Source organism: Pleurodeles waltl, chromosome 5, assembly GCF_031143425.1.
Source record: "Pleurodeles waltl isolate 20211129_DDA chromosome 5, aPleWal1.hap1.20221129, whole genome shotgun sequence".
NCBI lineage: Eukaryota > Metazoa > Chordata > Amphibia > Caudata > Salamandridae > Pleurodeles > Pleurodeles waltl.
Genome location: NC_090444.1, coordinates 1,652,582,372 through 1,652,726,550, shown reverse-complemented (window position 1 = coordinate 1,652,726,550; position 144,179 = coordinate 1,652,582,372). Strand labels below are relative to the sequence as shown.

The window sequence follows — 144,179 nt, the reverse complement described above, 5'->3', positions numbered from 1 at the left end:
CCGCCAACAGGCTGGCGGTAACTACCGCCAAATTATGACCATTTTGGAAAAATCTCCGAAAGACAGACAATGTACCACACCGATGGCCAGGGCGGAAACAAGAGGAACCACTGCGGTAGCCACCTACAGCCAGGCAAAAATCAATGTTCCGCCTACCATATTAAGACCCTGCAAACCGCCACTTTTTCCGAGGTGGTACCAACAAAAGCCTGGTGGAAACTGAGCTCAGAAGTGAAAGGACTCACCATTGGAGACACAGGGAAGAACCACGCCGCCATGGAACCCGAATTGCATGTTTTCCCGATGATATTCTACGTTCTGCTCCACTATGAACACAAACGCCAGAGAAGACCATGACAGTAAGTACAGCCGCCTAGCACACAAGTGAGGGGGGGAGGAAAAAGAGAGTGACACACACATGCACAACACACACCCCACACACACCATATACACAACCAGATGCACTGCAAAAACAATTTATCCCTGAAACTGGGCTGAATAATGCAAGGAAAAAACGATTTTGACAAAGTGTTTGTAATCAACAGAGTAGAAATAATTAGTCAGGCAAGATAATAGATATATGCATATTTACAGAAAAATGGCCACAGCCCAGTCCTCAATTTGTGTGGGCCAAAGTCCGAGGCCACACTTGTTACCTGCTTCAACACGGAGAGAACACTGCAGGGGCATCAGTTGGAAAACAGCAGGCACCTCAGGAGGACGGGGGCGGGGGACGGGGGCACCTCAGCCGGGAGATGAAACAAGACCACTTGTTCTGGAGGGGGCAACATTCCCTGTGCTTGATCCTGGTGAGTGATGGGCCACAGTCTCTCGTGTGGGTGTCTTGCCCAATGGTTCTTGAGGGGGCAACATGCCCATTGCTCTTTGTCCTGGGGAGTGCAACGCCACAGTCTCTCATGTGGGTGTCTTGCCCACTGGTTCTGGAGGGAGCAACGTGCCCTGTGCTTTATCCTGGGGAGTGATGGGCCATAGTCTCTCATCTGGGTGTCTTGCCCACAGGTTCTGGATGGGGCAACATGCCCTGTGCTTGATCCTGGGGCGTGACGGGCCACAGTCTTTCAATTGGATGTCTTACCCACTAGTTCCGGAGGGGGCAACATGCCCTGTGCTTGGTCCTGGGGAATGATGGGCCACAGTCTCTCGAGTGGGTGTCTTACCCACAGGTTCTGGAGGGGGCAACATGCCCTGTGCTTGGTCCTGGGGAGTGATGGGCCACAGTCTCGAGTGAGTGTCTTACCCACTGGTTCTGCAGGGGGCAGGCCGCACAGAAGCCCATGGAGGCAGAATTACATAGCGTCTGCCAGCGGTGACGGCTGCACAGTGTTGGTGCTGCTGGTGGCGGGAGGCTCCTGCACATCTCCTGCACCTTCAGATGGCTGCAGTGTTGGTGCTGCTGGTAGGGGGAGGCTCCAGCACATCCCCTGCACCCTCAGCCGGATGCACATTGGTGGTGCTGCTGGTGGGGGGAGGCTCCTGCACATCCCCTGCACCCTCGGACAGATGCACAACCATGGTTAGTGGAGGAGCCCTGTCACAGTTCCTGGTCCATGCTCCTTGCCCTTCCTGCCTGTTGGTGCAGGCTCCTTGCTCTTCCTGCCTGCTGGTGCAGACTCCTTGCTCTTCCTGCCTGCTGGTTCAGGCTCCTTGGCCTTTCGGCTGGCAGGTGCAGGCTCCTTGGCCTTTCGGGTGGCAGGTGCAGGCTCCATCCCCTTTAGGCTGGCTGGTGTGGGCTCCTTCCCCTTCAGTACATGTGGCCTGGATCCCTTTCCACCACGAGTGGTTGTGGTTAGGACTGGGCCCGTGGACTGTGTGGCTGAGAAGCTTGGCTGGGTTTGTGATACCCTGGTCATACGTGCAGGACGGGGGGAGTAGGGAAGAGGTCAATGGTGGATAGAAACAGTTTTTTAGGGACATTTGGGTGGGAAGAAGGAGAAGGAATGGGAGTGGAGGATGAGGGAGTGGTTGTTGGAGGTGTCTGTCTGTTGCTTTTGGGTGCAGGTGCATGGGCTGTATGCTGTTGTGAAGTGGATGGCTGTTGGGTGTCTGAGCGCTTGCATTTGTGTACTTTCAGAGTTGGGGACAGAAACAGTGGGAGAGGACACAGGGGACGTGTGCATGGCTGTTATGGAGGTGTCAGCCAGTGAGGTGTGTGTTCTGCTTGGTGTGGTGATGCTGCTGGTAGTTGATGATGATGTAGTGCATGCAGGTGTGAGCATAGAGGTGGCTGGGAGGGAGGTGGTGGAGGGGAAGGAGGGGGAGACAGTGGAAATAGTGGATGTTGTTGTGTCTGCAACTGGATGGTGTTTGTGTGAGTGCCTGTGGGATGAAGTGTGGTGCTTGTGTTTGCCTGTGACACTCTTGGGTGTTGTCTTGTGTGCATGCTTGTCTGTATCGGTGCCTGGGATAGGTTGGGGTTGCGGGGAATGGGACTGGGCAGTGGAAGATGGAGGGGGGACTGTAGAAACAGGTATAATGGCTGCCATCAGAGAGGAGGCCAGAGCCTAAATCGATCTCCGTTGGGCCACAAATCCAGTGTGAATGCTCTCCAGGAATGCATTAGATTGTTGCATCTGGGCTGCCAGCCCCTGGATGGCATTCCCAATGGTTGACTGCCCTACAGAGATGGATCTCAGGAGGTCAATAGCCTCTTCACTCAGGGAAGAAGCCAGGTTAATTGGGGCAGGGCCTGAGGTGCCTGGGGTAAAGCAGATGCTCACCCTTCTGGGTGAGCAGGCACGGGCAACTCGATGTGGGGCTGCTGGGAGGGCAGTGCTGGTACGGAGTGGCGGCTGTACCCGTAGCTGGGGTGGTCACAGAAGTGTCTGCCACCACCAAGTACCTTCCATCGGAGGAGGTATCTGTAAACTGTCCCCTCCAGTCTCCGCCATGGTGCTCCCCTCGAAGTCCATCCCACTGGTGCCCTCACCGTCGGTGGACTCTGCCTCCTGTGGGATGCAGCTCACTCCATCGCCAGTGCCACTGCTCCTCTGCCAGATGATGCTAATGCACATGAGGACAGGATGACAAAACAAAAAAGGGGGGAAGAGCCAAAGGATACACTGGGTCAATTGCTGCACCAAGACCACCGTTGGTGTACACAGCACCCTCACACAGAGAACAGGCCTACATAATATGCATTGCAGTACCAGAGAAATAGCTTGCCACCAAGGCATGGGGAGGGGCACACACTGCCAAACGCAGCACACCTGGGACCCATAGAGCCCTGACCAGTAGTGGATGCCTAAGAGCTAGGTAGCAAGATTAACCCTTCAGAACCCTAGCCACCAGGGGACCTACATTGCAATGTCAGGTCTGGCCTAGGGGTACCCACTGACAGACATCCCCTACACGGATACAACCCTACCATGCGTAAGTTGTAATAATGGGCACTGTACTCATCCCCTTGTGGCTGCTGTGATGCCCTCAAGCGCCCATCCAGCTCTGGATAGGCCACCGCCAGTATGTGGGCCATCAGGGGGGTCAGGGTTCGATGGGCACCCCTTTCTCATTGGGAGGCCATTCCCAGCTGGGCCTCTGCCGTCTTGCGTACCCAGCGTCTCAGGTCCTCCCACCGTTTGCGACAGTGGGTGCTCTGCCTGCCATAGACCCCCAGGGTCTGCACCTCCTTGGCGACAGCACGCCATAGACCCTTCTTTTGATGGGCGCTGACCTGCAGAGGCAATACACACAGGAAAATAGAATTAGACAAACAGTCCTGCCTGTTACACATATGGCCCAAAATACCCCTTCCCATCACCAGTTACACACACATGGCCCAGCACACAACATGTACACCGCCAAGAGGACATCCACCCACCCCCCTTACACGAAGCCTTCTCACACGCAACTCCATGCATTCATGCCACATGCATTGTGCTCACAGTGTACTCACCTGTTGGTCTGGAGGCCCATACAGCAGTCCGTACTGGGGTAGGACCCGATCTACCAGTCTCTCCAACTCCTCCGAAGTGAAGGCTGGGGCCCCTTCCCCGGTCACACGGGCCATGGTAGGTTCCAGACACAAATCACAGCAGCACATGCATTGTAGGTCCTCTCCTATGGAAGGTCAGGTAGCAAGTGAGGAATCATATAGAAAATGTCGGTCACATCCGCGGCAGTGCAAACCGTCACCACCGGCGTATATCACCATTGGCCACTGTACCCCATAGGGCCCAATGTTATCCAAGGAGGAGTTGCACTGCAGTTCCCGACCGCCTCCTGCAACGGCACACAACGTCAGCGGAATTACCTCACTTTCACCTGTCCCTCCACACAGGACAGGTGGATGCCATTTAAGGGAGGGAGCAAGCTGCATCACAGTAGACATTAGCGCATACTGGACAAATCACAATGACCCATTACATGTTTACAGGCTGCAAAGTCATGTTATAGCTACATTGTTCAGTTTAAGACCAGCTCCTCACTCTTTTGTCCCTTAGATTCTACTGCTGCGGATGAATAGGAGATGGAGACATACCCCTGTGTACAGACTCCTGGAGGTCTTGGCAACACTGGAGGACAGGACATTATCCTTACCTATGGACTTGACAGGGCCACAATCACAGAGTTGTGTGCCCAGTTGGAGCCTGACCTGATATCTGTTATGCATCATTACACTGGGATCCCCCCTCTTGTGCAAGTGTTATGTGTACTCCATTTCCTGGCAACTGGTTCTTTCCAAGTGACAGTGGGCTTGCCAGCAGGAATGTCACAGCCAATGATCTCAATAGTGCTGATAAGAGTGTTGTCTGCCCTGCTAAAACACATGTGCAGCTACATTGTTTTCCCCCAGGTTGAAGATTTGGTCACAGTGAAGGCCGAGTTTTATGCAATGGGACTTATCCCCAAAATAATTGGGGCGACTGATGGAACACATATTGCATTTGTCCCCCAGCAGAATGAACAGGTGTTCAGGTATCGCAAGAGTTTTCAATCCATGAATGTTCAGATGGTGTGCTTGGCGGACCAGTACATCTCCCACATGAATGCTAAGTATCCAGGGTCGATGCATGATGCCTTTCTCAGGAAGAGCAGCATCCCAAATGTGATGGCCCAACTATAGAGGCACAGGGTGTGGCTAATAGATGAGCCCTGGTTCCTACCCAGTATATGTTGGTGCATGGCAGAGGTCTTCAAACTGGGGGACGGGCCCCATTAGAGGGGCCTCAAGTGATCCCGGGAGGGCAGACTCTGGCCAAAATAAGCATTATACAGATAACAGGCCTTTTTTTAATCAAAAGCATGTTATTACATTTTTAAAAAGGTAACAGTATTTAACTGCAATGTTTAAATAGGTCTGGACATATTTAAAAATTTACATCTTTCTAAAACAATTGTGAAAAATTCTGTGGGGGCCCAATGATTTTTATTTTTCAACTGGGGGGAGCTGCATTAAAAGGTTTGGAGACCACTGGTGCATGGGTATGGTGTGGGCCATGTAGGATAGTGTGTGGCTAAATGTTGTCCCTCGATATTTGCAGGTGACACTGGTTACCCAAACCTATCATGGCTGCTGACCCCTGTGAGGAATGCCAGGACAAGGGCAGAAGAACCTTATGAGGCATATGGGCTAACCAGAAGGATCATTGAAAGTGTCCGAGTCACCAGATCCTCGGGGTCTGTGCACATTCTCAACACGTCCACCACTGAACAGCTCCAAGACTCTGATAGATAAATCACAGAGACTGAGAGAGTTCAAGAGGGGAAGAGGGGATTAGTAAGGGAACAGCTGGGAAGGAGACATGTAGTAAGAAAAAGGTTAGAACACACAATATGAAAATTATATCTCCTGAAATCAATACTAGACTATGATTCTAATCCTAGACAGTCTGAAAACATGAACAATCTAAGAGTTAAGTTTAAAATGACTAAGTTTCAAGATGGCCGGATACCTGTAAGGGAATCAAGATGAGTTAAATGAAAACTTTCTTATTCAAGTACTTTCCTTTACATGAGAATCAGAAAAAACATTATAACTACATTTTAAACCAGTCATATAAATCCTGTTTTGAGAATGTATACTTAGGACCATACAATATTGCATCTAGAAACTCTGGCCTTCTGTGTACTCTTAAAATGTTTCAACACAAATTGCGCATATTGCAGGTATATATATATATATATATATATATATATATATAGTAAACACCATAAAAGGACTGTGCACCATGAATAACACAATATGGATTCAGGAAACAAATCACATAACTTGTCAACTCGAATATTACATAATAAATATCTTAGAATAGTGGCATACAATAAACAACTTGAAATAAACTCGAGGAGAGAATCGTGCGTCTTGCCGATTCGAGTGTCACCATGTAAAATACCAAGAAATGGTAGCACGCAATGAATATCAAAGTCAAATCATCATTAATCGAATTGCGCGTCTTGCCGATTCGTAAAACACGATGTAAATGTCAAGAAATAACAGCTCACAATAAATAACAAGATCAAAGTACAATGAAACGAATCGCGCTTCTTTTGCCGATTCTTAAGCCACCATGTAAATGTCAAGAAATGGTAGCACGCAATGAACAACAAAGTTAAATCCTCATGAAACGAGTTGCGCATCTTGCCAATTCGTTAAACATCATGTAAATGTCAAGAAATAGTAGCACGCATTGGACAACAATGTTTAAACACCATAAAACGAATCGCGCGTCTTGCCGATTCTTAAGCCACCGTGCCAATGTCAAGAAATGGTAGCACGCAATGAATAACAAAGTCAAACCTTTATGAAACAAATTGCGCGTCTTGCCTATTTGTAAACTATCATATAAATGTCAAGAAATGGTAGCGCACAAGTAATCTGTTACTCATTTAAGAATTAAACCAAGAATATGAAAATTCTCAATAACGGTGTCGGAACAGTCCAACCACCGTCTTACCCCCTGGAACAATGATCACCAATGAAGGATGAAGGGCAGAAGACTGGAAGATCCAAATAGGCCGCCGGGACAGGCGCTCAGGAAGAAGCTGCTGCTCTGCACTGGGACCTCTGAATAGTGAGCAATGGGAGTTGGGCTGGCTCTCTTTTATAGAGTCTTGGCCCAGCCCAGAACCACGCCCAGGCATTTTGCAGAGAAAGTCTCTGGAAGGCCCTGGAAAGGGGCCACACCCTAACACACTCTGAAAACCTGCAGCAATACATTGCAAAGGAACAGTATTTGTAAGCATATTAAAAATAAGTTTTCAGGATTGAACTCTGCAATGCAAAAGGTTAAACCACAACATATCAGCACAATGCATAAATTACGTTGTTTGGAGAGTGCTGGGTTTTTGCATTTTTGTAGCATAGAGCGCGTACTTCTCTGGTGTTGACAGAAAGTACCTTTGGCCTCCTGAAAGCCAAGTTCCGGTGCCTCCATCTAACAGGTGGATCCCTGGGCTACTCACCCAAGAAGGTCTGCCAGATGGTATTTGATATACATGACATACTCCAAATTGTTTTTTTTAAAGGGTGTTTATTGAAGTGCTAATATAAAGAGGGGCAAGTGCAGTGGGATGAGGTGATGATGGAGGAAAGTCCAGGAAATTGTTCCAGTCTATTTGTAGCACAGGTGCATTGTCAGGAGGACATAGGAAGGGGAGCAATGGCAGTTCAAGGTAGACAGGGTGACTGAGTGGGACACAAGGGGGACAATCAGGAGAGTCTCATTTCTTTGTGTGGGTCTTGGTAAGTGTCTCTAGCTTCTGTTTGGATCGCAGGGAACGTTTGCATGGTGGTTCACCTTCTGCAGGGGGAGGGGTGCTGGTGGCCTGTGAGTCCTGTGGCGTGGCCTCCTGGCCACTAGCGGCAGCAGAGATGGAAGGCTGTTCAGATGTCTGGCTAACGGCAGGGGCCCGCTGGTGTGAGACTGCCTCCCTCATAATGTTGGCCATGTCTGCCAGTACCCCTGCAACGGAGATCAGGGTGTTGTTAATGGCCTGCAAGTCCTCCCTGATCTGCAGCCGCCTGTTCTTCTGCACATTGTCCAGGATCTGGCCCATCGTGTCCTGGGAAAGTTGATAGGCTCCCAGGATCTCGAAGAGTGCCTCCTGGAGAGTCGGTTCCCTGGGCCTGTCCTCCCCCTGGTGCACAGCAGTCCTCCCAGTGTCCCTGTTGGCCTCTGCCTCTGTCCCCTGAACCGTGTGCCCACTGCCACTGACCCCAGGTCCCTGATTGTCTTTGGTGTGAGGTGTACCCTGGGGTCCCTGTAGAGGTGGGCACACTGCTGATTGATGTGTCTTGGGGATCGAGGTATGGGTACGCTGGGTGGGTGCTGTGGTGATGCTTCCTGATGGGGGAGGCTCTGTGGTGGTATGTGACTGCGCCTGGACAACTGGCTGTCCAGTGGTCCCTGATGGGCCAGGTAGGTCATCCAGATCTGGAAGACCAGAGTTGCTGTCATCACTGTGGGCCCCTTCAGTTGTGGGACTGGATAGTGCTGGCACCTCCTCTTCGCTGACATTGGCTGGGGTACCTGTGGGGATGTAAATGATGTGTTATGGTTTCTGTGTTGGACATATTGTACATCCGTGGCTTCCCCTCTTTGGCTGGATTTGCCCTGCTAGCTTTCCCTTGTGTATGTTAGTGTATGGTGGGATAGTTAGTGTGCATCTATAGTGTGCATGCTTTAGTGATGAGTGGCCATGCAGGGCTGTGAGTGGTGTTCATGCATTGGTAGAGCATGCAGGGCTTGGCACTGGGATGAGTGAGATGTGATGGTGGGGTGTGTTTGGAAGTAGTGGATTGGTGGGGGTAAGGGTGAGGGTATGTGATGGCATGCAGGGGGGTGATGGCAGTAGAGAGTTGACTTACCAGAGTCCAGTCCTCCTCTGACTCTGGCCAGGCCCTCAGGATGCAGTATTGCCAAGACTTGCACCTCCCATGCTGTAAGTTATGGGGGAGGAGGTAGGGCTCCACCGTCAGTCCTCTGGATAGCGAGCTGGTGTCTTGCTGCTATGGAACGTACCTTCCCCCGTAGGTCATTCCACCTCTTCCTGATGTCATCCCCTGTTCTGGGGTGCTGCCCCACGGCATTGACCCAGTCCACGATTCTCCACCATAGCTCCATCTTCCTAGCTATAGATATCTGCTGCACCTGTGCTCCAAATAGCTGTGGCTCTACCCTGACAATTTCCTTCACCCTAACCCTTAGCTCCTCCTCTGTGAAACAGGGGTGTCTTTGTGGTGCCATGGGTGTTGAGTGATGTGTGTTGGGTAATGTGTTGGGGTGTGTGATGTGGAGTGCGTGAGTGGTGTATAGGTGTGAGTAGTATGTGGGTCTAGTTGTGTCAGTGGTCTTGGTGTCTCTCTGGTGGCAATGGTTTGTATGCGTAAAGTGTTGAGGGTAATGTTGGTGTGTGTTTTATAGTGGTGCGGGTAGGTGGTGTGTGTATGGTTGTCAGGTGTGTGTTGTTTGAATTGTCCAATGTGGTGGTGTTTTGCATGTGGGTGTCCATTGTGAGCGCAGTGGTATACTTCCAATGGTTTACCGCCGTTGACTGTCCGCCGTGGTGATTCGTTGGTCATAATGTGGTGGGCATAGTTCTGTTGGCGTAACGGTGTGGGTTTTGGGACTGCCAGTTTATCACTGACCTTTGGTCTGGCGATTTGTGTATGTGGCTGAACACTGACAGATTGGTGTGGGTGTGTCATAATATGGTGAACGGGTATCCAGTAAGTTGGTGGCTGTCAGCGTGGCGGTAAGTGGCATTTACCGCCAATGTCATAATGAGGGCCTTTGTTTTTTTGCAAGACTGACATGCATACCCTATTCATGACCATGATCATCCCATCTAGACACTTGAACAAGTTACAGCCCATGACCTTCATTCAGCTACTCCTTAAAATTCCTGGTCCTGTCCTGAAATTTCCTGCTGACATTCCTGATTATTTGGAATCCAAATTATCCAAAGCCACGGAGATTCTGGATTCTCTCTGTACCATCAAACTATGTTTCCTTGAAAGAAGCTGGAAGGCTTTTCAGCTTCTATCTTAGATGTCCCCTGGCCCTCTGAACCATGTACTAAGCCTGTGGATCTGCAGAGCACAAAAAACACCAGAGATCTCAGCAACCACCCAGTGCCATAGTTCACAAGGACTGGCTAGGGCTAGTATAGAGACATTTGCAAATATGCCACAGACTCTGCAGAATAAATTTAGGGTTTCAGACTTTACAGTGAGAAGTCAAAGACAGTCATGAATACAAACCTTTATGTAACGTTAACTTAGACCATAAGAAGTGCAAGTGCAAATACAGTGGACATAAGAAATACATTAGAAGTGAATACTGAAAATACAAAAAGGTAGACTATACCTAACATTTTATTGAGAGATAACAAAAGCCTTCATTTTAATTTATGCCGGACTGCCAGAAATATTCTCCATTGAAATGATCTCTCCTTTGGAAAGTACCAGTCAGTTCAGCCTTTCTGGATTCATTACGCAGTTCATTAGTAGGGCCCTGAGCTGACTGACATAATGTCCTCTATAAATCTAAAAGTACTTCACAAACTGCTATAGTCCAGGGTTTTAATACACTGTTTCTAGAAAAAATGCATGACGGAAATTGTGTAACCTCCCTCCTTTAGGACATCAGAGCAGCGTGAGAAGCTGTACTTGCAACCAGTAACAAGACTGTCAGTGCAGAAGCTTGGCACATGATCTAGTAGAACAGTAAGGTTCCATTTAAAACTGCTGAACATGAACTAAGATAATTCATTAATGTGATTAAGGTATTTTATTATATATATATATATCTATATATATATATATAGATATATTCATGAATCAAACACACAAGCCAAAATCATTATGAACAATGGAAAACGTTCACAATATAATTAGTACATAAACATTACATGTTACCCTAGAACAGAGAAGTGATCATAGGACATAAGTCATAAATGACAGAGTGCTGGAGAGAAGGTGGCATAAAATCTAATTTCCTTCCAATCGGGTAGCACCTTCGAGATGCTACAAATCAATTTGTGCTACAACAATGGATGGGCTGCTTTTATGCTTGAATTTATGATTCATCAACTCAGTAAAACACCAATTCTGCATCTATAAAGAGATAGTGTCTTCTAGATCATCATCCAGCAGATGGTATAGCACTATAGATTTTTTTAGATAACTTTCTGTAATTCTTCAGCAAGAGTATTAACACCTACGGGCACATATCACCACTGCCACCCCATGCAGCGAGTATGGTCCCAGCTATCATACACCCATTTGTGCTACTACCGTTGGCAACTTAATACCAGTCTTTGTAACTTTTAGAGTCATCAGCCGTGGCCTCATAGCTCTGACACCTATACTTAGCCAGTCTAGTGAATTCCTCCTTCACCAGTGAACTCAACCTTCAGGCCTTCAAACATACAATCATCGCTCCTACCCTAAAGAAACCCTCTGTAGTCCCTGATAACCTTACCATATATAAACCCATCTCGGACCATCTTGTGCCCACCTTCAGATGCTGAAAACTGGTTCAGCCCTTATGGTGGTGAAACTGAAAATGTGTCCATGTGCTCTTTCAACCTTACCCCTTTACTTTTCTCTCAGCCTGACAAACTGGATTCTCTTCCAATACCCATGACTAAAGATTTTATATTCTATCATTTACGCCTCAATTACATGTGGCTCATAATACTGCAGGCAATCTTCTTTGTCTACTGAAAAGTGATCTGCAATTGCTCCACTGTTCTCAGGAAATGTTACTGCACTGTGGCAATTTCCTACCTGAATTACTCTAACAACACCGATACATGCCTACCTATAGCTCTCTCTCAAAACTCCAGAGTTCCAAATTAAGCAGCCAACCTCTTGCTAGATCAGAAGGACCATAACCACATTACCCTAGACTATAAATCTTTCTATTACCTTCTTGTAAAACAGAAAATGAAAGTGTTTAAACCTTTCAAATTATTTGGTAGTCAAACTCTCGATGTTCAGGGCTTGGCTCACTTCTAATTCCCCTAGCATTTAGATCATTCAAGCATCCTTTTTTATTCTCGCTCAACTCCTCATACTATTGGCCGGTTAAACGCCTAACACCAGGGTGCTTACCCCACAGCCAGCCTCCATAGCTGTGTTCTTTTAAGGCTTTATCAACTTTTGGGACATATTTAAAGAGGAGAAGTCCTAGTAGAACTCACTCTTACCAGATGGACCTCCTGGGTTTATCAATGGGTTTTGCATGCACTGTCCTACTTTCCATATATGTCTATAAGGATCCACATTCAGTGCATTTGAAGGTCATTGTTGGGGGTGCTAACACGTCCCTTTACGACTAATTTACTCACTTTGGGACTGGTTTTAGGCCAATTAATCTTTTGACCCTGATTGAAGACACCTTAGGACGAGATAGCTAATCAAAATGTCAATCAATACGTCAATTATGTCATCAATATTTATTATAACAACACACTTCACCTTAGTCAATGACATGAATAAGACTCAGAAGATCACCATGACCTTGCAGTCATGAATAACCACACCAGTCTAGTATGAATTTTGTGATATTTATTCCCTATTTATTACAATTCTACTAGCAAATTTATTAGTCTCAAGGCCAAGAAACACAATAGCATAGTCACAGTGTGGCAACACTGATAAGATTTCATCAAAGCAAGAATCACAAACATTAAAATATAACATGGCGTCAGCATAGGTTATACTTAGCAGAGTATCATTGGCGCATCATTCAACAAAGCATAGATTTGGTCATTTGTCTATTTGCGTCAGTTTAGTGAACCCCTCTCCTAACCTCGAATTAGCATTGGCATGTTGGACTTCATGCAAAACAATTTAGTAACACCAATTTAGAAAAACATCTAGCTATGGTCCCTGTCAAAAGAGAAGCAGTTGGTACCTAGAAAGGAAAAGCAAACAGACAATCACAATTTCATTGTCATATAGTTACCCTCCAAATTTGGGTCAGCACTCAGGTTCAGTCTTCGTCCTCAGGACATCAGTTGATTCACCATCAGCCAGGAACTCAGCAATCGGGTAAAAGGGGCACTTCCCTCATAAGGAGGTAAATTGTAAACGGGCAATCTAAGGTAAGAATGGTTTTAAGAACCAAACAGCAAAGTCTCTATGCAGAGTGACAAAGTGTCTGGGTCATAGCAAATCGCATCAGCATCTCCCCCTCTCCTAGTCTCCTACTCCCTAGTTCTAATTTACTTCCTGGTGTCAAGGCTTTTTATCACCTTTTCATTGTACAGTCCCCTAAAATCTGGTTGGACAAGGGGTTGCACCCCACTATCTTTAACCAATTAACTTCACATTAGGTCATCGAATTTGTCACCCTATAACAGTTCTCATGTATTTTATTGGTCCTTATGATTGACGTCTTTAGCGGGTGGAATGTCCGGTATGATTTCATAGTCTTGTGGTCCTTTGCACATCTTCGGTCAGTGGCTCCATTGTCTGTACCGGTTCAGGCGACCTTGTACCTAGGACTGGTCTACAGTGTTGCATTCAGCTAAAATGTTTCTATAGGCAAGTCGAATTTCATGAGAACGGATCTACTACAGTTACATTCAGTTTCTAGTTTGGAGAAAAACAAGAGTTCATGTCCTTCAGCAAGTCAGCACACTGCACGTTAGAAAAATACATTTAATATGAGAGTCAGGCAGCTAGGCCTCGACTCATGCTAACTAAGGCCTAATGATTTATTAGCAAAACTCTTATATATGTCTATTATTATTAATGTAAAATCATATCATAACACATCAATCTCAACATTATTAGTCAGTTTCATTAGTCCCTGTATATATTGGCGGCCACTCCCCGTGGGCACATTTCAAGCGCACATTTTAGCAAAATACATTAATACCGTTTTTTTTATGCAGCATTATTATACATTAGTTCATAAATATTTCATGTTAATATAGATTATATAAGCCACGCTCTCTCAGGGGCTTATTAGTGGTTTACAAAATTCACAAATAAATAAGTTCATCCCTCACCTGGAACACAAGAAACTCAGGACCGGTTTCACCCATTGGGTGACCTGGCCTGTCAGTTCGTGTTGGACAGTTGCCATTGGAGCAGGGTCACAACTGATTTGATTATGGCTGGGTCCAAACTGATTTGGCATGGCGTGCAGAATAATGATGGACTGGGATGAGGCCCTGACTAATTACTAGTGGCTGAGATTAGTTCATGTATTTCATCCATCAATTTTTTGTATACTTTAGTGTGTCAACCATCGTGGGATGTGAATACCCAGAGTGAACCCCATGAACACTGTGTCACTAGAACTAAGCTACACCTGGATGATGAGCACTAAGGTGGACCTGGACCTACGTTGCATGTACTCCAGTTCTGGAAGGACATGTCCTGTTAGTTTGGGATAGACTGTTCCCACTGAAGCAGGGTCAAGACTGATTTGCATATGTCTGGGTCCAAACTGAGGCGGCATAGTGTGCAAAATAAAACGGGGATGCGGCCCGAGTAATTACTAGTGGCTGAGATTAATTGAAGCCTTTCATCCACTTTTTTGTATACTTGAGTGTGTCAGCCTTAGTGGGACAAGTGTGCCCAGAAGAGGGTCCTGTGCACACTGTCACTGGAACCAAGATATTCCTCCCTGGTAAGACCTAACAAGAGCGAAACCAGTCCTAGGTTTCTTGTGTTCAGTTTCAGGCGGGACCTGGCCTGGGAGTTCGGGATGGACTGTTCCCATTGGAGCAGGGTCAAGACTGATTTGCATATGGCTGGGTCCAAACTGAGGTGGCATGGTGTGTAAAATAACGATGGACTGGGGTGCAGAAATAAGTAAGCACCAGTGGCTAAAATTAATTCAAGCATTCCATCCATCATTTTTTTTTTTACTTTAGGGAAATGTTAAAGCTGTACCTAATGCTAGAAGGGATCTATTCACACACCGTATTTTGTAGTATCTTTGGTAGTAGTCCAATAGTACTACTGACATACTACTCTCTGGTCCCACCATCCTTATCTTTTCTGTGCAGAGAACTCTGTGGTAACTGTGGACACAACAGCACACTCACACCTATGTTTTAGTAGTGAACATGGGAAAGACAATGGATGGAAAATATGGAATAATTGCTACGCAGTGGGAAGGCTAAGGAGGGATACAGAGAGGGACAAAAAAAAACACAAAAGAATAAGCACTTTCCTATTCACAAACTGCACTTCTAGTTGCTATAGCCAAAAAGGGGCCAAAACAGTCTTAAATATACATTTAACTTAATGTTTGAAAATTTACACAAAATATATCGAATATTTTATATTCAAATATTTTAATAACCTTTTTTCATTTTAAAATAAATTTAACTATTTTCAAATTAATCCTATAAATTATTTAGCTACTTTAAATACTTAGTATATAAAGATAAACATTTTAATTTGAGTAGATTTTTAAATACATTTTACAAAAATAATTTTAATATTTTTACATTAATTTAATATTTAGTTCAAAATTGAGTCAAACGTGTTACAGCATTTTTAAATCAAGTACTACATGGTAAATACATATATAACATTAATAAGTAACATAAACATATTTTATTTTTTTCAGATTAGTAAACTTTTAGATTCTCTATACTTTACCATAGTGAGATCTGTCTTGGTCAATGAGACCTCCGTCTAAGAGTGAAGAGTTATTAGAAGTAGCTTTACACTTGTAATTAGGCTCCACCACCTGAATTCAGAGGGAGGAGACATGTAGGAGAGTGGCAATGAGGTGGATGGGTGGAAAGACGATGATACATTGGGAATGTATTCAAGAACTTGTCTACTGCACTGAAAGTGCAGCTAAGTACTCTGGCATGGTTGGGCCAGGCATCAAGGCTTTAGGGACCCACTAAGAGCCTATGTACTAACACTGGGCAATGAATCATGTTTTGTGGATCTTTCAACATCACCTGATGAGGAGTGAGGGTAAATATGGAAGGGTCAGAAAGGTAAGTAGATGAATAACAGATCTGTGTGAGCAATGAAAACATTGATGTGTCTAATCATTGAGTAACCAATAGTACTATGCTCTGTACTGATCGTGTAAATGAGGTCTATTCAGGTTTGGGTAAAAGGAACCAATTATATGTGAAGTGATAGAAATGGTGCTGTAAAAATCCAAAATTAGATCATTAGTATGGCCGGGAAACAGTATGTGCCTGTTGAGCTATGCGTTACTGACGTAAGTGGTGGATCTGTAATGTTCCTCTAGTGTGCCCTCTGAGAATGGCATGAGCTGGTGGGAGGTAGGCCTTGGCTCTCTTCTTTCCACATGATGTGCATAAGGACTTGCATCTTCCTCTGTATGTATATATTAGAATAAGTTCCTTATGTTGTAACGAGCGCAAGTATCGAACGCACAGCCTCAGACAGCCAAATAGTTATGAGACAGAGCCACCCCCATCCTCATAAACATGTTACAGTTACTTTAAGCCTTCATTCATCTATCCATCCCCATCCATAGTCTTACTTGGTCAGACAGAAGCACACACACATTAAAGTTATTAATTAACCATTAACTTTATTAATTTACTTGATTTTTGTGTGATCATGACTCTATTCAAGAGTGCTTTACATATCCAAAAAACAAATATTTATAAGAAGAGAAAATATACTTGAAAGTATACAAGAAAATAATTCTGGAATTTTAGCAAGTATAAACATCTGTTATCAAGGGGCATATTATACGTATCTGTGGTAGACCGGTAATAGATTCTTCAGGTTGTTCTTGAAAGCATGTGAAAGAAGTGGCTGTGGAGTTCTTGAATTGATAGTGTTCCAGATTGCAGGAGCACTGTCAGAGATAAAACATTTTAAAGTAGTTTGTTTTTATTCAGGGAATTCAAAGCCTTGCCTCTTATTTCTTTGCTCACTCCTGCTAAGGAGAGTTTCTTTATCGCAAAAAGAAAATCATCAAACAAGCATAAATTATCATTCTAATAAAGGGTCCTGACAAATAGATTTTGTTTCTTATGTACATATAAACCAATATTAAACATTTAAGTAACTTTTTAAAATTATAACCCTCACACAAAACGCATGCCTGAATGCTACTATATATTTTCACTTTTTTAGAAACATATTTAATTTATAAATCACAATACTGAAGCCACAAATGTCCATTGCCCCATATTGGTGCTATACAAATGCATTGATTTTCACATTAAAAAAAATTGTATAAAAGACCTTTTTTTACACCACATAGCCTTTTCTTATTTGCTGTCAAGATTATAAATCATGAGTATATAAAAAGTTTATATAAACAAATGGAAAATGTGGCTCTCTATTAGCTTGGGATTACTCTGAGCATGTATGAGTTAACCACTCTTACTGAAGGGGGAAGAAATCACAGTATCTTTGTTGTCCTTCAACTAATACTGCTGTTCCCGGGCTTTTGCAAGTCTTTATCTTTTGATCATTCTTCAGACTACCATCAACACCATGCATTTGACCTCCATAGTGATGTAGTGTGAGTTGAGAGCTCTTCGTCAGAACTGTAAGAGCCACAGTCTAATAAGTCATTGTAGTGGTAAGCCATAGCCTGGTCATAATCAATCCCTCACTGCGACCCCATCTTCTAGTCAGGTATTCTTTTATGTTATTTATTTGCGATATGAGTGGATCTGGCTATCCTTCTTTGTTCCCTACTTCAGTTAGCTTTCTCAACCCCACTACAGCCCAGGAGACACACATCATTGTCAAAGAATGGTCTGTAGTTTAGAAAAAGGTTATTACAACAGGGGCTGTATTACTTACCGCTTGAAGCTCCAGCTTGTGGCTGCCCTGACGGAAGTGCATTCACTATACACTATAAAAGGGTTCACTTTTCCTGTATGTACCCAGTGCACCTTTTGAAAGGTCCCCCATGGCATGAACAGGGAAAGTGTACCCTTTTACATTGAATGCACTGCCCTCAGGGTAGCGGCAAGCTCGAGCTGCCCTATGAACAGCGCATTGCATTGAAATTCAGAGCGTCTGTTTACAAGCCACTCCATGTTTCACTGTGCAAGTGGCAACTGGCAAACCTGCCAAACTTTCAATGGGGGGAGAGGTCTCCTTGCTGACAGGTGCAATAAGGGACTTGACCAGTCTGCAGGAGACTGTCTGGGGGGTCCATGGCAGCCCCCCCGAGGGCTGACCTGAGGGGCGCAATGACAGCATGCCACCTTTTTGAGAAGAGATCCCTCATAAGTATGGGGTCACATCCCCATGCAAATGAAGGAATGCCCTTTCATGTTAGTGCTGGCAGCCCTTCTGTACTACCAAGGTGCAGTGGGGGCACATAAAGTGGGCATACATCTGTTGCACCTCCCCGGGGCACTTTGTGCAATGCGGCCCTTTGTCCCTTATGCTGCATGATAATTTATGGTTTATTGAGGAATCTCTATTGTTATATTTTTGTGGTGTTAAAAGGGTGAGTACCATTTTTGTGTAAAGAAAGTCTACTTGCCAGGCAGTTTGGTTTATTCATATATACTGCCTTGTAGGTGATACACACAATATTGTATGTGCGCCAAGCTTTGAAAGGTAACCAATTTACCAATGTCATCAAGAGAGTGATGTAAACAGAATTTTTTGTCCTGGAGAGGACTCCAGCAGTGGACTACAGGATTACTTTTAAAGGTGTGAGAAGGGTTTGGCAGGCCAGCGAGTAAGCCATTGCAGCATGCAGTTCTGGATCCAACCATTGCTTAGAGTAAAGGAAATGATTTGGAGTTCGGCAGATGGGTTACTCCCTCATAAACGCTTATACCGTCCACCTTATTACAAGTGCCATAGGATATATTGCACTTGACAGGCTAACCCATGCACCGAACTCTTAATCAAGAACTAAATAGTTTGTCATCTTTTGCAAGACAGGTTTGATGTTCCACATGAATTTGAGATGGTGATAGACTCCTTTGGCACTAGTCTTCATATGGCAGTTCTGACTGAGTGTGACACGCATTTTTATCAGCTCTTGCATCCCTTTATTTAAAAGAACAAGTAACTTATTTTTTGTGGTTAAATTTAGTTTTAGCTTCATCTTATTCATCTAAATCTATATTTCAGCTATGCATTTGGTTAGTCTACAAGTTATTTGAAAACTCAATTTTTCTGCAGACCTGGGCACCATCAGTATTAGTGGTGTTATGTTGTGCAGATCTGTAGGGTGCACTATCACACGGAAGGGTATCCTGGCACTTAGCAGGTTTGAGACTAGGCACGTCTACAGCCTTGTGGGTCTATTTGAAAAGCCAGATCTTCAGCTTCTTGTGGAATTCAAGAAGTGAGGAGGTGGCTCTTATGTGCATTTTCAGGTCGTTCCACACTTTAAGAAGGATGTGGGAGAACGCTTGACCACTAGACCTGGTTTTCAGTATGAGTGGGATTCGTGCAAGTATGAGTCCAGGCAAACGGATGTGTCTGGAAGGTTTGTGAAAGCAGGTGTGATTGTTGAAGTATGGAGGGCCAGTGTTATGTAGCACCTCGAAAGTGTGGGTGAGAAGCTTGAACTGTGCTTGTTTGTGAGTGGGTAGCCAGAAGAGCTTCTTCAGGTATGGTGTCATGCGAGTGTGGCTTGGGAGGTTTAAAGTGATTCTGGCTTCTAAGTTCCCAATGGTCAGCAACATTCTGGTGAGATTTTTGTTGATTCCGACATAGAGGGTCTTTCCGTAATCCAGCTTGCTTGTGAACAGGGCGTGCATGACAGTTTTCTGAGTGCTGATTGTGAGTCCATCTGAAAATCATCCTCAGCATCTTCAGGGTATGGAAACATGAGGCGGTGAAAGCATTTAATTAGGCAGTCATATTGAGTTTGCTGTCGATGATCTGAGGTTCTTGACATAGGTGGTGGGTGTCAGTCGTAACTCTGTTGACCACCAGGTGACACCGTTTTTTTTTAGTAATTCCCCTAGAACTTTAACATAGAGATTGAACAGGATGCGGGCCGTTATGGATCCTCTTGGCAAATCGTTTCAGAATTGTGTTGTTGAAACCCATACACTCAGAGAAGAGTGAGAAATGTTCTGGTCAATAGTCAGATGCAGCACACAGGGCAAGTAAAAGTAGTTGGCAAGTGTTAAGGATCTGCAGGCAGTAATCAACAATTTTGAGACAGTTTGTTTCAGTACTCGCAGAGATCTAAAACTGAAAAGGTCCTAGGATTTAGGAATGTGTTTGTTGAGTCTGGCCACCACACAGTGTCCTAGTGATTCCACCAGCAACTGGGATCAAGTAAGTTTCAAGTTTGGTTGAGTCAGCATCTGCCTCCTTAATTATTTGACACACAAGGCTGGTTTTGACAGTGTAATGTCCACGCGTTGCAAATAACTTCAAAGTCAACTGTATGCATCACAGGTCTGCACCTCCATCCACTCCAGAGGTCATCAGGAAAACTGCTCACAATATAATTTTCTAATACCACATCAAAGAGTATTCTGAAAAGAGGCATAAATGAAATACAAGCCAAACAGCCCAGCAGCATTTTGTGTTATTTGACCATGGCTATAGAAACAGGATATCAGAATATTACAAACCTTTAGTTTCTCCACTTTCATATTACATCCACACTCATTCCTCCGTCTATTCTACGGTCTCCTTTATTCATCATTTGGATGTTGACTTTTCCTCATTATCCAAGTCATTTCATCATTATACTTTTATTCATTTAATTATCCATTGCGTCACTCATTTATCCATCCACATTTCAATCTTCATCCTCTGCTTGAATTCTGTAGTGTCGCTGTTGGCCAGCGACACTACAGAATTCAAGCAGAGGTTTGTAATTGACCAGTCGACACTCTGTAAGGGAAGGGGGTGTTTATTGTTAGGTAATCAGCGTGGGTGAAATCCCCGGATGTTCCCAAGGGGTTTCACCTCTAGTTTAGTGAGTTTATGGTTTGCTCCGTGGCCTAGGCCCGGAGCTATAAAATAAAGAGAGGTGTGGTCTGAGGAGGGAAACCGCGCCTGAATCAGTCAGAGACCCGTGCTGCCGGGCGCTCCTGACTCAAAGGCCCTACTCGACCGCACCGATACCAACACAGCTAATACGGAGTCGCGCGTGTTGATTTCATCGCACGTCGGAGGCAGCAGCGATTTGGCGACGAGGTGAGCGAGTTCACGCTCCCGGGCTTGGGCCCCACCGCAGCTGCGTGTGCAACGCGGTGCTCGTGCAGCCCAAACGGAAAAAAAAAACAACGCAACGAAGAACAGCTGACAGAGTGGCAGCCGTGAAGAACACGGTATTGGAGCCCACTCTGTAGTTTTTCATTTGTAAAAAAAAAAAAAAAGAAAAGAAAAGGCTGGAAGTGGCAAACACTGGAGGACTGGTCCACTCTATAGTCTTTATTCTAAAAACAAAACTGGAACTGGCAAACAGGGAAGTACTGTGTTGAGTTAAGAAAGAGAGGACATACAGAAGCTGCCAACGAGACCCAAGAAAAAAAAAGGAGCACATCAGGACACCGTGAGTACAAGTGTCCTTCCCTATAACCTGTAACTACGACGGTAGGACCAATTGGTGACACAGGACAAAAATAGTCATTTTCTAGCATATGCACAATTGCAAGACGCCTGCCTAGCTACACCCCAGCCACAATGTCGGCAATACCTCCAGTAGAACCATTTGTTGTAGAAGGTGCTCCCTCTGCACAAGCGCCAAAGTGGAAAGAGTGGGTAGAAAGAGTGTTACTATTCTTTGAGGCCACTAAGGTAGCAAATGACCAGAAACGTGCTATGCTCATTCACATAGGAGGGAAGGACATATATAAGATATCAAAGAACCTAGTGGAAGATGCGCCAAAGACACATGCGACACTAATAGCGGCACTCAACCGTCAATTTGAACCCATGGTCAATACCGATTACTAGAGGTTTATATTCAAACAAGCGAGGCAACAGGTGGAGGAGTCGCTAGATGCTTTTCACCTAAGGTTAAGAGAACTGGTGAGTACGTGCATATTCAATGATGAGACCGAAGAAGTCAGAGGACAACTAATACAAGGGTGTGCGTCCCTCAAACTCAGGGAAAGCATCCTAGAGGAATCCGGAAAATCGCTACTGGACATTCTACAATTGGGCCGCACAACGGAGCTGTCGAGAACCAGGGCTTCGCATATGGAGGCAGCCCTACAGCGTCCTATAAAGGAAGAGGTAGCCAATGTAGTAATAGCACCCACGAATAGACCACGACAAAAGGTAAACAAGGCACGCACCAGACAGTGGGGCTATTGTGGTGGAGTACCACACAGAGCGTCTGAGTGTCCGGCAAGAGGAAAAATATGCTAGGGTTGCGGAAAGATGAATCATTTCGCAGAGGTTTGCAGGTCCAAGTACACTCAAGGTGCGTCTGTCAACGTTGCACTCGAAGAGGCCCCTTCAGAAAAATCTGAGCGGGGGAGTGATATGGATGATGATGAAGCGGTCATCCATGTCGTCCACTCCTTGTTTGCTGTCAAACCTACCAGCCATCTTCAAGCACAACTTCCAAAATGCCAGATCTTTTTGGGCCAGCATGAAATGGTCGCAGTAGTGGACACGGGAGCATCCATAAATTTACTGGCAGCAGAAGAACACTCCCGAATGTTGCCGACTCCAGCACTGACCAAGGCAAATGTCAAAGTGTATGCATATGGGCAAAGCACCCCTTTGGCTTTGAGAGGCATGTTCCAGACCATCATCACCCATGGATCTCAATCCACATCCGCAAAGGTCTATGTGACAGAGGGAGGAACTGGTATGCTGTTAGGATGTAAGGCTGCGGAGGAGTTAGAAATTGTGACATTCGCACTCAGCATTCACCAAGAATCCGTGACTGAACTGGTATCCCGATATGAAGGAGTGTTCAATGGCATTGGATGTCTCCGAGGCCGAGAGATGAAGCTCCACATTGATCACACAGTGCAACCGGTAGCCCTCCGCCATCGGCGGGTGGCCTTCCACCTTCGACCCCAAGTGGAGAAAGAGCTGGATAACTTGGAGAAAGCAGGAATCATTGAGAAGGTCTCTGCACCCACCCCATGGGTCTCTCCCATTGTGGTGGCTAGAAAACCCAAGCAGCCAGGTGAGGTGCGAATATGTCTGGACATGCGTCTCCCCAATGCTGCCATTAAGAGAGAAAGACACCTGACCCCTACGATCGATGATATATTGGGAGACCTCAGTGTCTCTAGGTGGTTTTCAAAACTGGATCTCCGATCTGGATACCACCAGCTGGTGCTAGCCAAGGAATCCCAATATATCACGACCTTCTCTACGCATGTGGGGCTCAGGAGATATAAACGGTTGAGCTTTGGGGTGTCCAGCGCTGCGGAAGTGTTCCAGAATGTCATCCAGGAGTTGCTGGTGGGATTACCTGGAACCATCAATGTCAGTGACGACATTCTTGTCCATGCGCCCACTGTTGCGGAACACCACTCCCGGCTACAGAGGGTCTTACAATGCATTCAGGATTCTGGACTCACTCTACACCGCCAAAAGTGTGAGTATCTCAAAGATAGAATACAATTTTTTGGCTACATGTTTTCGGCGAGTGGGGTAGCCCCTGATCCCGCGAAGGTCAATGATATTAAGAAGGCGCCCCCTCCTACCACCATCACCGAGGTTAGAAGCTTTTTAGGGATGGTAAATTACTGTGGATGATTTATTCAGGATTTGTCTAATCTGACACAGCCTCTAAGAAATCTCACAAAAACGTCTGAGCCGTGGAGGTGGGGATCCCCTGAGCAAACGGCTTTTGACAATATCAAAGACGCATTGTCCAGCGAAACCGTGTTGAGATATTTCGATCCAAAAAGAAGTACCAAGATTGCTGTTGACACCGGGCCGAAAGGTTTGGGTGCAGTGTTGTTGCAAGAACAAGGAGAAGGAATGTGGTCTCCTGTTGCTTATGCCAGCCGGTCTCTTACTGAAACGGAACAACGTTATTTGCAGATAGAAAAAGAAGCGATCGCTGTACACTGGGGCTGTAAGCATTTTCATATCTACGTATATGGACGTCCGTTTATTGTGACCACCGACCATAAGCCATTGCTTCCTCTATTCAATGGCACTGCTTCCAAGCCGCCGCCGAGAATTAAGAAGTGGATGCTACAATAGCAGGACTATCGGTGCCAGTTAGAATATCGCCCGGGATCTGAAAACCCCGCTGACTATTTGTCAAGACATCCCAGAGCTGCTTCCGCTGTCGAGGTTGAAGAAGCGCAGGAGACTGAGGAGTATGTCAGATATGTCACAGATCGATCCCAGCCTATGCCTATGACTATGGACGAAATTGTGCAAGAGACAAAGACGGATGAGTGTTTGCAGAAAGTTCTGGTGGCAGTGCAGAATAATCAGTGGCACCGTATCAAGGGACAGTTGCCTTTGCTGTACACGGAGTCTCAACGCATCATCGGTATTCTGTATAATGTCAAGGATGAACTCACCACTGACTCTCAAGGGTGCCTGTTGAGGGGAAGTCGCTTGGTTATTCCCTCCTCCCTCACCACCAAGGCTGTTGAGTTGGCCCACAATGGCCACCAAGGGATGGTTAAGACGGAAAGCCGCCTCCGGTCAAAAGTGTGGTTTCCCCTTATGGATGAAAAAGTGGAGAGCCTAGTAAGGTCTTGCCGTTGGTGTCAGGCTACTGGTGAATCGAATAGGCCTGTTCCCATTGAAACTGAACCTTCCCCAACAGGTCCCTGGGTATCCGCTAGTTTGGATTTTGGCAGTTTGCCCGATGGCCGCCACACTATGGTCCTCATTGATGATTTCTCGAAATATCCCAAAGTAGAAATTATTCCTGCCCTCACGGCTGACGTGGTTATTTCGAGGCTCGAAAAAGCTATGGCCACTCATGGTCTCATAACTGAAATAAAGACAGACAATGGGCCACCTTTCCAAAGGAAAGAACTGGCTGAATATCTGAAAGTTACAGGCACCCGTCATCGCCGGATTACCCCGCGTTGGCCTCAAGCTAACGGTGAGGTAGAGCGGTTCATGCAGACTTTGAATAAAGTGATCAGAATTACGGTAGCAGGGGGTCAAGCAGTTGAATATGCCATATTCTCGTTTCTACGGAATTATAGAGAAATGCCCCATTCCACCACGAGTTGAGTGCCAAGTCATGTAGCATTTGGGAGGGCGTCCATTTATGCCATTCCTCATCATTCTTCCTGGATCCCTCCTGCTATGGCCCTCGATTTGGTTCAGGAGAAAAGGCGGGTGTTGAATCAACGGGCCAGCTGTGCTCGACGGGCGACTGTGTCTGATCTCCAAGTGGGGGATCAAGTATTGCTTAAACAGACCCTGCCTGGTAGCAAATTTCGTACGTCTTTCAGTTCGGTCCCGTGGACAGTTGTTCAAAGGAACGGCTCCGCTGTTGTTGCCCAGCGCGGTAGTGACACGGTTACCCGCAATGTGTCGTTGTTTAAGAAGTTCCACCTTTCTGGAGATCGTCGAGATGAAAGATCTTGTGACACTGATGATGGTGGTCCTGTGCCTTTTTGAGGACTGAAGTGGAGAGGTCGACGGCTGACTCCGAGGTTCGGGATGTTGGTATTCCTGATTCTGTCCCGATGGATCACGTGACTGGTGGACCGGCCCCCGAGGTGGTGTCCCAGCGTTCCTGATCTGCCAGATATGGTTTGCGGAGTAATCCCTGTCCCTCAGTCCGCCTATGTGATCATTTGTGCGACTGACAGTCAAGTGTATTGTGTGATGTTTTAGGTTTTTGTATTTTTTGGAGGAATGTAGTATCGCTGGCCAATGATGTAATTGACCAGTCGACACTCTGTAAGGGAAGGGGGTGTTTATTGTTAGGTAATCAGCGTGGGTGAAATCCCCGGATGTTCCCGAGGGGTTTCACCTCTAGTTTAGTGAGTTTATGGTTTGCTCCGTGGCCTCGGCCCAGAGCTATAAAATAAAGAGAGGCGTGGTCTGAGGAGGGAAACCGCGCCTGATTCAGTCGTGCTGCCGGGCGCTCCTGACTCAAAGGCCCTACTCGACCACGCCGATACCAACACAGCAAATACGGAGTCGCGTGTGTTGATTTCATTGCGCGTTGGAGGCAGCGGCGATTGTTGTAGCCCAACATAACAAATTCTTCCATCATTTCTTTATTCCATTTTATCGCACACCCACAAAAAAACATATCCACTCATTAAAAAAAAAAAAAAAAATGTTTCTTTTGCAAATGTTTGTGACTTAGGGTTCCCGAACCCGCACATCTCTTTTACACTGTTAATCTTTGCATGAAATCTAATACAGTTCTGGCACGTGTGATTCGGCTAGTAATATACACCTAATAAACAGGCAACAGGAAAAGACAACGTGAGTAGACGGCATACAAAAACGTAAATTATGTAGCAAAAAATACTGTATTCCGTACTGAAGAAGAACATTCTTTTGACTGAACGAGCTACAAGCAAACAGGGCTACAGTGTGGACAACCTCTGTTATGTAAATACTACAACGTCACAGAGTGAGTGCTACAACGAAGCGTGGGGGCGAGGCCCCGGGGAGAACACGGTGTATTGTGATGAGAGCAGCTGCTCCCCCGGCCTGCTGGGGCCGCGACCGCTGCTGGGCCGTCTCTCTGCCGACTCTACGGGCCGGTGTACGGCCTCTTCCTGTCTTGCACGTCTCGGACAAGAGAAGCTGAAATAGCTCGGGCGCTTCTGGGCGCAGCCCGGGCACGCCCTGCCTGAGCCATCCCCGCTTCCGCAATCCTCCCAGCCCACCTCAGGGCACACCCCGACCGCAGCAGTTCTGACTGAGCCGGGGATCGGGTTCGCAGCGCTTCGCACAGCTCCCGTCTCCTCCGGCCGCACCATGAGCACCTCCGCTGGACAGCCGAAGACGGCCGTCGCCGACAGCAGCAGCACCTCCTCCGCCAGCTTCCTGGAGGTACCGGGCCAGAAGGACGGCGCGCCGGGCCTCAAGCATGTCGCCTCCGAGGGGGAGATGGACTGGCAGGCGGCGAAAGCCTTCTACGATAGCATGGGCAGCAAGAAGAAGCCCCGGCCCGTGAGTAGAGGGGAGGGTACGGGGTGGAGGGAAGAAGTGTGGGGGGCGTAGAGAGTTAACTTTGACACTTTTGTGTCGCAGATAGGAATGGCCGAGAGTTGTCATAGGGTGAGAGTTGTAGAAAAGGGGAGGGGGACGGTAACACGAGTGTAGTCCTGGGTTGCTTTGAAGCCTTTAGTGCATTGAAGATACTGCTGAAAAGGTTTCGATTTGCCTACATTTACACGCTTTCAGTGTGCATGACCGTCAAATTCAGCGGCCAAGTTTCGCTTTTCTTATTAACGATAGTTCCATGTGTTCAGTGTGACTTATTTTGGCTATTAATGCAGGTGTCTTTGAGTGAAACGTTTTCCCCAGTAGAACTTATAGAAGTGGGTATTGTAGTATGGGGCCCTCTATAGGTAACAGTTTTCACTCCGAGCCATGAGCTGAAAAACCTTGTAATTCACTGGTATCCATCTATTTTTTAATGTTACGTATGCCCCCTAGAATCATCTGCCTTTGCTTTTACCTGCTACAGGGAGGCAGAGGAGTGTCTGGAGAGATATATAAAACACAGCCTCTCCTCCCTGTCCCAGATGAAAAAAACATACATTGCGTACTACCACCCACTTTCACCATTCTTCGCGCCTTCCATCTTTCCTCCTCTAGAAGCTCAAACGTGCTTTTAGGGAGCCCAGCCAGAGCAGCCTGGAATTCCTTCGTGATGTTGCAATATCTGCTACCCACTGCTGCTACGTCATAACAGTGAATTACTGGATTTACAGGCCAGTTGTGAGAGCCTTGCTTAGCAAAGCAGTAATATCTGTGCATTGAGATGAACATCAGAAATTATCACTGTCCTAGCAAAGTAATGCCTTAGGCGCAGTGCCCAGGACCACTGGAATTGTGCGATTGTGGATCTGCAGTGATTTTCACATAAATGTAGATTTGTGTGGAATGCCCTTTCCAAAGGGTGTCTGGTCACCTTTCTGTAGCTTATTGTTATCTTTGTATGCTAAACTGGTACTAATGAGGTGCATCTAATGCCCAGTCAGTGTTAAAAAGTTTAAAAACAAGCATTTACAATCCAATAGGTCTCGAACTTTTGGCATTGTAAATTCTGAACTGGACTTCTCTTGCCACATAAATTGGCTAACCCTGTCTCATAATTTCATCTTTTCCTGCCATGGTTTGTGGTCCCTGGAGGCTACTGACATCAGAAACGTTTGAACAGAAATTGGAAAATAAGACGGGAAAAGTATTTTCTTTTCATTTTTACAGAACGCAAAGTCTTACGAGAGTTCTTACCTCACATTTCAACAAAGCTCTAATGAAGTTAGCAGTAGCAGAGCAGCCTGAGAAGATTTATGGCCTCAGTAAAGGAGATAAACAATGCCCTGTGTGAGATGTCCTGAGTGCTGGCAGGGAGGGGCCCTGGAGAGAGAGAGACTGTGAGGCAAAGCAGGTTTCACATCATTGCTTCTAGGTTTAGCTACGTTCTACCAGAAAGGGTACATTGTGGCTTTTGGGAGCAGAGAGGTAAATGACAGGGTGTCTCTTTTGTGAAATAACCTTATTTTAAAAGCCTGAGGTAAACAAGGACAGCACTGGAATAAAGCCAAAACAAATGTCAGCGACATGGGAGGAGGTAGGAGGAACGGAATGCTGCAATAAAAACAGGAAGCTGCCAGCCTAAAACACCCACAGTGAAAAGGCAGCAACAAAGAAATACAAAAAAAGTCTGTCAAAACAACAGATAAAGAAACCAAAGTAGAATAATACTGTAGTTGGTCACTGCTCTGAAACAGGAAAAGGAGGGAGAAAAAGGTAGAACTGACCACTAGTGAGCAAGAATTTTTAAAGGACACTGCAACCAACAAATGAAATAGCTTTAAGCCATAAGAAGTATACTAAAAGTTTACACGAGGTCGAATGCTTATGCTTGACCTAATGACAGAACAATGAAGCAATACTATCACAAAAAGTGCCACATAATGCAGCATAATTTGCCTTTCCTTGCTGCATAATTTACTTCTCCCTGCTGCATAATTTGGTCCTCTCCTGCTGCATAATTCCAGTGGCCCTGGTAATGCCTTTTAAGGTAGCCCACAATGGAAAGTAGTCGTGCCAGAAATCCCAGTATTGCAAATTGTCACAAATATATGGTAAGTAAAGTGAGTCCGCAGTAATCTGCCACTATATTCCAATGTATTTAAGTAAGACTAATTTGACTGATAAATGGATGTTCCAGTGTTGAGCATACATGATTGAATTATAGGAATGCTTAGGACTGGGCAGTCCATTTTCTAGTAACATCACGTTATCAAAAGTGATAATTTTATTGAACAGAAGTGGATAAGAGGTAGACTACCCCTTGCCAACAACTGAACCCAAGAGCTCATTTTATTTTTAATGTTTATTGATTTTCACAAGATTGAAACACCACATCAAGACTACAATAAATCAGTGTGCATACATATTTTGCAATAATATCGTGCTGAATATTTAAACCCCAACTCTCCCCACCCCTGAAGCTGCTTGCATGTCCCTGGTTTGAGATTGCACATATCGGTGTTCGTCAGGCTTAGGAGCAGTTTCCCAAAATGACAATAGCACTTCAGTTTGCCAGCCCAGTTATTTGGCCTGAGCTCTGTATCCCCCAGCAGCCTTTGTATCTCCACTCCGCCTGGAGAGAGCTGGAGCAGGGCTAGAGCTCCAGGTTATAGGCAGGCATGGACAGCGGCTCAGACTACTGAGCTGGCTTAATTTAAATGTATATGATGACATCGCCTCTCTCAAACAGAGCACTGTCACCTTGTATTGCACTGAGGTAGCTAGTAATACACTAGATGATGCCCTAGTGTCACAGTAAATCGCTCCAAAATTTGGTATGTTGATCATAGGCCTGGTGTTCATTTAGTATTGGTGCAGCCAATTCACGAAGGTATTTATGAGTGTGGGACGTAGTACTCCGGTAGTGTTACTTTAAATAATCTTTAAACTACATTATGACTTGGCCTTCAAACATCTAAAACGGGAATATTAACATACAAGTAGTTCCAATAGAAGGTCGCAGTGTCCTCTTCGCACATTAATTAGCAAGAAGTTGCACACGTAATGATCAATTCACAAAGGCATTTCACACATAGTTAAAGCGGGCAGCTGGCGCTTCTCCTACCTCTTGCTTTTTGGCAAGAATCAGTGCCAAACAAGTCTGCAGTGACCTGCAGAGGAGGTGGTGGTGCATTGCCTCCTTTGCTGCCAGATGAGGTTAGCCATCAACTGACCTCTGAGTGTCCTGGCCTGAGCAGGTGTGTGTGGGTGCTGCTGCCCCAAATGTGCTATGTAACACAATACCTGTGCTGCAGGTGCATTCAGGCCACCTTCAGACCACCCAAGCAAGATGATCCAAAAGGTTGAGAGATTTATATGTATTTGTTGGGCCTATAGTAGCCCCAAATGCACCAATTTTTAACTTTAGGTTCCTTGCCCGTACACTGGGGCTTGTGCACCCTGCTTGTTTCTTCTTCTGTGAACTCTCATGACACATACACCACAGGAAGCAGTCAGTCCCATGGTGGGTGGCTGTGCAGCACTTGTGAGGTTAACCAATCAGTGGCCAGCTAGACTCTTTGGGCATAACCACCTTACTCCAGCGAGAGCCACGTTGAAACCCAGAATAGGCTGTGGAAGCCAGACCTGCCATGCCTCACTGTCAGTGCCTGTCAGCCTAGGGATGCTAGCTCGACCGCCATGAGGCATAGAAAGGTGGTTGGCTTATGTGCTCATTTGACTATGAATTACTGTTCGGTCTCTGCCAATGATACAGGGTACTGATAGTCAAACACTAGAGTGACACTTTGCAGAGTGCTTGTTAGGTTGCAGAGGGCCTTTATGAAGGTTAAAGGGATGGCAGGTAGACAGGGTAGCTCCTCCATTAGAGTGGAGGAGCGTCGCCCTGGTAAAATGCCCCCAGAAATACCCCAGAGACGAAAAGTAAAATGGTAATGAAGTTAATTCATTACCGGTTTATTTTTTGTCAACTCATCCTGAACCGAGGGCCAGGACAGGACAGGGCCTGCTAAACGGCAGCAGTGGTGGGCTGCCTGAGAACTAATTTAAAAGTGCGCCTGTCACTTTGGCCGGCTGCCTTGAGACGGCCAGCCTGACATGCACACTTTTAACCTCTCAGTTTAGAGAAAGCAGAGGGCTCCAGTGTCCTCAGGAGCACTGAGAGGGGCCACTGGTTAACAGCAAGAGTGCAGCACCAGGATTGGTTAAATGAGTTAGGTGGGGCCCTGGATGTGACGTGAACAGGAGAAGAAGAGGAGGACCGGAGCGAGAAGAACATGTCTGCGGAACCACATTAAGTAACTTTTCTTTTATTTTACTTTTATTTAAGTATATATTTTTTTTTATGTGCACCCACCCACTTGCCTACCCCTCCACTCGCTGTAGTTGCCAGCCGCCACTGCAGATAGAGCCAGATGCTAGGGAGGGATTGCATAGATAAAGTGTCATAGACTTTCCAAATTATGGTGTCTGGAAAGATCAGTGGCATTGAAAGGAATAGGCGTCTAGCAGAAGGTGCTAGAATGATGGCAGCGTGTAAACGTCATATGGTGTGCACAGCAAGAAACTAGACTGCTGCCTCTGCTAACGCTGTTCCTTTCCTATTCAGCCCAAGCCGAAGCATGCCGTCACCATTGCAGTCTCCTCCAGGGCTCTGTTCGACATGGTGGAGGAGAGGAAACTGTATGAAGAACAAGGGGTGGAGAAATACGTAAAGTACCAAGAGGAGCATGAAAGCGAGCCTCTGAAACCGGGGCCTGCGTTCCCCTTTGTGAAGGTAAGGAATTGATGCCCAGTGGCTGCCATCCTCGGGTCCCTTCCCCCCCTGCAGCTGTCTGCACTGCAGGCCCATCTGTTTCAGAAGTATGAGGTTACTGGTGTCTCGGTGGCAACAATAAACACCACCCTCTTTGTGGGTGTGCCCTTTCGTGCTTTGCTTGGGATCAGAGTAATATTGAATTGTCACATCTAAAGAGCAGCTGTCGGGAAACGTAGGGCATTCTATGAGAGTGCCAAGAGAATGCTTCAGGTAGACGCTTCTTCGACGTTGTGTGTTTAAATTAATACTTACTGCTGTTTGTGTTCTAAAGATATTATTGGTTTATTGAGCGAATGAATGGTTGGCTGAGGTTGCTCGGTCCCAGGCAGCAAATGGTATTTCTGACACCTTATCTGACTAATGGACTCATGTTTTACTTTTAGCACACCTTCGAGTTTGCCAATAAAAAAACATTATATAACCTATGTCGCTAAATTCCCTTTAAAACAGTATTCCTAAGTAGGGACAACGAAAGATGAAGGCACAAATAACTAACGAAATGACAAGAGCACAGTGAAATATTAATATGCAAACCCCCTCTATAGAGCACGTATTGCTTCTCCCACAAAAAATGTTCTCACAGAATTGAGGCTCACTGTCCAAAGTTTTTGAAAAACAGTGTCACGGGGCGAATGGCAATTCATGTGCAGTTCTTTTAACTGTCTGTGCAGACAAGGTCTATATTAAATATTAGGCAAAAGGTTAATTTACTCAAAAATAATTCTTCATTTCTGTGGGTCTGACTTTTGAATGACCGTATTTTTTGTCCTGCTTGTGCACAACAACATTATTATACATATGATTCTGATGAGTATCGTACATTTTAATAGCTATGGGCAGGATCACTGTGATAGAATGAAAGGTTTATTCACCTAATTTCATTGCACACCCCAAGCATATATGTGCAGATTGTTTAAATTTTTCCCTTGCTATATAAAGTTTCACGGCTATCCTAGAAAAGACTGCCTGTGCGAACGTCGCCTATACCAAACATTGATTGTTTCACTGTAATTCAGTCGTTACAATGAGTCTATACACTTCCCTTTTAGTTCCAACATTTCCTCTCCAGGGTAACAGTGTTTCTCCATTTGGCGCAAAATGCTTGTTACAAAGCTATTTTTTATTTGGTCACAAAATGCTACTCCTTTCTTCATTTTTTCATTTTTTTAGACATTTTTTGAGACTAATACTCTGCTGCTATTATCAAAAATATTTTTGAAAAATGTCTCAGCGTTTGTCTTTTTTCACCCTCATTGTTTTTAGGATGTTTCCTGCATTTAGTAGAGTTTCTTTGTGAGAAAAGTTGTGCGTTAGGAGCATCTAAACTTGTAACAACATTTGGTAGGCACCACAAGTGGTAAAGGAATTTACTACATAGATGTAACTGCCTTCTCAGATGGAGCAGGAAAGAGGAAATAGTAAGTAGCACTGAGATCCTTACATTTGTCAAGAGTTCTTTCTATAACTTCACGTCTGTACTTGTTTTATGTGTATGGTACATTTGTTTAAAGCTAAAACCACAGATGGTATCCAAGCACTAGTTGCCAGTAGCAAAGAACCCCAAAAAGAGCAAATGTTTAAAATCGTTTTATACTTGCTAATTCGTTTGGTTTCAGCCACAGAGTTTTTTATTATTATTATTATTTTTTATATATATATATATATATATATATATATTATATATATATATATATATATATATATATATAAACAAAGATTACAGGGATGTTATAGCTAGGTTCTGTATTTACTCGTACAAAACCATAGTAATTCAGCAGTTATAGTTCTTTCAAGTAACTATAACTCGCACCCTTGCCATGCACAGTTTTCTTATAAATTATGTTATTGCAAACATTGCAGTGATATCAGATATGCCATACAAGATCTCATAAATGACATAATATGTTAGCTGTGCATGGCGAAGGTGCGAGTTATAGTTACCTTAGGATGTGGGTTATAGTTACTTGAAAGAACTCTAACTATAACTGCTGAATTTCTGTGATTTTGTACGAGTAAATTCAGAACCCAAATATAATGTCCCTGTAACCTTTGTTTTATTTTTCAGTGATCTCTATGTTTTTTTTAACATAAGTTAATTTTAATTACTGTACATTATTCCAACACCCTTATAACCACCCAAACCTGCGCCATGCATGGCCTTTGGGCAACCTGCAGCGCAGGTTGCTTTCAGGGCCTGCCTCCATCAGTGGATATGTGAGTGGGTGTTCGAGTGTCTGAGTGGGTCTGAAAGTGGGTGTGTGAGTTTATGAGTAAGTCTGAGTGGGCGCCTGAGCCTCTGAGTGCATGTATGAGTGGATGAATTAGTGTGTGAAGCAGTCTGTGGTTTTTCTTTCACATTTTTCCATAATTGCGAAAAATTAGAGGAAGTTTGCGACTGTTCGTGAATATCGAGCAGTGTGATGCAAAATTATATTAAACCTATAATTTTGCCCCTAAGACACACCTATATCACACTCATGGGATCACGGTACCATCACCCTGATTCCTTATGCCACTTTCACTTTGAATTTTCACCCCCAGGGACTATGTCCTGTGAAATAAAATGGCAGTTGCAACTTTTTAGTCAGATTGTAGCTTCTTTTCGCATACGTATTCGCGAAAATTAGCGAATTTTAGCAAAATATTCGCAGCCAGAGATATAGAAATGTATTTGCTCTTAAGTATCTCCTAGACTACTGAATGGATTTACACCAAATAATAAAAAGCACAGTCTGCGTACCGACACCTACGTTTCTACCAAATTTGGTGTAGTTCCGTCCAGTGGTTCGGGCTGCAGACTTGTTGTCCCATGGGCATTGAAAATGGGAAACGCAACCTTTTTTGAGCCCTCTTTTCCTTTACCCCCACTTGACGGATCCCCCAAAACTTCAGGTGCGCAACAAGAATCACTGGGCCACTTTTGTTTGGAAAAGTTTGTGAAGATTCATCAAATGGTGCCAAAGATATAGGCAAGTCAAAAAACGCTTTTCCTTTGGAAACATGGTCCTAACTATAACTACCTAGTGGCTACCACTAGGTTTCTTATATAATCCCAGATTTCATAATGTGGTTCCCAAAGATGGGGATTCTGACAGTCCTCTTGTAGATGGTCACAACGTTGTGCTAGGTAGTGACACTAGAAAGGTTTTTTTTCAAAATAATGAAGCAGACCAGATACATCTGTGTACCAGCAGATATGTTAGTAATACATTTTTCATATTAGCTGGTAAAAATGTAGCCCGTGCAAGATGAGTCTTACATTATTATTTTTTTCTCTTTTCTGTATTAGACTGGAATGTCCGGAACAGTCTTACATAATAGCCACAGGCAAAGTGTTTATCTGATGCATCATCCCTTAGCAGAGGCCCTTTATGTTTTGGAAAGGTTCTGTCTTCTGGCAATCACGTTTACAAGATGCTTTTCGAACCTTTAATATGTAACTCTGTTTTGTTGCCATTGAGCTGGAGTTAATTGGTGTTTATTCATGCTTTGATGACACTCTGATATTGTCAACACCTCACTTCTAAGTAACATCTTGCCAGAGACTGTAAAGACAAGACAGATTGCTCCTATGCTAAAGAACCATAAAGCAAACCCTAATGTACTCTCCAACTTAGGGCCAGTCACCAACTTACCTTGATTGGGTAAAGAGATCAAAAAATATTTTTCCACTCGACTGACTGGCTTTCTTAAAAATCATATCCAGTTTGCTCCTTACCAATCAGGCTTCTGCAGAGTTCGAGGTGCAGAAATGGCCAACTCACAAATCTTTGATTCTGTCATTGATAAATGTGATGTCTGCCTACTCATTCTTCTTGAATGGTTGGTGACCTTTGATACCATTGACCACCAAAACGTGATTTGCAAGGTTGCCAGTGCACGACCATCAAAGGCACCTTACTTCTCAAACTGAAAGAAACAAGCAAGAGTTGACTTCTCTTACTCTGACGCCTTCTGTATTGTATGCTGTTCCTCAAGAGGCCATTTTACCCCTACCCTCTTAACATATGTATGGAAATACATATGCAAAGGGCATGATGACACAGCTCATCAGAATGTTGATGACACTCTCCTATATATGAAAATCTTGTCGTACCTACCTGAACTTCAAAATAGACTTACCCAAAATTCTACATAGATCTAAAGGTATGTAGTGACATGCTTATTGGATGTTGAATCTGCATTTAATTTGATTCTCTTCTTCAAAGGAAATACAATCTTTAGGCCACTAGCTGGATAACCATCTTACCCTCCACTCTCATACTGCCCACACAACTTCTGCAGCCAGACCAAAACTACAAAACTATACTCCCTTAAAAAGTTATTTTTCTCCAACCTTTGAACTTTAGGTTCGATATTAATGTTCTTGTGGTTTTGTATATTAATTATTGGAACTTAACTGAATGAAATGACAAAATCAAACTTTAGTCATTAGAAGCTGTTTTTCCCTCTGCGGCCAGGCTGGTCTTTAGTACAAAAAAAACTGGCCTTATTACTCTTTTACTAACAAACCTGCATTGGCTCCCTTTGAAATCAAGGATTCAGTTCAGAATTGCTTGCAACATCTTCAAAGCACTCCATCAAAAACAGACAGAATAATAGAACAGCTGATTAAAAATCTCTGCATGTTAGAAAAGTGTAAGAAGGAAAGACACTTTCTGTCTTGAATAAAAATATATATATATCTTTTACAATTGAGCTGCCAACCAGTCTTACTCTGGCGCCGCCCCAATTCTCTCGAATTTGCTGCCAGGAGACACTAGACGCTCTAAGGGCATGCGTTCCTTTTGGGAGTAGTCGAAAACACATCTTTGTCAGATGCATGTAAAATCTTAATTCGCTTTTCTGTACAGTACTTTTTACCCTTTTTATTCACCGTCTTTCTCGTTAGCATCCCTGCATTTTCTAGTGTCTATTTAATTACTCCTGGCTGACCCTTCGTCCACTACTACTTAATTATATAGTTCTTCAAACTCGGTACTCTTTGTTTCTACAACACAAAGCTCTTTTGTCACGCAATATGCATTATGTACCATAATACATTCATGATTACTATCTGCGCATTTTGTTCAGTGTGAGAGAGACCTATCTCAAATTGTTTTTTTTGCAAATAGAACTGACTCAGTATGGTTATGCTGCACTATGCAACAAGCATTTGCAAAGCAATGGGTCTCGCGTTTACTCAAATTAGAGCTATTTGCGTTGTAATTTCGTAACTGGATTATTCTTGCCACATAAATTTAAAATGAAAAGTAAAACAGTTGACCTAAGCGAGCCAATTCAAAGCACCACGGCTGCCATGACCATGAGCGCGAAGGAAAGACACAAAAGGAAAAAGAAGTTTGCTCACAGTCAAACGTATCGGCAAACATGCAATTATCCATGGAACAGGGTCGATGGCCAAGGCGGTAACAAAACTGCCCCAAGGAGGGACAAACGTGAAGCATTTACCAATGATAACGAAGGATTTTTGAAAGGCAAGCCTATGAACGAGTGATAGTGGCGGGTGTGCGGTGGGTGTGGTTAAAAGCCCACAGATAGATTACAACAGGACAGAGCTCTTGTGCGCTCAACCTAAAAATGTTAAACTAATGGAAACTATGGTTGACCCACAAAAGTCATGTTGCAGAGAGGTTGGAAAAGTGCCACTTCTTGTTAGCATAGTTGTGTAACCACACTTCTGGATAGACTAGCAATTTAGGCAAAGGCTGCACTTAAATATGTAGCAGATTGGGTGATAATTGTGGTAATTGTCTATGCATTACACTGTCCTCCTCACATTACATCATACAGGACCGGGTCCTACCATCCGCGCCCCAAAAAAAGACAAACTTGCTAAGGTAACCGTGTTAATTATGTGTAAATTGATTCCACTATTTTGATAGAATCAGTATCATCTATAGTGTGACTTGTTGCAGGCAAGTCAGGCAGCGCAACTAGTGATGTGCTTCCCTTGTTTATCTCCGTCATCGTTTGACAGTATGTAGTGCAGTTTAGTTGCCTCAAGTTAGGTGAAATGGGAGTGCCAAACAGGCACCCCAACCTTTTTCTGTATGAACACCCAGCTGTAAGGCTTCCATCTCTAATGTATTTTTAACTAACCAAAAAAATGTCCTTCCTTGTAAGACTGTAAATACCTGACTCTACTGGGTCCACGGTGCTTCCTAAATAATATGATTCATGTGTTAAAATCACCAGAGACCAAAGCATCCAAGAATGGACTTCTGAAAATGTGTTTAGGCTTTGGTACAATAACAACCTTTTCACGAATCATCTTTGCCAAAATAGGGTCATCGATGGAGGCTGATGGCTTAAAGCTATAATACTTCCTATGCCACTTTTTGAAACTGGATTTACTCTTTAAAAGGCCTTAAGCCTCTCTCACCATTGGATCTCTTAGCCGATTTATTAGTTTGATTGGTCTTGAATCTAATCCATTTAATTTTATGCTTATTAATAGGGAAATGCTGAATAACACCTCATTAAAAATGTAAACAGGGATGTCTGCAGAGTGGATTTTGTTCTGAATGCTGAAGAGTATTTGGTTATGATAAAGCACTTTCTCTTGACTTATAATCTCCTTTCTGTACTCTTTCCTTGCTGCTCATTCTAGTTTGTATCTTCGGGATCCTATTTTTTTTGTCAATTATTGGAGGCTAACCTTTAGGACAATCTACTGTGGGTTGAACCGATTATGTCATTGTCTGGACTTATCTTTTCTGTCCCAAAAAACCCTGATCCACCCACTGACAGCCTACCCGTGGTTAAGACATCTCACAAGTAATCTGTGACCTCAGTAAACTTCCTATGCGTCCTGTGTATTCATTCTTCTTGTTGAGTGTGAAGTCATCTGAAGAGGGGAGTGACCGGGCTCAGGAAGCCTGCACTTCATCTCTCCAGTCTGTATCCCTTTGATTATCAAGGTGCAGCCACCTTCAATTCAGAGAGGGAGATATTCCCTGGATTTATTTGAATCATTATATTTTAATGTGGTGCATTATGTGATTGGTATGAATTCCCTGCCAGAACCAGATGAAACCTGAGCCTTCAGAACTAGTTCCTCCGACTCCTAAAGCTCACCACCCCTGTGTGATCAAAAGAGGAGAGAAGCTCCCTTGATCTCAGTGATAACAATGATAAGCACAAAAGAGCTAAATTGAAGCCTGTATGGAAATCCCTTCATGTGGTGGCCAATCCTTGAAGCCACAAGGCCTTGCAACCAAAGAGGCCTGAACCAAACCCAAGACGTGTGGCCAAATGCCTTGCTACAAGTTTTAAGATCTGCTAGTGACACTGGAGAACTATATCCCCAAAGGGTAGAGAGGACTACACTGAGCTCACGGAATGTGCAGGTTGGCATTCGTGACCTCCGTTTGGCAGCAACATTTCAAATATTGTTTGACAGATTGAGCCACATGTAGCTATTGGGGCACACTTGAGAGGGAGAGAACAGGATGCCAAGACTATTCTTGTGGATCTCCTGTCTGGTTGCTGAATGACCCTGTTTTTCAGAAAGAACCTCAAGACATGGTTGTTCGATCAGTAACCCTCCCTGCCCCCCCCCCCCCCGATTTCCCTCCCCCAGCGCCTTGAGACCCTCACAGGTGAGTAGCACGCTCGCCAAAATTTTTTGATTGAAATGTTTTTTGATTGATTGTTCTACCAAACGTTTGTCTCTGGGTTAGTTATGCATACAGTGCCTCCTAATCTCCTCTACACACACCTCCCCCACCACAGCTCAAGTTTAAAGTGGCCTAACACTTGAAAATACTGTGACTCATGGCATTTTGGGTCTGTTTGCAGTAAGACAAAGCAGGAGCTACTGTAAATGGAGGTAGGACCCCGTTGCTTAGCGATGGGCCAAAGGTGATTCCCATCCACTAACTACTGCCAGGCATAAATGTGGCATCTGCAGGTACCCATTTTTGAACACTTTATGGACCTGCAGAACATCCCAAGAGGACTAGGCTTGCTGTCTGTGACCTGACAAGAGCACTGAAGGACAGGACCTGCCAGGACAAAGAAGTGTACCCTAAGGGGTAGTAGGCTGACCTTCTGTGTGGCTACAGGGAGACAACATGCTGCTTTTCCTGGAAGTACCCAGTTGACCAGTGGCAACTGGACCTGGACTGGACTCAGCTATTGGCCTCTGCCTGACACCTTGTGGGCCTCTAAATGCCTCCCCTGAGGTCCCGGGGAGCTTATGAAGTGTTCACGTAATGGATTAAGACTATGTCAGAATGAAAATTCTTTACCATAACAAACCAGGTTGGTATGTCTGACCCTCTCTCTATCACATCAGCCTCAATTTGTGCTTGGGGCTGGCCTACTGTGACCATTGACTATCAGTGCTTCTTTGCACTTTTTGGCACAATTTCTACTTAAAATGTTATGAAATTTCCCATCGGTTGCAACGGTCTGTGTTTACTCATGTGGTGACATCTTGACAAAGCCAGAAGGCCTGACTTATGGATAATGATACCGTATTACTTTGTAATATTGCAACATGTTTAGGTGGGCTATTGTGGTTTTAGGGTTCAGGATCAACGTGAGATGTGTTGTTTTATGGGTATCACTTTTTGAGATTTCCATTTTTTGTCAAGCTTATTTAATTTGTGCACAGCCACCATATACATATGATTCTGATAGGCATTGTGCATTTTAAGAGATATGGCCAGGATCACTGGGACAGAATGAAAGGGTTATTTACTTAATTTCCTCACACACTCCGAGCTTGAATGGTGAGATTGTTTAAATTTTTCCCTTGATAAATATAGTTTCACAACTACAATGGGTTACTTGGTTCACATTAAAGAGAACGTTGCTGACTTATTACTTATTAAGGGCTCACGTACTTTGCAACTAATTGCCCGATTTCTTACATTTAGAATTCGTTCGGTGCACTACTGTGTAATGGTGTCATAGCACAGTGATTACATGCATGCATGTCTTTTAGGTTGAACTATATTCTATACGGGAAGAGTTGGGTATGGTGTGTGAAGTTCTCATGTGGTCTGGTCACATCAGGCTAATGTCATTTGTACTAGGTGTGACAATGTTAATGGCATATATGAGAGGTGATAGAATTCACTCCATGGAGAAACAAAGAATTCACTCCATGGAGAAACAATTTGACATAGTGACAGAGTGATCACATGGTGGGTTTATTAATGTGTTCTTTCAATAGATCATGATTAAGAATAGTTGGGATTAAGGATCACTCGGAGATTTGAAACTTGAAGAGCCATGTTTTTATGACTTTGTGTAAGACAAGGATTTGTAGTTTCCTTATATAACTTGAGTGAGTTCCAAATGTTGCTGTCTTATAGTGAGAAAGTGTATGTGTCTGGTTTTGTTGATGTATGGTATTTTAATTTACAGGAGTATCTTGGAACTAAATCTGCATCTAGTGTAGTAGTTCTGAAATTTCTTTGGTGGGAATCATAGCCTGCTTCTTTGGAGAACTCGGTACATTGAGCAAAGTGCCTGAAAGCAGTCTGTCAAGAGTGTGCAAGCCAGTGTACACTCCAAAGGGCTGGGTTATGTAATGCAGGGGTTTTCAGTGTCAAAGTAGCCCTGTTGGTGAATTTTGGTTTCCACATAATTTGTTTAGAAGGAATTTTAGTGCTTTTGCATAGTCCATGCGAGAACTAACAAGGTCATTGGTGGCTTTTACTCTGTGGGGGAAACCTAGGCGTGGAAAATCCTGTCTCAGAATGCTGCACATTTCACTGTTGCCTGTATTTGGAGTTCCAGGGTAAAGCCTGCATCTAAGATGATTACTAGACATTACTATGTCTATCGTGGGGGTGTTTTTCACAGGTCTTTCTGTAAGTGTGGGATCCTTTGTGTTAGTGTTCAGTTTCCACATATGAGAACCTCTGATTTGTCTGGTCTGAATTTAACATGTTTAGTTATCATCTAGTCTGAGATCATGATCAAGAAAGTGCCACATCATGGGCACGGTATCTTTGACATCATGGAACTTGACAATTATCTTTTTTATGCATGATTGAAACAGATAAAATTACAGATTTAACCGATCCATTGAGATATCTGAGATAGCTGGTGAGGAGCAGAGAGATTCTTGAGGATACAAGCTATCCAGTTGGTGACCGGCAGAGTAATAGGCTGGCAGTGAAATGGATGTGCTTAAAGTTTGCCAGGAAGGAATCTGATCTAAGGTTTTTCCATGAATACCCACAGCCTGTAGTCTGATCAGTAGTGTCATGTCTTGGACTGTAAAACATGTAGAACAGAACTCCAACAGATCAGTGCAGATGGCCTTTTGGAATGATCTGGTTATCTGAACTCATCCATAGTAGTGATTAGAATAGGTTCAGTTTCTGATGGGCAGATGTCACCCCGCACATCAGAAAGTGTGTTGTTGTTTGGCACCTTGCTGCATCTTAGTGTAGGTTTTGTTTTCATTCAGCTCGACCAAAAACATTGTTTTTTTTGTGTGTTTTTTTTTTTTTCTAGTTTTTATTCGTTTGTTTTGTAAAGTACATATGGCACCACGTTGGTATTCAAGCACTATCTAAAAGAAAGGCGTCAACACCAGGCAGAGGGTCACCCATGCACTGACTAACAGAAACAATTGCTTGCAGTACATTAGTAGTGAACTGATGGTAGAGAGGATTACAGTATAACTCTAACTATACAGAGATAATGCGGGATGTATACATAAATAGTGAGAGGAGCATGTTACCAACAACAAAGAGTACAGGTTTAGCACAATCGAGAATAAATTATGTAATGTAGCAACGGTTACTGTATAGTGCAGTGGAAACAGCAAAAGATCCAGTGCCATATGTTAGAGTACAAGATACAGGTTCTGGGAAAAGACAGATGACAATGGAGTTTTTGCTTGAGGCAGCAAAGTTGAACTGGCAGCATTCCCAGATTAATTACAGAACAACACAAGTCATTGATTATAAAAGAAGAGAGGATTATAGTGCACAGAAAATATACATATGAGAGGTGTCTACATAGTGATGAAAAATTCGTAGTGATATGGGCTACAGTTGGAGTTTTAATGATTTATTAAGTAGTCAGTTAATTAAAACCATTACACTAAAATTCAAACATAACACTCATTTCACATTAAAAAAATATCGCCACTAGGCAGACCTTCAGATCCTAAAGTGCAGAGTGTACCGCCTAGCCCAATCTTAAAAGACCATTGCTACAGTTCAAGTCCAATATGAAATAACAGCGGTGTCAGACGGACATTCGAGTCCTAAAGTGCGCATGTGCCAAACACTTTTAACTGCCATTTAGTTCTGAATTGTAAAGTCACAGAAGCACCTCCATTGTTGTTTTGGTGCCATGGCAGGGAGCAAAGACCTGTATCTTGCGCTCTTGGGTGTGTGCCAGTCAGAGCATGCTCCACTCCCTCCAAATAGCTCACCGTTTGGGCAGTCAGATTTTGATTATCTGAATTAAGACAACTTAGGACTGCATGTCTGCACATGCGAACCTCCTGTTGTACCCATAGCAAGCGCAGTAGCCTGCAGCGATCCCTCAAAGTGCTGTTGCATATGCAGAGCATATGAGACAGTGTTTTGGGCACTAGCCTGCAAAGCTGGCAAGTCCCATCTGCATGGGCTCTCGTGTTTGCCCACTGGGAGAACCCCCCAAGTGGTATAGCAGATATTTCCTCTTAATGCTGTACGTTAGGACTTCTCCCAGTTATGGATGAGGGACCAGGGTCTTGTAGCTGTTTAAAACTAGCCAAGCACTTTGTCTTTTCTCCAAAGTTGTCTTGTCTTCAGTTTGCAACAGGTATTTTATTACTTTTTTTTGTTAGTGATTTAAATAGCTTATGGTTGAACTCCGATGACCATAAGCTCTCCATGCCTAGCTGCTTGATTGAGATGTCAAGACACCTTCGAGCCGGAGAGCGGGCTTCATTGTTATTTCCTCCCATATCTTGTCACTTATGGTGTTCCCGGCTCAGCTGCTCGTTTTATGAAACAAAGTTAATATAGGCTGCGTGCCTTACAAGAGATTGTTTGAGCAGGCTGAACTCCACACTTATCTGTGCTGGCGAGGTGTAACATGGAAGCTTGAACATTTGCCTGTAAATGCTCATTGTGGTATTGTTCAAGACCTTAGACTCTCTACCACAAAGGGTAGCACTTCCATAGGCTAGCGTGGGGACCACATTGGCTCTGGCTACTTATAGAGTGCCGAAGCCCCAAGGAGAGAGCAGCCCCTTTCTGTCTTATTTCTTCTTTGTGCTTAGAAAAAGAGCCATGGTAGTCGAACAGGAGACTCAGGTATTTATAAGTCACTGTTTCTTCAAGCTTGTTGAGGCTTAATCCTCAGGTGGAGACCCCCTTTAGGGATCTCTTGCCTGAAATAATGATTTTAGCCTTTTTGTGGTTAATTTGCAGCCCATTCATAAGGGAGTAATATTCTGAGGCTTTCAGGAGACTTCTCATGCCTAACCTAGTTCTACTGAGTAATACAACATTATCTGCATATAGGAGTTTCGACAATTGCATCATTCCCAGTTGTGGTGCATAGGAATTGATAAAAATTATGAAATCGGCCATGAGAAGATTGAATAAGGTTGGGGCCAGATTACAGCCCTGTTTTAGGCCTCTAGTCGTTAGAATCCTCCTAGAGGTTTGATCCGTTGCCCAGTTTGATCCTGACCCACGTTCTAGTGTACAGGTTCTCAATGGCTTTCAAGAGTTGCGGTGGAATTTGATAGCTGTTAAGTTTCCCTCAAAGCCTACTTCAATTGATACTGTCAAATGCTGCTTTGAATTCGATAAAACAGAGGTATAGCAGCAGATTTGCAGCCATTGACGAGTTAAGTATGAGAGATATGGCCATGATATTGGTTTCTGTGCCTCTGTTGCGCGTGAACCCATTTTGGTTTAGGGGAATGATCAATTTTCGGCCAGCCCAATCAGTAAGATGATCAAGAAGGATCCCGGCGAAATATTTTGCTTCATTGTCGATGAGCGATATTAGCCGTTAGTTTCTGGGGTCAAGTTTGTCCCCACTTTTGTATATTGGAGAGATGATGGATCCCCTTCAAGATTCCGGGATCAATTTCCCAGCCAAGGCATGATTGAAAATGGCTTCTGCCCACATGGACGGGTCAGGGTCCCCCTTCTTCCTCCCTCTACCTATTAGGCATTGGATTTCTACTGGGGTGACATCGTGTACACTGGTCACAATCCTGACTTTGAGGGTCTGAATCATCGGTCTGGCTGACCCAACCTAAGATTCTAGGGGGAATGTGGTCCTCTTTGCTTTTATTTTGATGAAAATGATCTTTCAAAAAGGGTGCCCAGTCAGCCTCTGAGATGATTGATTCCAGTTTTGGGCCAGGTGGATTATTTAGGGCACTTACCGTGTTCTTGAACTTGCTAGCATTTTTATATTTAGTGTCCCAGATGAGTTTGGCCCAGAATTCCTCAGTATGTTGCCTCCTAATTCTCCATACAGCCTGCTTCAAGATTCCTTTTGTTTGTCTCAGGTTGATCAGTTAGAGTTCTTGTTCTGGAAACCGACGGACCAGCCGAAGTTCTTGGTTGACGTTCCTCTTTAGTGGCTTCAAACTGTGCTAGGTGTGCAGCTTCTTTATAATAAACTGGATTAAGCTTACTTTTCTCCTTGTAGTTTCAACATTCCTGTCCAATTGCTCGGTAAATGAGTTAGTGAAAGCTTCCCATTTATCCTTGGCTGACCCTTCTATTGCAATGAGGATTTTACGTGATCGGCTGCTTCCTGGGCCAAAGAGCCTAGGAAGGCGGGTGTCAGCTAAATTCTTTTTAGCTGGCACAGGTGGTCGGAGCCAACAGGTTCAGCATTGACTGTGTTCACTGCTGGAGTAAGGGTAAAGACCACTTCCTGTGGTAGATAATCACTTTCAATCCTTAGACCCAATTCAAAAGAAAGTACCATTTGCATGAGTGATAAGGAGACCCATGTAAAATCTATCAGTGAGTTGCTATTTGTGGCATGAAACAACAAGGAGTTTTGAGTGTCCTCACTGAACTGACCATTTAAAGCTCTGAGGCCTAGGTGCTCTAATAATCCCAATAAAGATGTTCCTTTGGGCATGATGCTTGCTGCCTTTCTCAACGATTGTTTCGGGATGAGCCACTACTCTTCCTGGGCTTCAATTACCTCGTTTGTTTCAGACCGGCCAAGTAGATTCATATTGAAATCCCTTATTACTATTAATGGAAGGAGGGGGTACGAGCTGGCCGGTTGAGTAATATGATCCACAAGTAGTTTGGATACCTCTTCCTGGTTCTTCTGTCTAGAGGGCATGTAGATGTTAATTATGATTAACCCCTAGCCTTTCCTTCTGAACACAAGTCAGGAGTACTATGAGACATTTGTCAGCATCGGAGGAGAGCACCTTACAGCTGGCGTTAAGGGCAGTGGACAGGTACACATCAAGGCCACCTTTCCCACAGCCAAATTTGCCTTCCTTGATAGCGGGTAGGAAGGCATGGGAGTAATCCGAGATAGAGATTGGTTTCCGAAGCCCAGGTTTCTTGTAGAGCGATAACCGGAAAACATGGGAGGTAGTTTAGTGTTTCAGAATCTCCCAGCTTGTCCTTTAGGCCGTGAATATTCCAAGAACAAAGCCTTAGGTTGGGACACTCCCGGTACACTTTGTCCCCTGAACCAGAAATTAAGTTCATTGCTTGCTGCTGAGATTTTGGACTACCCACCACCAGTTCTCACTCTCACTGCTTTCACCCTGTTTAAGTGAATGATGTGTAGGCCAGGCACTCCTTGTAGCATTGGAGACTTTGCCTGAAGAGGGTCCCTTTCCACCCCGTAGAACCGAATAGGGGACTATAAGCTGCCTTGTGTTATCATCCAGTGCCACTTTATGTGGCTTTAGGCGGTATGGATATCCAGGGTCTGGTGCCCCTTCCAGGTTAATTCCCCATTTCTTAAAGTGTTTTCTTTCCCTAAGGACTGCCTAAGCCATTTTAGAAGATCGCCAGCTGACTTTAGTTGTTTAATTGACCTTCCCTGGCTCACGCTCTATGAATTCCACTGATTCTATCATTTCTGAGGTAATCTTTGTTATGTTGGGCTACAGGGATAAATCAACAATAATAAATACATGAATAACAAAAAACAACAGTGAGAATGCAGCACATTTATACTGTAGGCAGAAGCATCAATGTGCCATAGAGACAGCAGAAGGTCCCATATTACAAAATAAATAATAAGACGTGGCAATACTGGGAATTGAGCTTTTAAGGAAAGGCAGCAGGTGAAACTAATGAAGATGCACTATGAAAAGGGAATTGGACAGGTACAGGTTCTAAAGGAGGGATATGGAGCTCTGAAAGACAGAGGCATTTTTAATGGAAACAGGGAGATGTTCCATATTTTGGAAGCCTTCTTGGAGAACGACCTGCTAAGCTGAACTTTTTCAAATACCTGGAGTGAAGTGAGAGCTTCTCTTTTTGCTGAAGAATGAGGAATGGCCTCCATAAAAACCAACATTTTTGGATGGGCGAGATATATCCATATGCTGTAGCTCTGTAATTGACAGGATTATTTGCTTCCAGACCAGCCTTGTTTGGAAGATACCTAATGAACCAGGATTCATCTTCATTTGGCATAGCATCAATAGGGATTGAAGTATTGGTTAATGTTCATGCAGCTTAAGTGATTGAAGCTTGCCAGGGGGACTTGCGTCAGCTAAAGATCCAGGTTTGTTGCTGTGTTTCTTAGTTATTGGTACAAGGAAGATAAGTCATTCAGGGTGTTTATTGTGGTTGCTGAAATGTTAAGGTATGGTAGAGGGTGTACGTTGTTTGATTATATTTTACGTATCTTAAATCTCAGATTGTGAGGTCCAGTATTAAGCCAAGGTATCAGAAAGTATTTGCAGTGGAAACAAACTGTTGGGTCCTGTAAACCCCATTTGAAGAGCATGAGGCAAAAGAGAGTCATGATGAGTAGTAGTTTTATTTTGTCATTCTTTGTGGTTGCTCTGGATGTTTGTAATGAGTGGGTGAAACAATATTCTGCTTTCTAGGTCTAGTTTCTTCCATATTTGCTCAAGTACTCTGATGGGTGCTTTGAGGGATGCAAGCTCCTTGATGAACTATTTAGCTGAGAGGCTGGCAATGAGTGTTTTACCTATTATTTTCAGCTGGATGATAGCGTGCAATGCTTTTGACAGCAACTCATTAAACTGTGGACTTGCAAAGTCAAACAGATGAAATTGAAGTGATTGAGGAGTGGTGATGATGCTCTCCAGCATCTCCAGGTTCAGATACTACCAAACTTGATCTTCATTCTTGGCGTGAAGACTCGTTTGGTTTTTACAGCATATTCACATTGTGATGTGGAAAGGGATAGCAAAATGATGACTCTGTCAGTGGCAGGTTTGTATGTAGTTATGTTTGTAATTTGAAAAGATTTTGGCAATGTGCATTGAATGAGTGACTACCATTAGGCAAATTAAATGACCTGTTGATTTTTACTTTTAAAGTAATACTGCATAGGAAACGATTTTAAAACTGTATTTTGTCTGTCTGATTAGAACTTTTTTGTTGTCGTAGAGACTCACTGAGTTATGAGAGCTGTAGACAGAACAGGAACTAAACTTGAAAGCCCCAAGGTGCAACGAAGTGGCAGCCCTATTTTCATCATTCTTACTCCCAAGCATTAGTTCCTGTTTCCCATTTAAGTTCTCGGATAGTGCTCTTCTCCCACATACTGTTGGTGGGTTGACGGCGTGTAAGACAGCCAGGCATTATTGTACTGCTGGGTGGCTCTCCCCTGGTGTCCTATTGCTTGCACCTGCCTAAGTCTGTCAGGGCTCCACTACGTTGGTACGCAACAATAGTACTTTTACTATTGTGCAGACTGTGAGCTGCAGTGCAGAGGGGAATTGGGAAGAAGCATCAAGCACGCCTCGCACTCCCCATCGGTCTGTCAAATGCTTTCCCATGGTAGCTCCAAAAGAAACTTTTCTCTTATCACCAGAATTTCTCCTTAATTAATCTGTGTTTTTCCTAACCCTTGTGTGTGCAGCACCTCCACTTTTTGTGGAGTTTAGCAGTGTGTGATCTCTTTAGATTTCATTCACTGCAGCTGAGATCATGTGCATGACATCTCGTTCTTCTTGTGTGCAGATAAAGCACAGTGGTCTACATCGCTTCCTCAAGCCCTTATCCACCAATCAGTGCCCATAAGCAGGGAAACTATATGGTAATGCAGCCTCTGCATTCCATGCCTGCTGCACCGAGCCTACTTCTCACATTTCGTTATGCACATAAATGTAACCCAATACACACAAAATATTAGCAGGAAAGGGATGAATTCAAATAATTCCCAAGAACCAATAATAACTCTTGGTTCAAAAGGGAGAACCTATTTCTCTTATTTATTTAATTTAATCATACACAGCAGCAACAGAATCAGAGGACAACTGCCTATCTGTAAAGTAATAACACTCTGTACAGTTATATCTACACATATACATAAATATCAGGTATATGAAACAAACAATACATACAAAATCTAAAACCAAGTGCCCTACTCCAACATTTAATAAGATAGTCACAACAAAACAATAAACATAGTGATAAAAAATCACATGGTGACCAAGGGTCTTGCACCCAGCTGTATACTACCTCCGATATTTTTGAGAAAGGTAGTAAGTAGTGCTATACAACTTATTGGCAATCAGTAAACTTTTTCAGACTCCTTGGGCCCATACAAAATATGTCGACGCGTTTCGGCCTAACAACTCAAGGCCTCATCAGGACTGTCGGAGAACGCTGGCATCACTCTTTCCATCTGTGGATTGAGTATCTCAATTCCGATACTCAATACCCGAGTGCTATTTACTTGTGCCACTCGTTTTGAATACCGGCAACTGAATGTTATTACTAGAATATTTTCCTGGATTATGCAGATCGACGCTAGTAAGCAATCTCTCTGTCACGCTGTTCAAACTTGCACGAAAGTCGCGGAAGCTGCGGCTCACCTAGAGAGGCCTCTAGACTTCCGCGACTTTCGTGCAAGTTTGAACAGCGTGACAGAGAGATTGCTTACTAGCGTCGATCGGCATAATCCAGGAAAATGAAGGCACCACATTTATACCTAGATGCCAGCCTTTGTGTGTGGGTAATCCCTGGCCTACCCCCAAACTGGTTCTGGTCAGTTCTTTTCCTGGGTTTGGCTCATAACTGTCTACAATAGCAAAGGCAAGGGCAGGCCTGGTGTCATGTTCTTTGTGTGTGCTGCAGCCAGGGTCCTTTGAAGTGTAGGCGGAACAGGGCACAACTCCTCCTCAACCATCCTGTCAGAAAGACCTACTCCCTCTGCACCCACGCCCCTTTTCTGTCTGTGTCTGGAAAGAAAACACAAAACACGTCACGAAACCCATTCAGTCATGTGACCATGGACACTGGCAGAACAATGTAAATTTTCTAAAAGTGGCCTTTTCAGAAAAATAGCCTATAACCTGACTTTACCAGTAAAGAGGATTTTCAGTTACAATTACATTTAGTGGAAGAAGTATATCTGTTCCCAGACTGAAGTTATCACTTATTAAGTGTAATAGTTTCAGGGTAAGATAGCCTTACTACCATGAAAAACAACTTTAGGTGTTTTTCTCTGCTAGGACAAGTAAAACTTAAGTATGCATGTCCTGCGTTTAAATCCCATGCACGCTGCCCTGTGAGCTTCGAGGGACTATATTAGGGGTCGCTTATAAGTATTAAAAAGGAAGATGTAGTCCTGGCAAAAGGTTATTTTTGTTAATTTGAAATGGCAGTTTAAAACTGCATTACAGGCTGTAGTGGTAGGCCTAAAGGGTTTTTACAGTGCTACTTTGGTGGGTGGCACAATGAGTGCTGCATCCCACTAGTAGCATTTCATGTATAGGCCTGGGGTACATGTAGTGCCATTTACTAGGGACATATAAGTAAATTAAATGTACAAATCTGGTGTAACGTGTTTACAATGGAGAGCACAAGCACTTTACCACTGATTAGCAGGGGGAAAGTGCACAGAGTCCCAAAAGCCTACTAAACTGAGTTCAGTAAAGGAAGGCAAAGAAACTGGGGTGACCCTGCAGAGAGGACCCGGTCCAACAAGAAGGAATAAACAAAACTGATGCACATGCTCAACCCACCAAAAACAGTTTCTGAGAAGCAATTTCTGCAAAAAATATTGTTGCCAAACAGTGATTTTTCTATGTTGGAATTGCAAATAATAGTGTTTTCCCCCTCAATCAGAAACTGTTTATTCTTAGTAGGATGTTTCATTGCAACAATATAGTGATATGTGAAGCTGGTGATTTAGAGAATGTGTGCACTTTTTTGGTAATGCCACAATTTGGTAATTGTGTGCTTGAAAACCACATCACCTTAAATAGCAAACCATTGTTAATTACTCTGAAATCTGCTTACTTAACACTATTTGTACCATCCGCAGCCTACTTTAAATGAGGGACAACTGGTTCCAGTGCTTAGATGCCTTGCTTTGTTTGTGCACGGTGAAAATGTGGATTCAGATATGTGAAACCTCTGATAATTTGCAGTTCCTACTCCTGTTTGGCAGTTTTCTTGATCAGCTTAACATGGTCTGCTGCCTGTAACTTGGAAGTCCATGTAACCTTACGTTTTAGCCAGAACACTGTTAGCAACATATTACTTAAATACTTTGTCAAGGTTACCATTCTGGGTTTCATCTTCAGTTTCAGCATATTTTTATTTTAAATGTGATATGTGGTTTTACTGAATATAAGTTGTCTACATTTATTATTTGCCTAAATTAACGAAGTGCCTACTGACTCAAAAACCTAATTGAGTGTGAATTTTCTGGCAAGACCAATTGCTTGTTAAACCATGATATCCATATATTATTGGCTTTAATCTCGTTATTCTGTAAACATCCCTACAACAAGAATTAAGCTGATTCATTGATTTTCATCTTTGCTTCTGGTAAAACTAATTCCTTATTAAACCATGTTATCCATATATTATTTGCTCTAATCTCTTTATTTTGTAAATATCGCTACAAAAAAAATTCAGCTGATTCATTGATTTATCTGACTTGTACTGTGGTCAACCTGTATCACTGTTCTCTGAATGGGCTGACGTGCCTGGTAATTGGTTTTTCTTATGCTTATAGACTGACCATGGCCATCACTTTTAATTGTTATTGTTTAACACAAGCATTGATTCAATAACAGAGTTTTCCCTGATCTCTTCCCTACACTCACTCCTCTGACGAGTTGCGGCAGCAAACTTCTCCTTTTTAGTTTTAGAAAAACAAATAGGTTGCCCTGTAAAAGAGGTTAACACAGTGGTTTGCAACCTCTTCAACTACAATATGCTTAAACATTGGTAGAATCCAGAAGTATGATTTGCAATGTAAAAAAAATAATGTATATAATATATATATTGTAAAGAAATGCCAAGCGGAAGAAAAGGGCTATCTTGCTTTTCTGAACTGAATAAGGCAGGGTACTACATATGACTTCTGGTAGGATGAATTCATACGTCTTAGTTCCTCTCTCTTAAAGTAATGCCCTTCCAGTGATAGATGATTTGTCTGTATTTACATATTTTGTATGGTGCTACATGTCGCCTTGAAGGCTTCTCAAAGTGATAGATGATTTGTCTGTATTTACATATTTTGTATGGTGCTACATGTCGCCTTGAAGGCTTCTCAAAGTGCTGGATGTACAGCAAAATTTAGTTAGAGTTGGACTGGAGTAGTTGGTGTCTGAATGTGAAGAAGGATCTCAGTATTGAATGCCAGCATCACCTGCTCCATATCTGGGGCTTCCTAAAATACGGGTGTTTGAGCTGCAGTATGCTCACGAGATTTCTCCTTTCCATGGGGACTAGATTCTTGCTCCACGGCTACATAGATGTGGATCATCACTCACAGCACAGATCAATCCACTTCAATCGACTTCTTTACATTCCTTTAAAAGCGATTAGTTATGAAATATTGCTATATTCACTCACACACGACCTAGTGGGTCTAGAAATAATAAGTTTATACCATCCAGAGCTTCGTAAGCCTTACTCTGCACCCTGAACTGTTTTGAGAACTTAACAAGTGCAATTCCTAAATAAGGTTTCTTTTGTGCATCAATAACGAGCTGACCTCTGCCAGTAAAAATGTATAAGCCTGGCTTTAATCTCTTATGAGTCTGAATTGTTGAAATCAATAGTGAAATTACTCGGTTTTCATCAAAATATCTGAAGAAACACGTTAACTCATGGGTGAATGTTGGTTCCCAACTGAACTTTACCATTCTTGTGCAATTACCTTGTTAAACTGGATAATGCAGCTTGAGTCATTACCTTTGCAAGGAGTGGCACACATTAGGGTGCAGTTCACTTGCAACCATTCTTACACCTCTCCCAGTTTCACAAGCCACCCACATTTTTCTAGAACATCAAGATCATTGCACATTTTTGTTACATATGTAGTGACAAGGAAACTGTTTCACCTCAAAAGCTTAGGTAGTTAATTCTGATTAATATACATGGTTAACTCCTTTTAGTTGTCGCTGACAAGGAGTCCGGAATTGTTCATTGGGACTTTACGACAGTGGAATGTGTGTTAAGTAAATTGGCCAGGGTTGAATTGAGTTCCATAGTTTTATGCCAGAGCTAAGAGAACTTTAAAACAAGCTTTTGCAAGGCAATGGGTCTTGCGTTTGCGCAAGTTAAAGCTATTAGCATTGTACCGGACTTTTCTTGCCACATAAACTGAAAATGAAAAGTAAAACAGTTTCACATAAGCAAGCAGCTGGCCGCCATGAGCACAAAGCAGACACACAAAAGGAAACAGAAGTTCGCTCACAGTGAAACGTATCGCAAAAGTGCAATTGGCCATGTAACCAGCAAAAGTGCAACTATCCATGTAACAGGGTCGATGTCATGCAAAGCTCTCGACTACTGCCCAGCGAGATCGCGCTGTTCATGGAGTAAAGAGAAAAAGTAGTCCAGAAACCATACGGAAAACATGGAGCCTCATATGTTTTCATTAATTGGCCGGTGCATTTGAGGAGGGCTTAACACCAGAAAAGGCATGACGTATGCATGCCTTTCACTAATGAAATCAAGCGAATTTTAAAAGGCAAGCCCACAAACCAACCAAACTGATGGGCGTGGGTAAAAGCCCACAGAGAGATTACACCAGGGACAGAGCGCTTTGGGTGCTCGACCCTAAAAAAGAAGGGAAAGCCTATTTTCAGGCTTACCTATCTCACTAATAATGGTATGGAAAAATAAAAGTTATAGTCGGTGCTGGGACTTGGGGTTCTCAGCTGTCCTTTCAGTGCTTATTAATTGCAGACAGGGAAGTGGAGGACTGGGTTGGGACTCTACACAGAAGATAGACGCAACCCTATAGAAATCGAATTTGCAATAGGCCTTAAGTTAACACTTTTCAGTAATCACCCATAGAAGGAAGTGGGGAGTGACATGGAATGTGCTGGAGAATTACAATGCAAATACTTAATTTTAGTTCAAGCCATTCTAGTGAAGGACAACACGAGGGATTGTGGCAATACTAACGTCACCCCCAGTCTGCAGAGAGATGTTTTTCAGGGATAGAAGGATTCTGAGTACATCAGGCTGGGAGATATGGTCCAGTTCTGATGATATTAAACAAGTACATGACCTGTCAGAGGAACAACGCTACAGGCACATGCAAATAAGACATTGGGTCCTCCACCCTCCGATGAGACAGGGAGCCACTTGGGAATTACCAGCTATGAAGAAGTGTCTCAGGACACATGCAGATGTGAAGCAGACGGTCACCAGCTTCTAGCAAACCATACAGCAACTTAAAAAGTAACACAAAATGTCAAACAAAAAACCATGGGATACAGAATTGGGCCTCCGTCTGAATGGGGATTAGCGGAAAGATTAAGTGCCTGATTTAGAGCTTGGCGGAAGGTTTACTCCGTCACACCGGTGACGGATATCCCGTCCGCCAAAATCTACATACCATTTTTTTCTATGGTATTTAAATTTCAGCAGGCAGGATATCTGTCATCGTTGCGACAGAGTAACCCCTCTGCCAAGATCTAAATCGGGCACATAGTCATTAGAAACACCAACCATTCAAGTCCTGCCAAGGGCAGGGAAACACTTTAACAAAGGTTCTTAACTTGGCGTCCGAGGATCCCTGGGAGTTCGCAAGCCCTACTCACGGGGGTCCGCAACTGTTTACAAAATTAAATAATATTAAAATGAATAAAGTATATACAACTAAATAAAGGATAGACAAGTATATACAAATAAGGAAGCAACATTGACAAGTTAAAACCTTTCTTTGATATTTGGTTGTGCATTCCACAAAATATTTCAATATTTGAGTATTTGTTTGGTGTATTTTTGTGTAGTGTTTCCAAATAATAGAAATTGCTTAGGCTGGGGGGGGTCCCCCGCTTCCAGTAATTCAGTGGAGGATCCTGGATTCCATGAATGATTCAGTGGGGATTCACTGCTCTACAACATATTATATAGATGGCATCTTACCTCTGAGAATCTCCATATAATAGATCCACATAGATCACATTAATGCTGAAGGGGATGCCATAATTACTTGGCAGATATCTCACACGTTATTGTATTTATGGCAGAAGTTTCTAGGTATCATTGTTGGGATCACAGGAAGAAAGATTGATAAGTTCCTTAAATAACACTATTTTGTAGATCCCTTGGAGAGGATATATCATTTGCGTACAAAAAAGCAACATTATTGTCACCATAATTCTTTCAGCCAAACAGGCCTTTTGGGGAAAATTGAGAATGCCAACATTAGACTCTTGGTGGATGAGAATAGCGATTCGCCAAATGCAATGGCAAGAGAATATGAATGAGAATCACTATTTCATTACAAGGCCGCAGGCTTCCGTTTTGCATGTTGCAAGCCCTTCAGTACCACATCAGACATGTGTTCAATTGGTTTGAAGTAATGTTTTGCAAAGGTGGAGGAATTAGAGCAATCGTCTGCTCTCAAAATGTCCTCCAGTTTACCACCTTTGAAAAGGGCCTGACTTGCCATAGCCCCCTCACCCCCCCAATGGAATGAGCTTGATATTTCTGTAAATCAATTCCTGTAGATTGCATTGTCCATTTTACCCATCTAATTTTTTTTTTTACTGTAGTAATTGCTTTAAAAGGTTTTAACATCGGAAATCAAAATGTGGTTAATTTTATCCAGCTGAAATTCACTCATTCTGGCATCATACTCTTTCATTGCAGCTCACAGCACAGAGTTTTCTACAAGAATCAAAGCTTGGATAAAAAAATTAAATAGTATCAGACATTATTTTTGTTCTTTTAGTTATCTTAAAGGTAACTCCAAACCCATCATAAACTCTATTACTTACCTCCAAAGCCTTAACATCCAATACTCATTGGTCAAGAAATCAAAGTAAAGAAGCCAATTTCGGAGAAAGTGTTTTCTAGTCTAAATACTTATTACTGGGCCAAGTAATATCCGTGGAGAACATCTCCTCTCCTAGGGGATTTCTTACAATCTTACCTAAAGTAGAGGGGGTATCCTCTCCCACAAAGTTCATCCTCATCAGGATCCCCTTCATTTAGGTCTACAATGTACTCATCGACGGGGAATGAGTTGTGAGGGTCTTCCTCACCGGAAACTAAAGTGTTGCTTCTGAGTCAGTTGTGTTCTTTCATACATCTTACATCTTTGTGCCATTTAGGACCCCCGTACTGAGCAAGGTGCTTAGAACTCCTGTTTTCGTTGCGGTGCTTGGACCTCCCGATTGTTTTGAGGTGCTTAGACCTCCTGAATTCGTCGAGGTGCTTAGACCTCCCATCTTGTTACAGGGGGCTTAGCTCCCTTTTCAATGTGTTTGGCTTTCAGCTTCCTTTTTCCCCCTTTACTTTCTGTAATAGGATTATTCTCTGAAATGAATCCTGTTCTTCCTCGATCCTAGAATCCCTCATTGATAAAGCCTGACTAAGGGTCTCTCGCACAAAAGTGCGCATTTCGTTGTGAATAGTTTTAATCATCTCTTCATTCATGTGGAGCTGAAATGATTTGGAGTTTTCACATTCTTGGCCCACAGAATAAAAATAATGTTGGGGATTAATGGCCCACAGAGTAAAAGTAATAATTTTGGATAAAGGTATGCTAAAAATATATTCTAAAAATTGAATATCAGAAGGCCCAGAACAAGAAGACTTTCAGCTCACTAATTGTCGAGTAAACAGCTGACCGGGGACTCTGCAACTGTCACTATTTCCAAGGTGACGTCTTGCAGAGACCCATATTTCACCACCCTATCAAAGACGTTTGTAATTTTATCAGTTTAACGTAGGTTGTTGCCTACCAATTTCCTCTAATCCGGCCCGAGGTAATTCATTATTAATGGATCGCCTACAGAGCGCTGAAAAGACGGCGTACTCTCCACTGGCCGATGTGTTACGGATTAGGTGAAGGCGTTGGCCCTATTCAGGCTACTCAGAAATGGGTGTCTCCAGCCCAGTGAAGCCGTTGTCAGCTCCAATCCCCTAGTATAGCCTTCGACTGCTCAAGAACATCACAGCAGCAGTAGCAAATAAGCAGAGTTTAGCTTGTTATGCTACAATGAGACACACTGATCCGATCCTCCTAATAGTTAATTTTAGAGATAGGGTATCGGATAAGTATGAGCGTGTAGGGAGGTGCTCGGAATAAGGTCTTTATTACCGTAACAGACACGAAAATTGAGGGGCATTAAACAGAAAATTAAAGCATTAATCCTTTAAGATAACATGGTAAACAACTATCTGATTCTGTAAATTGAAATCACAGGCAAGATAAAACAAACCAACTATAATTACATCTATGTTTTTGTGTGTGTAAATTCGGAACCTAACCTGTGTAATGTCCCTGTAACCTTTGTTATTTTCTAGTGGATTTCTATGGTTTTATTGATGCAGCAGGGGGTTGCCTGCGTGCACCTAACCCCGCCCCACTCACCGCCATTGGCAGTGCACGGCAGGGGTTAGCAGCTGGGCCTGGGGCCAGACCCTGCGGCTAACCCCAGGTAGGCATCCAACCCCATGGTACACGCGGACTTAGGTGGTGGGGGTTGGCCGCAGAGCATGGCTTGAGGCCAGGCCCTGCAGCCAACCCCTGTATGCATCTTACCCCACGCCACGCACAGCCTTCAGTAGTGTGCAGCGGGGGTTAACTGCAGGGCCTGGATGGGGGGGGTGGAGGGACAGGTTTAATTTCTGTGCAGTGAACATCAATAGCAGAATGCGTCCTGGCCTATCCAAAAAGAGGCCACAGTTTTGCACAAAATGTCTACCCAACTGGAGTACTTTCTACTGGCTAATTAGTAAGTACTATCTCAATGTGTAAATATTTAGTGCATATTCCACACTACAGCTGCGTAAAGGATCCCAAGGTAATGTCTCCAGTGACATTGTATGTCCTTAATTTTGGCAATGTGATTGCTCCTCGGCCTTCTTTATACTGATAACAGAAATCCTGGTGTGGAAAAGACGACCAGACTACAAAGAGTTGAATCTCCACCAAACAAGGGAACATCCTCTTAATTATATATATGTAGTAAGTGCTTCTTTGGTGGAGCTGTGGTCCTCTGTCTGGGAAGGCGGGGGGAGCCTCTGTGCCCCTGCGGTCCCTGCCAGCTCCCCACCTCCTGCAGTTGGAGTTGTCAGTTGGAGGTTGCTGAATGCGGGGAGCTGCTGAATAGACAGCTTCCTGTGTGAGGGAGTGATTTTTTTCATCACAGATGAAAACTCCACTTCCAGCAAGCGGGAGCAGTTTTTCTGCTTCAGCTTGCTGGGTGTGAACTTACTTCTTGGTGTTGCTTGGTGGGAGCTGTCAAAACCCCAACCAAGTGAAAGCAAACTCCTGTAGATAGCAGGAGTCGGCCATGGGGGTGTGACAGTACCCAGGGCCATTAGTGGCTCCAGGAGGGGCACCCTGAAGACCCCATCCTTTGTTCCTAAGGGCCATCCCCAGGGAGGTGGCCCCTTCCCTTTATACAGTTTATCCATGCCCTGGAGTGTGGTCGTCCCCGGGGCTACCCCAGAAGTAGGAGGGGGGTCAGTGCGGTCCTCCTCCATTACTTAGACAAAGCCCCGGGGAGCTGGTGGTCCCCGGGGCTCCCTTGAGCCTATGAAGGGGGGTCCACACAGCCCCCCTCCAAGATACAGATAAAGCACCGGGGAGGTGGTGATCCCCATACCTCAATGGAGTCTGGGGACGCTGCATATGCCCCCTTTTCTCCTTTTTTTTACTATTCTACATGCCTCCGGGACCTGGCCTACCTGGGGGCTCTTTGAATAACAAGCACAGCTCATTTTTTTTTTTTCCAGAATTCACAGATGCTCTGCAATTTTCAGCTGAAAAAAAATATGTTTTTTTGCTCCGACAGAGTTCCAGGGGAACCCAATCACCAGGGCTAGGAGAATAAGATACTCCTACCCTGCCCCCTTTTTTTTTTTTTTTTTTTTTTTTTTTTACCTATTTTTGGGATTCAACTGAAACTTATTCCCAAAATGGCTGCCAGCACTTCCTGGTTGAAGTGTCGATAGCCAATCATATCTCAGCATGAGATCTCTGGGATACACAGAGACTCCTCATCCCCTAGAAGTACAAATGTAATTTTCCTTTAATTACTCTAAAACTACTGAATAGATTGTTACCAAATAACAGAAGGGGTTCTTTCTGGACCAAGAGCTACCTTTCTGACAAATGTGGTGTAATTCTGTCCAGTGGTTCAGGCTACAGCTGTGTCTAAAAATTCCTATGTGAAATTACATGGGGAAAAAGCAATTTAGGGCCCCCTTTTTCTCAGCCCCCGCTTGACGAATCACCCCAAAACTTGCAACACAGCAGCTGAACTGACTGTTGTGCTAGTTTTGAAAATTCCATGAAGATTCATCAAACTATGCTAAAGCTATTGACAACAATGGTTTTCCTACAAAAACTAGGTCCTAACTGTAACTATCAACTGGCGACCGCCAGTAGGTGTTATATATATTTATACGTTTTTTTGGGACTTGGTATAAATCCATTCAGTAGTTGTTCAGATATTGACATTAAAAAAAGGTGCTGGGTGGGATGTTAAGGGGTTAACACTTTTGTATATCTTGTAAGCTGAAAAGCCATTTGGCCATTTGTTAATTTGCTTATAACTTTGGCACAAAGAGTAGTTTGTGCGGATCCTTATGTTTGAGGGATCTGTACAAACTTTGGCAGGGACTTAGCACATTTAACCTTTTATTAGTATATTTAAGTGTGTGCAGATTCACCTGGGGAAGGAATAAAAAAAAATATGGGACAAAATACTGTTAATTTGTTAATAAAATGGGCATTGTGAGATGAATATTCAAGAAATTTGGCAGAAGCTGGGAAAGTTTGTTTTTTGATTGGTATGTCAATATGTGTGCCAATCCATCGGAGGTGGAGGGCGCGGGCAAGGTTAAAGGAAGGAGCAATAAAATTGACATATTCTTGTATATCACATATATATAGCCGATACTAAAAACCCAGTCACATTAACTTAAGAGTTCAATTTTATTACTTGGATTACAACAAAATTGTATTTAATATTATCTAGTTATCTGGAACATACACCCATTCTGACAACACATGTGACTCATTGGTAAGTGAATACTAAAACCGTGCTTGCTATGCTGCCTAACAGGCTTTTCATGAAAATGGATGAATTTAGAGAGTTTTGCCAGCTAGGGTTTGGCTTTCGGCAGTGGAGATATGCTACCTAGCCAAGACGCAAAGGACTTGGCAGAAATTGCATTTCTACCAAACAATAAGAATGTCACCTCAAATTAAATCTTCGCCTAAAGAGCCTTGGCCTTATTTTAAGATAACATACAAATTGGTTCTCAAGAGACAAACTGAAAGGTGGCATCTGGCTCCCTTGCATGATTTACTAGCTGGCTACATTTATTTCTGCTCCCTGAAATTTTGGATTTAAGGTTGCAAAACGTCCTACAGCCTGTGTTCGGAAATCCATAGAAAACAGATTTCTCGGTCTACACCTAAACCTGTACCAGTTATGGAAAATTAATTAGGGTACAGTTGGCGTTAGGGTATGCACCTTAAATTAAGCTTCTTTTTCTCCACCCACATTTTCCAGTTGGGGCAATTCTGTTCCACACACCAGATTTGCACACTGAGAGACTAATTTAAATATTATATTATAATATACCAATTTAGGGTGTAAGTGAAAAAACAAGGAATAATTGGTGAAAATGGTTTCTGTGCCAGTTTGTCACACATTTCACAAAATTGTAAGCTATTAGCTAGTGCTGCAACTAGCAGCAAGATCGAAGTGTGTGTGTGTGTGTCTAATTGTCTGCCATCCTGATTCTATGATTCATGACCAGCAACTTGTGCCTGTAGATGGAACTTTTTGCGTTGCTAAGTTTGTTAGGTGGCCCAGATGTTTTGTGATTTAACCCTTTTGTATGGGATGCTGTTGTAACCTTTTTGGCATCTTCCTGTACCTCTCATAACTTGAACTCTTTGGACCACTTGTGCTCTATGGAACGTTGTCTGAACTTTCCTTGGGAACAAAGCTGTGTTTGCTGCTCCATCCAGGTGCTTCATTTTGGGGAGTAAAACTTTGGAAACATACAGGCTTGCTTAAATTATTTTGGTCTCCGTACTGTTTAGTCATGTATATTCGATTTTGTTCTTTCAATTTGTTGCTCAAATGCGGGTTTTACCTTAAAAAACAAAAGACAAGAGGCGCGTCTGACAAAACAGCAACAGTTTGTTTAATTAAACATTACGTACGGGAGAGCAGTTACAGAACCGGGGTGTGAGGACTGTCTCTCAGAATCCATCAGCAAGGTGTAGGTTTTTATACATTTCTTTGAGTACCATAAAACAATTAAAAAACATTCCTATCTTGGTCAAGAATGTGAACAGTTGTCATGGAGTTATAAATGCAGTTCCAGATAATTAATGCAGATTGGCCCTGACCTGGTGTGGACACAATGTGGGCCAGCGAGTACGTATCCAGATGTCTGACCTCAGGGGCGCTTGGTCGCTGCGTGTACTGTATGTGTTATGTTCTGATTGGATGTGTGTTCCTAGCTTCATGTGGCATATAACTTCATGGTGTTTTGGGAATGCGCGCACCCCTCTAGCCATGTCTGTTTTTATTTGGGCCAAACTCCTGACACTATTGTGGTGTGGCTGCGCCTATCTGTGTGATCTGATCTAAGTTTGCCTGTTTACGCGTTTGCCTGTCCCACCTGTGACCTGTCAGTCATTACCCTCAGGCCTAGGTTCTCAAAGCGTGCCTGACCACGTACCTATGTGCCAGGGTTGACCGAGAGTTCAGGACGAGGGAATCCAATAATGGTGATTTCGTTTGTGTATATGATTGTATTGCTGTGCGTGTTGACATCAGTTAATCCAATATTAACACATTACCAATCTCTTCCTGCGCTCAGTCTGCCAAGGGCTGGTTGCAGTGACCTTTGTGGTAACTTGATTCTAGCATTTCTGAGGAATGGGGGATTCCCCTTGACCAGGTACCTCCAGCGAGGTTACTTTGCCTGAAAAAGGAAAAAATACTTTGGCATAAAAACCTCCAACTGAATGGCCAACAGGAATCAGGCTTGAAGAAGTTTCAGGCTCAAGAAAGACCAGCACAGCATACCTGGAATAACAGGACTGTAGTATCAGGACATGGACTATCAACAATCAGGAAAAAAAACTAACTATGCTACAGTGCATTGATCAGAACTTCATAACCTCTTATATCCCTCTTGAAACAGGAAATAACCCACAGTATTTGGAAACAGTAATTCCTCATGGTGGATTGGTATTCTATATCGAGAAGAATGTGGTAGCCATCTTGGATTGGGCAAACAGTGGTAGAAATAATTTCATGCATGGATTGAAAAAATAACTTTCTACCAAAGAGACAAAGCTTTCTTAATTCACCAACAATGAGAAGCACAAACTAGCCAGCACTCCAAAATGAGGACAGCATGGACTGTAAAACTGCAGCACCAGCCACTGGTGAACCCCCAGAAACATTTATTAGAAGGAAGATGCCACTTGAAAGAAAAGCAGCTCAGCCCATGAAGAAGGGGTGGCAGTGGATACAAGGAAACACTGCAGAGCTTGTCCACCACAGCTTATGTGTAGGCGCTGACATGACACAGTGCCACCCTTCCGTTCAAAAAATCCCCAGGCAAAACAAAAAATGTACACCCCTATGGTCATAATTACTGACCTCCTTAACTCCTTCCAAATTCCTTCTCCCTTTGTGCGGAGTGCTGAAACTTTTAAAACACTCACAGATCTGGGTTAAATCCATCGCCTTTTGCTCACCATGCCACCCCTGTTTGGACCCAACCATATGCAAATCAGCCGTGACCCTGCTCCCAATGGGGACAGTCCATCCCGAACTGCCAGGCCAGGTCCTCCCTGGACCAGAAACAAGCATCCTGGGACCAGTATCAGGGTATCACTCCTCATCCAACAGGCTAGCTCGAATCTAGTGGCACAGTGAGCAAGGGACCCATGTCTGGGCATACCCTGGTGAACACAGCAACACACATAGAAATGATGGACGGAGTGCTGAAACTGTTCAATCATTCACCCTCAGTCACAGTCAATAGCTTGTTATGTCATGTTGTTATGAATGTTTTTGACTGGTTTTGCAGATGGACTCTTCCAGACATTTTTTCCTTAGCCCATCTAAGTTCACCTTGACTTTTTGCATTTGCTAAAAGTTTTTTTTAGCCCAATAGATAACCCTCTTGGTGTGTGCCCTGAGATTAAGAGATGCTCCATTTTTGGCTCCACATCTTGAGTTCCTTATCCATGCTCTGCACAGAGCAAACATTCTATGTTTTTGTGGGTGCAGTTGCAGCACACAGGTGTAATAATGATTTAAATCCACGTTTAAATGAGGTCCATTGGTTTGGGGGAAGATAGGGGTCCTCTTTATGTTTAATTGAAGTGTTGCTAACTGTTACTTTTAAAAGGTTAAAAAGTCTTGATCCTTAAAAATACCAGTTGTCTTTGTTGCACACAGTACCTGGTATGCGTCACAAATAACGATACACAGAGACCACAGAGGAGGAGATGCGTGGAAAAATAAGGTGTGCATCAGATTTTCCGATGCAGCACAGACAATGCGTCATTTCTTTCCACTCTGCAAGGGGCTTGCATCGTTTTTCAGCGCAGTCTTGGTTCCTCACTGCAATGCTGGGATATTGTGTCGCCCAGGCACGATGCAGGGAAATCCTTGACGTGCTAGAAGAAGACACGGGTGCTGCGTCGATCAGGTAGGCGATGTGTCTAATTTTCCATTGCAAGGTAGGCGCTGCATAAAATTTCCACTCTGGAAGTCGGGCTGCGTCGTTCCGGTCGGCTGTGCGGCAATTTCTTGGTCGCAATGCAGGTTTTGCATCAATTTTGGCAGGTGGTGTGTCGATTTTCAATGCACAAGAAGTATTCTTAGGAGATGAAGTCTTTTTGCCCCTGAGACTTAAGAAAACAGGAGGCAAGCTCAATCCAAGCCCTTCGAGAGCACTTTTGAGGCAGCGTTATTCCGCAAAGTCAGAGGCTAGCAGGGCAGCAGAGCAACAGCAGGGCAGCAGTCCTTGTTAGCAAAGCAGTCCAGATGAGTCCTTTGGGCAGTAAGGCAGTTCCTCTTGACAGGCTGCAGGTGTAGCTCCAGAAGAGTCCGAGTTGGTGGGGTCAGAGACCCAGTTTATATACCCCAAAAATGCCTTTGAAGTGGGTAGACTTCAAAGAGTGGTTTTGAAGTGCACAAATTCCCCTTTCAGTGCAGTCTTGTCTGCCAGGGGGCCAGTAGGGGGTTTGACAGTCCATTGTGTGAGGGCAGGCCTCTAGCCTTTGAAATGTAAGTGTCAGGCCCTCCACCATTCCAGCCCAAGGAAGACCCATCCAATATGCAGATGATCGCAGGTGTGACTGAGTGTCCTGTATTTGTGGTTGTCTGGGTGAAATGCACAAGGGAGCTGTCAACCAGCCCAGCCCAGATGTTGATTGGGGACAGGCTGTATGGCACATATGGTTTTTATGTGCAGAGAAATCCTCCCTTTCTAAAAGTGGCATTTCTAAAATAGTAATACAAAATCCAACTTCACCAATAAGAAGAATTTGCTATTGCTATGTTGGCCATACTAAATATGACCTGCTTACCCCTTTCAGATCAGGATCTACCATTCAAAAAGTATATGAGAGCAGCCCTAATGCTAGTTTATGAAAGGAGCAGGCCTCACAGTAGTGGAAAACGAGTTTTCCCCTACCAAGACATGTAAAACACATAGGTAGATGTCCTACCTTTTACCTACATAGAACTCTGCCTTATGACTTACCTAGGGCCTACCTTAAGGATGACTTATCTGTAGAAAAAGGGGTGTTTAAGGCTTGGCAGGTACTTTTAAATGCCAAGTCGAAGTGGCAGTGAAACGGCACATACAGGCCTTGCCATGGCAGTCCTCAGACATGGTTAAGGGGCTACGTATGTAGGTGGCACAATCAGTGGTGCAGGCCCACTAGTAGCATTTAATTTACAGGCCCTGGGCACATGTAGTGCACTTTACTAGGGTCTTACAAGTAAATTAAGTAAGTCAATTTAGGTATAAACAAATGCTCCCATGTTTAAGGGAGAGAGCATATGCACTTTAGCACTAGTTAGCTGTAGTAAAGTGTGCAGAGTCCTAAAACCAGCAAAAACAGTGTCAGAAAAGTGGAGGGAGGCAGGCAACAATTTGGGGGATGACCACCCTAAGGCTGTCAGGTCTAACATGTGTCCCCTACCCCCTGGCCCCTCAGCTGAAGGTCCATCCCCTGTAGAGAAATTGACCACCTCAAGAGTTTAGGATTTTCACCCCTCATCTGCATATGCCAGAAAGTGTGAGTCCAGGGGTGAGGGAAAACAGGGAGGAGCACTGCTCCAGTAGCTGGTAGCAGTTTTCTCGCTGGTCCAGGGTCAGGGAGTCAGAGAGATTGACACCGTCCACTGACCCACCAACTGGTTTGGCAGAGAGGAGGTCGGGGAGAGGTTCACTCTCCTCTTCCACACCCTCATCTGTCACCAGAAGCATGTTGACTTCAGTCCTCTCAAAATGAGGCTTCCGTCTATTCATTTGGAGCACCCTTAGGGGGTTCCTAGGGTACTGGAGGTCTACTAAGTAAGTGGCCTCCCCTTTACGCTCCTTTATTGCAAATGGGCCAGTCCGGCGGTCCTGGAGAGCTCCAGGCTCTACTGGCTCCATCACCCAAACTTTGTCTCCAGGCTGAAACCACCAGGGTGGTCTTCTAGTCGTACCAGCGTTTCATAACCTCTTGACTGGCTTAGAGGTTGCTCATAGCCTTCTTCCAGAAGCGGTGCATCTGGTTGCGGAGGGCGCTGACCACATCCTAAAGGAGGTTTCTTGGGAGCTTTCTCTCACCCCTCTTTTACAATGCTTAGGGGTCCCCTGAGGGGGTACCTTGTAGAGAAGCTCAAAGGCACTGAGCCCTACCCCCTTCTGGGGTACCTCTCGGTAAGCAAAGAAAAGGCATGGGAAGAGGACATTCCACTTATGCCTCATGCCCTCAGGGAGGCCTGTGATCGTGCCTTTCAAGGTCTTGTTTATTCTCTCCACAAGACCATTGGATTGAGGATGATAGGGTGTGGTGAACTTGTAGGTCACCCCACACGCATCCCACATGGACTTTATGTATGTAGACATGAAGTTTGTGCCTCTGTCAGACACAATCGCCTTTGGAAATCCCGCACAGATAAAGATCCCCCATCAGAGATGCAGTCACTGTCCTCAGAGAGATTGCCTTTGGGTAGCAGGTTCCATGGTCCACCAAACCCAAGATAAACCTGTTGCCTAAGGCAGTTTTGGGGTCCAAAGGAACAGTGACGTCAATGCCCACCCTTTCAAAGGGGGTGCCAGCAATGTGGAGTGGGATCGGGGAGCCTTTTCCCTGCCTTCCCACTGGCCTGGCAGGTAGGACAGGACCTACAGAATGCATCTGAGGCCGTCTGCATTGGGGACAATAAAAGTGGGTGACAAGCCTGGCAAAGGTCTTGTCTTGCCCTAAATATCCTGCCAAGGGAATGTTGTGAGCCAGGCCTAGTAGGAAGGCTGGGAAGCACTGGGGAACCACCAGCACATGTGCTGCCCCAGCCTCCGATACCTTAGGCTCACTGCAAAGGAGATCATTCTCCCAGTAGATAAGGTGATCAGAGGTTTCACCTGATGCTTGGGCTGAGCCCCGTTGCCTCAAGCCCACACGAGTGGGACACTCGTTCTGCGCCTTGCAGAATTCTTTCCTCGTTGGCCCACCCTCAGCCTGTCAGCCAGCAAGCTCAGGAAGGTCACCCAGGGCAGCAACGTCCTCCACTGTTGGCTCAGGGGCCTCCTTCTCAGGGACCCAGTCAACCACTGCCGGAACTTCTGGGACCGGTTTCCCGTGCCCCTTGCCCCCCTCCTTGGTAGCTGCCTGGGCCATTCTTCCATGCACCCTTGACACCCCTCTTGGGCAGCCATGCAGACCCACTCAGGCAATTCCAACATCTCCAAGTGAGACCTTAGTTCTACCTTCCTCTAGGTAGTGTGCTCAAGGTCATTGCCTAAGAGACAATCCACAGGCATGGCAGGAGTCACAGCTACTTTCAGAGTACCAGAGCCCCCCTCCCCCCCCCCCACCCCCACACACACTCAAAGGGAACCAGAGCTACTGGTAGATGGCTCTCACGATTGTCAGCGACTATGACTGGGTGGAATGTGTTCGGTAGTACCTGCTCTGTTGACACCAGCTGGTCCCTGACAGTAGTCATGCTGGCTTCTGTGTCACAGAGAGCCTCCTCCCATTGCCCATTAATAGTGACCCACTGCCTATACTTGGAAGTATGAGCAGGCATTGGGGGCTTTTGGCACCATTTCTGCATCCCCCAGGGATACTAGGGTCACCTCTGTCTGTTCCCCAAAACTAACAGGGACTGCCTCCTCCCTGAGCGCTACATTAGCCAACCCAGGTGTCTGCCCTCCATTAGGGGGCTGTGCCCTCTTTGGACATTTGGAGTCGCCCTTAGAGTGACCATACTTAGTTCACTCTATGCATTGGGGTACAAACCTCCCTGTCTTACTGTCAAATAACCCATTCTTTTTAGACTCAGACTGGGACTAGTTACCACTATTCCCTGTAGAATTATTTTTGGAAGCCTTTTGAGAACTCCTTATTTTCAAGTTTTACTCCCCCCCCCCCCCCACCCCACTTTCTTCTGTTGAGGACCCTTACCAGCTTTGTGGGTGTCACCCCAGATACCTTTTTGGACACTCTGGTGCTAGCCCAGAGGTTCGCCTCCTCAGCAAGCTTCCTGGAATCAGTCCGCTTACTGTCAGCTAGGTGCTGGTGCAACTCTGTAAAGCAAATACTGAGCATATGCTCTCTCAGGATCAAATTATACAAACCCATGTAATCATTTACTTTACTGCCCGCACCCATCCAGTCAGTGCCTTACTGGAAAAATCTATAAAGTCTACCTAGGCTTGGTTTGGGAGCTTGCTGCTGTCCCTGAATCTTTGGCAATACTTCACAGGGGTCAGTCCAAAGTTGGCAATCAAAATGGCTTTCGTAGGGGTATACTTGGTCTGGTCTCCAGCCTCTAGTGTAAGACATGTGTCCCTCCCAAGTATTGGCATGTGTTTCCACAAGCCCGCCCCCCATTGCTCTTCAGAAATCCCATGAGCCCTTACTGCAACTTTATATGCTGAAAACCACTTATCAGTGTCATCGCACACCACATAACTTGGCACCACATCCTTGGGTAAACAAACCTTTTTGTCTCCAGCAGGTCCTGTATGTATGGTGCCACCATCGCTGCTGGACTCAGACTACCTAGACTTGGGCTCCAGCTGTTTCAGACTCGGTTTGTGAGCCAAGATCAGTTTCTTCCCTGCCAAGGCTCTCACAGCCTCCGCTCTCCTCTCCTCTGCCTTTATTTTTAACCTTGCCAACTGTAGTTGAAATTCTCTTTCCTCCCTCCTTACCTCTGCGGTTGGGCCATGATGGGAGACACTGCTTCCAGGTCGCACAGGAGGAACAAAATCAGGGATGTCACCCCCCCTCTACTGCTGGTAAATCCTCTGGAGAGCCATCCACTTGCTCTCCCAACTCAAAATGCTCTTTTGAGCGGGCTTCTGCCCAGGCCTTCAGCGCCTTTTGGTACTCCTCCTTCTTGAAGGGTTCTCGGTTAGGTACCCCCATCTCTTTGCAGAAATCCTTCAGCTGGTTGACAGTATATGTCTCCAGCTTGACTAGGTCAAACTCTCCAGCTCCACTTGCGGACCCAGCCAGAGACATGTTGTATAGGATTTAGATTAGAAATTCTCAAGCAGGGAAATGTGTAGCAAAAAGAAACAAATCAAAAAAAAGATCTTTGACTGTGGGTGGGTAGTGTACACATAGCTATTGTATGGGACTGCACAAACACAAGTCCTATCCTCACCGCTGATCACCAATGTTAGAAATGGGGTTTCTAGTCGGCAGAGGTATACATGATTCTCCAAGTAGGAACCACGTTCCTAATCAGGGTAAGTCACACACAGTCCAAATTATCCTGTGTCCACCCTCTGGTAGCTTGGCACTGAGCAGTCTGGCTTAACATAGAAGGCCATGTGTAAAGTATTTGCGCAATAAGTCATACAGTTACACAGTGAAAACACAACAAAAATACACCACACAGGTTTAGAAAAAAAGGATATTTATCTGAATAAAATAAGTTCAAAACGACAAAGATCCAATAAGCGCAAATTGAAAAATCACTTTTAAAAGGTTAAGAAGAGTCTTAATCCTTAAAAATAACCAGTTGTCTCTTTGTTACACACAGTACACAGTATGCGTTAAAAACAACGACGAACGGATACCGCAGAGGAGGAGATGCGTGGAAAAATAAGGTGTGAGTCGGATTTTCCGACGTGGCACAGACGATGTGTTGTTTCTTTCCACGCTCCAAGGGGCTTGTATCGTTTTTCGGCATAGAGTCTTGGTTCCTCACTGTGATGCTGGGATATTTTTACGCCCAGGGCGATGCGGGGGAAATCCTTGATGCCCTGTAAGAAGGCAGAGGCTCTGTATCGATCCATGAGGTGATGCATAGAATTTTCTGGCGCAAGGCAGGCGTTGCTTCAAATTTCTACTCTGGAAGTCAGGGTGCGTCATTCCGGTCGGCTGTGCTGTGATTTCTCGGTTGCAATGCAGGCTTTGCGTCGATTTCGGCAGACGGTGCATTAATTTTCAATGCACAAGGAGTTTCTTGAAGAGATGATGGGGGTCATTCAGACCCCGGTGGGCGGCGGGAGCCGCCCACCTGGCGGGAACCGCCGAATGACCGCACCGCGGTCAAAAGACCGCGGCGGCCATTCTGTGTTTCCCGCTGGGCTGGCGGGCGACCGCCAGAAGGCCGCCCGCCAGCCCAGCGGGAAACCCCTTCCCACGAGGACGCCGGCTCCGAATGGAGCCGGCGTAGTGGGAAGGGTGCGACGGGTGCAGTTGCACCCGTCGCGAATTTCAGTGTCTGCAATGCAGACACTGAAATTCTATGTGGGGCCCGCTTACGGGGGCCCCTGCAGTGCCCATGCTATTGGCATGGGCACTGCAGGGGCCCCCAGGGGCCCCACGACACCCCTCACCGCCATCCTGTTCCTGGCGGTCGGAACCGCCAGGAACAGGATGGCAGTGAGGGGGTCGGAATCCCCCATGGCGGCGCAGCAAGCTGCGCCGCCATGGGGGATTCCTCAGGGCATCGGAAAACCGGCGGGACACCGCCGGTTTTCCTGTTCTGACCGCGGCCAAACCGCCGCGGTCAGAATGCCCTGCGGGGCACCGCCAGCCTGTTGGCGGTGCTCCCGCCAACCCCGGCCCCGGCGGTCCTTGACCGCCGGGGTCGGAAACACCCCCGAAGTCTTTTTGGCCCTGAGACTTCAGAGAGGCAAGCTCAATCCAAGCACTTGGGGAGCACTTTACGGGGAAGGCAGAGTCCTTCCAGCAAAGGCAGAGGGCAGCAGGGCAACAGTCCTTCTCCGCAAAGCAGTCCAGATGAGTCCTTAGAGCAGCCGGCAGTTCCTCTTGACAGGATGCAGGTGTAGGTCTAGAAGTGTCTGAGTTGGTGGGGTCAGAGACCCAGTTTATATACCCAAAAAATGCCTTTGAAGCGGGGGAGACTTCAAAGAGTGGTTTTGAAGTGCACAGGTTCCCCTTTCAGTGCAGTTCTTTCTGCCAGGGTCCCAGTAGGGGGTTTTTCAGTCCATTGTGTGAGAGTAGGCCACTAGCCTTTGAAACGTCAGTGTCAGGCCCTCCACTCTTCCAGCCCAGGAAGACCCATTCAGTATGCAAATGAGTGCTGGTGTGACTGAGTGTCCTGTATTTGTGGTTGTCTGGGTGAAATGCACAAGGAAGCTGTCAGCCAGCCCAGCCCAGATGTTGATTGGAGAAAGGCTGTAAGGCACATATGTTTTTTTAAGTGCAGAGAAATGCTGACTTTCTAAAAGTGGCATTTCTAAAATAGTGATATAATATCCAACCTCACCAATAAGTGGGATTTTCTATTACCATTCTTGCCATGCTAAATATGACCAGGGTACCCCTTTCAGAACAGAATCTACCACTCAAAAATTAGATCAGGGCAGCCCTAATGCTAATTTATGAAAGGAGCAGGCCTCACAGTAGTGGTAAACAAATTTAAGAGTTTTCCACTACATGTAAAACACATAGAAACATGTCCTGCCTTTTACCTTCATAGCACCCTGCCCTACGGGTTACCTAGGGCCTACCTTAGGGCTGACTTATATGTAGGTAAAGGGGAGTTTACGACTTGGCAAGTACTTTTAAATGCCTGTCGGAGTGGCAGTGAAATTGCACATACAGGCCTTGCCATGACAGGCCTGAGACATGGTTAAGGGGCTACTTATGTCGCTGGCACAATCAGTACTGCAGGCCCACTAGTAGCATTTAATTTACAGACCCTGGAGACATGCACTTTACTGGGGACTTATAAGTAAATCAAATATGCCAATTTGGGATGAATCAATGTTACCATCTTTAAGGGAGAGAGCATATGTACTTTAGCACTAGTTAGCAGTAGTAAAGTGCACAGAGTCCTAAAGCTGGCAAAAGCAGTGTCCGAAAAGTGAAGGGAGACAGGCAACAAGTTGGGGGATGACCACCCTAAGGCTGTTAGGTATAACTGTAACGTTATGTGCGTAGAGTTTGTAATATTTATTTAGTTCCAAGGAAAGTATGCAAAAGATAAGGGTTTTGCAGTCATAAACTGAGTCTTGATATGGTCACCCTTACCTCATCACAAACATTTGTTTGGGAGAATGGTTTTTTCCTTGTATTCCAGGGGATCTGTAGGGCACAAGGGAATACACAATGTTTCCTATCGCAAAGTTTCTATGAGTGTTGTTTCTGGCCATCTACATATAGGTAGTGGCAAGCTTCAAGTGTCCTGGGAACAGGGCATGGGGTGCTCTTCCCAGAAGAGGGAAACTCTGCTTCAACCTGGTTGGTTGGATTTTCAACTTTTGTGATACTCTTTTGAGATGACTACTGTAGGCTGTTGCCCTGGAGCCAAGAATTGGAACAACAAGTTGGAACTTTCCTCCAGCTTGTCGTAAATAAATTAGTAAATAATTCCCATTGCTAATCACACACAATTATAAACACTCGAAGATGCTCTTGGTTTAAAATTTAAATACACATACAGTTTGGTTTGTCCTAATCCTAAACAATTTCTTAAAATATTAGGTTTATAAATGATTACAATTATAAATAAACCTACTCAATTTCATCCTTTCTTTGTTGGTCTTAAGTTCAAGCACTCGCTTACGTCCATAAAAAAGTGACATTGCATCCTAGTTACTAAAACGAAACACAGTCAGAACATAATTTAAACTAATTGCTGATAACTAACTAATATACTAAGACTTACCATTTAGATATTCATCAACATGGACACATATCGACAATGCCAGGCACACAATACCTACACAGCTATTTTCTCCATTTCTTTATGGGCCTGAACCATGAATTTATTCCCCCGACAAGAAAACGGGATTGAAATACCACTTAACCAACTAATAACAGCCGGCCTGCATGAATGTGTGTTTAGTGACCTAAGAATATTTTTCAAATACATTCTCCTATATTCTGACAAAGCCGGGCACACACAAAAAAAATGTACAAGTGACCCTTGTTTGTACCCACAAAGTTGACAAGAATTGGTCTGTGCTTGCTGTCTCCATGAAGGGACCATGACTTTGGTTTCCATCATACCAAATCGCAAAAGCATAAATTGATGTTTCAGTGTCTGGGTGAAGGGTACTGCTAGATAGTCCTGAGCCCATAAAGATTTATATGATGTTAATATGGTCCAGGCATGTTGTCCTCTTGAGAGCGTATGTTTGGCAATGGTTAAGGACCGCAACCTATTGGCAGCATTTGCCTTCCGGTAAAACTCCACTTTACCCATGTTCGGATCCCATGCTTCTTGCAAGCCTAGTTCCTTAATAGAGCTCTTTAAGTGATGACCTCATGTGCCTTAATCACAGCTGTTGCTCCTCAATTTCAGTCCAGCACAGGTTGTTGATGGTACCAGTCTCTGCTGCTCGCATTCTCCAGCAAAATTTGATATAGGCACGTTTACTCTGATGTTCATAATTTTTCAGCCAAATTCTAAGTGAACCTGAGCAGGGGATACTGAATGTGGGATCTGAAATACTGATTAGTAAACCTTCGTTTGAACTTGGTTATAGAAAACTGCTTCCTTACCCAACATTATTTCGGCCCCATAAGCAACAGTGGGCATTAGCCGTGCTGCCATAACAGAAAGCAGATGATTATATGACGGGCAACTCAATTTTTGTTTTAATAGTTTGAAACCATAGGTCAAGGAGTGGGCCTTTTCTTGAGCAGTAGCAAGTTGCGATTTGAAGGTCAAGAGATGATCCATGGTGAAACCCAAGTATTTGTATATAGGGACAACCTCCACCTGTGTTCCATTAATAAACAACGCAAAAGATTTGAACTTCATATCAACCAAACGGACAACCTTAGTTTTGCTCAAGTTCAATTCCAGATCTGGCTTAATAATGTATGTAGTAAGTGCGTCAATGCTGTGCTGTAGTCCGACTGGTGTTTGACTGAGTAAAACTATGTTGTCTGCATACTGTAGTTATGCTATTCCTTCCCTGGCCAAAACCGGCAGATGACTATTCACGGGTACAAGGGCGTCGGCTAAGTCTGCAAGGTATAAATTAAACAGCATAGGAGCTAGTGCACACCCTTATTTTAATCCATTTGTGGTTTAAATTCTATTGGTGACTTGGCCACCCTCTCCAATTTTTACTTGTGCCCAAGAATAAGTCCGTCATTGCATTCATTAGACTGCAGGAGAGGCCCCAACCTTTTAATTTTTCCCATAAGCGAGTTCTTGGCACGCGGTCAAAGTCAGCCTTCAGATCAATAAAACGTGCAAATAACCTACTGTTCTTGAGCCTGGCTTTAGTACCCAGCAGAGCCAGTGCTGTCAGATTAGTTGAGGCCCCATGCCAGCTCTGAAGCCTGTCTGACTTCATGGTAATAGTTGTTTTTCGTATATCCATAACGATAGTTGTTGCAATAGACAGGTTGCATACAGTTTGGTTTTCATATTGATCAAGGCTATTAGCCTATAGTTTGAGGGGGATTCAGGATTTCCTGTCTTATATATCGGGTGGAAGATGCTTCCTTTCCATGCATCTGGTAGCTGCTTAGTAACCTGGAGATCGTTAAAAAGCAGCGCCAGATAGTAAGCCCAGAATGTAGAATCTCCTCTGAAGAGGGCATTTGGGATTCCACTCTGACCGGCTGCTCCTTCCAATTTTAGCTTCTTAATGAGGCCTGTCAGCTGTTCAATGTCTATGTTCATTAGAGTGTGTTCTTGCTCAATATCCGACGGAGAGGAATCTGTTTCACCTTCACTCTAAAGCCAAAGTTTGTTGTACTTGGATCATGAAGACTTACAGCCCGAGAGGCCTCCTCCTTCCCGTGATGCTCTGGGAGTGAATACATTGTTAATACGTGGGCTTCCCACGTGGCTGCGTCTATACCTGCATTCACTTGTCGATTATTACCCTGGCGTAGCCCATTCACTAATTGCCATAACTTTTTATTATTATTCTGTTTGTTAGACATGAGGAGCTTGGTCCACAGATCTTCATAATATCTCTGTTTTTCCATCCAACATTTTTTCTTGTATTTAGCTCTTAATTCAAGAAGCCTTGTTTTATCGGTGTTCTTTCCCTATTGATTATCCTTTGCCACTTTTTTTGTTTCACTAGAGACTTGTTTTTTTAATTTGCACAGTGTTCTGTTGTGCCATGGGTGCTCCAATAGTCCACCTTTAACTTTATTATTTGCCTCAATTGCCGTAATTACAAGACGCTTTTTAATCGGGAATTTGTTCAATAAAGGATCACATAAATGCTTCCAAGCCTTCACCCGTTCTCCTGGATACAGATCTGCTTGTTCCTGCATTCTTAGTTTTTCTTTAAGCTCTTCAATAGAACCTAGACAGCGATACACTTCTTCCATCACTTTCTCAAGGCCTGGCCCCCACCATTTCAGTTTTTTTGTATCATAAGTCACAGGGGCAGAGATTATGATGTTTACAGATGGTAGCCGTTTCCATTTGTGTCGTATCTTTATAAGTTGTGGGAAGTGGCCGCTCTCTGAGCGTACTTGAATATTATATGAAGAGATTAATGGCAGTGCAGTTTCACTTATTAATGTGAAGTCAATTTTAGATTTTTTTGTACCACTTAAGAAAGTTACTGGTGCAGAGGGAACGTCCCCTGGAAAGGATGTCAAGCGACACAAGACAAGATTTTCAAACCTTTTATTCAGATGGATTCCATAGTAGGGTTTTGTACTGCCTTTACTCAAATCTATGTTGAAATCACCCGACACAATAAGGGTAGCATCCTTATATTGCCTCTGCAGCATCTTTAAGACACTGAACAATATTTTCATGTTTTCCCTATTTTGGACTTTATTCTGATGGATATATATGTTAATCAACAGTAATGTTCTGTCAGAACCAGATGGATCCTGGGGTTCCAACTTTATTGGTAGCAACCAGTCAATTCCAAGATCAATCAGTTTAATATCCCTGTTGATTTTCATTGAACAGTACGTTGTGAGGCCACCTTTTAGAAGTCCGCGTCTTTGAGGTTGTTTTGCAGAAACATTCATTCCAATGTATCCAGAGATTTGAATCTGCTCCATACACCAGGTTTCCTGGAACATGATAATATTGAACTGCTGTAGGAGTCTCAGTGCCACCACATCGGTAAACAAATGTTTCAAACCATGGGCGTTCCAGGAGTATATGTAAATGTTGTCATCAATTGCAGATTTTCCGTCAGGACCAATTACGGCTTTAGTCGTTTAAAGTTTGCTGTCCTACTTGTTTGTAAGTTGAAGGCATACCAATAGAAACGTGTTGGTACATGCCATGATGAAGCAGACTTTGGTGCTTTACTATTTATAAATGTTCCTGTCTACTTGGGGAAATTTCTACACCAACCGCTCCTTTTAATACCGAGCCCCCCTTCTGTTTTTTCCGGGAGCAAAGGGTTGGGGTATCAAAGAAGTTCTAATTTTTGTAGCGCAATGCCCCATGCACTGAACGTGTCTTCATGTGCTAACATTCCATCGATAATGGCAGACGTGGCCCAGGATGTTAATGTTGCCTCTTTAACTTTGTTGTTCGGATGGGGAGTAAACTCCACAATCATCAGTTCTTTCGTGGAGATATGAGCCAGAGGCTGAATTGCATTTATTAGCTTTAATATTTTTCCTCTCTTAAAAATATCAAATGCCCCCTTCGAATCATAACAAGGGATGAAAAGTAATTTATTATCTTCCGAAGCCACATTGTGATGCGATGTCTGACATCCTGACATTCTTATTTGTACCGAGCTGTTTGTACAGTTGTCTGGCCAAGGGTGGTGTTCCTTGTTGGAGATCGGCTTATTGTTTTCCACAGACTGATTTTGTGAGATGGTGCGATTTTCAGTACCTGCGCATTTTAGGTTGTGTTCCCAATGTTTACCGGCTTCCAACCTGGCATTGTCCCACTAATTGCCTTGTCCTGAGGTGCTGTCAAATAGTAAGTCCCTCTTCCAGGAATTCGCTTGCAGCCACTTCACCTTGCGTAGGGCTTCCACCCCGGTCACCGCAGGTAATTAAGATTTATTTTTATCTTAAATGACTGTTGCTGCAGTTTTGGTTGACTGCTAGGAGCAGATGGTTCGATCGTGGGGTTGTCCTCGCTATCTGGATGCTCTTCCATCATCTGTCTGGACATTATCCTACTTACTACCATGTTACTATTATCTGTCCTTGCTGGTTCCTTGCTCTGCGTGCCATTAGATTCAGCGAATGACTTCCATATGCTGTTTTGCTGCACCCCCTTAAACTTCCGTGCTTTCCTTTGTCATTTCTTTTCCCTTTTCGTCAGCAAGGCCTCGTGCACTGTTAAATCAATGGCAACTATTCCTGCAGTCCTGCCCATATCAGAGCTTATTTCTTGTGTGCTGAGACCTGACCTACCCTCAGTTATGCTCAAAATCCTTTCTTGACTGGGAAAGTGGGTTTTTGCTTTCATGTGGGGGGTCCACTTCGTTGAGTGCAATTTTCTTGTCCACAAGGTTTTTATACACCATTTCTCCCCTACAGCAACAGTGATCTTGTTTTCTAAGAGCCTGTGATTTTACTTCTTTCAAGATGTTGTTTAAAATTTCAGTGGCTCTTTGTGAATTGTCGCCTATAGTGGCGCACTAGCATATCACTTGCTGAGTATACAAGTGGGTTTGAGCCCTTCTTACCAGGTCATTCAACGCTGGAAGCTTCTTGTCGATGCTCACTATATGCACTGCCAAGATATTAAGTAATTCTACCTGGGTGTCTTGTTTATCTGCTTGAAAGTGGATGGCTGCGGACATCACATCCATAGTTGATAGCAGAGCCCTCCACGAATCTCCTGTGTCTTTTGATGTCGGCAGTTCCACATTAAGTTTGACCCCCATGAAAGGGTCCACTGGGACATTAGTTTCCTCTTGATGGGCCGATTCCGTTTCTGCTGCAGTTACCTGTGTGTCAAAGGTTGTATGACTTATTGTTTTGCAAAGGGAGTCTTCTTTCATCGGTGAGCTAGTACTACAGGTGGGTCTCGAAATTACTTTTAGGGTTTGCTTGGCAGTCTGTTTGCCTAAAGTGTGTCCGAGCAAGTCCCTGAGAGATCAATAAATGGATGTTCCTCCATCATAATACAGTCAATATCGTGTTCCTCTTGCAGTGGTTGTTCAGTATGTGATGTGTAGCACAGACTCTCACCCTAATTGTTCCAGTTACTAAGGTTTATAGTGGAGAATGAGTCTGTTTGGTAGCAGTTATGAATTTCTGCATTGATCGTTAAGCCTGCGTTACTAGAATACGGATTAAGTGTATTAATTGCTACTGTGTCAACACAAGGCCTTTCTGTGTCCTGGGGGGGACTTCACAGCCACTGCGGCCATTGTCTAACTGTCTTTGGCAAACAGTGGGGAGAAAGACGCTGAGTATTTGAGGCGATGATGGAATTCGCAGCCGTCTTGGTAATCGAGAAGTCAGTGATTTTATATCCTGCTTTCTTGTCGTGGCTTGGTGATGTATGTGAGATTTTCTTAAAATTTGCCGGATTTGGGGGTGGGGGTTCCTCTCTGTGGACTCACTCCTTTGCTCGATCTGATCCTCCCATGGGGGAACCTTGTCTTTGCCTCTTTGCTGCTTTTTTTTCTCCCCCGAGTCAGTGTCATCCTCACTTCTCCACCAGGGTTGTCAGACTATGTCAGGGTAGTTCAGCCAATACTAGGATTCTTGCACAGGTAAAAGATGGTTTAGCAGCTTCCCTTGAGCACAATCCGCACTGGTCTGTTACTGGCTGCTTCCGTGGAAGAAGGGCAGGCTGCGGCCTAGTGCCTTTGATGAACTCACACCCTCTGGCTTACCTCTGACACTCTAACACCAGTCGCTGAGTTACCGTGTTGTGGTTTGTTAAATATAGTGGACTCTCATAAATTTCCACTAATTTAATCCCCCACTGCAGACTCTATACAGGCCTCTTCATACCGCCGTGCCTCTCAGAACTGTTCTGTTTCCTCTCAGCTTCCTCAATGTGTCACAAGCCAGTGACTGCCAGGGGTGGGGGGGTCTCACAGTCTCTCTTTAGCTGCATCTCCTTTGGCTCCTTTAGTTCCCCTGTATTCCAAACAGGAGCAGCCGGGAGAGCGCAGCACCCCACCACGCCCCCTGTGCAAAGGCCTCAGCGATGGCACCAGTGGCACCGCAGCACTTCTCCGTCTCCTTTCTTCTTGCCTGTCAGGGGGTCCCTCACCAAGCAGCCCCTTGGGATGCTACAGCTCCGCGACACCCGCAGCAGCTCCCGCTGCACCTAGGGCTCCGTGCCGCGCCTTCCATGCCACGAACCACCCGGCACAAACGTTCACAGTATGACCGGGTCAACGTTCCTCCAGCTTGTCAACATAATTGTACAGGAAGAGTTGTGTGTAGCCTTTTGTTGCTAGTGCTTCTTAGACTTTGAGCTCAGTTTAGCCTGTTTTGTCCAGGCTAGGAACAAGTCTGATGGTTCTGCTGAGTATCTGCTAATCTTCCCTGCTGCAGCTTATCTATTTGTGTGGAAGCTTATAGTCAGTCCAGTAAACTACTAGCCAGTCCAGGAAATCTGGAAATGCGGACTGAAGACCTTGACTCATTCATTACCTTCACCTGAGAATAAATGAAAGCCGCCATAAGGAACTACATCTCTTATTGCTGGTGAACTGAGTGATGGCTCTGCCTAAGTAAAGGAATTACATCTGTTTCCACACCAACACTTAGATTTTCTGCTTTGTATGCATCTGTGTTGCTCATGTTTCTGACCTCTGTTGAGTAGCAGACTGACGGACAGCTCCTCTCTGGATTTGCCTTTCCCACAACTATGGTAATTGGTTGGCTGAAGTAAATAGCACTTCTGACTTTTCTCTATGTCCAACATGAAAGTGCATGACCAGTATGCCAAATATGCCTTGTAAGTCGTGTGGAGGTTTTAACCACAGACGTCAAGCCTCTACCTAGGATATACGCCATGTCACACTGCAGACTGGTCCTCTGTGTTGGAGTTCCAAAACAAAATCACTTTTGGCATTGCAGTGTAAAATTTGACATTGGGTAATAGTATGCTTATAGTTTAAATGTAAAACATGCAAGCTGAACCCACATACATGAAAAGGATCACATGGTGCCATGTTACCTGGAATAGTGCAGCAGTTTGTGCATTTATAACCCAGCAGTTTCAAAAGCCTATTTCTTATAATTTTGGCTTGGACGAAGATAGGAATGCCATTGTGATTGGTGAAAATAACAATAATTGATTTATTTCTCCTGATTGACCTTCACAGGAGAGCCCCCCCCCCCTTGGTGTCACCCACTCATTTACTACTGAACATTCTCAAAGACATTTTTACTTACTGGTACAGTCCTTCTACTGGTTCACTTTACTGTTCCCCCAGTTCCAATCACTGCCCCTTCCCATTCTCCCTCTTCCCCTCAAAATTCTTCCCCATGCTGTGCTTGGAAAACTGTAATACTGTTCTGTTTCCTTTAAAGCCCTTAAATAGCATGTCCAGGTGACAAGTTGCTATAAAAAGCTTATTATAAATAAATATTGTTCTTCACTCTTCAGGTGCTACCATAGAAGATTAGGACACTGCAAAGTGGTTGATGCTATTTCATTTTTAGTATGGTTTTCATTCCTGCCGTGGTTGCTTGTTTAACTGACCCTAGTGACAGGAAAAGGCTCAAATTTCACATTTCATTTTCGGGCTTTTCACTAGAATAGTCCTATTCTGGGTGAGTGTCATAGCAATATCCCAAATGTAGTTTTATTTTTAGATGTATATATTTTATCATACCATTCTCATAGCAAAACACACATCAAAGAGACAGTATTAACACAGTCATCTCACTCTGCACCACCCACAACCCCAACAACCATGAAGACTTTGATGACAGGTATGATAACTGTATTACCAGTGACCCAAAGCTCACTGCATTCAAGGTTAGACTGGCCTATAGGGAAGTGCCTTATGGGCTGGTCCGACGGTCAGTGTGTGGGACTTCTTTTTTTGGCTGATTGTGGGGCCTGTTTTATGGCCTGGTGGGCCAGTTTTTAGTTTCTGCAAGACAACGCATGCGCTGTTCGAAGAGACATGTTGTTTACAATCTGTGGGCTTTGGCCCACCTGTAGGCTTACCATTTGCTCTCTCCATCCTTCGCTCATATCCTTCGCCCCTGTTTGTCCATGGCATGTATACGTCATGCCTCTTCTTGTGTTTAGCTCTCCCTAGAACATGGACCAAGTACTTGTATCCATCCACTGCTCCCGTTTTAGAAGCTACTTTTTTCTTTGTGTCTGAGCATGCCACATGAGTGTTCGTGTTTTCACTCACTCTGTACTCTGCATCAGCCTGCCGAGCAGCATTAATATTCATCCATGAATTTAAATGAAATATTATTGAATTGGCACACTGCACACCCTTGCAGCTAGCAGAGTCCCATTAATAATCGTTCATCCTTTAGTTTAACTTTAAGATTGATGAAGAGGCACAGTACACTCCGCTTCAGCCCCCAGAGCTGGATTACCATTCATTATTTTCACTTTAATGGTAATGAAAGCGGACGCCTTACACTGCAGCCCGCTGAGCTGTATTAATATTCATTCACATACAGGAGGAGTCTAACTTTAGTGATTGTGAACAGTCCCCCTTCTTTCGCTGGGCTCAGCCTGCAGACACTACAGAGTCCTTCATTTACCTCGGTGTCGCTCTTATTAATATGATGACTCAGTCATCCCAAAAAGCTAATTTTTTTGCTCTAGGAACAGTAGGGGGCAGAAAAACCAAAGCGCGTTTTGCAGTCCCCGACTATCTTTTCCTGCTTAGCCAAATAGTTCAGCGCCTTCTAACCCACACCCTAATCGGCCACCAAAAGTCTCTATGCTTTACGAACTACCTCTCTTTACTCCGACACTCACCAGTTTATACATGTGCCTGCAGAGCGCATGTTTCTGTGCACCCATATACATTTGTGGCAGATGAACACGTGCTTCCCACTTACTCACATAATACTTGTTGTGATCCGCCAGAGCTTCTGTCCCTTGCGTACTTATTTGTGAACACATTTGAGTTCTTTTTCATTGCCATCAGCCCTGTGTCTCCAGGTCTTTCTTAATCCTGTTTCTTGCACTTCCTTCCATATGTATAGCTGCATTTTTTTAGATCGAAGCTTATGAGACAGCACAGCAGTCTGGGTTGCTAACGACATCTTGGGGACATTCAGAAAGCATCCCTGGGATGCTTTCCACCCTTTGCGTAGCATTGGCTTTTTGGTTGTAACTTACATTTTCTTGCTTTCTATTTGCTGACTTTATTATGTCTTACATGCTCTGTCTCGAAGGGACATGTTGTTTACAATCTGTTGGCTTCAGCCCACCGATAGGCATACCATTTGCTCTCTCCAGTGACGCTCTCATATCCTTTCTCCCCGTTTGAACATGGCATGCATATGTAATGACTTTTCTTGTGTTTAGTCCTCCCCAGAGCATCATGCCCGTCCACTCTAAGCCCCTCCACTCACCCCACTCCACTGCACATCATGACACATAATTCCATTACACGTGGCTCCACTCAAAACCACACAATTCTACGCTGCACAATTCCCATCAAAACGCTTTTCCCTTAACAAACATTTCCACTCAAAACCACAATATTTCACTCCAAATCACGTAATTCAAGTCCATAAAATATAATTCAACATCATGCCATATAATTCAACTCCACTGTATGCCACTCCATTCCACATAGTGCCACTCCATGTAAACGCACCATACAACATAATTACACTCCACATAGTTCCACTCCATACCATGCTACATATTTAAACTGTGCATATTTGAACTTAACACCACATACAGCCACTCCACCCCATAGCACATGGCTAAACAACATAGACATTAACAACGCAAATAGCTCTCCTCTTGCCAAGACCTATTGGCTTTGCCAGTGCTTGTTACAGATGATGTCCCTGATAATGCCACAAAAATTGCCTGCAGAAAGCTCAAATGCATGCAGTCTCCTATACCTTAAAAATCAATTATAGAGCTAGTCTTTGCAAGTTTAAAACTACCCCGATGTGCAAATGTTGGCCACTTATTTTTTTTTTAGCCATTTGATTCACTATTGGGACCACTTTTATTGTTGTGCCCAGGCCTATTTTCTGTCCCAGTCCGTTGCTGACTGTGTTCCATCAAATATCATAGAGAACCTATGCATCGAGATCTAGAAAGGTAAACAAACGCAGGGGTTTTTAGTGGCTTTTTAAAAAAAATCTTGTTTCGCTTGAGGCTTTTCTACTCGTTGTCAAACCATTTGTCAGACAGGTTTATCTTGTTTTAAAGAATAAGCTTGTACACATAACCACACTTCTCAACATGAAATTTGTTTCATAAGTCGTTTTTTTTTTTTTTTTTTAAATGGCATTACACAGAACAGCAGTCAACCATAGGTAGTTCAGGGCAGGGTTTTAAACAATAAATAAATAAATAGGTTGCGCCCCAGATTTTGTGTCGGGTTGCATCACTTTTTTGGCACAAACCTGATGCAAAATCTCTTTTGTTAAATATTGTAGTGCACTCAGATGTACTCATGATAGACCTGCTAAACATATGTGTGAGCTCTTAACATCTGATGTCACTTCTTGTGATATGAATTACTGTGAGGCTATGGGTTGTGATGTCACTTCTTGTGATTCCATGTGCGATGTCACACGCCGTGATGTCATGCAAAGTAATGTCACACCGTGATGTCGCTTACATACTACATACCTTGGTTAGTCCCCCCCACTTCTTTTTTTTAAGGACTTGTACCCTGAGGTAGTTAGCATTGTTTTCTGTCCAGTCATTCCCATACTTTAGTTTTATACAGAATTACAAACCTCATTGCCTGCACTGATGGTTGTTTAAGCACATGGCTTGAAAACAAAGATGGAGTCCTGGCAATTAATGTTGCAAGGAGAAGCATTAAGTACCCGGGATTCTGGCATCACAAAGCTCAGAATATACAGGCTCGGGGCAATAGCCATGGATGGAGAAAATAATGTCATTCTTGGATAGGTAGAAACAGTTGCAGCAGTTTATGTATTTCTTTAGATCTATGTAAGAGAGTATCCCAATTGTGCATTTTAACCAATTTCGTAAGTCTTTCTGCGGGGTGGAGTGAGAGGGGGAGGGCGGCAGAAACATTACAGAATATCCCCGGGGAACCTACAAACTCTGATGAAGGTAAACTTGCTATAGTTAAATAGACTAGAGCAGCAGTGGTGAGAGAAATTCCCACAGCCCCTTCTTCACGGTTGGGAGTATTCCTGGTTTACTTATGAAATTCAGAAGTAGATCACAGCAAAATCAAGTCCATAGAATTTACCACCAGAAATGAGAGGAGAGGTTGTTTTGTGTGAGTGAATCTTTCACTCCACTAATCCCAGTTGTTTGCATAATATAAGCAACTAGTGCCCTTAATTATCACTGCATTTCCTCCATAGACACATCGTGGGGAGAATCCTTTGATACGTCAGGCCCAAAGTTTCGAGGAGGAGCTGAAACTCTTCCACATTGAAGTAAACAGGCCAGGTTTAGAACCAGATAAGTGTGCAATTGGGATGAATATGTTACTTAACTCTGAGAAAATGCATGTTTGAAGGGCACTTAGGCTCTACTAAACAAATGCCACCTAAAACGAAACATGAAACGTTAAAGCAGCGAACTTTGGTCCACTTAAACTTTTGGAATCACAGTGAGACCAGATTTTGGTCCTTCACATCGGATCATTGAGCGCGTATTAATAACTGCTTATGTAACCAAAGGGTGTTGTCCTGAATGTGTCATCTCAGCAGAGTACACACAGATGCCTTCCACGGCCCTTACCTGGATTTACCCTTGAAATAATATGCTGAGTGGTGTTGAAAATATGGGAGGTGTCTCGAAGTTGTTAACTCTTGGTACATTGTTTATGTCCTTTCACAATAACTAAACCTGTTAATCTTATGTCAAAAAATGATTATTTACAGTTTACAACACTTGCAGATATTTTATGTAATTGTTAATTGTTGGCAGCATATAGGTAAATAATATTTTAGGAGAATCGCTCATGTTTTCTCCCTCAGTAAACAACAATGCTGCTTTAATTTAAAAATATTTGTGGAGTACCTTACAAAAGTTGGGAGGATCGGTCAGTAGATGGCAAAAATACCAGCTTCTTCTCTGCATGAAATCCGCAGTTCTGAGCCTAATAATGAGCTTTTCCACTGCTATTTACACCTGCTTTGACCTGTTCGTAAATAGCAGTTTCGGCATTATTGCACACATTAGGTATGAGGCAGGGCCGAGATAGCAGTCTATTGCTTGCCAGGCTATGGTTGGGCTGTGGAGAAGATTTGTGATGCCCCTATAGTCCTGTAGAGGTAAAGGAACAGGGATGTACAGCTGCCCCTACCCGGCCTCCGTTTTTCAGAGAGCAGATCTATAGCCAGTAACATCATTACGTTTTTACCAGACGCTGTAATTTCGGGTCTGGGAACAATGGACCACTTGTATTTGCCTTGAGCTTTATTTACCAGAGAAATAAAGCTCAGGACTACTTGTAATGAGAGCTTTAGTATGAAATTTCACAACCTTCTTCTGTAAGAAGTCTTCTGCACATGTTACATTGGTGTACAAGTACAGCCTACTACAGTGCTGACATTTCTGAGTTTTTAAGCCGAGCCTGTGGCAGCTTATGCACTGCATGGGCTGTAACTTGTGAGGTGCTGTTTTTTACAATAAAGGGCTTGGAGCCTGCTCTTAGCTTACCATTTGTTGGCTTCATTGTCACTCTTCTGTGCAACCTCCTAATTGGACAGCGCAGGTCAAGCATCACTACAGTTGCTTTCTGTGGAGCACGGACCAATCACAATTGAGTCAAATAAATCAGTGCATGTCGGCTGCTCCTGACGTGATTGAGGTGCTAGTTCTTCTTTCCTCTCTCACACTCCCTGCTGTCGTCTGGTACTCCCTCCCTCCTCCCCTGCACCGCCATAGTTTTCCTTACCCTATATCCCCCTTCCCCCTCCCACTGCGACCGACTATTTATTTTATTTTTTTACATATTGCACAACAATGCAGGCTGCTGTGCAACATGGCTTTTTTTATTTATTTTTTCTTTCCAAAAAGCGCTATGACAAGATCAATGCTAGCCACATCTTAGTGCTTTTTTATCTTGACTTTAAGCCATGTTGCACAGCAATTCTGTTGTGCACCATGTCTTAAAAACATTGCCAAAGCCAATAGATCTTACATTGGGCAGACCTACTGGGTTTGCCAGTGCTTGTTCTTTCTGTGTTGCCTTGTGCTGACATCCATCTGAGCTTTCAAAAGGCTCAGATTCTGTACTTTAAAATGAACAGTCCCAAAGTAATTGTATGCATTTAGGAATTGGGGACCTGGCTAGCCGTACCGCCATGCATTGAATTGTGTGTTTATATTATGTATGTTTTGTGCTGCGTTTTGCCTGAGCACTTATGATTTCAGGACTCCCAGGTCGGAATTACTATCTGCATAGCAAGGAACATTTTATCTGCCACGGCTTTTATTTGTGTGCTGTATATGCCCCTGCATTTCCAAAGATCATGATGTCCTCGTGCATCAAACGATTTCCTCTAATATGATTTAACATTCTTGCTTTAAAATAATTTGAAACAATAAATACTAAAATAACAAATATAAAATAAATAAATATTCGAAACATATTAGTAAAAACAATTACTTTGCTATTTTTCTTTATTTTAAAAACATTGGTATGTATTTTTAAATGTTTTTAAGGCCCTGCCATCGTGGAACACCTGGTTGGCTGTCAGGCAGGCCGACCAGTAAGCAAGCCAAAAGAGAGGGGAGAGTTGGGAGATGAAGGGGATGAGCAGGCAGATGCTGTGGAAGAAAAAGGGAAACTTGATAGCATTTGCAGATGCGGCCCCTGTTCTTTTAGAATGGAAAAGTAACTTATGAAGGTGACAAAAATAGTTTTGTGGGGGGCCTACTACTATATCAAGGGGCTGTGGACTGTTGTGTATGCGGACATCTACCTGTGTTCATGTAGCAGTGGTTCACGCAAGAAAAATACGAATAGTTTATAAAAATGTTTGTTAATTTCAAAGTTCATTATTGCAAAATATCCTCCAAAGAACCACTATGGAACATTATTAAAAATAAATCTCAATTCAACATCCGAAGAAAAAAAGTATGTGAAATTCTTCATTTTCACGTGTAACATAGCATCAACTCACGACTCACTTTCAGTCTTTGAAAAAGTCCACAGGCTTTCTTTTACAATTTTTGTCCATGGCAAGTTTCAAATGTTGTGTTTTATCATGAAGGCCAGGTAGGTGAGCGTGGGACCACGTACGGGCTGGAAAGAAAATGTTCTAAAAAATCTAAAAGTGCTCACAGTGCACAATCACACCGGACCTGTAAGCTTGGGACCGCCTAAGGGCTGGAAAGAAAACGTTTTAAAAAATCTAAAATATTTTGCAGAGACACACAGGTGTTGTAAGCGGTGTTACACAGTGAAAGGGGTGAGTGTGAATGGGAGCCTGGAGCTCTACATTCTTCTCAGGGATGCCTAAATAATGGGCACTTTGTGCTCATTGCCTTTGGAAAAATGCTTATCAGAGGTTCATTTTGTGAAACAAACCATACAGCAGTTCAGCTATGCAGCCGCCTAGACCCCTAAACTTGCAAATAGAGCAATTTTCTGGATTGAGATTTTGCTTTCGGAAACTGCTTTTTTTGTCTATCGAAATCGGGCTTCTCCAGCGAGTAGCTGTGAGCTAATGATAGCTCTCCAGCTACCTAGAAGTAAATAATTTAAAAGCTGATATTTGAGCGATAAACCATGCAGCAGAGAGACGTATTACTATTGTCACTATCTGGCAGCCAGGAACAGTGCACCAAGGGCTCTTATGTATTACCCAAGTAGAGCCATGCCAGATTGACAAAGCCTTTTCTACGTGACTGTTGGCCTCATGAACTAAGGTGATCACTGCTCGTAGTCTTGCATATTGTGGCCAATATTAGTAGCTCGGGAAGATTTTCTCTGATTATATAAGTGGCTCCTATTACATAAATGATTGGAGACTCGTGATCTAAACTTATCCTGGTGCTCAAAATGCTTTCTGACTTAGACCTCTAGGCCAGATGTTGTGTTATGTTTGGAGTGAAATTTTACCATTTAATGCTTTAACTACTGTTTTGTGCCGTCAGCATGGAAGTCATGTTTGTTGGTACTATGATGAGTTTACCATAATCGTGTGAAACTAACAGTGTGCCCCGCTTGTGTACAAGCATGTTGGTGCGCTTCTTAATTTCCAAAATTGACATAATACACACCACATTTTATGAAACTACATGGTCTAATGTCCTTCAACTGCTCACAGTCGTATTAATAACAAAATAATCTTTACCAAGGTAAATAAGATCCTGGGAATAAAGCAAAAATAAGTGCAAATTATGTTTGTACTGCTAGTGGCAACAACACAATCCACAGCTGAGGGCATATTGTGCTGATTTGTGCTTTGCCATCAAACAGATCGCCAGCATTTAGTTTGTGGCAAGTGTTATGATATATGTAAAGTACTCAAATAGACCTAACATAACTCCTGTATAGCCTATACTACATATGCGTGACAATCAATAAATTGGGCGCAAAACTTTGAAAAAATGATATTTTTAAGTAGAGCACAGTTTGCACCCAATTATTCCAGCAGACCTAAAATGACCCCTCATTTTCTTCTTACATAGTTAAGCATCCCAAGTGGAAGAAGTGGTGTGGGACTTGTGAAAAACGTTCATACAGCAGTGCAGATATGGGACTCACCTCAAAAAAAGTAGTAGATATGCATCCATAAAGACATTCCTATGAACAGGTGAAGATTTACTCATTTTTTTCTCTACCATTGGCTGTAGTACGCCTGAAAAGTTGTGCCAATCACAGGTTTTTAAGTACACTACTGACAGTGTCATGTGGCCTATTTACAAGTCTTCATTCCCGATTTCCATATTGTACTCACTGTACAATTTTACACTGTGCAATTACGTATTGGGAAAGCAGCCTTGCTGGGCATGGCATATTTTTTCTGATTGATTTTTCCCACAGGGAAAATGATTTTACTCATGAAGGATCATACGTTTAGTGGTCTTCCGTTCTCTCCTTAAACCATGGAAGGGGGTTTAAACCAGTACTTTAGCAAATGTCCGACGATATCCAGAGTGAGAAAGAGTTGAAGACGCATTTGAGAATGTCCCCAAGCTTGCACGTTTCTGAAAGTTCTCAAACTACCAGTGCAAACCAGTGGGCAGCCTTTATCTGCCCACTCGGCACCCCATGCTACTGTGTAATTCTGTGTAGTCGTGGTTTAAAATTACACCGTAGTAAATGCATTTATGCCTGTGCTGTATCCTTTTGTAGATTCTTGACTTGGGTAAACAAGGGTTTACAGTAGAAAACGTGTTTTTTGTCGAAGTGCAAAACCAAGTACTTGTGACCTTGAAGGCTGTATCACACACTTAAACGTCTTTACTTGCAGCTTTATTAAGAAGGAAGTGTTTGACAATGAAGAGTTACATAAGCGAGGGACATATTGTAATAGATTGTTCTGCTCCAGGAAATTAGATGTTATGAATGTGCACAAGTTTGGGTAAAAACACAACAGCTCTCTTGTAATTGTGCGAACTCTCGGTGCAAAGAAGCAACACAAACCAATGGGCTACAGAGGTGCAAATGGAATCCAGCTGAAAGCTGTCCCCAAACAGCTGGCCCAGCATTTTCACAGAAAAGTTTTCGGGAAAGCGCAGGCTGCAGATTATATTTTAGGTACTTGATTACTGACGGGATAAAGTCAAGAGGGTTCATGTCTCGTGCTGTACGTTTCCAGATTTCTCGTTTTGTTTTCTGATGTTACATACCCAAGCTCACATGTACAGGGACAAGGCGAAATACCTTCGCCCTTAGGAAAAAAAAACGTATCTTGTATGAACATGTCCTTTGAGCAACAAGTCAAGGCAAGCACAGTAGCTAGGAGAACCAGAGAAATTAAACAAGTGAAAATGCCTGGCATGCGTGTGGCACAAATTATTTTAGCTGCTGGCAGATTTCCCGCAGAAACCATGGTTACAGTGTCCACCGTCTGTGCCCTCTGCAGAGTCCAGCATGGCTGCCTGTTTATTCACATAGCTTCCTATCTTCTACCTGCAGGCTGTGGAGGAGGTGAACGCCAGACTGCGCGAGCTCTACCCGGACAGCGAAGAGCTCTTTGATATCGTGCTGATGACGAACAATCACGCCCAGGTCGGGGTGAGACTCATAAACTCCATCAATCACTACGGTAAGTAAAATAAATAGCCTTTTGTGGCTACTCTTAGCTGCCATAGTGATGGGATGTATTGCACTTTGCCCCTGTTGGCGCGGCTGTTTCGTTTTTCTTTGGATAAACCTTCCTACAGCGGGAATGTTTATTTGCCTGTGTCAGCGCGAGAGCGACAGCCCACATTTCTTTAGCTTCCAATAAACTTTTGAAGCCGAGTTCACCCCAGAGCGTGTGGGCTTAACTTGTCAGGGGTGAGCCTCACATTCTAATCAAGGCTCCTGGAGGTGTCATTCCCTCCTCCCCCCGGCCTCGCACAGGCCCCATCCAACAGCAGGATTATGAACAGTGTGCCAGGCATGTGAGGAGTGATCAAACACCTCGCTTGCCCCTCTAACATGCGCAGGGTTGCAGGATTGACTGCACAAACATTCACAGTAGGGAGGGAAGCTGTCTGAGGTCATCTGGAGTAGGGCCTCCTGGATTCCAGGTTGAAGTGCAGACCTGGGGGGCGCTCCTGGGTGGTCTTTTATCTGCACACACAAGGCTTCACTCACCCCACGGCCATGTTGAATTCACTCCCTTTACATTGTTTTACTTGCAGCCCAGACAAGTGCCTTGTGAAATACCCCGTGGAAAGACGGCTATTTTTACAATATTTGTAGGAGGTTTCCCATTTTTCACAAATGGATAACTTTCAATCAAACATAAGTTACCATCTGTCTAGTCTGACGATACAGTAACAACACACTGACACCCACCATAGCCAAGTAAAAAAATAATAGTGCCTCTCCTACCCATGAACATTTTTGCACAAGGCCCTTTCTTTGACGACTGTGAGGTCTGAGGGAGAAGCAACGCCCCATGAAAGCCAGCACTTCCACTTGTGTCCCTACCTGCCTCATATGTCAAAGTATACTGGGTGTATACAAGTACTTCACAAGAACTGCCTCTATCCTCCCTGAAGCCCCGCCCTTTGTCAGGAAGGAAAGGTGAAGGTAATGGCCAAAGAATGGTCTTTCCTTTGTGCTGTAGTGTGACCCCACCCCTTTAGTGACTTTAGGCCCCTTGGGTAGTAATTAGTGCATTTTCTTTAATGTGGTTCAGTCCGCAACTGGCTTTCAATGCGTGCGTGCGCGCCGATGCGCGCACACGCTCTCTCTTTCTCTCTCTTTTCCTCTCTCTCTCCACCCCCTTTCGTAGTTAAAATTTTCATTTCACAGCATACAGCCAGAAGCAGTTTGACATTGCCGAAACTCTTGTCACGTGCCCAGTCTAGCTTGCAAAACATGCAACTGATTGCAGCCTCTCTTGACGTAACTAAGGTAACCACACTTCCTGCTACTTTAACATTGGACTTCCTGCATCTGGATCTCATAATAAGAGCAACCCTTTATTCACTTGACCTAGTCTTTACCTAGTAGTCATCATGTATATCATCACTGGGGCTGCAGCTGCTCACATTTCCACACCTCAGTGTAAGTGTAGGTCTCACCTACTTGAAAAGAGCCCTCCTGGTTGGTGCCGTGTGCCGTCAGATTTGAGGTTAGCTCTACCTGTAGTTACACTTTAGGATATTGTCTGCTGTTGCGTCTGTAGTTCGCTCCACAAGGGATTTTCGAGGCCTGTGACTGGGTGGAGTGATTTCCAATCAGTGCTGAAAGCCGGAGACTTGTGCTGTCTTGTGCTTTCAAGTTGGTTAATCCCTTCCCTCTATATCAGATTGGATTGCGAAATTGAAGAGTCACTGTTACATATGAGTCAAGCAATAAAGCACACTTATCTTTAGTGCAGTATCTAAGATACCTTGTTAGCGAGGCAGCGATGAGTGAACGCATTTGCTTAATGTACTTTTCTGCCACTGTGTTTTCTAATTTACATTCTCATCTACCTCTTTTTTTTCTCTTTTTTAAATATACAACCCGTGGTTACCAGTGGTTTACACAGTGTCAGCTGTGGGTGTTTGTGGTCTAAACTTGGTTTTGGCCAGACATTTGATAAGTTTAGATCATCAAATTATGCAGATGTAGACTTCCTGATTTTTTTTTCTTTTTCTTATGGCTGTTTCAGGAGTCAGTTAAAAGATAACGTTACCAGAGTGGTGCTTTACTGACTGTTTTTTTTTTTACACCGTGTCTGTCATACATTGGTCTGATATTACCGTGGCTTAGTACTGTCAAGGGTGTATTCTTGTATCACTCTGCCAGTGACCCTTTCATAATAGGAGAGTAGTGAAGACAGAATGCTGTCTTCCCTTAAAATGTACATTGTTATCCATGGGCAAATGTAGGTTTCGCTGGGTTCTGAATCATGTTAACCTAAATGGGCTTCTCCCCTCATCTCACCCATTACGTTGCCTTGATGGGTAAACACTCAGTTAAGGGGCGATGCTGCGTGGACTTCGATTCACTAAAATGTCAGGGACGTTCGTAGTGACATCATGCACACTTTGGCGGACAGTGACGTCACAGGGTTCTAGTATACGAAGCCCCTCAAAGCATTCTGTTTTGGCTGAGTGACTAAGGGAAACAAAACGAGTGGAAAGCACAGAGAGAAAGCGCCACGTTCACTTTATGTTCCTGCCGGTATCGTCCCCCAGAGACCAGCACTGGCAGCAGCAGAGGCAACAGCTGCTACCCTTGGCTAACTCCATCTGCAGGCCACGAACATCCCACCCCCCAGTGGTCTGAAAGGTCACAATACCGGGTTGCCTGTGCATGCCTCTCTGCTTTGCCTACGGTTGTAACATACAGCCTTGCCCATTTCTAAGTCTCGCGAGTATTCCAGTTTCCATTGTTTTTCCTCTGCAAGGCTTTAGGTTCACATGGGACTTATCTAATGCAGATATATAAGCACTATTTTTTTTTCCAGAGTTAATAACCAAAAAACGAATTGTTTGAAATCAGCTCCGCAGCATTTTACAGAGAAATGTATCCAACCCCTCTAAACCATTCTCGATTTGGGGCAGCAGTTTCCTTTAACCTGGAGGTAATTGAGAGAGGTACCTTCGTGATTTAAATAGGACACACTATGAAGAAAACCACTCAACGTTCAGGTGAACTTTCTCCAGAGTCAAGGTTCTCCCCTTCTCGGAGTCCTTCAGTGAGGAGAAGGTGCCAATAGAAATTGAATTTTCTCAAGGCAGTTTCCAAGGTCTGAAATCGGTTAGGAAATGTGTTGATTTGAATGAGCTGTCGGGTGCCTTCAGCATAGTGCGGTAACAGAAAGCACACATTTCCACTGATATTAAGAAGAGAAGCAGTCACATATAAAATGTTAAATCGGTCCGCTGAGAATAATGTACAATGACCCCATCGGCACTTATGCTAAACAGCTAAGTGGCTGGTCACACGTGGGTAAAAATTTGGACCCTGGGGTTATCTCAGTAGGTGGAATACTTCCAGCACTTGAGGGGAAAGATCAGTGAAGTAGGATGAGGAAACTGTCCACGAAATGGAACGTTTTACTGAAGTCGAGAAGTTTCCACACAGCTGTGTTGCTTGATCGTGAATGAAAGTATGTCATCCTAACTGAAGATTTACATGGCGCAGTGTACCATCTGGGACAAAAACCTGAATTGATAGTGATGCAGTGTAGAATGGGATTTACAAAAGTTTTGTAATTGCTGCCCTACCACATATTAACTTTTTCTGTGCTGAGTAGCACCATAGCTAGAGTGTGTGTAGCAATATGGATCTTCAGAGTAAAATCTTAGCTTTCTTATTCAGTGGGTGGAAGATGGTTGGTCGAGCTGTTCTAAAGTTTAGTGCTTTTTCATAAAATATTTGAGGGCTTAATACAGGAAAATAAGCTTTTTGTCCCGTGTGTGAGGAGAATGAATAATTTGAATGCATGAGTCGCATGTTCTGTATTGAACCATGCATCGTCCTTGAAATGTATCGTAGTGCTTTCATTCAAAATGTGGGTAATGGGGTCAACTCAATTAGCTCTGGAAAGGGAGCAGAGCCAAGTGGTAAAAGTTGCGGTTAGGTATAGCTCAGACAGTGGGACTCAGAGTGTTATAGATTCTAGAAGTGAAATCAGAGATAGATCTGCAACCTGCCTGATTTGTTGGACAGGTGAAATTTTCAGAACTTAACGTTGGAGAAAGGGCACACTCGCCATTACTGGGCTGCTAGGAATTCTAAGCCCACCTTGCCCTACACTAAGGAGCAGACGGGGCGCAGAACACCAAGGCTACAAAGTGCGCTTACTTTTTCCACTGCATGGGACACTCTTGCTGTCCCTGAGATGCCTTCCAAGCCCACATTGCCCCACAGTAAGGAGGAGATGGGCACAGAACAATTGTGTTACAAAGTGCACATGCTTCCTTTCCCTGCTTCACAGGCCTCTCTTGGCATCATTGGGCTACCTTGACTTCAAAGTTCCTATTTCCCTGCAGCAAGGGGAAGGCAGGCCACTGAGCAACAATGCTACAAAGCACACTTCCTTTTCCCGCTGCTCTAGACACTCTCACCGTCACTGGGCTGCTTAGACTTCTAACCCACATTGCCCCTCAGTAAGGACGAGGCAGGGCACAGAACAGCGCTACAATGCATGCTTCCCTTTTCCCACTGCATGGGATACACGCCGTCATTGGACTGCCGAAACTTCTAAGCCCACATTGCCCCGCTGTAAGGAGGAGACCACACAGAACAACAGCACTACAAAGTGCGCTTCCTATTCCCACTATGCAGGACACTCTCTCTCACCCCACTTGGCTTCCTTGACTTTTAAGCCCACAATGTTCTGCAGTAGGGAGGAGGCAGAGCTCAGAACAACAGTGCTACAAAGTGCTCTTCCTTTTCCTGCTGCATGCGCCATGCACGGGCCAGGTCCGGGCCAAGAGCGGGCATGTCTGCACCCATCAGATCTTGGAAGAGGCTCGGCCACCTCTCCTGGCCCTCCATCTCAGTGAGAAGACTACAATCATTTGGGAGGGTAGGGTTGGTAACCCTGCCAATACTAAAGCGAATTCCTGGTGAACTCTATGGGAGCTATTAACAAATAGATCACGTATTGTGAGGCGAGGTTAGAGGTTACACAGCGAACTGTTGATGAACTCACTGGGACTGCCACGTTGAATAAAATGTGTGGGCTAGCTATAAGCCATAATTGAGATGTGGGGAATTTGTGTGGGGAATCCGTGTGTTACTGGGGACGCAGTAATAATTCTCACAGCTTCTCATTCATCTACGGATGTCCACCCTATATCCAATTGCTATGAAAGAGTTCAAGAGATCAAAAGCGCAAACTGTCAATTGGGCTCCAAAATAGATTGTTTGATTCCAAGGGACTTAGCATGTTCAAATGGGCCGAACATCAGGTTAGCTATTCTGGAGAGGGGCCAATTATGCATTTAACCTGCATAAGCCTGCATCGAGGCATGTATAAGAATTAGTGAGGTGCATTTGCCCAGAAACAGAGCTGCAGTACAGCAGTCATGAGGCTGTGTCACACTGACCACATAAACTCCCTGGATTTACTGTCTGATGCCACTCCCTACATATAAGTAATATTGAAAATGCCCTCACTTAAAATTAACCACAGAGAGTACTGGAAAGACTTGAAAAAAAGGTGGAGCATTGGGTGGGTAATAGGGTAGGACACAACACTGACCTATTTGAGGACAATAACATTGTATGTAGGGTTCCCTAGATGGAGAGGGGGTCTAAAGCATGCAGGATTGTGTTATGTTGAATTTTTGGTTCTCCATGTTAGTGGAAGCAATTTTGTTTAAATTAAGCCAAGTTATTACCTTGATGTCTCAGACTAAAGTGGCTCGTTTTGGATTTTTTTTAAACCACAGGGTTGCCTTTTTGGAGCCAATGCATGGTTGATTAATACTGCACATGATTCTACAACTGTCGTGTTTAATGTTGAAACTACGAACCACCCCTAAGTGCAAGTGATGATGTTTAATGTCTTGATGTCATTCATTTGACACGTCCTTCTATATTTGATGGGTTCTACTATTTGTCTTGTCTCCTAAAACAACGACTGGTTCGGTCTCCACAAATAACCTACCATTACCTTTGGGGGTGAGGGGTCTCCATGTTTAGTTCTTCAAGGTGTATGATCTCTGGGGGTTTAATAGAGGGAATAGACCCCATAATAATAATCATGCAGTGCTACTCTTTTAGTTGTCCAATCAGGGTCAAAGATAAAATGAATCTCTTGGATCCTTGCTGGACCTAAGGGCAAACTGAATAACCAGGTATGGTTAAGCTTTATAACGGGGTTCTCTGTTTTTAAGAGATCAGTGCTATAAATAGCACTGATATAAATGGATACACGACTTAGCACACCCCAGGTCTTCCATGTAATTCAGATAGAGCTAAAGTTGGTCTTTGCAGTTTTATTTTATCTCAAAATTCTGGCACAGTGAAAACAAAAATCTTACTTCTCCCTGTTAACAAATAATAGCAGTTTTGCTGTCAAAGTTTTGTTGTTGTTATTATTGGATAATTTCATAATAATCTTTTTACCCGGGATAAAAGTTGTGCAATAGATGGTCTCGACAAGGAGCTGAAAGCCATATGCATCAAAAGAGATGTAGAGACATATTCTGTGGGGATGAACGGAGGATGAGGGGTTAATCCCCATCGAAGGATGTTTGTGCGTATTTTGATTCAGCAGATGCCGGTCAGCATCATTTTGGTCACAATAGCTATGGGGAAGCTTTAAATGATCTATTCATTAAGACATTTTGTTTTTGCAAATGAGATTTGGGAACCGCCTGCCACTTTTAGGCACACATTGGTAGGGGAGGGGAAGCAGGTACAATTGATTTTATTCTGCTTACCGATAATTTGAGCCCTTCTGTATGTAATTTTAGAATTTACACAAAATGTATGAGTGCTCATAACTCTTTAAGTGTTGGCATGCTAATTTGAAAGAATGGGAAGACTACGGGTCTGATTTAGATTTGGCGGAAGGGTTACTTCCTCACAAAAGTGACGGATATCCTGTTCGCCGAAATATAAATCCCATGGGATATAATGAGATTATCGAGCAGGATATTCCTCACCCCTCTGCCAAACTCTAAACCAGGCCCTATAATAAGACTGAAACTTGTGAAAAACATAAAAGTGGCTAGGATCAAAGGCCTTACTACAAGAAGGGATAGGATGAGTCTCAAGGGGTTTGCATTAAATCTAATAATTGCCAACAAAAAGCACCTTGTGATTTGTCTGGATGAGTCTTCTGGGGATATAGAAATTAAGAGGGCTTTACCCCATCGTTTCAAATTAAATCAAAAACATCCCTTCGCAGGCAGACCAAACAGAGAGGATGGTTTGATAAGAGCTCTACCAAAGCACATAAAGAATTAAATACGGCACTTAGCACAGATAGTAGAAATGCTTTAACAGTGTCTTCCTGTACGCGAAAAAATAAGCAAGTGCTGGATGCGAGGAACTAAACCCTAAAGGAAGAGGCATAGCAGCACTTTAAGAGGCAGGTGAGACAAAACATCATGTTGCATTTTGGCAGGTGATCGATCAGCCTTGTTTTAGGGATGTGGGTACTCTACTATAGAGGTTGCTATCCCCACACAGAGGTGAATTGATCATTTTAGCAATGTCTATGTGATTTTTGGTAGGGGAGGGCAGGTTAAGGAAAAAGAAGACCTATATAATGACGATTTTTGAGTTTATACAAATAAGGTCAGTCCAGGGGTTTTTACGTTTCTCTGCTATTTCCGGGAGCCGGAGCAAGAAAGTTCTGGACCCTGATGGAGTATGTATTGGCCTCTTCAAGGAGAATATTGATTTATATGGCTTCTTCCAACCAATGTAATGCATTCAGTATGTTAAGTCTGGAAAATTGGACACCTGTTCATTTTCACACATTGTTTCGAATTTCAAAAAGGGAAATCATGAGGTCTCAAAATGTTACCACCCAATTATATTACTATACTCCCTGGTCAGTGTGGCAGGGAGGATATTAATATCTAGCATGGAAGTGCGAGCAGAGTAACATGCTATATTATCAGCCATACATTATGGTTTCTCAGGGGAATAGGCATGGTTGATCAATGTGTAAATCATAGCCTTTTGATTAATTAATATACTGCGACCAAAAAGGGGGCTGTTTATATGGCTTTCATGGACTAGACAAGAACTTTCAACTGTATAAATCATGCAAAACCTTGGTGCCTGACGAAGGAGATGGGGTAGAACTACCAATTGTTAACTCCTCACAGATATCTACACAGGTTTCACAATGAAGGTCAGATATGGGATTAATGGGTAATGTTCTGAGGCCTGTGGTATTGCTAAGAAGGGGGGGAATCAGGCAAGACTGTGTGCTCGTACCTTTGCTCTTTACATTCCATATTCGCAATTTAGAAAGGGTCCTGATGGAGAGTGTAGGAAGCTGGCCCGGTGTGTGGTGGTTACCTAAGGTACTTACACCTTACACCAGGTCCAGGTATCCCCTATTACTGTAGTGTAGGCAGTGTCTAGAAGCCAGGCTCTCTAGAGTTAGCTGTTAATGAGCAGCCAAGTCTTATCTACGAGACATGCAAAGCTCATGCAATACCACTGTAGTCACACAGCACTCACACAGCACTCACACACATGAGAGAAAACACTAAGTGTTACAAAAATAAAGGTACTTTATTTTAGTGATACAATACAAAAAAGTTCTAGAGAGGCAACCCTCCAATAGGAGGTAACACACCAAATATATACACTAGTTATCAGCAATAGGCATAGAAAGTGATAGAAAACAGTGCAAATACAGTTAGACAATAGTGACCGTATGGGGAGCCCAAACCATATACTAAAAAAATGGAACAAGAGCACAGGACCCCCACCCAGGTAAGTAGAATGTGTAGAGGGAAGCTGGGGGTACTAGGAAGCCCCAAAGGTAAGTACCACAGTGCCCCATAGTGACCAGTGGGAAAGGAGTAAATTACTAGATTGTCCCCAAACCACCCAAAAGGAAGGAAAAGAAGAAAAGGCAACACCCAGAAGAGAGCGCAAGAAACCCATGGTGAATTCCTGAAGAGTAAGACCTGTGGAAGAAGGGGACCAAGTCCAGAAGTCACAGAAGAGTCCAGGAGGAGTAGGGGCTACTACCCACCCAGCTGTGGATGCAGGAATTGGTCGATGGTGATGTGAAGAAGGGCCGCACTGCAGCCCTGGAGTCGGTGAAGAGATCCTGAAGGATGCAGATGACATCCCACGCTGGAAGAAGAATTACAGTCAGTTGTTGGTGCAGCAATTCCACCAACAAGCCTCTGCAAAGACAAATGTCGCAGTTGGTGGAAAGTGCAGCTCCTGAGGGCCAGCAAGGCCTAGGAGGACTCTACACAGGAGGGGGGGGGGGCTGAGGGGGCTGAGGGGACCCCAGAGAGCAAAGGCAGCACCCACAGGACGGGGACACAGGGATCGCAGAAGAGCCCACACAGCACAACTGGAGAAGGGTCCCACTCCACAGGAGACCCACGCAGAGGGCTGTGCATCCCAGGAAGGAGTGCTGGGGGCTGGAGCTACACGTAGCCTAAAGATCCCTTAGAGGAGATGCAAACAAGCCTTGGCAACTCCAAGAGACGCAGTGCACGGGGGTACTGACCTGCATGGGAAGGCAAAGGCTTACCTCCACCAAGGTTGGACAGCTGCTAGAGAGGACCAAGAGGAATACTCCAGACCACCAACCATGATGCAGGATCCACGCAGCTCAGGATGAGAGGTGATCCACGCAGCCAGTCGTCTTTGCAGTAGGTGCCTGCGGATGCAGGGGAGTGACTCCTTCAATCCAAGGGAGATTCCTTCTTCGTTTTCATGCAGACTGAAGACTTGCCACCCTCAGAGGATGCACAGCCAGGGAATTATTGCAGAAGGTGGAAGGAGCCGTGGAAACAATGTTGCAAGAAGAGTCTCCTTCGTGGACGCAGATTGTTGGTTCCTGGAGGGTCCAGTCACAGTTCCAGTGGCTAGAAGTCAAAGTAAGGTTGCAGAGGAGTCCTGCTGGAATCTTGTAAGCCAAATCTGAGGACCCACCCAAGAGAGAGACCCTAAATAGCCCTGAATGGAGGATTGGTCACTTAGCCAGATAACCACCTATCAGGGCTCTAACATCACCTGCCTGGTCACCCAGATGCTCCCAGAGGCCCCTGCCAACCTTGAATGCAAGATGTCAGAACCCAGGGACCCTCTCTCTGGAGGAGCTCTGGGCACCACCCCTGAGATGGTGATAAACATGGGTGTGGTCACTCCGTCTCCATTGTTGGGCCAGAGCACGGACTGGAGGTTCCTGAACCGGTGTAGACTGGTTTATGCAGGGAGGGCACCAAATGTGCCCTTCAAAGCATACCAGTGGCTTGGGGAGGCTACCCCTCCAAAGCCATACACCTATTTCCAAAGGGAGAGGGTGTTACCCCACTCCCAAAGAAATCCTTTGTTCTGCCTTCCTGGGCTTGAGCTGTTCAAGCAGCAGGAGGGCAGAAACCTGTCTGAGGGGTGGCAGCAGCTTGGGCTGCCTGGAAAACTCTAGAAGGCTGGTAGGAGCAATGCTGGGGGTCCTATAAGGAGCCCCCAGAGTGCATGGAATCATACTGTTGCCAGTATTGGGGTATGAATCCAACATGTTTGATACCAAACATGCCTAGGTTCGGAGGTACCTGTATGTAGCTGGACATAGGTAGTGACCTATGTCCAGTACACATGTAAAATGGCGTCCCCGCACTCACGAAGTCCATGAAAATGGCACTAGAGTTCATGGGGGCACCACTTCTAGTGCAGGGGTGCCGGCACACACAGGTACTTGCACCCTGTCCCCTGGGGGCAGGGTGCAAGTACACCTCATAGGGGTGACTTATAGTGACCTGGTGCGGTGACCTATGGTGAAAAAGGATGCATGCACCCTTTCACACAGGCTGCAATGGCAGGCCTGCAGAACACTTTGCATGGGCTCCCTGTGGGTGGCATAATACACGCTGCAGCCCATGGGGATCCCCTGGCAACTCAATGCCCTGGGTACCTGTGTACCATATACTAGGGACTTACATGGGGGCACCAATATGCCAAATGTGGGGTTAAAATTGTACAAGTTACCAAGTTAGAAGGGAGAGAGCATAATCATTGGGGTCCTGGTGAGCAGGATCCCAGTAAACACAGTCAAACACACTGACAGGCAAAAAGTGGGGGTAACTGTGCTAAAAAGAGGCTACTTTCCTACAGAGCGGTACAAGAGCACACAACCAGATAGGACGCCGCCCTGTCCCAGCCCTTTTGTATGCTGGAAACAGTATTAATGGCATGTAAACCCAGTGGTCTGCAGTTAGTGTTGAACACTGTTGTTAACTTAATGGAAGAGCTCGACCTTAAGGTCAGCCTTAGTAAATCTTTTATTATGAACTGTGGGCCCACTCAGAGCAAACATTGCTCCTTCATAGTCCACAACATCTAACTTAGGTTGGCTCCTTTTCCTACTTAGAGGTTCAATTTGATTAATGGGGTACATGGAAGCAGTTAATGATGGCTTAGAAACATCAGTTTGACAAAGCCATTACCATGTCACTTAGATTCTCAGCTAAACTTGGAGTGAATCCTACAAAAGAAAAGGACCAAATATACCATGCTACATGTGTGTCACTGGCCATTTACGAGACCGGAGTCCGGGGTTATATGAGTTGAACTAACTTAGAGGTTTCTGAGAACGCCTGCCTAAGATCATTGCTAGCAGTTCCTCGGGGCTGCTCCACTTACGCCTGCCACAGAGAGACGGGCGTCAGCCACTTGGAAGATCTAATTAGTCTCTGCCCTCCCTTTCTGTTACATAGGATATGGACGCAACTGGAGACCCTTCTAAATAGATACACTGTTGAAGACTGTTTGACCCTATATTCAGCCTTAGAGACCACTGGGTTACAACTGGGTTTCAGACCGGAACTCTGACAACCCTGTGGCATTCCACCTCCAACAGTTACACACCATATATGTCTGAATCGCCTTGTCCTCTTTTATTTACCAAGCCATCCATATCCATAAGCAGTTGGAAGATTGTGAATAGGTCTTGGCTTTTAGGTGTTCTAATTATTGTGTGAGATTTGTATTTACTAGTTTTATGGAACTATATTAGCATTCAGTTCTGCGCTCGCTCGCTGACTGCCTTGCAGTCCTAGAGCAAGCAAAATAACATTCAAATAAACAGCACTAAAAGTAAGATCTTAGTACTAAGCTGGAAAGTCTATAGCAAAGGGGCTTGACATTTGTCCAGTTGGACGTTCTAGAGGGTTGAAACTATCAAATATTTGTGTGTTTATTTTAGCGAACTAAGCATTTATACTGCCCAGCTATCCTCTCAGAAGCACGCCCATGCGGCATTGATAGCGACTTTTGCAAGCTGCTACAAAAAATTAATGAACCCAACTTGTCAGCGTTCTGTAGGGTCATCAATGTAAGCTAATGCCAACTTTGTTGTATTGGAGAGTTTACATTTAGAGACCACTTGGAGTCATGACTGGATCAAGCTCAAATAAATGCTATCGCTCAGTATTTGCCCTTCCAAACCCCATCAGTGGGCGTGCAATAGGAATTTAACCTACCGTAGCAAAACTTGATTCTAAAAGCGCACTTTTAACTTTTGGTTTGAAAGTGAAGAATGAAATCAATACCACCTTGAAACAAACAATTTGGCAAATCTTTACTGATAAAACACCAGGATAGCACACATATTTAGGAGCCTTGATTGAATATCTGAAGGCTAAGGGTATCTGGGAATCCACCATTCCTCCTAAAGCGTTACGTAGAATATTACTGAAGAAGGCAAAACTAATTTCAAGAAATCTTGACATTGAGGCTGTAAACAGGTTTCCCTTTATTAGTACGACCACACTGCTATACAATGAAGGCAGAATATCAAGCTTTCTGGACTATCCACCGAATCTCTACAGTAAAAATGAATTACTTCTGCTAAGGTGCTGCATAATTCAACTTAGAGTACCACTTTGGTTGATTAACCGGATCACCAGAGCGGGTCTGCAGACTCTGCAGTTAGGCATCGGAGTTTCAGCTGCACATAACTTCTCTGTGAGCCATTATTGGTGCGGAGGCACTTCTGGCTACACCCGGACTTCTTACAGTTACATATAAGATCATTCAAGGAAGCAGTTCCTGCTTGCTTATCTCAATCATCGCAGTTTGCAGCCAGATTCTTGATGTGTACACCATGCAGTAAAGATGCTGGAGGAGGTTTCAGGTTAAAGCCAACCAATTTTGATGTGTTGAGGCAGACACTTGACCAACTCGATGAAAATGAATAGATGTATGTAATCCATTGACCAGACCAGATCATCTCCGAAGATCTACAGTTTCATCTATACCCTGGAACAGAATCTAGTGTTATAGCACATGTGACTAGCTAGGGCTCCGGCTACCTCTGACGCGAATACATGTCGAACTAAAGTGGGTGGCCCTTTAGACAATGACTGTGACATTTCAACTGAAACTTAATGTAAGACTATCACTTTATTTTTCAGTGTCCAGTCTCTTGCAGAGCACGTCATTTTAAATTTACAGAGCTTAACTATTTTATAAATAAATATGATGAGATTAATTTGCAGCCCTATGACGCTCTGTCAAGCAGCTCTTTTTTAGATTGAATTAAGCAGGCAATCCCTCAGGGTGTAATTCAGTTGTATATACCCTTGTTTTAGGTCAGAGGAAAAAATGCAATTTAGCACATCAAATGTTTTAATCCGCGCTGCTATTTTATTTACTTGATTGTCTTCTGTTTCTTTTGTAATGGTTTTTAATAACTGCACAATAAACGTACTAACCAGTTCTGTTTACATGTTTTATCTTTCTTTATGTATGTTCAATGAAATCATAAAACCATGTGATGAAATGTTCCTGTATTTGATGTATGTACATTTATGATTTTTCTTTTGGAAATCGAATATAGTTTTATTGCATTGAATTGAGAAATGCAGGGCAGACTCAGGACTGTATCTCAGAGGATGTATGTCAGAATATGGAGTGGAACAATATCATGCTAACTAAATATGGCAGTCGCAATATCGACTACCAAAATATTGTTAAGAAAAGTCCTAGGTAAGTATAGCTTTATTAGTTTTAACTCCACATGTACGTATCTAGAAGGTATATATTTTCAAGGTAAGCATACATGGAGTTAATTATTATAGTAAATCGATACTTATCCATGTATATTTACCTTTACTATATTTTGGTCGTCGATATTCTTGGTCACATAATATTTGAAACTCAATAGCTAGATTACCTTTGTTTAAAATGTGATTGCAAGAAGAGTAAGACACTACCTGAGATAGCCTGGTGACCGAGACAAAGGCATTGAGCCATGAATTCAGTTCTGTTGCAGTTAATCTTTAGGAAGTTAGAGCTCATCCTTTCAGAAATAGCTGGCATAAACTTCAAAAAGGTGAATGATTAAACGATGATGATTATGGCCAGGAGCTGGGTATTGTCTGCATAGCTGAGTAATGCAAGTGGGGAAAAAAACTGAAGTGTGCCTAGGGGTTGAGCACGTCTTTTAAACAATGCGGGCTTGCTGCTCAGCTTTTGGTACTACAAAAGAGAGGGATTTGAAGTCAGTCTTAAAAGAAGGGATGGAGACAGTCTGGCAACCAGCTAAAGATGTGTTGTGCCATTTGAGAGCACTGCCCCTCTCCCTAAACTCTTGTAAGTAGACCAGCAGAACGAAGTATGAGACAGAACATCTCAAAGTTGGGGTGCATGGACTGTACTGGTTTGAAAGTGTGCAGGTGGATAGAATTTTCAATGGGCTAGAGTGTCCATTGTACAATGTAATATTATATACAATTTGAATGTATACAATATACTAGATACCATTTGAATATATGTTCATTTTTCTAGAAAAATTACAGTTTTTTTGTTTAAATCATAAGAGAGACCATTGGACATTTTAAATAAATGCCTGGGAGGAACTGAACTGTAAAATCCGAGGAACTAGTTCTTAAATTGCTGTAGCTGACTTCCTGCACAGCCTTAGCACCCCCTTGAAGTGACCCTGTCTCAACTTTCGATAACTGCCAAAAATTTTGGCCTGAGCAAACGTCAAGAAACACAATGCAATGCAAACCTAAGTACCTCACGTCCAAATTAAGTTCGATACAAAAGCAATAAAAATGTGTAAACTAACTCCATCTGAAATTTTAGGAGTGAAAATGGAAATAGTAGACTTAAACACTTATAGTCCAGTTCCTGAAAAGACTGTAACCGTTTCATATGGTGAAAAAAGTACAATATGAAACTGTACTTTTTGGGCTCCTTAAGGCTTCCTAGCATTTACCAAACAGCTTCAACGAGTCAGGATCCTCGCATAGGGTAGAAAGGGTGGTGTAAACTAAGGACACAATAGGCTGGGACCTGCTGCAGGACATTTTGGAGAATACACTCAGTTACTGTGATTACGTTCTCTTGCCTTCATAGACTGAGATAAAATAACAAAATGAGTGACTGTGGGTTGGCTACAGACAGGAGGTGCACAAGCACGTCAGCAGTCTTGTAAGAGTTTGCAGAAAAATTTGTGTGGCTGCTCTGGGGGAGTGTTTCCTAGCTTGGGGGATCTTGGATGCCAACCTGGCCAGACATTTCCCAACATGACACTGCTTTGCGCAAGCAATGCAGACATACTTTCATGTACATTGTAATGCCACAAGCGGAAGTAAATACAAGTGCAGCAGGACAGACTGATTTCCTCACAATATAGAGCAGTTGTGTACCACAGCTAGCATGGTCTATGTTTTCAGGACATCCAGGCACTTGCCCTCTCAGACTGAAGGGGACCCAAGACTCAAGGAATGGGCAGAATAATTGCCCTGTTTTTAGAGACAGTTGTAGTTACACACTTGGGCCCACATTACGAGTCTGGAGGTTCCTGGACCGCCAGACTCGCGGTGGCAGTCTTACCCCTGCCGGGCGTGCAATAAAGATTGCTATATTACGACTTCAGCGGTTTGTCCAAAGCCAAACCGCAGAAATGCCATCCGTACCGCCAGGGCTGTCTGACCGCTGGGCCAGAGGTGAGCACCTCTGGCCTGGTGGTAGCCGTAATACTGCCATTGGTATTACGAATCAGCAGACCGCCAGCATTTTCGTGGCGGTGCACCCGGCAACAGGAATCTCCATTGCTGTAGCCGGCAGACACCCCCCCCCAACACGAACACACACGTACATTCACGCCCCACCTCACGCACACATTCACTTACATACACCCCACACACTTGCACCCAAACACACACTCAGATACACCCATTCACTTGCACGCACTCAGACATACACTTGAATGCACGCACTCAGACACCCCCTTCCCCGCTCCGCATTGACACACACATACACGCATTGACGCATACACACATCCCCCTTCACCCCCTTGTTATACACGCACTCACAAACGCACACACAGACCCCTCCCCCCGCATTCGTATACACACGCAGACACCACACACGTTCACACAACACCCCTCTCCCTTTCGGATGATCAGCTTACCTGCTTCGGCGACGTGGCCGTCCGGGAGGGGATGGGTCCTGGCGCTCTCCTCCGCCGTGCAGGAAACCGCTGCGCCGTATTAGGGATCGTAATACGGCAGACAGCGTCCTATTGGTATGGCGATGGAAAGCACCTCTATTACGACGTCGGCCAGGCCGACAGTGTCAGACTTCCACCCGAAATCGGATGGAAATTGGCACAACGTTGCAATAGGGTAATGACGGTCTTTTGGTGCCTGTGGTTTAGGCGGTCTTGCAAAAAGACCGCAGAAGTCGTAATGAGCGCCTTATTCTTCAGATCAGCAGGAACACAGAAAGGGAAGCTAGTGCTTCAGCTAGCAGGGAGGAAGGCACTGTAAGAAGTTCACTGTTAATGAGTTAAGATTTTGGATTATGCAAGAATATTTAGTCTCTGGATCATTCAAAGTTCTACGTTACGTAATTAATAATTCTCATGGCTGCACACTCAACATCTTTGCCAGAAGTCAGGTTTTGTTAAATCTCATGGAACGTTCCTTTATGAAATAGAAAATACCATGAAAACCTTACTGAATATCCCGTCGTGGCTGGACCAACAATTCTTGAGCTCCTACTCCTGTCCTCAGTATTAACTAAGTTACTGTACTTCAGAGGTCTCACATTTGAGTGTCAGTAAGAGTGGGCACAGCCTGCTCTGTTGGTTTCAGAGCCTGATTAGCTCTATTAGAGACCCGCACCCCCATCTCATTGTTAAAAAGTAACAGACCCCCTTGAGTGACTCTTTGCCTTTAATTTCAGTGACTAAAACAATTTAACATTTTCCTCTTATCAGAATTCATTTTGGGAAAAGACTGACTGTGAAAATCCTACTACAATTCTAGGCTTTTAGCAGAGCTTTTGCAAAGTGGCATAAGATGTTCTTATAAAGAGCTGTGAAAGTGGAAAAAACAAAGAATGTGAGAGAAATAACTCCGCATATCTGATTTATAACTTGGAGAGTGTGTGTTATAAATTTAGCACAGAGGCACTGGTGAAAAGTATGTGGCACATTCCAAAATCCCATGAAAAGTTCCACTGTCTTTGTCCCGTGTTAAACATGTAAACAAGTTTCTGATGTGCATTGTCTTTACCTCGCTGATTAAATCTGTGTTGCTTAACAATAAAAGGGCTGTCCGTGTACAATCAAACACATGAGGAGTGAGAAAAAATGTAAAGCTCTAAACACCAAGTACCAAAAAGACGGTGCAGACATGCAGACTCTCTGGCAGTATAGTAAAGGGCAAATGGGTGTCATTTATAGTTTAGGGGCATACGCTACAATCTGATAAAACAATGGGACTCTAGAACTTGAACATTCTTAAGTTGTCTTAATATATTATTGGGAGTGGGGCTCTACCTTAGTAGAGAAGGTCCTTAAATAGCTGTGTGGAATTTTGCATTGTTAAAAAATCAACGATAAAAAACAAATAGAAACAAAGTGTAATAAATATTGTGCAACATGACACTGTAGATGCAAATACAGGTTCTTCTTTGAGACATCTGTGCAGATCTGTATTTGCAGTTCACGAGGGGGAGTGCATCACAGGAGAATTATGAGGTTAAGAGCTTGCCCCAAAAACCTGGAACATAGGGTTTATATCTTAAAAAAGGTGCATTCATTTATTCTGAATGAGAATCAGAGGTAGCAAATGCTTCCTCAATTTTTAACTAAGCTTTGAAAATATGCTTCACATAGTGTATCATTTTTATTGCAAACATGTTGCTCAGTTTCAACAACAAAAGCAATTCAGTTCATATCTACAAATGAAAATAGTCTGCTCTGGCCAAAATTCAGAGTAACCTGGGGATTTTTAAGATTAAGAATTACATAGAGAAGATTAGAGTTAGTCAAACATGGACTTGAAATATTTCTCACGTTTCTTTAATGATAAAATCGGTGCAAAAAGAAGCTTATTGTAAGCAGCAGTAAAATAACGCATTGTGGTGGTTGACGTTGGACACTTGTTTGCTCCAGGAAGTTACCAGCCGCTAGTTCAGTTTTTAGTTGTCTGTACCTTGAAATGATTAACATCCAATTAAAGTTTCGTTACCATTGGCCCATATAATAATCCTATAAATTCATAATTCGTGATTACAAGATCATCAACTAGTTCACTTGACTATGTACCTTAAATGTAAATCCATTAGTTCCCTTTCTCAAAGAAACAATGTGGGTGTTGACAAAGATCACCAATTTATAAATCATTACCTCGATGACAAATGAGTGTGCTTATGTTTGCAATTGCCTGACTACATTCTGCCTGGAAGATATTTGGTTCTATGTTGTTGCCCGTCTTGTGGGATTGAGGTCAGAATTGCATGGTGCTCATTAAATCGAGTGATATTTCATGTCATTCTAACCATGGATGATTGTTGTCAGCGGATCTTTCATCATTATATTGTGAAATAAGATCACAATTGAACAGAAAAAAAATCACTTCATTCTGGTATCAGTTTACATTTTAAGAGGGTGGGTGAACATTTGCAGGATGGAGCTTCCCATCACCCCGCTCTGGAGGATATTCCAGCAAACGTCTGTGAATTATGTGCTGCAGACGCATAATCTCTAGTTTTTACCTGCATCTTTACAGACCACTGCATTTTTGCCCGGGGTGTCACATTGTTGTCTTTGTTACCCCATGTCCTATTAAGAATTTCTCTTGAAGAATTATACATTTTCAGTTGTGCTCTTAAGTTGTTTTACACCTTCTCACTGCCTGTCACATATCCATTTTCGATGTACTTTTTTTAACTCTGCTTTTTTCTTCTGCTCCGTTTCCTAGCTCTCTACCTTACTTCATTGTTCCTCCTTATCTTGTTTGCAAGACATGATTATAGTTATGGCTTTACCTTTTAGATGTGGTTTGTGTATGGGATCATTTGCAAGGCATGAAGAGAGTTATTGGTCAGTGATCTCGGTTGACGACAGATCACTGGTGCTAGATCAAGTTTAGACACTAAGGCGGTCATTCTGACCGCGGCGGGCGGCGGTCGCCGCCCGCCATGCGGTCACTGCCAAATGGCCGCTCCGCGGTCAGAAGACCGCGGATGCCATTCTGGCTTTCCCGGTGGGCCGGCGGGCGACCGCCAGCCCAGCGGGAAAGACCCTGCAACAATGAAGCCGGCTCCGAATGGAGCCGGCGGAGTTGCAGGGGTGCGACGGGTGCAGTTGCACCCGTCGCGATTTTCACTGTCTGCAAATCAGACAGTGAAAATCTTTATGGGGCCCTGTTAGGGGGGCCCCTGCACTGCCCATGCCAGTGGCATGGGCAGTGCAGGGGCCCCACGACACCCGTTCCCGCCATCCTGTTTCTGGCGGTGTAAACCGCCAGAAACAGGCTGGCGGGAAGGGGGTCGGAATCCCCATGGCGGCGCTGCAAGCAGCGCCGCCATGGAGGATTCTCTGGGCCAGGGGTAATCCGGCGGGAAACCGCCGGATCCCCTTTTCTGACCGCGGCTTTACCGCCACGGTCAGAATGGCCCTGGAAGCACCGCCAGCCTGTTGGCGGTGCTTCCGTGGTCCCCGGCCCTGGCGGTCTTGGACCGCCAGGGTCGGAATGACCCCCTAAGTGTTAAAGAGAAACGGCTTTCCTTTGAAGCACTACATAGGCTGAAAACAGACCTCTAAAATTAACAGCTGAGGTCCCTGAAAACAGCGTGCCTCTTTCTTTAATGCTGCCGCCAGCTTTGCCGATCAGCTGTTGGCAGCAGTGAAGAGAGAGGCACACAGCTGCGCTACGTCATAATGCAGCACTGGTGCGAGCATCCACTACTTTCACAGGGCTCCTTCCATTCTTAAGATTCTCGCTTTGCTGCAGCCACAAAAACACAATTTCCTTGTGGGAAGCAAAACAGAGCACCTTAATGAGCATAGTAACTGTATAGAGGAATAAGGGATCATGTAAATCTAGAGGTTAAGTAGTTTCTTCAGTTGGTACCGAAATTGAGCAGACTACATGGGGCTCATGTTCCTTTTTTGCCACCACATGCTATTACATGGTTGAGCTGTCTGAGATGGTGCAGCAAATGACTTGGATGAGACCCGTGCGCGGCTCATTCGGTTGTATGCTGCATCTTTTAGAGATATTTCAAGGGACCACACTTTATTGGGATCCTGATTCTGGTGCCTAGCCTTTAGATAAATATGGTTACTGCAGAAACCAGCTATATTGGTAAACAGACTTCTGAAGCTGGAGGTGGACTGTTAATTCCTAATAATGGCCCTGTGAACTGAATTGGCCCCGGAAGTGGTGGTAGACAGCTTGCAACAGGTGCATTTACAGTTTTTTTTCTATTGTGTACTGTGAAATTTCATTGTATTGTTCTCTCTTCCATGCACTTTTCATTCGATATCTATAGTCCACTTAAATACATCTGAAACATACATATCATAATCCAGTTTATATACTAAAAAGTTGTGGAAGTGATTAGAAACATTTTCGACTTGCAGATGCATGCTTCGTATCAATTATATTGACTCAGCTTATAAAGTGTTGTATTCAAATAGTCATTTAGTCACTGTTCACTTTGATCACTTTGGATTTTTTTTTTCAGGTTTGAACATTGAACGTTTCTGCATGACAGGCGGCAAAAGTCCAATTGGTTACCTGAAAGCATATCTGACCAACTTGTACCTTTCTGCGGACTCTGAAAAAGTGGGAGAGGCAATAGAAGAAGGTACAGATTACCACTAGCTAGTTTACTTCTTATTTGGATAAGGCTCCCCCCCCTAAAATGCAAATTATTTTTCAAATGTAACTGTTTGCTTAATGGTGAAAAGTCTTCAGAGTCAATGTGAGAATTCATTGTGTTGATTATAATGACACAAAGCATTAGGTTCGTTCAAAGTTCAGTCTCAGTATCTTCATTGTTAGACTTCTGTTAGCATAACAAACTAACAGGTAAATAAATAAGATGAATGGAAACTACAGAAAATGGTGCATATAACCTTGATTAATTTTCTTGAGTCATTGTCAGCAGAGATACCAGAAAAATGTATTTCTGAAGCTTTAACTGCACTGCAGGTCATCATTCCTTATGATTTTGATAAAACTTGCAGGATTTTAGATCCAGTATTGCCACTCATCCTACCATATTGTTTATTTAATATTTTAGCACAGACTGAAACTATTAGGCCTGGTTTTTGCCCATCAAGTTCTACTTTTACATGGTTACTGAGTCCTCCTCCATCCCTTGATTTCTGGCATGATCACGGCCTCTTACTTTAAGGTAGCTGTTGATACAGCCACAAGAATTTCAACATGTGCCTGAAGAGCAACTAATTTGTTCCCAAAAGTATATTGGAACATTCTTACTGGCTGGGCCAAGTTAATGGTGAAAGTATGTTTACATTCCCGTTCATGTTGGGTTTTATCTGACTGATAAGAGTCCCTCTCATGCATGCTGTGGTGATTTGTAGCTATGGAAGTTGAAAAGCCCCTCTTTTCAATTCCAGTCCAAAAATGTAATATTTGTGTAACATAATCCAGCTAGTTCTTTACTCAGATCGTTGCTTTTGACCCTGTACAATGCTCTGGTGCCTTTGGCTAGGTTCAAGTTATACAAAGTGTTTAGTAGAGTGCTCCATGTTATGGGTACTTCAGAGTACTTTGTTGGATCTTAAAATGTACAGCTGGAGTGAAAGAAGGTTAGAAACAAATCTTAACATTCTCCTAGCAACCCCCCAAGAAAATGGAGTTCAGCTACAAAAGAGGCCGTTTAAATTTTTTTTTTAAGCTCATAGAGTTTATATTTGAACCTCCGATTTGGATTGAAAGCATGCAACAACATCGAGCCCTGAACTCCATTGATTGATATTTTCTGGAGTGTGGATCAGATCAAATCGCATCAATAATGAGTCGAAAAATGATGTCGTTCAAGTTTCTATTATTTAGTTATGCAATGAGAATGATTTTTTAATGGTAGGTATACTTTGATTGCAGAGTTGATGGTTTATAGAAGTTTTTTTTTTTTAGCCGTGGGTGGATTATGAGGTACATATGAGCTATTCATTACCCATGCGTCAACAAAAACAGTCAAATATTCCAGGTATGTCCTGCAAACTTTCAAACGTGTTCACCTCAAAGTGTGTATACGAGACAACCAGTCCTTCAAGAAACAAAATCCCTCATGAATTAGTGGAGGGCAGCAATGAAGAAGCCACACAAAATATTCTCATCTCCTCCTCTGGCTGCATAACTAACCCGTTTAGGGTCTCCTTTCAAGTGCCTTTCATATCCCGAAAAAATCTGGATTTTCTTGTGCAGTAATATGGTATCACACTAGTGTTTACACACATTTTCACCATGGCCTAAGTCATGCAGACAAACATAGCACATTCAAAGTTTGATCACCTCAGAATGTGAGGATGTTATTCCCTATTATGAGGTGTATAAAGCGGAATGGTGTACAAATAGCACACAGAGTAAAAACACACCCTGTGGCATCAGTATTTACAAAATGTGCTGTCACCTCTTGAAAATGTATAGATTTGTTAGGAGCCCCAGAGTGTACTATAGGAGGAGGTGAACACAGGTGCCGGTGGAGACACACTGGCTCTGCCATTGGCTCTGCCATTGGCTCAGCCAGCGTTCCGAGTTGACTGACGGCGACTGTCACACCCACTGGCTCAGTTTTGCTCCTTGAAAGACCATCAGGGAAAGAGGCTTTCCTTAACATGCTACCTTATCCAGTTGTGTTAGCAAAACTATATTGTGGACTCTTGCGTAGGAGACATTTCCAGTTGCCATATTTGCTTAAACAATGTTTTCAGTATTGATAGACATTGGTAACTGTTTAAAGAAATGTTCTAAAAATGTCTCCTGTTTTGACGTCCATAGCCACATACATTGAAAAAAACTCATATTTTGGATTTTTCACCACAGCCTTGCTGGAGGTTGTAAATCTGCCAACAAAGCAAATTGGAAAAACAGCCTATCAAAATATAGATCAGGATCAAAGTCTTCCGAATACGTGAAGCTCAATCTTTATCATGTGTTTTTTTATTTTTAGGAATTGCAGCTGCCACTATGTTTACATCCAACAGAACGATCCATTTCTCAGACAAGCAACTCAGGGTTGCATTTGATGGGGATGCAGTCCTCTTCTCCGATGAGTCTGAGCAAATTGTGAAGAAACACGGATTAGATGCATTCTTTGAAAACGAACAACAGTTTGAGAACAAACCCCTTGCTCAGGTAATGTACTGAATCAACAGAGTTTTCTATCTAATTGTTTATTTCTAATGTTTGTACGAAGTCTTTTAAATCTGTTGATGTTTTCCCTTACACGTTATCTGTTCTAGTATCTATTCCATCAGTCCAGTAGTGAAAAATATGTTGTATGTGTTGTGTGATATATATCCTATATCTGCTTTCATTTTGCAAAAAATGTGATATGCCCTTTATTATCTTTAAATGTGGATGGCATCATGTACCAGGCAAGTAATTGCAGCTGTCCCATATAACTTTGCCTTGTGAAAATCAGGACTGACCCCGCTCTTCACAGGAACATTCCATCCCAAACTGCCAAGTAAGCCCTCCTCCAGAAGGGAACACAAGCAGCCACAAACTGGTCTCTGCCTTCTGAGGCCTAGTCATTGATGTACAGTTTGGACTACAGCAGGCAAGGGGCCCATATCTGGCCAAATCCTTGGCCACTTGGGGCTTGTGTTCTCTTCTGGAGGGGACCTCACCTGGAAGTTCTGGATGGACTGTTCTTATGAGGAATAGGATTGGAATGCTACCCAGAGCAATTGCCAGCTGTTTAGACTATTTTTGTTGCAGCTTTGTAAAGCGCAAACTTAGCGCAAACTTGGCCCAAAGGCATTAGCGCTTTACATGAACACCAGATTGCATTACAGAATGCCAATTTTTTTGTTTATTATTATTTGTAGACACGGGGAGATTAAGGGCCTGATTTGGAGTTTGGCGGAGGGCTTACTCTGTCACAACGGTGATGGATATCTCATCTTCTGAAATATAAATCCCCTAGGATGTATTGGGATTTATATTTCGGTGGATGGGATATCCATCACCATTGTGACAGAGTAACTTGTCTGCCAAACTCTAAATCAGATCCTATCTGATTTGCCCAGTATCACAGGATGTTGTGCCAATGACAGAGGTCGAGTCTGGATCCTCAATTCCAAAGCTGGTAGCTCTGGCATCCTTTACCTTTTGCGTGTTTGATTAAACTCCTTAATTGGCCATAACTGAAAAGACAGGTCCTTTTGGAACTTCACAGGATTTTAATGTATTCTATCTAACCTGTTTGGTTCATGTTGGGTTGTTTAGGGTCGTTCTGCATTAGCGCCAGGAGGCCCAGTTGGGTAGCTGCGCGCCATACATTTGATTTGATTTGGCTGTGAAGTATTTCCATCTATCTCTAGCACAGCCAGTTTAGGAATATGATGTGGTCAATGGATTGAATGACAAAAGAGATTAAATGGGAAAAGGGTCAGTTCATGCCAAAGAGACCAGACTCCCTTAAAACAGTAGACTCAGAGTTTGATTTTGGCCAGTAGTGAAAATGTATCGCAGCGAGTCTCAGTCTGTCATATTTCACAAAGTTCTATTAACTCCTGAAAAACTCTAATGAGGGATTAAAACACTTAGGCCTTTGATATGAGAGGGCCGGATTTCTAAGGGAGCGATACCAGTGCCAGAATTTACGATTCCATCAAAATACGGTGATTACAAGGTTTTCTCTTGAACGGGGACAATCCATGCGTACCCAGGAGTATCATGTCCTTTTGTGCTGGATTTCCCCAGTTCCAGGAACAATCCTAATCTGAGGTACCAACTCCTAAGAGCAGATATTAAGCGGATCACAGGTCAGGAAGCTGGAGCAGGGCAGGTCCATCAAAACAAAGGGGTGCAGCAGTGCCAGCTTCCCTCTCACCCTCAGCCCCTCCACAGGTGATGCAAAGTTTTGTCGGTGACAGGACTGTGAGTGCACCTACTGCTCCTGTCTGTGAGACCCACATTCTGCACCCGGTAATACCGAACATGCCTTAGTCTAAAAAGCCTTATGATCTGATAAGCCTATAGGATTTACTCAGTGTGCAAACTGCGTGTACCTCACAACGTAACTTTGACAGCACGTTCTGAATCATATAGGAAGGGGCGTTTCCCCTTTGCGTCCTGCAAAGGGATGCATGCATCCGTGCTTTTCGACTACAAAAGTAGTTGCAGATCCATGATCTGTTACCTGCCACTGTTTTGGGGGTGGTAACTGAATTCCAAATTCAAAGCTGTTCATGTGGAATGGTTGTGGGAGGTCTCGGGGGAGGCGGATAGTGTTTCAAGGGGCCTCCCGATGTCTTACTTTGATGAAACAATGTTTAGAGCAGTACCTGTTCCTTTAAGGGTTACTTCAGCAAGAATATGCAGACACTGAGGTTAGCTGTCCCTTCCAGGCCTCCGTTCCTACAGTTGCCTGTATTTATTCACGAGGAGTGCGAGAATGCCTCCTGCCTAATTAGTATTTATTATGTAGAAGATGTTGCGCTCTCCTGCAAATGGCACATTTTATGATGCGATTGATTAGGGCATCATTTTCATTGCAAAATGAAGGTCAGGTTGAAGTCTAACCTGAATGCAAAAACACTGACTGCATTGTAACCTGGCCTTTTGTATTTCAGTCTTTATAGTCCTAAAACTGCAGTGCTTTTAAATGATTGACTCTCCGTGTCTGTTGTCAAGGTTATGTGTATACAGTAGTTGTTTGCTTGGTGAAATGATCATCGAGTTCCGCACAAGCTTTTGAGTTTTGTGACATTATGGTTTCGAAGACAAATTCATCTAAATCTGAAAAAAGAATTCCTCCTTTTAAAGAAATATCACACCAAATGTCTCATTGGTGTTACTTGCAATGAATACTCGGAATTGGTGGAATTTTCCTCCAGTTTATGAATTCAGCTTTCGGTGAAGCATTTCTGAATTAAAGTGTGCAAGAATATGCTATGTGTGGCGCTTGTGTTAGATTATATTGCTAAGATATTGGATGTTTCAACGTAGAAAAAAACATATTTAAAGTAGAAATAGAAATTCTAGTAGAAATAGAAATTCTAGCCTTTTTTTTACAAAATAATATTCCTGCTGTACAGATTTGGAATTATTTGTTGCTTTGAAAGAAAAACACAGTACGTTGATGTGAGGAGGGTGCATAAGTGTCCGATCACATGCCAGGTCAGCGAGCCACGTTACGAATCGTTTTGCTGATTATGTGCAGGAAACCCTGTGCAGTGTCATAAAGGTGTGCTGACCTCCCCCATGGTGTGAGGGTGGACAAGGGCATCTTGTATCACCTGTTGATTTTGTGGGGAAGATGGAGGGGCAGCATGAGAATGGGAGTAGTTGTTAAATATACTTGATCTCGTTTGAATCTTCAGACCACCCTAGTTCAGCGGATGCTGGGACCTGATTCTGGCAGAGCTGGTCCAGCAGGGGCTCAGAGCAAGAACCCAGTGCTCACATTCCATGGGTCACTTTACCTCAGTGTATATCTCATAAAAGGAACGTGTTAGAGCAAGGAAGATTGTCTTCATGCAAATGAGGAACGCCAGTCACACAATGCAGGGTGGCCTTCATTAGCACATGAGTATTTGGGAATACAGAAGGGGATCGTTCTTCAACTAAAGCCAAAATGCCGTACATGATAGATCTCGCCACATACATTTCCAGCAAACCTTCTGAAACAGGGCTTATTGTTTCCAAACGTGAAACCACAAAACATTATCATGAGATTAACTTTTTTTATATATTTCTTTTAAGGGTCCTTTAAAAGGCTTTCTTGAAGCTCTTGGAAAACTCCAGAGGAAGTTTTATGCCAAAGGTGCCCGCTTAGACTGCCCTATCAGAACCTACCTCGTCACAGCCAGAAGCGCAGCAAGTTCTGGTGCCCGAGCGTTGAAGACACTGCGCAGCTGGGGGTTGGAGATCGATGAAGCACTTTTCCTCGCAGGTGCCCCAAAAGGGCCAGTTCTGGAAAAAATACATCCCCATATTTTCTTTGATGACCAGATGTTTCACATTGAAGGAGCACAAGAGATGGGTACAATTGCAGCTCACGTGCCATATGGTATTGGCCAAAGATACAACAAATCCACTCCTAAAGAGGACTAAGAAAAAATAAAGCAGCTATTTATCTATAAGGAACCTGGCTGACGCAGCACATCCCCCTCGCGGCAATTTGGAACTTAGCCTGTTTTATAGCTATGATTCCATTTAATTTTTTGACAAAAGCATCCACGGGACGAGGACTAAACACTTTGAAATTCCAAGTAAAAAAAATTGATCTGTTCATGCACAAATTGTAATCACCTATAGCAGTGCGGCGCAGCACAGGAATGTATTAATGTTTAACTATTTTCAACATTCCTGTATTTGGCATGCCTGCTCAGCACACGTGGCCTCCTACTTTGAAGATATAGGCGCTTCATTGTTTCTTAGCTGTTGGTGCCTTTATTGTATAAAAAAAAAATGCAAACAGTGCTTTCAAAAAAGAACCGTCACCAACATAGTCAATGCAGCTCTTGATATACCTCTGTTTTGTCTCATTCGTTGGAGCTCCGCATTTAGTGGAATTATACCTAGATCACCTGCTGAGTAACAAAGAGTGGCCCATTCTTTGTTGTATAACTATTGTCTTAACCATACAGAAATCACGTATCTTTTTCCAGATCATTAAGGTTATTTTTAATCATGTACGATGCATGGGGTGTAAAGTTTTAAAGGTAGCACAAAGTAATGTTCATTAAAATGCTGAATTCTGCATGCATTGGATTTTCCTTCAAACCTTCACAAATCACAGTGCACGTTTCCTGTAATTTATTTTTTAAATTATAGTGGGAATCGTGACCTGGTCTATATTGCACCTGCTTTAACACACATTATTTGTTCCATATCATGCTTCGAACTTCAGCACTGGCTGCAATAACGCACAATTGGTAAGGTTTGATTGCTCACTGTACATTGAATAGCACAGTATAATCAGTCTTTCCGACACGTCAAAATACATATTTTAAAGAAACAGGCTCTGATATTCAGCACTGTGCAGTGCAACGTGTTCTGCATCCATCGACATAATGCTTATGGCAGTTGTACAGTTAATTTGGAGCCCATCACTGATGAAGACTGTGTTAAAAAGCAGTGCTCCTAATCATCAATAAAATAAAGCATATCTCAATTATTGTTTAAAATTAAATATTTGTGTTCTTAAACAATACGCACTAGATCTGGTGCCTCCAGCCTTCTTTGTAGTGAGAGCTACTTCTGATAAGTAAAAAAAAAAAAAAAAATCATCATGAGCTATTAAAGGCCAGTCAACTCGCACATTGTTCACAGAGACCCCTACGGCTAGCTTCGTTGACTTTAAGCCTAATTTCCATAGAGCAAGATATGTTAGACCGTAATACCATGCACCTCAGGCTCTAACCATTTGTGACACTATTACATGTATAACAGAAACATACAATTACATATATAACAAGCATACAACCATTTTTTTAAATGGGAGAAATTTGGGATGAAGAAAACGTTTCATAATTTGAAACGTATTTCTTCACTCCAAATTTGCTTGGCATGGGCAGTGCAGGGGGTCCCCCTGCCCAGCACTGTTGCAGTGTTTACTGTCTGCCTTGCAAGGGTGCTGCTGCATCCTGCGGGCTACAGCATTTCGTTGGCTCAATTACGACCCGGAGACAATGCTGGAGCCTGTTTTGTGCTAGGCCAGCAGGCAGAAACCTCGGTTTCCGGCCACCGACCTACGGGAAACTCCTAATAGATCCTTCAGGGTGGTCACCAAGAAGGCAGCGACCACCGTGTCGGGAGTTTGGCGAACAGGCTTTCCCATCCACCAAACTCAAAATGAGGCCCTATATCACTGCTTTTTGTGGAAGTCATTATGCTTCTTGTTTATCTTCTACTTAGTCCTTTAGCTCCTATGTTGCATTTAGGGTCTTAGATCTAAATGCAAGTGAGGTTCCTACCAAAAAGCATTATTCCTCTTCAGCATACAGAGGAATAAAGCCACATTCTCTCAGTTTACTGAGATGTTTCCCATCTTCCATCTGCACCTATGATCTCAGGCTTCCAATGTGAAGTGACACATTACAAAATTTAAAGGGAATAAAGGACCTAGCAGATGTTATATTCTGAAATAGACAATCTATAATTGTCTTTCTCGCCTTAAAGAAGTTTTAAAACTGTCTTAAATCATGAAAATGTCTTCGTATGTTAGGCACATTGGTCTTGAAAGTAGCTCTGAGAATAATAATTGTGACTCCCTCTCCTTATTTAACTTTACTCAAAGTGTTTTCCGTATGGGCAGTAAAAACAAAAGGCCTTCAAGGTCTGACAGTAACACCGTTCACAGGAAATGGCCATCATTCAAAGGATGTGGGACGGTTTATCACCACTACAGTAATATGAATTTTGGAACTGCACCGCATTTAATCTAAAAGCCTCTGGTTCTTGGCTGCTGCAATGGAAGGCTTGTACTGGACTTGCTCAGAACCTAAAAAAGGAGCAAGCCAGAGCCCGGAGCATGTTGCTGATGCACAGATGTGCAGTGTCCGTAAGCAGGGTTCCTTGCAACATAAGACAGGTTGGGCAGTACCCTTCATGACAGGGATTTGCTGCTGGGCTAAAATAAATAATGAAGAGTCCTGCACACAAAATTAAACGTTCTTTACAACAGAAAGCAAAACGCAACGCATTTCAATTTTCAAATATAAACATTGAATCACTTTTTCCCAAAATAAGGCTGCGAGCTACTCAAAGGTGGTCAGCGAGCTACCAGTAGCTCGTGCTCGACCGGTTGGAGACACCTGGACTAGAGCCATAATTGTTTTATGGTTTTACATCTGTCTATTTTTGTTTGCGTTCTTTTCCACGGTCTACTTTTTATTACAATTTGAACTGATTTTTCAGTTTTGAAAGATTATTTCTTAAAGTATAAAATAAAGGCTGCAGGCCTGATCAGGTCCTTTGTATCCTATTGGCTGATGAAACAAATTTTTTAAAAAGTCCACTGATGGTTATTCTTTTTAGGAGTACCTTGTACCATTCTTTATGAAAGTGATCCTCCTAATTAAACATTATTACATACTGCTCACTCCATTTACATGGCAAACTTCCAAATACTTATGATATTTTTGCTTATCTTTTGGATTTAAGTACCATTTTTATAAAGAAATACTCTTTTCTTAGTGCTTTTGTTAATGTATTAGAAAAACAACCCTATAATATATTGTTTTTATTATATTTTCTACAGGATGCTTTGGAATGTTGTATAATTCTCTGAGTGGGTTGGTTGCTAATTGGTTATTTTTAATGTGCAAGCTAGTTATGAGGAAAATTGTTTACAAACCATTCCGGAAACTACAGGCCATAGTAACTTCTCTGGTAGTTATCATTTTGGAATCAGAGGTTAGTAGTTTGGAATTCTACTGTATGGATGATGAGAAAATACAAAGAGAATGTTTTATACGGTTTTCACCATCTTTTCATTATTCTTTGGGAAATTTGGTTTCAAAACTGTTTTCTTACTGAAATAAAGCGGGCTATATTGAGTACTGGAATCTGGTTTCTTTTTTTTTAAACTTAACATTACAGTTGCAGAGGTCACAAGTAAATAATGATGATTGAGTATGCCACCCATACATTAAAATGATACTGAAAGTCACCAAGGATTTCATTGACCCCATAGAGGCCTCGGGTCGAGTGCCTTTATAAAGCCATTAAACTTTGAGGGGAAATGCAATATCATTTTCACATATGATTGGGTGCACTTACTTCTTTATAATATATGGCCTTGTGCTGCAAATGTTTTCCTTCTAGTTTCATTGTTCCGGATATTTTTAACGCAAATTAAGAAGGTTGAATAAATTACAAGCCCCAGAATTAGATATGCTGTCTGCAAAGTAGTTGTGCCCAGTTAAAGGTGTCACAAATGGGCTGGTGCCACTTGTCAACAAAGGAAGTGCAGTCCCCTAGCACATATAAGACCAGCCTTGGCCAAAATACAAAATAAACTGGGTGTATAATAAAACATTGCAAAACAGTCATTTTAGAAGGAATCCTGGCTCTGGCAAATACTATCTTGCTGCTCCTTTTTAAGTCTGACATTAGCCAAAAAATGTTGTTTTTCGAAAAATATTCCTATAAAAATACACAAAATATTCCTATACATACCCATACACATATGGAGGCTTCCTTTCAGTCCTCTTCATCCATTTGTCTGTTTTTATGTCACTCACATTGTCCTTCCACCCACCACAAAATACAGGATCAGGCTACTTCAGCCACTGATTCCCCTCACTGTGATTGACTGTTTTTTTGTCTGTGCACAATCCACACTTCAACTTTTAAATGAGTCCAGGGTCTGGTGGGCCAGTGTGTCCTTTTTCCCCAAAAGTTTTTCTCTTTCCTATAACTTTTTTGTGCTCTTCCACTGTAGGGAAGAAAGCAGCATGGGAGTCGTATTTTTGCTTTTTGGTGATTTACAAACAAATGGCACCAGTAGTCCTGTTTCTTAAAAGCACCCATTCCAAAATGACTGCCATAGACTTGCAAGTTCTGCCACACGACTATGGAACTAATTTACCAGTTGCATAATTGGCTAATAATTGAATATTTTACATAAACTACTTGTGACATGATTTGTAAATGTTGTTTAGGGGCCTAATTCATTGACACGTGAACGTATTTCAATCTATATGTGATGTGAATTAACATTTATGCCCTTTTCATGGGGCATTAATTTGTTTTGCAAGATGGCTGCTATATTCAAGGCTTCTTTATTGAGAAGACTTTGCATTTTTGTCTTTCTTATTCCCACTGTGTCTTGTGCCTGTGTTTGACTATGATGCTGTCCTAAAGACTGTTAATGAATAGTTTACTTAACTGCATAAAAGTTTTTTTTTTTACAGAACACTAATGCTGCTATCAAAACATAGACTACAGGAATGTAACATTTCCTAGCTTTCGCATCTCAGTTTTCAATTCTGTCTGACACAGAGACGAATAATATGCCCTCTTTTTTTTATATTTTCTTACGCAGCAGACAGTAGCATTCAACCTTAGTACACCTAATATGAAAAAACTACATATCCTAAGAGTCTTTAACCCCTTCGCTGCCAGGCCTTTTCCCCCCTCCTGTGCCAGGCCTTTTTTTGGCTATTTGGGGCAGTTCACACTTAGGCCCTCATAACTTTTTGTCCAAATAAGCTAGCCAAGCCACATTTGCGTCCTTTTTTTCCAACATCCAAGGGATTCTAGAGGTACCCAGACTTTGTGGGTTCCCCTGAAGGAGGCCAAGAAATTAGCCAAAATACAGTGAAAATTTAGTTTTTTTAAAACAAAATGGGAAAAAGTGGCTGCAGAAGAAGGCTTGTGGTTTTTTCCCTGAAAATGGCATCAACAAAGGGTTTGCGGTGCTAAAATCACCAGCTTCCCAGCTTTCAGGAACAGGCAGACTTGAATCAGAAAACCCAATTTTTCAACACAAATTTGGCATTTTACTGGGACATACCTCATTTTTACAATATTTTGTGCTTTCAGCCTCCTTCCAGTCAGTGACAGAAATGGGCGTGAAACCAATGCTGGATCCCAGAAACCTAAACATTTCTGAAACGTAGACAAAATTCTGAATTCAGCAAGGGGTCATTTGTGTAGATCCTACAAGGGTTTCCTACAGAAAATAACAAATGAAAAAGAAAAATATTGAAATTGAGGTGGAAAAAAACATCAATTTTTCTCTACGTTTTACTCTGTAACTTTTTCCTGCAATGTCAGATTTTCTAAAGCAATATACCGTTACGTCTGCTGGACTCCTCTGGTTGCGGGGATATATAGGACTTGTAGGTTCATCAAGAACCCTAGGTACCCAGAGCCAATAAATGAGCTGCACCCTGCAGTGCGTTTTCATTCTATACCGGGTACACAGCAATTCATTTGCTGAAATATAAAGAGTGAAAAATAGCTATCAAGAAAACCTTTGTATTTCCAAAATGGGCACAAGATAAGGTGTTGAGGAGCAGTGGTTATTTGCACATCTCTGAATTCCGGGGTGACCATACTAGCATGTGAATTACAGGGCATTTCTCAAATAGATGTCTTTTTTACACACGCTCTTATATTTGGAAGGAAAAAATGTAGAGAAAGACAAGGGGCAATAACACTTGTTTTGCTAATCTATGTTCCCCCAAGTCTCCCGATAAAAATGATACCTCACTTGTGTGGGTAGGCCTAGCGCCCGCGACAGGAAATGCCCCAAAACGCAACGTGAACACATCACATTTTTTTAAAGAAAACAGAGGTGTTTTTTGCAAAGTGCCTACCTGTAGATTTTGGCCTCTAGCTCAGCCGGCACCTAGGGAAACCTACCAAACATGTGCATTTTTGAAAACTAGAGACCTAGGGGAATCCAAGATGGGTGACTTGTGGGGCTCTGACCAGGTTCTGTTACCCAGAATCCTTTGCAAACCTCAAAATTTGGCTAAAAAAACACATATTCCTCACATTTTGGTGACAAAAAGTTCTGGAATCAGAGAGGAGCCACAAATTTCCTTCCACCCAGCGTTCCCCCAAGTCTCCCGATAAAAATGATACCTCACTTGTGTGGGTAGGCCTAGCGCCCGTGACAGGAAATGCCCCAAAATGCAACGTGGACACATCACATTTTTTGAAAGAAAACAGGTGTTTTTTGCAAAGTGCCTACCTGTAGATTTTGGCCTCTAGCTCAGCCGGCACCTAGGGAAACCTACCAAACCCGTGCATTTTTGAAAACTAGAGACCTAGGGGAATTCAAGATGGGGTGACTTTTGGGGCTCTGACCAGGTTCTGTTACCCAGAATCCTTTGCAAACCTCAAAATGTGGCTAAAAAACATGTTTCCCTCACATTTCGGTGACAGAAAGTTCTGGAATCTGAGCGGAGCCACAAATTTCCTTCCACCCAGCGTTCCCCCAAGTCTCTCGATAAAAATGGTACCTCACTTGTGTGGGTAGGCCTAGCGCCCACAAAAGGAAATGGCCCAAAACACAACGTGGACACATCACATTTTTTCACAGAAAACAGAGGTGTTTTTTGCAAAGTGCCTACCCGTGGATTTTGGCCTCTAGCTCAGCCGGCCCCAGGGGGGGCAGAAATGGCCAAAAATAAATTTGCCCCCCCCACCCGATTCCCCCCGGGAGCGACCCTTGCCTACGGGGTCACTCCCACTTCGTGATATTGTCGCCAAAAAAAAAAATCCCCGGTGCCTAGTGGTTTCTGCCCCCTGGGGGGCAGATTGACCTAAAATTGTCCAATCTGCCCCCAAGGGGGCCAGAAATGGACTAAATACAATTTGCCCCCCAGGGGAGAGACCCTTGCCTAATGGGTCGCTCCCCATCTCTAAAAAAAAAACAAACACACAAAAAAAATTTGCCCTGGCACCTAGAGGTTTCTGCCCCCCCTGGGGGCAGATCAGCCTAATAACAATAGGCCTATCTGCCCCCAGGGGGGGCAGAAATGGCCTAAAATAAATCCCCCCCCCCTCCCAACCGCCACCCCCGCGTGAAATTCACGTAAAAAAACAAAACTCCCTGGTGTCTAGTGGTTTCTGTCCCCCTTGGGGGCAGATTGGCCTCATCAAAATAGGCCAATCTGCCAAATGGCCTAAATATAATTTGCCCCCTCTGGGAGCGACCCTTGCCCAAGGGCTCGCTCCCTCATGCCACTTTAAAAAAAAAAAAAAAACATCCCTGGTGTCTAGTGGGCTTTTGAAACGCTTGGAGAGACTTCAAAGGGAAGGAAATACATTTCCTTCCCTTTGAAGCCTCTCCGGGCCTCCCCCACGTGATCAAAAGAGAAATGCAGAGCATTTCTCTTTCGATCGCGCTGGAAGCTGGGGGAAGCTGAGCTTCCAGCGCGATGGGGGAGGCTCTGTGATTGTCAGCGCGCGCTCGCGCTCTGATGTCACAGGGGGTGTGGGGGAGGTCGGGGGTGGAAGGGGAAGGGCTTCCCCTTCCATCCCTGACTTGGCGGGGTGGGTGGGAACCCCACAGAGGGAGCGCTAGCGCTCCCTCTGGGCTGTGTGCCTAGGACGTAATGGTTATGTCCTGGGCACAGCAGCACTGTGCCTCAGGACATAACCATTACGTCCTGGGCACAGAACCGGTTAATGTAACAAAAAGACATCAGAACAAGGCAACCAATCAGAATAGTCCGCTCAGGATAAACCTATCCTCAATATGTCACTTCCTCTTTCATCTGTGAACAACCATGAAAGATGTCAAATATCGTATTCTTGCCTGTTCTCTACATCACAAACAGAATAATTGCATTACCATTTTCTAGACATAAAACTAACTCAAAAAAAGTAAGGGGTACCATCAAGCATGTTTTAAGATATAGACCGCAATGTACATAGCATATCTTTCACTATTATACAATCACTATCTTCAACTTAGCATGAATATGACCTCCAATCGACAATGGGTGGGACTGATATTACAGCCAGCGTTTCAGATGCTGAAGTACTTGGTGGGATAATGCTCGCCTCCCTGCCTTGATAGAATTAAAAACGTTCAGACGCGAAAGATACGACATTTTACATTCTATGTCAGTACTAGAGTGAGGCGAGGGTTATGCCAGTTCAGAGCAAATCGATAACCAATTCCATCATGGACGAAATTGACTTGAAATAAAAACATTTAAAGACTGATTGTGAAGACCAATCTTCAAATTTGAGAATCTCTAAGCGAATCATGGGCTTCGAGGCCTTAGCACCCCTGGTCGAGTGTGCCTCAAATATGGAATTATCTAAACCCACTTCAGACATAAGCCATTTTACTCACTTAGCCAAAGTGGCTGCTGATGATGGGGAGCAAAATGCTTGATGAATTAGACCAACAGTTGAGTAGCATGTCTTGGTCTGTACTCACCTGAGAGAGATTCATATTATTTTAGACACCTGACCACACAGAGGCTACTCTGACCTGGAAACCAAGGTTAGGAAATTAATCTGGATGAAGTTTTTGTTCTTCCGTCAAAGGTAAAAGTTACCCCTTCCAGTATTAAAATACTACCAGAAATGTCTAAAGCCCTAACATTATAGACTCTCTTGTAGGCAAGCAAACAAAGTAGAGTTGCCAACTTGGGCGAGAATTACTATCAGGATAAACTCTTATTTGAGGGCCAGCTCTGTAAAAACTGCAATAAAATGTTGACATTCACCAGTCTAGTGTACTGTGACTAAGGAGGAATTGTGAAAAGAGTATCTATGAGGAGTTTACAGCTCAGGGCAGGATGAGCCACTGGATTGCCAGAGATTGAATTGTGCCTGGCTGAGATGACAGATAGAAAATTAATTAGAAATCTGTTATCCCCAACGCTGAAAGAAATTTTAAGATGTAGACCATATCTGCTTGAACAAGATCAAAATCCTGCTATGGACACCAGCGCTGCTAGAAGAGTTGTAGCACTTTTGAGTGTCATCTGCCCAAGCTCCATGGAGGTATGCTGTAGCCTTTCCCGAAAGACCTGACAACTGCCATCCATCCTGGAACTCCTCCAAGTGGAGGGTGTCAGGCGTCTGTCCAGGATCAGAAGATGATGGTTGCCGCCCGGGTCGGTCAACAGATCTAGAAGCAACGGGGGGGGATAAAGGGAGAGTACCTGGAGGATGAGGTACCACGCCTGAAATTTACACAAGGGAAATGTAAGGATCACTTGTGCTGCTTATCCTCATACTTGAGCCATGACTCTGGGACGCATGATGAAGTAGGTTATACCACTCCCCGATCTAAGGTATTCAAAAAGTATTGGATGGAATGCTTGAAATAGCCTCAGTCACTGATAATTACTTGTGGTTGCTTCCCAGTCTAGTTCCTGTGTCACTGGAACCAAGCTATACCTGGCTGATAAGCCCAAACTGGGGCGAAACTGGTCCTGAGTTGCGTCTGTTCAGGTTTGTCACACACTCACCTGGTTCCAAACGCAGGGATGGCACTGGAACCCTTAGTAGACCCCCATTCCCAAATCTAGAAGAAAGCGAGCCCAGGGATAGAACTCCTAGTAGTTACAGACTTCTAGAAGTGGAAGGGACAAAATAATAAACGAGAAAACCTGTGGTACTGTTTCTGCTCCGCGGCTTTGCTACTCTGCTTAAGAGGGTCATCATTTCTTGTCCTTCAGATTTAATCAAAGATGGAAATATGGGAGTCAGCACTTCTGGTGATCATAAAAATGCAATGCAAAGGAAACAACAAGAAAAGGAAATTACCATCAGTGTATAGATTCTCTACACAGTTTACAACACAATATTTTCAGTATTGCACACTTACAGGTATCTTAAATAATCATAAAATGGGAGCAGATGAATCAGATACACTAGTGGAATCTTAAGGCAATCTCGAAGAAAAATTTGAAGTACTAGGTAGAGTTAAGTCACTCCACGGAAAACTCAGGACATAAATTGGAGTTAATGACACTCCAAAACCAGTACCCTGTACATATTTTGGAAACACAGACAGTCACGAGGAAATCAAAACCATGCTTCTCTGGGCATATAACAAAGACATTCACAAGGAAATCGAAAACCATTTTTCTCTGGGCACATAGGTTGGAAGTTCACACAGTATGTTTGAGACAAGGTTATTATCAGAACTAGATTACATTCAGAAGTAAATTCACATTAAACAGTTGCTTTTATCACAAGTTTGGAGTTATCAACACTCCCAAGATTACACTCTGTAGATTGACTTTACACTTGAAAACACAACAATACATGAAAAAAGATAACTTCAAAGATAACTTCAAGTCACAAGGTTGGATTCACTGATACTTCCAGGGTTGTGCTGTGATCATGGATTGGAGTTATGAGACACTCCCAAGGCAGTCGAGATTCAAGATTACTTTCGGTACACAGGTTGGAGTTGCTGACACTCCCAAGGTATACTAGAAAACACATTAACTTTTGGTCTGAGGCTGGAGTCGTAAACACTCCCAAGGTATACTAGAAAACATGGTAACACTCAGTTCAAGGCTGGAGTCTTAACACTCCCAAGGCATATTAGAAAACACAATCCACTCACTATATTTTTTAGAGGTATGGGTTGGTTCAGGAGACAGTCTCTAGTCCATGACCAACACAGTTCAGAAAACTTAAACTTGGGGCAAGAGTTCAGAGATAGAAGCAAGGAGGTAATAGACAGGCCTGCAATAACTACTAAATACTAACGTGTACAAACCTGGGAACAAGTACTTAACCTGGAAAGCACTTTAAAGGAGTTTGGAGGAGGCAGGCATGTCATTGCTGAAGTCAAAGAAGAGACGGAATCATATCTTAAGAAGGGAAACACTGAAGGGTTCTCAGGAGTCAGGATCTCAAAGTCAGTGGAAAGGACCTGGAAGACGGGAATGTTGGGTGGTTTTCGAAAGACTTGACAGATGATGCAGAAACAAGGTTGCACAGGAACAAGCGAGGAAGGTCCAAGCAAATTGGGAGATGAATCCAGGGGTCGAAGCTTGTGCTGAACAGGAACACAGAGATCCAGGTAACACAGGAGGTGAGTGCAGTGAAGCTGCTAGCACAGGACTTGACGGAAACTCATGCAGGTCCACATACAGGTATGAGGCCCCGATGCAAGTTCAGAGGGACTTATTTTACAGGTAGTTTGGAGTGTTCCAGAAGGACACTTGCCTCACATGTGGAGGCTTCCAAAGGAACCGGGGAAAAGTCCCAACTTGCAAACAGGCATGGCTTAACAGGCAGCAGGTGCAAACAGTAACTGACAACAAGCACAATGGAACCCAAGTGCATGATGGTACAACCTAATGGTTCACAGAGGAAACATGACTATCCTAAAAGGGCACATTATGTATCTGTAGGTGAAAACTAGATGAAACTTGCATAGCAACTCAGACAGAAGGGTCAATGGTTCAGGCGTAACAAGATGGGCGAATCATGGAGCATACGAGGCAGAAAGGCACCACACTGGAAGGAATGACATGAGGCCACTAAGTAATATCCACCGAACATAGGGCACAAGATTGACTTGTGACACGGTTCATTGAGGACCTGGCCTGGCAGTTCGGGCTGGACCAGTCCCATTAGAGCAGGATCAAGACTGATTTGTATATGGCTGGGCACAAACAGAGGTAGCATCGTGTGAAAAACAACAATTGACTGGGATGCGTCCTTAGTGTCACCCTAAGTTGGACAGGTATGCCCAGATGTGGGCCCAGTGCACACTGTTACTGGAACCAAGCAATACCTGGCTGATGAGTTCTAACCAGGGCGATACGGGTCATGTGTTGTTTGTGTCTGTTTCAGGGAGGATCTGGCCTAGTAGTTTGGGCTGGAAGGATCTCACTGAAGCAGGGTCAAGACTGATTTGCACACCACTGGGTCAAAGTGAGGTGGCATGATGTGCAAAATAATGATGGACTGGGATGCGTTCCCAAGTAATTATCAGAGGCTGAGATCAATTTAGGCATTCTGGCCCTGCCATCAGGGGTTAGATAAATGCATTTAATTGTGGCGGTCCACATCACCGCACTAAAATGCAAAGTCATACATTTATAGCTCCTCCTCAGCTGTCAAGCCGGAATGCTGCTAATTAACACCATTGCCTAAGCAAAGCTGGCAGCACACGGTCTGCACAGTTGGCGGCAGACTTTGGGGCTAGCTCAGCTCACTCCGGCTACATGTAACTTAACACTCGCCCAACACTGCGGCATTCAGATTCACGTGACGTCACGAGCATCTGTATGATTTGCCCCATGGCTATCGCAGGGACAGCCAGGACACACTGACTGGGCCTGAGATACTTATAGGTAGGCTCAGCTGCACAAGTAGGAGACAGTTAAAGTTTGGCAGCACAGCCCCTGGTGCTAGTGCTCGCACCGCGTAGGGGTAAGCGGTGTAATGCATTGATTTCAGACCTGCCCGGGTAACAGAGGACCGCCGCCGAAGTGGTGGTGCTCAGCAGCCTGCACTGCAGTTCAATGCATCCTCATGAATGCTGCACAAGTTAAGTCCTGGAACACGACCACTGCCAGGTGAGTCATCACGGCTTGCCAGTACCGTGGCCCTCACGCTCAGATACAAACTAGTGTCACTCACATTCTCAGGTTATCTCCCTTCCTAATTTATGTTTAATTTACTTTTAGAGAGCGCATCATCATTCTGAGCGTAAGTTTCAGCTCTGTCATTGCAGTCTACTCACTGTAGTTCAGTTAGTCTCAGGCTGCGCTGCATACCGTTTGTCGGTGCCGCGGGCGCAGTGGTGGGGGCTGCGCTCTGCTCACAGCTGCTCTGAGCTCAGCTACTAAAGCCAGTTATTTAATTTGACATGATAATGTTGATTAATTTCTTGGGATTATAACAGCATTGCACTAACTCATTTTGGGGTGAGGTGAGGTCCACTTTTACTTTCAAGGCACAACAGCGTAGTGCAGTCCCTGAAGGCTAGGTATGACAGTGTGTGGGCTGAATTTTTAGCGGTGTTCCTGCTGGGTTGGTGCACTGAGTTCACAGTTGATTTTCCTGATATTAGCACAAACCTGTACTGAAGCAAGCTTGAATGCACGCCGGTTTCCACAGGTGCAAAACCTTGCTTGCAGTAAGTATAAATCCAAACAGTCTCCAATACTTAGCAAAAATCTACACAGTGAGTCCTGAAAAGTTCATAATTATTTGCAAATGTGGGGCACATTTCTGTCTGATTTGCTGATGGAGACCACTTTTATTTTAGTGCCCTGGCTCATTGTCTGCCCGGCTGAATCAGAATTGCCCGCTGCAGTAGCCTAGTGGCCCCACCTGCCCCGCCCATCCGAAGAACTTGGAAAACGGTCATCCTGGCAGGCACACACTGTAGCCACTATGGTGGCACAGTCTACTCAGGTGCATCATGCACTCTCTGCAGTGAAGTCAACTCATCTCTGCAGAATGTGCATTAACCTACTAGGCTGCCCTTCCAGTTTTAGTTATATTGACCTGACAACCAGCAGCATGTTTTCCTGAATACCACTATATTTTCACTATTGCTTGATGTTGATCCACAACTGATGATGTCTCAAGCTAAACATATGTCTCCACCAACCCCCCGCAAACATCCTAGTGGTGTGCCTTAATTGTGATGAATGATGGTTCTGCAAATTGTTTTTTCAGGATGGTCATCTTAGAAAGAGAATGTAGGTTAGTGACCTTCCATTTCAGGAGTTCTGCATTACTTTCAAGATATTTTTAGAGCTTTTCATTGCTCAGAAGGTTGTAATGTCTGTTATTTATCACTTCTTATGCACTTCATTTCTTGGTTTTACGCGCAAGTAAGTGTCATTCTTAAGTGTCACATGTTTGGCAGTTGAATGTCACTCATAACTGCATTTAAACCATTACAATGTCACAAGTAAGCCATTTGAAAACTTGGCAGCTATGGCATTCAATCTATTACTTTTTTTTATACTTCAGACTTGAAGGAAAGCATTAGTCGCTTTCGTTTTCGGATTTGGCTTTCATCTGTAAACTCTGGGTACTTGTCTGATGAGAGGCAAACAGGCAGGGGTGGCTTCTCCATTAGAGCAGAGAAGCGGCGCCCACCGCCAGCAGTGGCAGCTGCAAACTTGCAGGGCCACGGGGGTGACGAGCAGTGAGGTAAGAGTGCTGAGCACTCCCCCCTCAGAGCACATGTGTTTGGCTGGCCTTCTAGGGCCGGCCAAACACACATGCGCAGTAGGCTCTCTCCAGCCCGGCAACACTGTTGCCGGGCTGGAGAGAACCTGCACAGGCTCCCAGCTTGCTCTGAGCAGTGTCAAGATTGGCCCAAGGGCAGCCTGGGAGCCTGTGCCTGCAGAGACGGAGGAGCGGAGTGGCGCGCGGGGTTAAGTTGGGTTTAAAAAAAAAATAATTACATCTTTTTTTATTCCCCCCTCCCTGCATGCCGCCCCGGCCCTTCTGCTTGCTGCGAGCCACTCCTGCAAACAGGTCCAAGCATCAAGGACCACAGGCATCCATCGGCTGTAGAAATACTTCCTTTTTCAGCATCCATTTGCTGCTCTCCAGGAGAAATCTGAAGTTCCAGTAGGCAATCTGATTGGAAGGTCCTGTCAAATGTTAAGCAGTGATGGAGATCCTGCGATTGAGGCAGAAGAGGCAAATGTCTTTTGTCAATTTAGTCAGCATCCTTGACCTCCTTCCCTCCAGTCTGTTGATATATCTCACAGCCAATATGTTGTCCATCTTTAGAAGGATACAATAAGTTGGGTTCTTTATGAGGGACTTCGCTGCAAATGAGCCAGTCAGTACTTTCTGGCAGTTGATATGCATGCCCAGTTCCTTGGGGGAACCACTTTGCCCCTGTGGTGAGGTTTTCTGCATCTGAAACCGATCCCATTCTGCTGAGTAGTGAACCTATAACTAAGTCTGACAGGGATCTGAAAATTGTCCGACTGTTCCAGGCTTCAATGTGTGAAAGCCACTAATGCATCTCCTGTTTCATATCCTCAGAGTTTGGAATCGCGTTGCTCTAGGACAGGCCTTAGCAGAGGTGAGCAATGTTTTACCATTTAAGGCCTCTGTAGTGTGTCGGCTGCGGAAATATGGCTTGAATTGAGGCAGAGAGTAATCCTACATGCCAAGCAACCTCCATCAGGGAAGTTTGGCTCTTCTTGATAACGTTCCACAGTTTTTTGTTTATAGCATGAGTTGGAACAAGACGGCTCTTTTGAGAATTTATCAGAAACTCAAGGCTTTGAAGAAGATCGATCAATTCATGAATCAGAAGGGAGCAATTATGTGCCAACAACAGGATATCATCCAGGTATACAATCATTCTAACTCCTTTGGCCCCAGGGCTTCTGCTACAGGTTTCAAGAGCTTGGTGAAATACTAGGGGATAATATACCAAAAGGTAGTGCAGAAAATGTGTGAGTTTCACCTAGACACTGAAACTGGACTTTGGAATCAATTAGCTGTTTTGAACATGTAGACTTTGGCCATGCTCAGATTTTCAGGAACTAAATTTTCAATTAGTCTTTAAAATGGCCGGTATATTCTACAGGACCTGGGCCCATTGGATCCACACAATGTGCATTTGAGAAGGTTCATGGATGAAACATTTGGATACAGTAGAAAGCTGAAATCTTGATGATCCTCTGGAATTACTGTATAAGAATTCAGGCAAGGCTAGGTATTTTGAACAGTTGTTTTAAGTTGTCTTCCTGAAGCATCATAGATAATGTTCCAGACACTGATTCACACACTCCATCTGACCATTGCTTTGTGGATGAAATCCAGAAGATAGGGCTTTTTGGATCACTAGAGCTCAGCAAAGTGCATTTACAAAGTGAGAAATATACTGAGATCCCTGATCCTGATATTAAATTATGAAAGAAGGCAGCTCAAAGCTTCTATAGTGAAGTATGAGCCATTGTTTATGCTAACAGAATGACATTAAATGGGTTAAAATAAGCCATTAAAAAAAAGTGTCAACATTTACTCATTGTAAACAGGAATATCAACAATAGAGATTGTATGCCATGGTTGTAGTGGAACTGAAAGAGGTAGCAGAAATCCAGAAGGGTTAGTTTGTGGAATCATCTCTTAAGCAAACAGGGCATGAATTAATATACTGTGAACTATGTACGTTCCCATGTGGCCACTAGAAAAATCTTAAGATTAGCTATAGGGTTGACTTGACATCCCTGTGTCCTGCAATAGTGGTGCAATGCCACATCTTCATATCTTCTGTTACTAGCTCTTCTTGGGAATCAACAGAGCTTGCTGTTTGAAATAAAGACCATCACACTGAATCAAAGTTGTGCTTGGCAATTCTTCAAATTTAGATTTATCAAGGGAGATATCAGCATCTTTTATCCCATCCAGGAATGTTTCTACAATGCCCGTCAGATGAGAAAGTACAGGTTTTTGGCCAAAACAGTGGGAGATTCAGGACAGCAGCCAAAGAGTAGTCACAAATACTTTCTTTCTACAAGATAAATGGCTAATGATGAAATCATACAGAGAGAAGTTATAAGACCAAAGGGGCCTGTCTGCTGTTATCACATTGCATGTTGCAGAGACACTGAAGATTTCTGTTGTCAGTTCAAATTTCGAAAGGTTTTTGAGTTCCGATCAAAGGAGCTGTCCATTCTTGTCAAGCATGTTTGATTGCCAGGAGTTTTCTCTAAAAGGACAGAGTAGTTGTGCTCAAAAGGAAGAAGAGTGTGACACAGATAACACATGGTTGTTCCAGATTGTCATTTTCTGGAACCTGCAACAAGACTGCTGCAACAATAAATTGTTCATAAGTGGCAAATCCTGTCAAAATCAGAAAAGAACAATATTTGTGTTGGATCCATGGAAATTCTGCCAGGAACAGTTGATTATTTAGTCCCTGCTCACATTCACTCTGTTTTTGCAGAACAGCTGATGTTTCAACTGGGAAAGGACCGGGGACTTGATCTCTATGTTCAGTCATGCAGGAGAAGAGAAGTACACCATCTAGATATACAACCAGGAATTGGCTCATAATGTCAGCAAACGCATGGCACATAAACCTTGGAATACCACAGGGGCACTGCATACGTAGAAGGGCATAACTAGATATTAAGAATGCCAAAGGGGAGTGCAAAAGGTGATTTTGCATACATTTTCCGATTTTACCCTCAACAGACAAGTGCCACAGAGATCATGCATAATAAAGGCAGTGGCTACTCAAAACACTCTCCAGAATACCCTTATGTAAGGGCAGAGGCTATCTGTCATTGTGACCCGTTCGTTCCTTGGTAGTCACTAGAAACCTTTGTTCTTTGCTTTTTTAGTAACAACAAACATTGAAGGTGCTGCTGGAGAAGAGGCTAACTCATTCTGTTAATTTTTCTGAAGATATTCCTTGAGTGAGTGTTAATTGTTTTCTTTTGTGACACAGAATTCAGTTTTCTTTTCTGTCAGAGAATTAGTTCTTCCACACAGCATTTGATATGTACTGCACAATCACATTCTCTGTGCAGAGAAAAGGATTATGTAGTGGGTTTGTTGAAGATGCCACAATAATCCTGGTGATCTACAGGAATCTGTTAGTGAAGCTGTATTTGTATTCTATATGAGTTTTCAAGGTTCTCCTCAAGAGATGTCCAATCATCTCTAAAAATACAAACAATGTGCAATGCAGAATGAAGAAAACACTAATATTGTTCAAGTAGTCCAGTTGATGTATGGGTTAAACCTGAGCAACCCCAGTAATTCAAATATAAAGGCATGATAAGAAGCAATAATATCAAAGGAAAGCTTAGGAAAGAGTTGAAGACTCACCTTTTTAAAGAAAACTACATCACAAACCATTAACTGTCCACAACCCGCTTCCTCTCCTATATTGCTTTGTGACTTTTTGCTCGTCTTAGGCCACGAACAGGGCTCCACTGCCTTCTGGATAGGTTCACTCTATAGACATACCATATACATACATACATGTTTCCTTTTGAATTCTAAACAATACCTGCAGTGGAACAGTTCTTTCTTTTACTAGATTTCATCAACCATGTTGACACATTCTGGAATCGCCTTTAGAGCTTGAGGTATCTGATTCTTCTGTGTCTTGTCATTGTGGATATCCTTCCCTGGAACATCACAGTGTAAAGGTGTTGGACATGGACCATGATATTGTCCTCAGAATGGAAAATAAATCTTGCAAGAGAAATAATGGAGGATTCATTTCTCTTGATGGTGGTCCAACACAGGGGAGTTATTGAGCACAGGTCTCCTTCTCCCATACAGAAGATTCACTCCGGCATTTCCCAGACTGTTGGCAGGATGAAGAGGACAAGCTTTAAATAATATTCTCCACAATTTAGACATAACCCAGACTTTCATATTGGATCGTTCTCAGTTGCAGAGGACCCCTTGAGTACCAATCTGCATAGGTTCTTTTTGAATGGCGGGAGCATCAGGTGAGCGGGTAGCTCTGTTATGGGCGGAAAATGTTTGGGTCAAACAGAAAGGCCCAGAGACGACTCTTTCACCTTTCATTTTTATGTTTGGCACGGCGATGTTAAATGAGAAGCACAGTCTTGTCTCTGTTAGCTCAGAAAAGGATGTTGACCAACTCATCCTTAATTTCTTCCTAAAGACCCCACCCCAAAAGAGTAATCTAACTTCTTCCGAACCAGCTAGTGTCTGTGGGCAGTTATCGAAAACAAGTCCCACTGGAAAGGATGTTAGCATTCCTTGGTTCGATATCACATAAAGCTTCAGTAGCAGATTTTCAGTATGGAATCATAAACATCTTCTTGGAAGAGCTCAAAAGGTGTATAATTATCCCAACACAGGTTTGACTCCACTACCAATTGAGTAGCCTAAGCCAGAGCAGCGAAAGGGAGACAACCAAAAAGATAATCTACTTTTGAGCAATCAGAGTGGAACGAAAGGCAAAATGAACAAGAAGTGCTTCGACAAATTCTTTCAATTTGGTTGAAAAGCGAAGTGTTTTTGGAATGGTTGCAGGAAGGTATTCAGCAACAAATGTCTGTATAAGAAATTAATTCTCATTTTTCTACTGTTAATTGTTCGAGCCTGTTACTGCGGTGGCAATGCTAGGTCATGTGACTGACCTACATCTGAGCCAGAATTAATGAGTCATTGTGTTCCAGTCTGTCAACTACTGAACACAACAGGAGCATCTTCTCTAGTCACATCTGCCAGAAGTAAGGGTGGCTCCTTACATCCAATGTGTTGCTCAACACTCATGAATATCACATGAAAGCAAAAGACTCTCTCTAAGGTGCGACAACATGAAGGGAAAAAAGCAAAGTGGCATAAAAACCTTTAAGAAGGCAGGAGGAATCCAAGTTTGAGAATAGTAGAGTAAGTTGTCACGCACTAACCCTGAACTGGAGTTGGTAATGACCACGTTCTGCAGGGACAGTTTTCTAGGGATGTAGTTCAAGAAATTCTCCTAAAAGTACTAGAGTCCAAAAGGCAGGAAAAATTGGAAGCAAAGTAACCACGAGGGGAAAATCTGCCACAACAGTTACTAAAGCATTTGTGCAGCATACCCACACGCCCGATCTGAGGGTTTGACTGACACTGCCTTTAACTTTAGCAAACTACAGAGAGGTGGAACGCTTTTTAGGGTCGAGCCTGCGTTGCATGCGATCGCGCATGCGTATCGCAGCGAGACGCTTTAGTTATTAGAAAAGGGCTCAGAGCCCTGTCAATGTCATGTCAGTGTGTTTCATTGGTTCGGGGGCTTGCCTAGTAAAATCTGCTTGTTTTCATTAGTGGAAGGCATGCACACGTCATGCCTTTTCCGGTGGTTAGTCCTCCTCGAGCGCAGCGACCAAGTACAGAAAACATGCGAGGCTCGCTGTTTTCTGTCGGATCGTTGACTACTTTTTCTCTATTTTCCTAACGCGATTTCGCCTAGCAGAAGTCAAACGCTTTACACAGTTAATTTCATTTTTTCGGGTTACGTACATAAAATCACTTTTGCCGATAGATGAAAAGTCAGGTTAGGAGTTTACAACGCGATCAGCTCTAATATGAGCAAACGCGAGACCCGTTGCATTGCAAATTCTTGTTATTTCCTTGTGAGCACTCTCGCTGGCTTATGGAGTTGCCTGGCTCCTTACCTAATCGAACGCCATTCTGAAGAATCTAACCTTCAATATTTCAAGTTTATGGTTTGGTTTTTCACACTTTATTTAGTTTGTTTTGCTTTCCTAGCAAACTTGTCTCATATGGTAACCTCTGAGATCAAGCGGTTGTTGCTGGACTCCAGTTTGTCTTTTATTCCTACCCCCCTTATTTTTGGCCAAGACGTCACATCACTGCCTTTTCCACACCCATGCGTGCCCAGACGGCACCCAGTGCAAGGAACCCTGGATTTTTCATGCAGAGTTCTCTTCTGAGCTTGAACACTCTCGTAATCTTATGGTAGAGCTCAACATTTCAATTTAGATGTCTATGATTTGACATCTGTCAACAATGTGGGTTTACCACAGCCTTAATACTAAATGATTCCAGTATGCTCATCCACCATTTAATAAGATTGGAATCCAGCTTAACATTCCAAAGAAGTACCTTTCTTGCTTCCTTATTAATGCAAGGTCACTAGTGATTTTTTTGTTTTAATTTATGGAATTCAGTCACTTATATAGACCAGATTGTATATTTGTCACAGAAACTTGGACCCTGATTCTTCAGGTCTGGCCTTAGCCATAGCTATTCCCAATAGATAGTCTATGATCAGGCACAACTGCCCAGACAACACTGAAGGTGGACTAGCGGCAATCGTCTGTGATATGCTGCAACGTGACATTTCAATTGTTTCTTTTTCTACAATGAAGCATTCGCTTTTGATATTAAGATTATGGATCCTAACACCTTCTCTGGTCTGCTGTTGTACCGGTCTTCAGGTTTTAGAACAGATTCTCAGCGGTCCTGGTAATACTATTAGAACCCCTTGCACATATATCCAGTTTAAATATTCTTAGATACTTCAGTTTTCATCTTGAATTGAATAAACCCAAAGAAACCTCTAAGGTAATTGACACTGACCAGTTTTGGCCTAACCTAGCTGGTAAATGTTCTAACGCATACGCCTGGACATACATTAGACGATATCTTCACCAACAATCCTGACTCTGTATTTCAAACACGCTATTCTGCTCATTTGGCCTGATCACACAGGAGTTTTGTTTTATTTAAAAATACTGAGGAAGACAATTGTACCTGCTGCTCCCCATCAGGCATGTATGTGCATGGATCAGAATTTCCCAAATCAGTCTCATTTCGACACTGACTACTAGGCCACCCGCTCATCCCCCTGATGTTAAGCAGGTTGTAGTCTCTTGTACTGAAAGACTCATTACTGTGTGGGACACACTAGCATCAATGAGAGAGGTTGGACAAAAATGGTTCACTCCATCTGTAGCATGGTGTTTGGAAATCTCTTACACATGAAACAAAAATGCCATTGACAAAAACATAATTGGAGGAAAGCGTATGATCCACTAGAAAAACTAAAATACAAAGAAGTAATTTGTGAGTACAAAGTATTGATCTTCGAAGAAATATCAAAATACTTTAGCAAGATAAGCAAGACAATACTTCAATCACCGCGGCCTCCTTCCCAGAGGACAAGAAACATGCTGAAGTGAGGCCCCTCCTGAAAAATCCATCCGCCGATCCAGCCAAATTGAAGAACTAACATAGGATCTCTCTGATCCCCCTATACAGCAAACGTCCTCGAGAAACCGATCAACCAGCAACTCACCCACCATCTAGAAGACCACAATCTCCTGGACCCCTCTAAATCCAGATTTTGAGCTATCCACAGCACCGAGATAGCCCTGATTGCAGCTACAGATGACATCAGAGCCCTCCTGGACCGTGGAGAAACAGCAGCCCTCATCATCCTGGAGCTGTCCACTGCATTTAAACTGTCTCCCACCACATCCTAATCAACAGACTCCCCTACATCAGGACTCAAGGAAACACCCTCAAATGGATTGCCTCGTACCTCACCGGTACCCAAAGGTTCACATCAGAGCCCAAGAAGATTATTTGTGTTGTCTCCTCAGGATTGTCCCTCAGCCCAATCCTCTTCAGCACCTGCTTGACTCCTGTGGCCCTCACCGTCAGATCACATGGACTCAACATCAACGACAAACAGCTCACCCTCTCAATGTCTGAAGATCCCTCCACCACATAAGCTAATTTCCACAGATGCATGATGAACGTAGCAGACTGGATGAAAGACAACTGTCTCAAACTCAACACTGAAAAAAAACTGAAGTCTTCATCTTTGGGAACAACACCTCTCCTTGACCGACATATGGTGTCCCGCAGAGATCGGCACACCCTCTGCCCCAACAGACCACACCCACAACCTCGCCATCACCCTGGATGGCAAGCTATCCATGAAGAAACAAGTTGATGCAGTCTCATCCACCTACTTTCACACCCTTTGCATGCTACGCAGGATCTTCAGGTGGTTCCCAGCAAACACCAGAAGGACTGTCAAGCAGGCCCTCATCACCCGCAGAGTGGACTACAGAAACATGCTCTACATAGGAATCACTGCACCCCTCCTGAAGAGACTACAGACAATACAGAACTCAGCGGCAAGACCCATACTGGACCTTGCCCGAAGGACCCACATTACACCCCATCTCAAGAAACTATACTGGCTCCCGACTTAGAAGAGATGCCAGTTCAAGGTGCTGATCATGCCTATAAGGCCCTGCACAACAAAGTATCAGCATACATCAACAAACGCTTGACCAAGCATCCAGACACCTCCGATCAGCTTCCCTCTCCCTCGCAGACACCCTACAGATCTGTTGAGTCAACAGCAGAGGACGCTCCTTCTCGCACCTGGCAGCCAAGGCTTGGAACAACCTCCCCATGCACCTTAGGACCGCACCATCACTCCAGCGATTCAGAAGAGAACTAAGGACCTGGATGTTTGAATTATCATACCTCCACGTAGCAGCATGCTACTCCACGCCTCGAGACCCACACAGGTGATTTGCTGCACTCTATGAATGTTTCATTGATTGAGAGAGAGAGTGCAAAAAATCATATTAAGGAGCTCTTTTCAGAAGTCAAAGGACTTTCCTGACTGGCCAACCCCTCTAACAAAGAACATGACTCAGTCATTCTACGAGAATTTAGCGGTCTACGTCCGGATAAAGGTCAATGCTATTTCCCTAAAATTCTCTACAATCGACCATTTGGACTCTCATGCTCAAGTTAGTGCTATCATTAGATAGCCTAACGACCAGATCTTACAAAAATGTTCTGATCTCACGGAACAGCAAGCACAGGACCTCATTCTTACCACAAAATCTGGAGATCCACAAAATCCCCGGCCTCCTAGAATCCTTTAACTCACACCAGACATTGTTTTATGGTCATCTTACAGTAATACACAATGTGATAGTCGATTTGGGTTTCTTCCCAAGTGCTTAGAAGGAAGGCAGAGTTATTCTGCTGATTTAAAAACCTTCTGTGGATCATAAGGACCTAAGAAAACACAGACCTGTATCTCTTCTGCAGATGCTGACAAAAATCCTGGCGAAAGCACTGAATCAAGAATGTATGGCATTTCTGGATAATTATGATCTTTTAGGTTCATCCCAATATGGGTTCAAAAGCAGTTGCAACATAGACAGCATCCGAGCCACTGTGGACGGCGGCGCTGCTGCTGTTCTTAGTATGTTAGACCTACCAGCAACACGATACCACCTGCCACCTGGTGGGAATGACTAGAAGCCAATTTGGCTTCAAGGATAAGGCCCTTGAATTGGTGCATTGTTTCTTGGCAGCTATGGTTCAATCAGTAGCCTTGAACCAGTTCATCTCAAATCTTTTTTTCTTGGTCTGTGGGGTTCCGCAGGGTTCATTGCTATACCCCACCCTTTACAATCTCTAGGTTGCACCTCTCACCAGTTTTAGTTAGATCATTTGGCCTCTCATTTTTTCCTATATGCGGACAACACACAGATACATGTTTACAATTTCTGCCACTGACCAGTTTGCTGCTGCTAACTTTCATAATTGGATGCAAGAAGTTGATATTTGGAGAAAAAAATAACTGTCCTAAAATAAATGCTGACAAGGCAGAGGTTATGATCTGTTGTAAAGAACCATCTGGTTGGTCACCGGCTGGTGGCCTGAGTTCAGCACAGTGCCTAACCCAGTCAAATCTGCCAGGAATCTTAGTATTGTATTTGACGACACGTTGACTTTCAGCACTCAGGTTAGTCATGTTATATTGTCATGTTTTAAAACTGTGAGGATCCCGAGGAAATGTTATCCCTTTATCCCTCTTTCCTCACATACATCGATTGTTGTAGTCCTCATTTCCTCCCGGCTGGATTACTTTAATGCTCTTTACTTGAATATCAGTCAATCGTCATTAATAAGCTGCAGGCAGTACTAAATGCTGCCGCTGAATTGATTCTAAATATTCCTAAAAATCAACAGTCTTGGAGGAATTGATCAAGCTTCACCGACTTTCTGTTACAAAAATGATTATGCTTAGGGTGCTATATCTATACACTATATAATGGCTGCTCTGTGTGTCGATCGAAATTGGTGTACACACAGAAACGTCTCCTTTGTTTAGCAGTCAGTAGGAAAGTTGCAGTACCCAAAGTGACTCCATCTGGAAATGGGTGCAGATCTATCTGATGTGCTAGCCCTAAATTACGGAAATCGATGTCCTTCCATATTAAAACCTTAGAGGCCCATTTGTATTTCTGTAAAGTCTTAAAAACTTGGCTATTTGCAGCTCTTCTCATTTTCGTTCGGAAATGAAGACCGAGAAGAAACAGGAGTGACATACAGGAAGTTAGTGTGCCATGATGGATTGGCAACTCATGAATAACGTATTATACTGGGAAATACACGTTGTCACTTTGTGTTTCATGGCCAAAGCAAGCCGAGAATGGAGCCATATTGTGCACAGGCATGAAACCAGATTCTCTAAATGAAGTTTCCAAGTAAAGGGTATGAGTGGATAAAAGAGGTTTACCCCAACAAAGACTTAAAAGAATGCAGAGAGCGAGATGGTTCAGTATCATTCAGGACCCTGCAGCATACAGGAAGAAAGATGGTGCCAGGAAGCTATTAGTTACCGCTTTAGTCCCGGCGAGCATGGAGGATCGATCCTCACAATCTGATCTTGCTTAGGTCATCTCAGGCAAGCAAAGGCTGCACTGGGGTATCACAATAGATGGAGAACGCACAACGTGCCAGTGCCTAAACTATGAACTATAATTCCTGGGGAGACCATGGACGCACATAGGTTGGGGATGCGGCTGCCATCTTGGATACCTGGGTATAACTTTCTTTATTGGCAATGGCCTCTTAGCTAGCAATCATGATAAAAGTTACTGTGACCAGGCTCTTGCTAGACAGACATAGGAAATTAACCCTGAACATTTAGTATGAACTCTTCAAAAGACTAGGATTGCCCCGTTACACTTGAGGTTTATCCTGTGATGGAAGGGAAAGATCTTAAATCGGGACAATGTTGCTTATGCTATGGTTATATGTTAAAGTATAAATGATATGAGAGCCAGGTAGAAAGTTTCAGAAATTACAAGACTCATATCTAAGCACCGAGTTGGTTACAGAGGTAGCAAAAAGATACCCGCTACATCCTGCAGCCATCAGTGACCAGCAGACTTGATGAGTCGAATGGTGGAGGC

The 144,179-nt window shown here is 43.7% G+C and overlaps 1 protein-coding gene across 1 annotated transcript; it reads left to right on the top strand.

Annotated features, from left to right (window-relative positions):
- Positions 1-26,455: 26,455 nt before the first annotated feature.
- NT5C1B (5'-nucleotidase, cytosolic IB) lies at positions 26,456-121,548 on the top strand. The gene is made up of 6 exons (XM_069235980.1): positions 26,456-26,983; positions 31,647-31,814; positions 90,347-90,476; positions 111,527-111,649; positions 113,984-114,168; positions 117,748-121,548. The coding sequence occupies exons 1-6, from the start codon at positions 26,789-26,791 to the stop codon at positions 118,096-118,098; spliced, it is 1,152 nt and encodes a 383-aa protein (XP_069092081.1). The 5' UTR covers positions 26,456-26,788; the 3' UTR covers positions 118,099-121,548.
- Positions 121,549-144,179: the final 22,631 nt, after the last annotated feature.

Excerpts from the sequence above, each read along its gene's own strand:
- NT5C1B (XM_069235980.1), top strand. The coding sequence starts at position 26,789 with ATGAGCACCTCCGCTGGACAGCCGAAGACGGCCGTCGCCGACAGCAGC. Across the intron at positions 90,477-111,526 it reads AAACTCCATCAATCACTACG|GTTTGAACATTGAACGTTTC; the intron begins GTAAGTAAAATA and ends TTTTTTTTTCAG. Across the intron at positions 114,169-117,747 it reads AGAACAAACCCCTTGCTCAG|GGTCCTTTAAAAGGCTTTCT; the intron begins GTAATGTACTGA and ends ATTTCTTTTAAG.